This window comes from Buteo buteo, chromosome 16 (assembly GCF_964188355.1).
Source record: "Buteo buteo chromosome 16, bButBut1.hap1.1, whole genome shotgun sequence".
In the NCBI taxonomy this organism is placed as follows: domain Eukaryota; kingdom Metazoa; phylum Chordata; class Aves; order Accipitriformes; family Accipitridae; genus Buteo; species Buteo buteo.
This window is the reverse complement of record NC_134186.1, coordinates 17,664,205-17,773,457: the sequence shown is the minus strand read 5'-3', so window position 1 is coordinate 17,773,457 and position 109,253 is coordinate 17,664,205. Positions and strand designations below refer to the sequence as shown.

The following is a 109,253-nucleotide window of genomic DNA, read 5'->3' as shown; positions in this document are numbered from 1 at the left end:
AAAGTCATATTTGCTTGAGAAAAGCATTTATCAAAGAAAGGGCGTGTGAATCATTGTATCATGTTAGTACGTGTGGCAAATTAACTTGTCGCATGTTAGAGAAAGAAAAACCTGGGGTTTATGGCTCTTGCCTGAAAATGGAACAAATGTGATGCCACCTGCATTTTTGGGGGCTTAATTGCCACACTTTTGTTGTTGATATTTGCACTTATTTGCTCGAGTATGTCAAATTTCCCTTGTGTGTTTTCTTTTTTCAGACTTCTGCAGTGCTCCTGAAGCTGACTTAACAGAGACTGTTCTGAAAGCTTTCTGAAATCATTCTTAAATTACAATGCATAATCTCTTGAAATTAAGTCAATGGCAAAATTCAGTTGTAAGTTTAATTTGGCACTTTCCATTTAACTGATTCCTACTGTATAAAAAATGCTTCAGTTAAGTACTTAAGATGACATTTAATTGGTCCTGAGCACCATACTACTCTGTGTAAAAGTCTCTGTACTCTTTAAAAACTTTAATCACTGTCTTTCAGGCAGGGCTAGACTTCTTAGGTATATAAAAACTTTAAAGTAGGACTGACTGAGAAACTTCTTCCAAACTACACAGCTGTCCTCAGTGCTTCTTCATACCTCTTGATAAGTAAAGGGATTCTTAGTTGGAAAGAGGTTAAAATACTGTTAGGGACAGTTGTTGCTGTTGTTTTTTTATCTCTAATTAAATATGGGCAGGGAAGCACCAGTAAATAAGCAGCCGGAGGAAATAAGGAATTATCCTTACTTCTGAGGAGACCTCTTTTAAAGGTGCAAGAGGGTTAGCAGGCTCTTTTGCTGCTTTCTGCTTATCCTGTACAGTTATAACTCACTAGGCTGAAACTGGAGTACCAGACAAAGAAGTGGAAAGTTATCCAAAATTGCTCGCTTGTTTAAAAGTAATATATACATTATTGTTAGTCATTCTATGGCATTAGATCTTGCAGCTACATTTCAGTTAAGTGTTCTGCTATGGGCCCGTTCTCTCTCTCTTGTTTTTTTTGGCAGTAGTGTTCCTTTCTAACAGTATTTTAGTGCTTAGAATTGATGGCAAGCTATACTTTATCCATATAATGTTTAATTTAATAAGGCAAAATGTGATTATTTGAATTAATTAGTGTGTAAGAACTCTGTGTGTAATGCACTTTTGATACTCACTTTTAAATGTATGCTTATACCTATTGATTTATAAATATTTGAGGTATATTTATGCAAATTTGATATACTAGCAATGCAAGGTATTATAGATCATTTGCAAGAGTGTTGTAGTGTGAATTCACATTTAAGCAGTGAGTGGTGTTCATTAAATGCCTGTGCTTCAGCTGTGTGTTTGCATGGCAGTATTTTTTCTTTTAACGCTTAGCTATTAAATCCATTGTAAAATACTGCAAAGTTGTATCTCAGCCTTTTTAAGTGATCGCTTGACTCCAACGACTGTTTGGTATGGAAGCTATAATCAAAATATGGCTATTTAAAACAGATGTAGTCATTAGCAGGCCCTCTAAACTGTGCTTCCCAGCTTCTCCTAAGTCACACCGTCTCTTAAGCAGGTTAGGAGACAGACGGTTATCACCACTTCCCCACGTGTCTTTTGTAGCCACACTGCTGCAGTGGCAAGGGGCTAGTGCAGTAGAAATACGACTCGTTACTTAGTTAACACAAAAGTTGCTGCCATCCATGCTCCTTGTTCTGTCTCGCTGATGCTATTTAAAAATGGAGCTAAAAATAACCCCAAGTGCTTGCTTATCAGTAGGCAGGGTAAGGAATTTTACTCCCCTGAATGCTGCCCAGAGTTGGCTTTGGCTGGCTATTTGTTGCATCACGTTGCAATGCTATGGACCGCTCCAGGGAAGGTCCTTTGGGCCACAGCGATCCTGGAGAAGCTGAATGTCAGCGCCTAGGGTGAATTTAACCACAGCGTGACGAGCAGGAGGACTGGGCTGTAATAATCTGCTGTGAGAGAGAGGAATAGCAGAGCCTGAGCGAGGCCTTGCCGGTAACAGAAAAGAAACAAGATTGTTTTCCAGACTGCCCTAACCGTGACCTTAGGATAGGGATTTCTGACTGACCCTGAGCCATGAAGCATTAAAAACGCAACAAATGATCCACTGGGCTCTCACTTCTTGACCTCCCTGTGAGCAGAGAAGCTTTTCTAGCTCTCACTGAGAGAGTGATATCATATCTGTAGTTATCTTTACAGCTTTCAGACTGAGTTTCTCACCTGCTTAAAGAGAACTGTGGCAACCACTACCATTTCACTCCAGTTATTTTCTTGTTTTAGGACAGCAGTTCTTGTGCTTCTGTCATTTGCTGATGGACTAGAAGAATGTGAACCTGCCCGTCCGATTTCAGTAGTCTTTTCCTCATTTGGTAAGGTAATTTGTCAGTTTGTTAAGATATCCAACACATAGTCCTTCTTTAGGACTAGGGGAGTTGCCATGATGGCGTACAGGGAGTAGGCAAAAAAAGGGACAATTTCTCATGGGGAATGGACTCGGTGGTCTACAAGCACAAAATCTTCTGGTCTCTCAGCTGTGACCCCGCTAGAGCAATCACACAGACCCCCTTCCCCGGTGGCTGGCAGCACAAGAGAACAAAGGCAGTAGAGGTGGGTTTGCATAGGTCTGGAGAGAGGAGCGTGGCACTCTTCCCAAAGCCTCTGTGTAGGTAATGCCCTGCATGATACAAACACGTGTTACCACCTGCAAATGGGCATTACAGGTGTGTTGCTGGTGTTAGAGGTCTCGGTCTGATGTGCATCCTCCATCACTAAGTAAAGCAAACAGTGTGTCTTGAAGCCAAACGTACCGCTGCAGCAGAGTTTCAGTGGTTATTCTCTTTGGGTTGCATCCATGTATATGAAGCTAGAGTTTGTCAGCATCACTATGCTGGGTTGTGTGCCGCCTGGTATATTATGGTTATTCTGTGCTGCTGTAGTATAGAACCATTTTAATCAGCCTTTGGATGCTCCTAAATTAAGGTAGATCATCTTTTACTCCTAAGAAACCTCCAGAACCCAGCTGCAGCCATAAAGCTGCTATCAAATGCAAGCTGGCTGCAGTTCAGAATTGGGGCCAATATTTTTAACAGCATAAAATTTTGTTGTAGGCCCTCTGGAAAGATCCTGTATATGAAATGTTGAACTGGAGCAAAATCAAAACTGAAGTCCCCAGTGTGGAAAAACAGGTGAAGAAAAGGTTGGCTATGTTTGAGAAGGGAGATGCATCTCATGTACTACAGATAGTGTCTGATAACATTAATTTGGAAAAAGGTGTCTCTTTCTTTACTGCTGGCTTACATTAACAAATGCATTATAATGTCGTGACCTCTTGTGTCTGAGCTGGCGTCTAGTAGAACATGCCAGCAATATTAATCTAATCAACATAATCAGAAAATATCTTGGTATTTTATGTTAGGAATTAAATCATAAACTCTACTGACTCTGTATGGTCCTGTCCTTCTACGTGTACTTTTGTATTGCCACCGGTGGCTTTTTGTTTGCATTACAGCAACCTGAGGGTAAACGCAAGGCAAGATCCAAGATAGGAAGGCAAATTGTTTTTGCAAACATGGCAGAGAAAGTGTGTGGAATCAAATGCCAATATTAATGCATGACATCTGCTCTCTGCTCCAGTTCTGAGTAAAGTAATCCAGTCCTAATTACACACTGCTGTGCCCTCTACCAGCTAAGGAGAATGGTGCAGCCATTCTTAGTACCGGTATATAAATTTCTTTCTGGATCTGATAGATACATTAGATGCAGGGCAGGCTTTTCATTTTTTGGCTGTCAGTTGCTTTGGGTAGCACAAAGAGAGGGGAGGGGAAAGGTTGCAGCAGGAAAAGATCAAAATCTTCCAAAAAGGACTCTGCTCCTAGAATAAAATTTTTTCCTAGAGAACTTTCCCTGCAGACCTCAATCAATACTGTTCTCATCTGAGTGCACGTATTATTCATTAAGAAACGTTGGCAAGATATGCACTATAGTGTATGCCTTCATTAGAGCCTCCACCTGCCTGCTTTTATCAGAAGATCTTCAGTAACTTTCATCTTCATTGAACTTGTTTCTGTCTTTGGATTGGGAAAGAAATCTTGTAATTTCATAGGATGGGCTTATTTCAAAAAAAAAGTAAAATATTAATCTCTTTGGTTTGTGGATGTGTTTTCTCCTCTCACACATTAATGGATCAAAAATATTATCACCATTAGATTCAGACTGAACTGGGTGATGATGAAATCATGTGCAAAACATAGTCCAGTGCAACAGACCCCCACTGGCTGTGTGACATGGGAATAGCTGGAATTCCTCCATTGTGTGTTCAGCAGCCAAGCCATATCCTTTGTGTGCACCTACTGCTATTGTGCCAGCAGCCATTTTCCTACAGAATCAACATTTTTAGATTATATGTTAGAATGACACTATGAAGACCTGGCGAATGTCACCCATGCCAAGTAGAGTCAGAGGGAGCCACAAAACACAGGGGACATTGGCAGCATCTTAGGATATTGTCATCACAAGTAATGTGAGCCTGACATTGCATTTTATCTTTTCAATTTGTGTATTTCCATCTCTGACTGTTCTGTGTCAATTCTGCCTGGTCTCTTCAGCAGCGAGACAGTGAAGAAATAACGTATCTTATTAGAGAAAGGCACTGGGATTTTTGGACAATACATTATGGTCTAGCTCCATGACTGGGACCCCTGTGTGCTGCTGCAGTGTAAAGAAGAACCGATAGTAACAGATTACGAAGAACCAGCTCCATGGCTCTGCCTGTGTTCACCCATCTCACATTTGATTAGTCTCTGCTTGACATCAGGCTGGGAGCAATAACCTCTGATCGTAACAGTGGATGTGGCAACAAGCCGAGAGCTCCATGTGTCACTCCAGAACCAGACGGTCTCACTGGATTCCTCCCTTAAACAACTGAGGCAGATGCGTGGATGCCAGATTTGTCTTTCGGGTCTATCTACCGCACCCACCAAGGTAAGCAATAAAAGGCAGGACTGTCTGCAGGAAAACACTGCAGTTGCAATGAACTTTGAAGTAGAGAAGGATATACAGAAAAGTCAATTATTGGTCCAGATGAAAGTGAGAGGCATTATAGAAACACTGTCACCAGAATTTACTCATAAGTTTTGGGGTGGGTTTTGTTGCATTGGAGGGGGTGGGGGGTAAGGATTCCTTTCTGGTTAGTTTAAAGGACTCTGAAAACTCTGCACAGATACTGCTATGTGAAGAGATGGCAGAGTCAGAGTCCGTGTGTTGACTTGCTCAGAGGGGTTGGGCTAAAGGTGCATTCCTGAACTTTTGCTCGACTTGAGTATGAATTGAAATTTTATATCACTGTTGAGAACTGTTTGACCATACAAGTGGAAGAACACATCTCACTTGAGCCTGGGAAAGTTTTGAGAAGTAGAGGGAGAAAGGAGGCTTCTCCTGGAAAAGATGCGTCTCCTCTAAGTACGCTTTTCCTGGAGCCCAGGGGAAGCCAGCCTGTCCCAGCTCCTCGTCTGGGCCTCCTCGAAAGCCGTTCACTTGGGTCATAGATTCCTCTGCCTTAGACCTGCTCTTCTCCCCAGCTGTATTAGTACTGGGGAGATGCTGATGGATCTGCAGCGCGTCAAACCCAACCTGATCCTCCAGTACCCACCCGCAAAACTTTTCTGATGCCGGTTTCTCACGTAGAAAGTAACGTCATGGAGTTCATTGCAGCTGAGCTGTTCTGTGGGGGGCAGAATCTGCCCATTAAACTTCTTACGAAACAAGCAGACCAAGGATTTAGGTCTTGCTACTTTTATTTTTGAAAAAATATTTTTCTTTTTAACTTAGTGCTACGGAGAGCAGCAGCAAAACTTCTGAATAACTAATTTATCTGCTGTAAATTTCTCTAAAAGGTCATTATGGATTGTAAAGCCTAATGGCTTAAAGTGCCAGCCTTATATCACAGTGGTAAAGAACTCATTCTCTAGAGGTAGTATTTTTGAAGCTTTGCCATTTTTCTTCTATCAAAGGAAATGCTGTATTTTTAACATGCTATTTTCTTTTTTAAAAAATAGCCTATATTTACAAAAATATTTAACATTCATTTCACGCAAAACACAGTAACAGAATCGAGTGATTTATTTTTACAATGCATAGACAGAGAAGTTAAGTACATCAAGCAGGAGTTTAGAAATAATTGAGGTCTGTAGATCTCAGGTATGTATTTAAGTGGTCTTTTGAACTGCAGCCCATGTTCTGTGTGAACATAACTTTTTAGAGCACTTGTGATTTTCCTCCTTTACAGGACTGCTGAATTGCAGTATAAGGTCAGGCCCGTGGTCACTCTCTTCTGACACTAGCAAGGTAGGTGCAAGTGATTCTGAAATGGGTAATAACTTAGAGATCTTTTGCAGCTAATCTAGTATAGAGCTGTGCAAATTGTCTCGCGTATTTGTGTGAATTCAAGAAATACAACCCATGTGTCTAAACTGGCAGACAAAAGTCTCATCTGCTCAGAAATCTGACTTTGGAAACAGCTGCTAAATTCACGATGTGCAGCAGTGGTCTTTGGTATGGCCTGATACTGACTTCACTGTGGGATTCTGACTGGCACATGACTTAATCACCTTCTCTTTTTTGTTTTGATTTTTTTTTTCTCCTGTCAGCTGAAAGATAAAATAAAAAACATATTAACCTCCCTGATGAAGCTTTATAATTCCCAACACTGAAACATTAACCAACTCCTTAATTAAGAGAGACTGAAAGTAGAAGAATGCTTTTATGTCATTAGCTGGTTTTTGCTCCAGTCATCTGCCTCATTCAAGCATAGGATAATATGAAGCCTCACGGGTCTGCTAAAGGCTTGACTTAAGTATATAGCAGACTTCCTTCGCAATTTAATAAGAACAGCACATTGTTCTTAAGAAACTTCATTTTCTCTTGCTTGCGCTCAAGACTAGCAAAAGAAAAGTAAGAGCAGCTAGTGAGCGAGGACCTCAAGGTAGACCCAGAGGTCTGAGCCCTAGCCCTTAACTGCAGCACAGAGGTGGTTTTATTCCTGTGTGCCTCTTCCCTCCCGCACCAGGAGTATCAGGAATTAATATTAGACCAGAAGCTTTCCTAGGCAGAGCACAGCTGTTCTCTTTTAGCTGTCGTTTCTGCAGTATTGAGCATTGATGACTTCTCAGAACTGCCTAGACAGGGTGTGTGTAAGGTACCATAATTGAATGAATAACAGTGCACGTTAATGATAAGCTGGCACCTCAGCGACGGTGTTGTCTGGTCCTCCTCGGGCAGCAAGCTGCTTTAGCGCTTTGTTCCGGAGACTGGAGGGTCGGGGAACTGAGCCTTATTCCCAGTTCTGCCACTGATCTGTCAAGTTTTCCCAGTCACTCGTTATGGTGCCTGTTACCTACGTAAGCACTTTTCAAAGGAGTGATCTAGCTGTTCCTCTCTAGTGTCAAGGTACTGAAAAATAAGTGTGGTAAAATTCTTTGTATGAGTCTCCTAATCTACTGGGTGAAGGAGGCTCAAAAATTGCTGAAACTTGCTCACTTCTCTGAAATGACTCGCTGAACAGATAGAATTGAAAACCATGCAGAACAATGCTTCACCACACTATAAAAATGTCATTTACCTAAAGTGGGGACCTTTACACTGGGGTTCATCCCTTCATCTTATTAAAGCTGTAAACCTAAAAATCCCCATAACTGTAAGTAGGGTTACAGCAGACTGTTCAAACCGAAGGATGTGTGTTTGGGAATGGAATGTTTGGGGTTTTGTACTCTTTTCAGTTATTTTTCTCCCCTTGTGTGACGCTCCCTCATGCGCATGCACATGTGCAAATTTCTCTCTTGCTTTTCCCCTCCACCTCTTTCTTTTTCATCTCCAGTGACCACATCTCTCTCAGCTCAAGTGTGAACATCACTTCTTAAGAATGATACCAAAGCCAACATCTGTTTCCTCAGTTTCTTCCTGTTCTACCCTTGGCATCCCAACAGTGACCTTGAGCTTCAGTGCATGCAGACAAACGCCTGCTAGTCGGTAAGTCTGTGTTTAGATGAAACTGCGTCACCCCTGTAGCAAACTCAGAATTAAGGCTCAGAGTTGCATACTAAGATCCCGAGATTCTGGCTTTGGACCCAAAAGTCTCTGTGGCCACAGTGAGAAAAGGAATGGGCTCAAGGACCAAAAGTACCCTCAGAAATGAGTCGATGCATTATGTTCTCCAGGGTCGGTATTTTTCAAGTGCTGCTTTGTTCTTTCCGGAAAAAAAAATAATTCATCGTGTTAGATGGACCAAGTTCCTGTGGGTGCAGTATGTGCCATAGAGTGGAAATTACAGACCAGAGAATTAACAGGGTTTGTTGTGTAACAAAGCTGAAGGCATTTTTATCCTTATATGTGTGTACTCACAGAAAAAACATGCTGCACTAATGAAACACAACTTTATGTTCCCAGTCATATTTATGCTTGCAAAGAATGAACATAGCTCAGTAAGTTTGTTGCCAAGCAAGCGTAGTTTTTTTGGCGGGGGAGAAGAGGAGGTGTTTGTGGGGTTTTTCCCCACCTTGGCTTTAAGTGATGTGTACAAGGTGTGCTATAAAGAGAGTGGGTAGAGTTGCCAAGCAAGCAAGTTTAATTGTGGCTGTCTTGACACGGGTGAACGTGAAGATGGGAACTGGGGAGGAGATGGTTCCCATGAGATGATGTGCAGCATTTTCTCCCGTGAAATCTATGAAAAATTGTTTGTCTCCCCTCAAGGGGAACCAGCCTGAACAAAAGTCCAAAAAAGGCAACATGGGGGGACCTAAATAAAAGCTAATAGATGAGCTGAGCTAATATTAGTTTCCTGATATATAAAGCCAAATGGATTAATGGATCAGCTCATGCATTGCCTAAGGAAACAAAAAGAAAATCTTCAATACTTCTGTGCACATTGAGGACGTGAACAATAAAGGTCTTTAGAAAGTAAAAACCTAATTTGGGGGAATCAATTACTACTTCTTTTTTCTTACCCCTTTTTTATTTAAAGGAGGTTCACACAGAGGTAAAATTTGGGTAACACGCAAGCCAGAAGTCATGCGTCTCAGATATTACAATGATGGTCGATCTCAGTTTGCATCAGTCTTGCCTAGGCTCTTTTTAGCATTCCAGCTTCAGCTAATGGAAATCAAGCCCATTATGGTAAACGTAGGAAGCAAGTACATTAATAGTGGGCACTGACATTAATTCAAATGGTAAACAATTCAGAACTGTTCCCAGTACATCCTAGATTATGTATCATCTTACCCGCTGCTTCAGAGGGCCACTTCTTTCACAGGTTTTTAAAGTACAGAAGATTGTCTGCCACAGAGTTTTCTGCTTTGGTAAACTATTTGCAAATTCTGCTTTGCTCGCCATCAGTCCTATGTACTTTTTTCTTTTTGGATCTGGTTGCAAGCACTCTCACTCCAGAACTGCCATCACTGCAACGCCGATCTGTTCCTTACTTTAAAAAAAAAAAGGGGGCAGCCGGGGCAAGTTTAGCGAAGGGGAGATGTGGGGAACAATCTAATGCAAAAGTAGAAAGAAAATTGAGCTTATTTATACAGTAACACGTGTGTTAGAGTAATGCTTCCCTTCCTCGGCTATGCGTTCCCCCATTTTCTCTCTCACACACGTATATACACACACACTTTAACTGTGCTTTTGTGTTTTGTCAGAATTAATGAGAAAAGTTCCCTTGCCCTAGGGGTAATTAGTGTCCTTGGAGTTAAATAAGCTAATACTTAGACACCTCTGGCACAGGCAATTATGTTTGTGTATTGAATAATTGATTCAAAGAGGGGGGGAAGGGGCTGCTAATCAGATCTGAGCATAATGAATTGATTTAATTAACAGGGGAATCTGAGGGTCCCTGGGAAATGTGTGCATTTATTCAGCAGCAGGAGAGAGTGCAAAGCACATAAATTGAGAGAGAGAGGGAGCGAGAGAGGCAGGCGGCAAGTGCTTTTGCTTTCAGTGATAGGTTCGCATCTTCCCTCCCTCCCACCCCCCTTCCTTTGAATATAATTTTAGATTTAGAGTGAAATCAAGAGAAAAGCACTTTAGAAGCCTGGAAAGCTCTTGCAGTAGCAACAGCAAAGGGGGGAGAGGTTGCGAGCTATCGCATTAAGGCAATTTTTGACAGCGCGGGTCGGCAAAGGACGGAGCCGGGCAACCAGCCCCCGATATTGTTCCTCCCTTACCTTTTTTCTCTTCCCCGCCACCTTCGTCTTTTTTTAACATCTAAACTGGCACTCGAGCTGCGGCGGCGGGGCCGGGGGCGAGGCGGCTGCTGCACCGGCCCGGCTCCGCTTCCCCGGCGCCCCTAAGCCCGCCGCAGCCCCGCTCCCAACTCGCGTCCCGGGGCAGCGCCGGGGCGGCCGCGCCGCTGCCCGCCCCCCCGCCCGGCCTCGGCGGCTCCCGGCTCCCCGCTCCCCGGCCCGGCCCGGCGCCTCGCCTCGCCTCGCCTCCCCCGGAGCCGCGCGGCGGCGGCTGGACGGGGAGCGCCCCAAGGAGCCGGAGTGGCGGCGGCGGCGGCGGCCGCCCTCGGCGCCCGGGACAATGGTGCTGGACAAGGAGGACGGTAGGTGGGAGCCGGGGGGGGGGCGCGGGGGCCCCGCCGCCGACTGCGCCCGGCCGCGGGGAGGCGGCGGGCGGGGCGGGCAGGGAAAAAAAGGGAAAAAAGGGACAAGGGAAGAAGGGAAGCGGCGGGGGACGGAGGGAGCTGCCCCGCGCCGCGCCGCGGCAGGGCGCTGCTGCCCGGCCTGTCCCGCGTCGCCCCGGGTTAGCGGAGCCCCCCGCCCGCCGCCTCACAAAGGGGGCCCGGGGCCCGGCCGGGGCCCCCCGCGACGGTGCCCCCTCGCCACCCGCTCCCCCTCCCCCGAGGGCTCCCGCCGCCGTTTCAAGGCCGGGCGGTGCGGGGGGGCTTCTCCGCCCGGCCCCCGCCGTGCGGCGCGGCGCGGCGGTGACCGCGCTGGGGACGCCGGCGGCGGCGGCGGCGGCTTTGCCCCGGCCCCGGTGAGTGCCGCGGCCGGCGGGGGAAGCGTCTGACGCCCGCAGCCCTGTCCCCGGGCCCGCCATCGGCTCCGGTGGCCTTAGCGGGTGTCCCCACCGGGCCAACTTCGGCGGCAGCCGAGGCTGTGGCGTGCCGAAATGCCGCCCGGCGCTCCCATTGCGGTCGGTGCCGCCTTACGTGATTGCGTAAATTGCCATAAAATGTCTCTCGGTCGGGCCGGCGGGGAGCTTTAACTCGCAAAAGTGGATCCCAGGCTACAGAGGCAAGTGGGAGATGCCTTCCTGTGCTGTTTTTCTCCTGTTTCTCTACCTCTTCCCCCCCCCCCCCCCCTTTTCTTTTGATGTGGAGTTTCTGCTTCAGAAAGGTGAGAGTCCGCCTGCCACGCCACCGCGGAGTCGGATGGGGCACGAAGAGAAATCACGGGCTCGTTCGTGCGATCCGGCTGTGTGGGAGGGGGCCGAAGCGCTGCCAACTAGAAGGTTAAATGCTCGCTGCCCCCGAGAGGTGCGTGGGGAGGGAGCTTGCTGCAAACTCGTCACATGCCTCTGGGCCGAGAATCCTTCTCCCAGCGTCCATCTCCCTCCGGTTCCTTGAAGCCCTCTGAAGTAAACTGATGTAGTGGTGTTAATGGGGTCTGCGCCGCTCCAGTCGAAAGCGCGTGCGTTGGAGAAGAGGGAATGAACTTATCTAAGTGGTCAGTGGGAGAGAGCGGTAGAAAGACTTTCCTCATCCTTCGCCCCCTGGGCAGAAAGATAAAAGGGTTAAGTAATGACAGAGGAATTAAGCAAGGGTAGTTTCTTACTGCTGTGTGGACCGAGGTTTGTGTTTCTCTCCGACCTCACTTTCGGGGGTGACCTGCATTGCGAGAGTCCCCTGAATTTTGCTTAACTGTTGGAGGAAAAGGGAGGAAAGGCTTTTAACATCTCCATTAATAGCCTTTAATAATAACAATAACCGGGTGATGTCTTAATCCCAGCGACTCTCTGTCAGAGGGTGCCTGCCAACCTGTATCCGTTTCAATCTGATTGACGGGCTAACAGCAGGATGCTGCCTCCGTCGCAGAAGCGAGAGGCACAGGTGAGCTGGGAGGAAAAACTGAGATCTGAAGAGGGTTTCCTAATAGGGGTATTTGGGTTCTTTCAAGTGTCGCAGACATACTCATTAAACACAAGGAGCTCGGGGCCGGCGTGGTGGTGGTGTAAGGAAATGAAACTAGAATCATTGATTATCCAGACGGTTCTCAACAGCCTCCTTCCAGGAGATCTCACGAGCGGCCGTATAAAAGGGAATAATGGTGGCGATGGTAGAGGTAAAGAGGAAATTAGTGCGGGGTGCACTTAAAAAGGACTAAAGTAGGAAACAAACCCCTGATGAGAGGGATGTGGAGATCAGAGCAACAAACTGCGGTAATGCCTGGGAATCTCCTGTGCTATTGATGGAGTGGTTATTCTCAAGGAGAAATTATGCTCACTTTTAAAAGTGTGCTGGAGAAATTGGCGACAGGAGGTGAGATTGAGAGAAGAAACTCTTTTTATGAAGAGGTTATTTTACCTTTGTATGTTTCTTTCTGCCTGATTCGAATGGGCTCCACTTGCCCGCTCATCTGTGAATGTTAAAAGGGGATGCTGGACCTGCGTAGGTTACAAATGGACTAAAATGGAAGCTTTTGCTAACTAAACCAATTCCTTTTGAAATCAAGCTTGAATGGGTCTGTCCTACTCCCATAAATGCCTTTTTTTTTTTTTTTTTATTTTATTTTCCCCTTCCCAGAGGCCGGTCTGATTTCTACTATCTAAAAATGCGGGCGTTGTGGCTAGTATCCAATTCTCCCCTTGATTTTAAGAGGCTTTGCCATGTGGGGCAGGGGGGTTGAGGGGTTTTCTTCTTTTGAGGTCTCTGGCAGCAGTGGGGGTATTCACAGTTATCACTGCGTGGAGAAGGCAGGGTTTCAGAAACATTCCCCTCACCTCCCAGTAGTCCTGGTGCATGGCAAGGAGGACACTTGCTGCCTAGTAGGTAGATGTTGCAACATGCTCCTCACTTTTGCATCCCTGAAGGCTACTTGGCAAGCTGGGCCATGGCCTAAGAGGCAGCTGCCCGTTCTTCCAGTTCCAGGTTGGGGCCGTAATGGTGCCTTAGGGGTGCGTGCTGGCCCTCGTGTGACACCAGTATCGCCCGTGAAGTCTAATAACCGCTATATGGCTTTGTGAGCGAAAAGCTTCCTTGGCAAGTGCGCTCCGTGGTGCCGAGAGTAGTAGAAGAGATGCAATAATACTTTTCTGTGGTCTTTACAGGCATCATTGAGGATGAAGGGGCAGACTGAAAAAATAACAATAATGATAATGTTTTTGACTTGATGTGTTGTGGCATCATGTCGAGTTATGTCAGGGAGGTAACATAATTTTGTATGTTTGAAGTGACATAATATAACTTGACTGATGCAACATGACTTGATATTAGAAAATACCGTTTTACAGTGGAACTTTGGCAAATATCTTCCCAAAACAAATGTTAGGAGCTGAGAGAAGAAAGATTGGGGGGGGGGGAGAGAAAAGTTGAGAGTGAAAAACTTCAAGGCTTGCACTTTAGTCAGTTCCACTGCGTAAATCACTGCTGAATTTGCTGTGGGCAAGCCAACCTACGCACCGTGCAACGCATTTATAAATTTCAAGATAATGAGAGTTAAGATATTTCTCAAATACATAAATGTTTTGATTGCAAAGACCAGATTTCTGCTTAAAAAAGTAAACTGACATCAGGTATCATGATTATTTCCAACAGACTGTTAATTGTAATTGACTATAATTGCTGTACAAATGTTTTGGGGGTTAGAAAACTTTTTTTACTGTTGGTGTGTGAAATGAGTAAGCAGATAAAGCATTTAAAAATACCCGTTTGCAAAGAGACTAATCCAGCCTCTATGGCAGATGAAGCAGTAAAGGAATAAAACGTACATTGATCCAGTACTCTGTATTTTTTTACAAGTGCGTTATGTCCGCTAGTTTGCTCTGGCACAGATGTCAGCTGCGATAGACGAAGGCTAACTTCATTTTTATCAAAAACTTGCCTTTCTGCATAATTACCAAATAGTGTAACTTTAAATGTACCATATATTTTGGGGTAAGTTTGCCCTTTTTGAAGGCAATAGGGTTGAAAAGTATGCAAAGGGAAGGAACATTTTTGGAGTTCACCGTTTTCTAATGGAGGCCGATGGTCTATTAGAAGTATTAGGATACCTCAAATTTAGAAAAGCCTGTGGTTTTGTTAGTTTTTGCACTGATGCTTTTAACTATTAGACTTTAATCTTTGGGGTAAAGTCCTCCTCCTTTTTAGCTTGTGATACTTCTTAAAATAAGATGATTATTTATGGTGGTTGCACTCTTACACTAAAATCCATATTCGACACCTGCAGACTAGAGTCACTAGGAAACAGGAGTTGTTCAAAGCACTAGATGAAAACGGTTCAACGTAAGATGAAAACGGTTCAATGTAAAATGATATGTTTAACATCAAATATGCTCAAGGACTGTTAAGATTATGTATTCTGAATGAAGGGGGAAGGAAAAGCCACTTCAGGTGGGGGTAAGGAATCTAATTAAAAATTGGTCTTAAGGATATATAACTTGAGCCCGCTATCATGCTTTTTAGAGTATTGTTGTATCAGTTGTAAAGGGGAGGAAGAAGTATCATTAAAGCAGGAATGCAACGTTTTCTCGGATTAAAAGGCAGAGATGAGCGAAATGGTGCTGTTGATCTTGGTAGCGAAGCGTCTGATCCCGCAGTCCTTAGGAGCGCCATCGGAGACGGCAGACGACTGGTCTGAATAAGGATTGTGAGTTGCGAGAGGAAGGATGAAAGACGCGGGCCCCAAACTTGTCCCTTTGTATTTGGGAACCGATGGCATCTCTGAGAAACGGAGCAGCCCTGTAAGGGTTTGTACCGCGTCGGATTTGTCAAATTCATTTTAGTACCGACCTAGTGAAAATGGAGCCGTGTCCTCTAGAGCATTCCCTGAAACTAACACGTACAACAACGTGCAAACAAACCCCAAAGGTTCCCCAAAGGAAAATCAGTATCGCGTTTGGGGTGGCGACAGATGCGCGAAACCTCGCCAGCCCCAGCTGCGGGCAGTCGTTGCTCCCCGACCTGCCAGGAGCCACCGGCTGCTTTCGTCGAAAATCCCCGCTCCTGCGGGAGCAGCTCCGGCCGAGCGGCCCCGCTGCGGGGCCACGCGTTTGGGAGCGCCGCGGGAGCCGAGCCTTGCTGGGAGAAGCGGGCTGCGAAGCGCCGTGCCCGGGCTTCTTCGCCCGCCGCGCCTCGGCCGCTGCCCGGGCGGGAGCAGCCGGCGGCGGCGGCACCTGCGCGGCGAAGGGACCGCGGCCGGGGCCGGGGCCGGGGCCGGGGCCGGGCTGCAGGTGGTGCTGCTGAGCTGGGAAGGCTCCCGTTTGCCAGGAAAGCCTGACAGGAGAACGAGAGGGGTCCCTGGGAAATGTGTGCGTTGATTCAATAGCAAGTGTGCAAAGCTCACGCATGGCGAGGCAGAGGCAGCGGTAGTGAGGCTTAGGTGTTCTGCCCTCTCTGAATACAATTTTAGATTTAGGTGCGGCTTAAAGCCAAAGGGAAAACACTTTGTAAGGTTGAAAGCTGCGTCGCTGCGACAGCCGGGGTTATGAGCTATCAAATGCAATTACATTAAAATAGATTATACTGTGTAAATTGAGCCATTTAGAAGTGAGAACCAAAGAAACGGCTCCGATCCCCCTTCTTTCTAAATTGCGGTTTTAGTTCCTTGCAATTCTGAGGCACAAAAGTAGGTGAGACTGCTTTTGTATCTGCAAAGTGCTTTATTTCTGAGTGTAATTCTAACTGAGTGCAATCTAGGTTAAAAGCTGGACAACTGGGTAATTAGAGCTCACTTGCTGCTAAAGGACGATCAGCTGTACCGTAGCTCATTTGTGTTCCCAGAGACTTGGTCTCTTCTCCCCTGAGCGGAGGCTGCTGGAGAAGAAGCATCTGTCCCCGGACTTTTCTTGATTGCGGAGATGATGGTGCTGGACAAGGAGGACGGTAGGTGGGCTGAGATTGTCTAAGCCTGTGCTTGGTGTCTTCTGTGTGCTGCTAATGTAGAAATAGTTTTGAAACAGATGCGCGCTGTGCATATCAGGGTGCTCTGCTTTCAGCTTCTGATATTTTTCTCTTGTGTTGGTAAAAGCACGCTTGCTCTCCCCCCCCCCCCCCTTTTTTTTTTTTTAATCTCTTCTCTGGCATGATCGAACCAGTCGAGAAGGGTTTACCCCAGGTTCTGTTTGCTGAAGGACATAGCAGAAACAGCTTGATTTGGTTTTTTTTTAATACCTATTTAGATTTTTCTTTCTACAAGTTACTCTAGTATATCCATTTTAGCCTGTTTATTTTAACAGCTTTTATTGTAAATCTAATTTTGAGATTTTCTTTCCTTTCCATTGCATGTCATCTGGGTCTCTTTAATGTGCGCCTCTAATATCTATTTCTCGCAGCTTTTCTTTATAGCTATAAACATAATGACAATAAGCTAATAAGCTGCTCTGGCAAAAAAGCATTGGCTTATCCTAAGAATTTACTCCCTTCTCTAAATGGCAGAAGTGGAGGTTCATTGGGAGGTAATTTAATGAATGAAGCTGAAGGAGAGCTTGACTTATTTTTGAACTTCACATATACTTATTTTTTTAAAGCTGACTAGTCCTTATCGAGGATGACTAGGGGGTACATTTTGATGTAAGGAACAAGACTGTTAGTTAGTAGTTTGAATGACCTGATGCCTTCTCTTGCACATTGCCTACCAGGGCGTGCAACTTCACTGCTCAGTCACCAGTAGTTTCTAGGACGAATGTGGTAAGTCTAATCACAACTTTTTAATGAAGTTTTTCCCTCATAGCCCGTACATGGAAAGCAAAGATTAAAACTGAGGCAGAGGAGAACGCTTCTGTAGCCATCCAGATGGACTTCCATCAATGGCACTGCCTCTTGCCAAAGACCTGCACCTTGGCGGCACTTTGTTTATTGAAAGTGGGAACTCCATCTTAACTTTTAACGCACGTTTGTAGCTATTATCTCGTTGGTTTGATTCACCTTTATAAATGGATAGTGTGCGCTGTGTAATGGGTGTTTTGCTGGATCCTCTGATCTTGTAAAATTTTTTTCAGAAATCTCCAAGTGTTAAAAAAAAAAAAAAGTCATAGGTAGTTGTCATTTGGAAGCAGAAGAAATTATTGAATATGTGCAAGACTCTAGACAAGAAACAGCTTTTCACAGGGAGCCAAAAAGCTTGGAGAAATTGGAAGTTGAGCATTTTGGCAGTAACGTTGATTTTACTTGAATATATGTATTGCTTTTTAAAATATTTATGAGAAAAATGACTTGTAATGCCAAGTCACTTGCTTTCCTGTGTCAGATTGGTGCTAATCATGTATTGTGAATAGTACTGAAAGCTGTCCAATGCTAATAAGTTGGAGCGATATGATTTTTGTTCCCTGACCCATATCTGTCTTCTGGTATTTTAAAACTGAATTAATACTGTACTGGAGAATAATTAGGAAAGAAGGCTTGACTATTGAAAATAATGGATGGATGCTCACTTACAACAAAAAGTCTTCTACTGAGGTTCCTCTTCTCTCTCTCCCCTCCTTGCCTCCCAAAAAAGGGTGAGGGAGGAATACTACCCAGTATTTTACATCTAGCATTTTGAGGTCTTTATCTCATTATAAGTTTGATTTCTAAAGTTATCAATCTGGTCTATTCATGTGAGTAAAATTTGAGTCTAGTTTCTGGGACGGAACGTGAGGGTTTGTTTCATTCTGATGTGAGGCGCTTGGGACAATGAAAAAAGCTTTCACAAAGATTTTACGCCTTTAAAACATGAGACCAAGCAGAAATGCGTCATTATCAGTGCTCTCTTGTATTCAGATTCGATCAAATTTTGACTAAGAGTTGACCAGTGTGGGGTCAGTGCCCACGTGTAAGTTGTCTTCCCCTTCTAAATTTATTCTGTGCTAATTAAGTTGGCATCCTAAAACTGTGAAATAATCTTATTCGGGGAAAAAAATAAAATAAATCCTGGGCTTTACTTCTGTTGAGATCTCGTAAGTTTCTTTGTTAACACAGTAGAACTTTAAAAAAAGAAGATGATATGAAGCATCTGTTACACATCTTCTAGATCAGCTTTGCAGTTGACTGGATTGTGGATAAAAGACACGCTAAGTGGTTGAGTATTGCTTATGCTGGGAAAACAAATGAAGCTAACAGGGTTTCAAAGGCTTTGAAGCAGTGTTGCTCTCAGAGGTGTTCAGTTGTTTTCTTTGGCAATATAAGTTGAAGCAAGCTAGTTTACTTTATTAGAGGCATAAGGCTAGTCTTGTAACCTTCCTCTGACTAAGATGAATTTGGCTGGCTGACCTTATTTCTTTCTGGACCACACGTGTTGTGCTGGGTTTGGGGTTTTTTGTCTTTTCCCCTCTTTAGGACTCATCTCTTTTAAAGGACAGCAGCATTTTCCATATTTTGTTAAATCTTCCTTTTCAATTTGTGTTTCCCTATAGAACTATGTTCTGCTATGATGGAGCAATGCAAATCAAGTAAAATAGCCCAAATTAATTCTTCACATTGGCGGCAGTATGATTGCCTGCATGGAATCAATAATGCATCATGGAGGGATCAAATTTTGGAGTATAATGTGTGAATAATGCTTGACACAAAACAAAAATTCAGTCATCATAATAGCAATTAGGAAAAAGCTGCAGCTTATCCCAGCTGTAATCTCTGCTAACAATGAAGCACAGCCTGGTAATCAGCATGTATGGTATGAAATGCACTAATAGAAATCACGGCTCTTTGTTATGTGTGTGTGGGGGTGAAAGTTTCCTTTTAGCTAACTTGTACTGTGTTAACTAGACATAGTATCCTTCAACCAAATTATTGAGTGCGTGTGCACTTGCAAAAACACTGATCAGCTGTGTGTTCATCCCGATGTTTGCGTAGACAGTAGCACCCCAAATCACAGATCCTTTGTGTTTTCAAGCAGAACTGTGATTAAATAGATTGCAAGAGTAGGCCGAGTAAATAATATATCAGAGGACTCCGTTAAACATGTGCCCATATACAAACCTTGGGTTTAACTTTAAAAAAAAATTCCATAGTTTCTTTAAAAATGAAAAGAAAAATACGGATACTCAGTAGTTGTGTGCATTGGGGTTAGAGAATGGGTCTTAGGTTGATGGGAGGTATTTAGGGCAATGAATATTAGGTAATTTGAAACTGGATTAGTAGCAGCAGTTGGGTTCCCTGTTGTGTAAGAGCCCATCTTACCCTGCATAGAAGGAAAGAAAAGCAGCATTTGGAATTAGAAAAGCAGTGAAATTGATTGTATAATGGCAGTTACAGGAATGGTGCCACAGCGCCCTAGCCAGGACAGCAGAGCTGTGGGTTGGCTTCACAAATGACTATGGCAGCTGCCGTATGGAGGTACCTGTAGACAGGTAGGTGGATATGGAGAGAGATCTACCTCCAGCAAGATAGGTCCTGACAATCCTCTTCTGTTGATAAAAATCATTATATGCACAAAAATAAGGCACGTACGAGTTGCACACAAGCCTAATATAAATAGTGCCATACAGGAAGAAGACCTGTTCTATGTGCAGCTGGTATCTTTTGTTTTCTTTTTAACATACATTTCTCAGGTATACCCGTTGAGGAATCATGCAAGGAGAGAGGAAGGGAAATGGCAGGGTGGCTTTTTCCTCACATGACATGAAATTTAATTTTTCTGTTGCCTAATATTCCTGAAGGTGTCTCTTTTTTTCCTTTTTATCTCCTGTGGCCCTCTACCTTGGACCTTCCCCATGTCTAGTCCATCATTGTCTAGCTTCCCGTGTATAATGAACCACTACACGTCTTCCCAGACATCAGCTTATTGAAAGAATGTTTGGTTCAGGTCACCAAAGACCTGTATTTACCTATTTAGCTGGGTTAGCGGTTGTTTTTCTGAGGCCTTGATCTTGCCACACATGGTCTTGATATAATTTCAGAGGTTTGGTTTGGCTTTAGTTCATGAAACAGTGTCCTTTTGTGACTCAAATGTACAGCAGTGGGTTAATATATTTATGAAAAGGAGACAGAAGGTTGTAAAAGCAGGAATCTGAATAAGACCAGAGCACATTTGGCAGCGGAATAAACCATGAGACTCGGTTTGGCCAGAAAGGACAAAAAAAAAAATAAAAAAAAATTTGGACTGTTCCTCCAAAGCTGTCCAAGCGTGGAGCTAGAGGTAGTCTTCCTAGAGGTGCCCCCTGTCCCTGGAAATGGCAAATATGGAAGCATGAGAGAACCACGAGATAGTAAAGTAGTTGCCTAAACCTTTTCAAGAAATGGCAAGTACTGTAGTGGAAGCACTGATAACCTAGATCTCTATTTAATGAAATCTCATCCTATGGGAAAAGGAGGAGTGAAAGGAGTTAGCAGGCCTAATAGGAGCAAAGTACTTTGTATAGGAGTCTTCCTGCCAGGCAGTCACATAGTTCTTAGTGTTTGCTCAGACTAGATAGCTGAAGGATCTGGGTAGGCATCTGTATAGGATGTTGTTGTTCTTCGTTCCCAGATGCTGGTGACACGTGATAGTTGTCTGGTTGACCTAACAAGCGTTAAACCAGTGTAGGAACACTTTTCAGCTTGGGTGATAGGTCAAGAGAAGAAGCTGGTTCTTAGAAATTAGTTTGCTCTAATTTTGGTTTAATACAGTAGCAAGTATGCTTGGTACCCTGGCAGCAGAACGTAATTTGTCTTCTTTGGAGTTAGTGTTAAATTTTATTATCTTTAATAGATACAATGTGAACATGTCAGCCTGTTTGTCATAGCCATTCCGAAAATGCTCTCTTATGGTAGAATCTTCGGAAAAATTCCTTTTAAGAGCAGTGCATTATTAATAAAGTAATCCATTAGGTCTGGTGATAAAGGGTCACAGAAGAGTCTGAAATATGTTTCTTAAATGGTTAAGAAATTTATCATGGTTGGAGGATTAATTGATTTCATTTGGAGGCTTTCTTAAGGTTTTCAGGCTTTGTGTTTAGAGATGGTTTTACTCTCTTTGGAAATGTGCTTGCTACTCAAAGTTTTGCTTCGCTGTCATTAGCATGAACTATTACATTTCTGCTAAAGGCAACCTGTTCTTTTAGCATTATGACTGATTGCATCTGTGAGGAGTCTTACTTAGGTAAAGAATATGGAAGTTTATGGCAAATAAGGTATTTTACTTGAAATCAATTCAAAATCAGAATAATGGTATCAAGCATTAAGTGTTGCGGTGTAAGAATAAAAAAGGCACTGCAGATCCTGCTAAATGCTGAACTATAAAACTCTAATGGGTCTATATCTTTTTAAAATTGGACAGAACTGTCATCATTTAGAATACATAGACATTGTTTTAAACCATATAGAAATCACTGCCCCCAACTTCAATAATGTGCGTAACTGTTGCCAGGGAATGATTTATTCAGTGAATGTAGCTCCTATTCACTGAAGACTTGGGGGTGGAGGGAAGGGCAATTTAAAATGAAAGTTGTTCGCTGTTAGATTAACATAATTAAACCTGTAGATCGTCTGAGAACAGTTCACCGCAGCTACTGTTTTTTAATTCTCACTGTGTAAGTGTGTGTGTTTGTTTTCTCTGTCCTCCAACAGCATGACTCCCGAGCCCAAGTTTTGGAGCATGATGTTGGGTGCTATCTGTGCAAACAGATGCTCAACTCTCCAGTGAATGTTCTTGCAAACTAGTTTCTTCATACATTGCACATCAAAGCAGATAATGGATGCTGTTGTCCATATTTAGAGGGTTTTTTTAAATTTCATTGAACATTTTGGAATTCTTTACGCCACTGTTCAGAGTTCCTTGCATGCTAATCAAACTCTGAAAGGGTGATTTGGGCAGTGAAAGTAATATTTGCCTTCTTTTTAAACTATTGATTTCAACAGTTCTAGTTTCCCTTAAAGAAAAAGTGGATGATTGTTGCATATTCATGACTGAACTGCAGAGAACTTGGACCAGAATTAAACAATTAACCCTCTCGCCAATGTAAACATCCATTTGAGTAGAAGCCAGGGATGTTCCTACTTGGTTTATTATGGATCTGAGATATAGAAATGTATTCTGGAGGACTGCGTTTCTAATAAATAAAAAGGCATAATGAGAATGTAACTGGGAAGGAAGACAAAAGCAGCCATGCTTTAAATTGTTAATGATGGTGCCAGTGGCTGCAGCTTTACCACAGCTGTTTAAATTGATCAGCTAGTGAAAATGTTTTGTTTTGGCATTTTCCCTGCATGTGCAACTCTTTCGAAGGGACTTCTGGAAGCTTTTCAAAGGGGAATCATGATCTTTTTTTAAACCAGGCTTAGAACACCAGAGTTTCCAGCATTTTGGAATCCAATTTTTAAGGATGCAGTTCAGTTTTTCTTTTGTAAAGTTTTTGGCTGATGAGCCATTGCTTCCCCTAAATTTCCTTTACCGCTCTTCTTTTTTTTTTTCTTTCTTTTTTTCCTTCCCCCTCCAAAAATATTGCAAATTACTTGCTACCCATAAGAGATGGGGCAACAGCACGCTTCCTAGCTGTCCTTTTTTCCCCATCTCCTCTATTTTCCTGGTGCTACTGAGCTTGATCAGAAAAGCAGAAAGGTGCTATGTCAATTTGCTATGCATCTTTTGGTCAAGCATCCAGTGTGAAATTGTTCTGTAAAATGTACTTTTTCAGAGGGAGCTTGCTACTAATTTGTTTCCTGGTTGGCTCTACCTTGCAGCCGATGTGGGTTAACCAATACCTTTTTAATGCGTGTATCATTTCCTTCTGTTCCAGAGAGATGGGTACATGTTTCAAAAGGATGCAATCTCTTTGAGTTGGGTAGGTAGGGGAAGGTTGTACCTTCTGTATGTTGACAAGTGACACGGCAGAGATGTACGGGTGGAGGACCGGCTTGAGCCGGTGAGCCTTGGTGTGTTTTGCAGAACACCTCCTGCCTTGGGTTCCCACCTGAAAGAGCTTGTGAGCAGACCTACCCGGGACCTTGTGTGAAGCCTCGTCCTGGCACTCTTGATGGCAGGTGACTCGTGGATAGGCCTTAGATAATGTTGAGCAACCTGGTTTCTGCCTAATGTACTGGCAGTGGGGGTGGGTATTGAACATTATTCAGAATCCATTATATATTTATCTTTATACTCCTTTGTGGAAAATGATTTCTGTAAGTACCCTGTTATGGTTATGAAAGCCCGAACCAAGCATCAGTCTCAAACCCTTTGACCTGTCTGCACAGAATGGAAATCTGTTTTGAAAAGGACTCCTTTATATCTGTTTTTACTCCATGCCCTTCCATTCATTTGCCTATACAAAGCAATAAAGGGTAAAACTAAAGTAACATAAATTGGTCTGTCTTCCTGAATCCATGTCTCGCTAATGTACCCAGATTAACTCAACTGTAAATTGTCTCCTTTGGATGTCGTGTCTTGCTAAAAGTTTCCTATATGATTCATGATTTGGATTGCTTTTAACAGCTATTGGCTAAGCAATATGGTAAATGTACAAGGTGATGCAATTGGCATTAGTGAGAGGATGCACAGGAGCATGTAATGCAGTCAATACTACATTAACTACTGATGCCCAATTACAGAAACTGGAAGAGTGGCTTTTAGGAGCATTAGGACTTGCAGAAGAGCTGAGATCACCTGCCGCTCCTTGCCTAAAAGCTTCACCCTTTATGCGCTGGGATCAAAGCAAACATTTAGTTGCTATTTTGTCATGTATAACAACGAAGGTATTTCCCCCCCCCTTTTTTTTTCCAAAAAGTGTCACACTGATGCTTTTAGCACATGTAAAATCCTATCTCCATATTTCAAGATTCTCCTTCCATCTCCTGGGGCAAGACTTTATTTGAATAAAAACTCTTTAACCACCCCTGCATTTACTGTTTCTCTGAAGCTTACTACTTTAGCCGTTTTTTCTTTTAAAGAAATACTAAGTGCAATTTAGAGTGTCCTATTTCAGCGTGTCAGACAAGGCTCCCCTTTGCTCCTCTCAGCTCCTTCCCTTTTCTAATCTGTATATGATTGTTTGTGACCTCAGCTGGCTTGAAGTCTCTAGAAAGAGTGTTTTAAAATACAACCAGATACCATATAAAACAGGATATTTGAGCGTGTGACCTCTCTGCAGTCCACGTTCAGATTAAGCACACATTGTTTCCACCATTGCTTTTAAAACTCATTTGCAGGAGACGGCAAAGGACCACATTACACTAAAAGACAGTGCGTACTTTTAGATTGAGCTGAGTGTGATCACAGCTTCTAAATCTATTTTAAAAATAATGAGCAATGTCACTGCCGCATGGCGAAACTAGCAACCCACAAAGTTCCTCTGGACTTGGAGTGAAATGGGAAATTAAGCAGCTCTAAGAACACTGAAATATTTTAATATAAAAGACAGCTGGCAGGTGGCTTATTGCTCTTGTTGCAGCATTTGTCTTTACTTCCAGCTATGATACTTGGCGTATCGCTGCTGCTTTTAATCCTCAAAGCATTTTGCCAGCATTAAGGAATTTGTGCACCCCAAGTTAGCATTCCCTGGAACTAAGGCCTGGGTATCTGGGGGGATGTGCCTGACCCCCCCTAAGGCGTGGGTGGGCTTCTGTGCAAGTTGTCCCAGATTTGTTCAGCTCTGCTTTTTCTCTGCCCAGCAAAAGAGGAGGGTGGGATCTGCAATGCCATCTCTTGTTGTGGCTCCGTGCTGGGCCTGGGTCCCACCTTGCCTGCTGCCCCACGCTGGGTTTGGAGGTCAGAGCTCCACAGCAGAAGGGAGGAATAACTTCTGGATCTCTTGGGAAGGACGGAGTGCTGTTGCAACAGTTGCTCTCCTTGACTGTTGTTGGGGCAGTTGTGCTGATCCCCTCTCACCAGGCAATTTTTTTTATTTTACGTCCCTGAGGTTCAGTCCAAGTGATTGCAGATTGTTGAGGAAAAACCTCCACTAGCCTATCTTCCTGCCATAATTGTGAGCGTCGGTCACGTTCCCCTCCGATTCCTGCCATGATTATAAGTGTTGGTCGCGTTCCCCTCTGCCGTTTTATGTGTGCGACAGAAAAATGAGGTAAGACTGTGCTGTAAAACATCCTGACAGTCTCCAGGCGCTTCCTTAGCGACCCTTCTTCGGTAGATGGTGCCTTAACTTCGTAGCCAGCTGGTGCGTTGGCTCTCCACGCGAGTGCTCCACAGTGCCGTGGAGCTCTGCCCCGTATCTAGTGCCCGCCTCGGTATTCGGCTGGTCCAGGGGGGTTTGCCGTGGCCGGAGGAAGGAGGGACTGGAGGGGCAGGGGCCGAGGAGGAGCGGTGCTGTTATATTGAAGAGGCCTGTTGCTTTCAGTTCCTGATCGATGCTCTTTTGAATGTCCGGGGGGAGGGAGCAGAAGGTAACCTGCTGGTTTTCTCCTTGCGCTAATGTGTTTAAAAGGTGGCACCAGCAGTGGAGGCGTGGGGGAACTTGACTGAGCTCTGCCTTTAGCACGGCTTCAACGCAGACAAGTATCCTGTGCTTGATGCACTTTCCAAGCTGTACAAACAATGCTTTAAATGTCTGAAGTACCCAGCAGGGCAAATCAAAATGTCCTTGAGCAACTTTGTATTTAGACAGTGTTTTCTCTTTTCCTTTGATCAGGAGGGAGCAGATGTGTCTCTTCTTATGTGTGTGTTTGCACACACCCCCCCCCGATGCACACGCATTCCCTGTCCTTGCGCAGGGGCTGCAGTATTTAGGGTAGGCTGTTATTCCTCTTTGTTCTTTCTTATTACTGGTTTTTTTCCAGAGAATCTAAGTTGGAATTTAGAGAGGTCAGACTAAACAAGGTTTTAACTTACTCTCGCTCATTCCCTTATCTCTCTTTAATTTGGATAGAGTAAAAAAAAAAAAAAAAAAAAAGGCTCCCTTTAAAAAAACATATGCGTATGTATAATCAATTCATTGACTGGTCTTTTTGGGGGTTTTTAAGCATTCGGTCTAAGTGGGCTGCTCAGTGAAATTTGTACATTCATAAAATAGCTGATTGAAAAGCAATATTTCAGATAAATACAAGCCAGCGATCTATCAGCAGTTGTAATAAAAGCTGGGCTTCAGGCTGTGATTTTATTTTGAAATAATAAGAATTGCTTTATTCTTTTTACTTGAGTTACCATGGTAATTCTGTCGTGTAGCAGTGTTATATTGATTTAGAAAGTGGACAGTAATATTTCTTTTGTGTTATTCTGTTTCTAGGGGTTGATTTCTAATTTCCACTTGGAGATTACTTTTATAAATTTCTTAAGTCCTTCCACTTTTTTCTCTAGCAGTGTAATTTTCCTCTCACACATTGCTATTTTCTGAGCTTATTGGTTTGCTCTTATTTTAAATTAAACTTGCTGGTTTCAAATATTGAAATGACATCTTTGTCTGTGTCTGTACTTTGGTTTAGCAAAATATTACAGTCTGCTGTTTTATGCTTAATAATTTAGGGGAAGCTTTATGTCTGCCATCAGTGGTTGTTGGTAACTTATGACTAAACCAACACAGAACTTAAACCTCTGACATTTTAATACTGTGTAATGGTGCTTCCACCCTGCACACCATTTCTGTTTTTTTTTTTAAAAATCTGCCTTGTGTGTGTGTGTGTATGCTAAAGAGAATGACAATTAAATTCTGAAGAGATCAGGAGGAGTTTTTGGGTGGAGCTGGCTCTTGGCCACCTCAGGTTTCCGTCACACTTGAGAGAACCACTGGTTTTGTCCATCATGCCCATACCATTCTTGGCTACCCATCTTCCTCATGCAATTAAGAAGCTTCATTTTCTGAAAGCAAAACTTTGACTTGCAGAAGTGTGTGTACACACCCGATGGCTGACAGAAAAATAACAAACTGCTTTAGCTCTGGACAGGATTGTTATACCTTAGCTATGGAGCACTGCTCTTAGATTGCTGCTGCTTTAAGAAATGACAGCCTAAACAGGATGCAACTGTTCCTTGTGGCATCTCCTTCTTTTTTTGTGAATGAGAAATAATGCTTCTATTCTGAACCCGGGAGATGAGGGGAAATGAACCTCAAGCATCACTGTTTTCAGAAGTGGTAGTTCACATCCTGAAACCAAAGCCATGAATTCTGCTTTCGAACAGAAGGCATTCAGCTTACCTTTTAGTATAGAGGGTGGAAAAGCTACTTTGTGAGCACTAAGTACAAATTTCCTGATCTCATGAAAATGCCACTGAAAGGTTTTGCGGTGCAAGTAACTGATGGGAGGGGGACTGAAGTCTTGTTCTGTCGCCCTTTCGTTTCATTCCTGTGTGAAGCTCACGACAGTAAGAAAAGGAGTCTAGGAGCCCCAGCTGATCTCTGCTGGGATGGCTGGACCAGCTACAAGCAAGGAATTACCATCAGCTGGAAATGGCAGAAGAGGAGGGCAAGGATGGCATGGGTGTGTGGTGGTTGACCTCAAAAGGACTTAGGTATGAGGTAGCTGGGAAAAGGCAAATGCAATCCTGGAATGGATTGAACAAGAAACTGCTAATAATGATCACTGTTAGTAATGCTGGAGAGAGGCACTGATAGACCTTGTCTATCATGGGTGAAACATGGATCACTCATTCTCAGGGACAGTAAATCCACATGGAAATATGGACAGAGAGGATGCTTGTAAAGACAGAGGGGTCCGTGCTTCAGCTTGTCTACCTTTGCAAAATGAAGGCTGACTGGTCTGCCCTGTATGAGGACACTGGGAAAGGAGACACCAGGGATGAAGGAGAAGAGTCTTTTTACCCCAAAAGATTTTATTGTCTTTTGAACAAGTAGTTGGAAATGGCTAAGAATATTTCTAGGCTAGCAACTTGAAAGCTTCTGGGCTTCAGAAGAGTTGGTCTCTAGATCAGCCTTGCCAGAGAATAGTGGCGGCATGAAGCTGAATTGTTTGGGTTAGAGAAGGACATGGTGTGATAGCCTCTGGCTGCCAGAGGTGGGACTCACTAGTCCTCAGTCGTCAGTCCATGCTGAGGCATTTATGTCACACTGTGTGAAGCTCTGTCAGTGTTTCCATATAAAACCCATATTTTCATGAACATTCATTTATGGTGAAAGTCTGCACATAAGATCCTGCCTGAGGATACCTTTTTCTTTCCTATTAAAATTTTATAAACCCGTCACTTGGCTGGGATTTTTAGTTCTCTGTGAAAGTAAAATAGAAGGGGGGCCCTGATGGTGAAGCATGGAGGGTATAGTGTCATTTTCTTCCTTAATGCTCCCTTTAAAAAAAAAAATTAAAAAAGGCACCAGCTACAAGCTTACAGGTGAACTCCTAGATGGGAATGGCCATGTCTGCAGGTTCCAAACTTCTTTTCAATGTTCTGATTTGGTTTGATCTGAGTGTGAAAATGCATAAGCAGCTGCTGTTCCCAAAAGTCTCCCCGAGCTTTTCTGCATGCGTGTTGGTGTGCAGGTGTTGCCTGTGCTATTCAGCTTGAGAGCAGTGATCCACAAACTTTAAAACCTTCAAACAGGTCTTGACCTGTGAAGCTGTAATGGCCCTTGGAGCCTTTACAGCCCATCAGGTGATGTCTGTTACACATTAGTCTGTAATAGCTCCAGAATAAATAACTTGATTTTTTTTAAAGTCAGTAATTATATCTCTCCGCAATGGAGTGCAATGGCTCCGCATGCTAAAATGCAGTTTTAAAGTAATGCAACAAGAGACTGTTTAATGTCTCTTGACAGTCTCGGTGCTGAGTGCAAGTCCTCTGCTTTCTTTCTGCAGCATTTTCTTTCTCATTGCTTACTCACATTACAGCATATCCATGCTACCAGGATCTGACATCTCACCCCAGATTCTCTGTGATGTGGCAAACAAGTACCTGATACTATGGGTCTCCTCAAAATAATGTTTTGGTCTTTCCCCATCACACCTGCTTTTCAGGAAGAGCTTCAGCTGATAATTTGCACTCATCTTAGTAGGGCTTTGTGCTCAAGAGAGCAATCTTGCCCTGGTAGGAGAAAGGACTAGATGATTTAATAGACTTTTTTTTTATAAGCATTTCTCTCTGTATCTGATCTTTTCACGGGATACAGTGCTGCCTGCATCCTAAGTTGGCATTTGGGTTTGCTACCCCCTACCTAAAATATATTTTCTTTCCCTATGGTTCATTCAATTATAACTCTAGGATATATCTTCTGGGACTGAGTAATTGGCTAGGTCAGAAGTAATCTTTATTTTCACTAGAGAGATGTTTACAAACTGATGCTGTAGTATCTCTTTAAAACCCACTGAGAATCTGATTAAAGGCCTGAGGATCTTCTGCAAAGATTGCCTGCTCCCAGTTGACTTGAAAGGGTCAGCATGCTGTCACAGTTTCGACGACTAAGAATTAACTTAAGGCTGATTCAAATGCTACTCTCTGTGTATAGCATTGATTGGACTGCTTTCAGATGGCAAGAGGTAACTTTATACTGTAGCATGTGTGAACTCCATTTAGTTAAATAGGAAAGCTGAATGAATATGGTTGCTTGTGGCATGGGAGCTTGAAGGTGAACGCGTTCTACCCTTTCTGCCCTGAATTAAATACTTCGGGGAGGGTGGGAGAGAAACATAATTCTCGTGGTAACATACTTGGGATACTACTGCTGCAGCTGTTCTTCACCAAGTACAGCTCCTAAATTTCACATAATCTTTTCTTCTTCTCTTCCCCTACGCACGGTCCACCCTGTCAGGTTGACCTTAACGGGATGGGATGGCTTGTAGTGGAAACGGCAGCAGAGTGCTCTTTTGAATGGAGAAGAAAACACCCAGACCCAATAAAATAAGTTTGGTGCGGCTTTATTGCTGCCCCTTTTTCAGGAATTGGTAGTAGCACTAAGATTTTTAACCTGGTTTCATGTGAGCATCAATGCTCAAAGGCATTATGCATTAATGTGGGAAACAGCTGGTGTTGACTCGCACAAAGCTGTGGGGTTTGTGGTGCCATGCTTCCAGTTGCTAGCCTTAGAGTAGCTTTTAAAAAGGCCCTGCTGAATGCAACCACCTGACATAATGATGTGCTCTGTGGGAAGCAATGCCAGGCTGCAAACTGGTGTATTCTAGCGCTGTCAGCGTGTGCGCCAAAGCAGGCAGTGCTGCTGCTCCTGCTGCAGCTGAGCCCATCGTGTGGAAGTTCTGCTGAGCACCTTAGGGAAAGACAACGGGTTGAGCTGAGGGGTGCTCCTGAGGACCTGCTTCTGCCTGCCAACCTCTCTACCCAGCCAGCGGTTGCCTCTAGCTGATGGAGCAACCAGGGAAGGTGTCCCACCAGCATTAGACCTTCAGCCAGGACGCAGTGAGAATCTTGCTGCTTCAAAACAAAGGTGGGGATTCCTGATTTCTTGCCTCCTGTAATGTCTGGTAAGATAAAGGGCTTTCTGGTGATGCAGTCACAGCACTAGGCCCTTCTTGGGCTTTCATAGATGCATCAGTGCTGTCCATGAGTGAACAATCTCAAGTGTTTGGTGCATCTGTGTTAAAGGGTTCAGATTTCCCTGGGCAAATTCTTGGCGATTCTTCCTAGTATTGTCTTGGAGTGAGTGCGACATAGCTGTGGGCCGGGACCTTAAGCTAACCTAAAAGCCTCGGTGTGGTTTTTTTCTTTTCCTTGCTTTTTTTTGGTCTTGCAACTGTTGTAATAAATCCAGGAGGAATAGATGCTGGAAATGCTGACAGGCTCTAAGAGCAACCAGAGAGGCCATGCTGCAGTAATGTACTGCTCAGCTTTAATTGTGCCCAGCACAATTTCTGTGTTCCCCGTGGGCAGTTACTGTGCAGTGCTCCTGCATCGTGGCCACGCTTGCATCCAGAGTTGCAATTTGCCAGTGGTCACTCTCAGAAGAAGAGTATGCCCTGGCAGGATCCTGAGCAAGCTGAAGGCGATAACAACTGCACCAGCCAAGGTAGAGGATAAGAGAATGATTTTGGCGTCTTCTGTAGGTGACCAACCATGAAGTCAGACAGTTTTCTATCTACAAGACTTGAAAAATTACACCAGAGACTGACAGTCTTGTCCCTCCCACCCCGCTCCTCCCCTCCCAGGCTGGAGGAGCCGCTGCCTCATGGTCACTGTAGTTTAGTTGTGGCATGTTTCACTGTACGCAACTGGATCCATTTTCTGTACAGTAAACAAAGCTCTGATTGCCTCTTCGGACAAATGTTTTGACCACCTTTTGCCATTATAAAGATAAACTTTTTATCAAATTAAACAGTGCATTGAACTAAGGAGCTGTGGACATGTCACAGTAGCCCCCGTGCTACACCTGATGGATACTCAGTGTTTGCTTTTGCTTCTTTTCATACTGTCTTCTTTCTGTTTGGGACAATTGGCTCCTTACTCATCACTGAGCAAGCACCATGTGTTTAAGTCTCAAATGATGACTTGTTTCCCTCCCATCCCAAGGAAGTAGATAAAAATTTGAGGTCAGCAAACCCCTTGCCAAATCCTGATCTGTACTTAGGGTTTCTCAATATGTGCTGTTCTCATTTAGTTTGTAAGCTTACAGCACTGACTCTCCAAAGAACACTCCTTGGTGATGAAAGCAGGTATTTCTTGGTCTTGGCTTAAGGTTCCATTAAATCTACAGAGCAAGCCAGCTGTGAAGATTTTTTTGCTGGTTCCTGCTACAAGAGAGTCATGTGAGTTGTTACTACAGTACCAGCTGTAAACAGCTGTGTAAAATGACAAGTCTCATTTTGTTTCAATTAAATGAATACGCTTCAAATGGTATTAACCTAGTTAGAATTTTGCTTATCAAAGCAAGATCTGTAAAGCAAGCCAGGTAAGTGCATATTACTGTTTGAAGTTGCACGAGAATGCAGGAGGAGGAGTTGATTTTGAACTTTCCTCACACTGCATATCATGATCAAGTGCTTGAGGCAACTTTAACATCTGAATGAGCTTGTCATTAAAGGAGTAGTGTTGATAGCAGGGCTGTGCTTACTCAGCATTTCTCTGCAAGCTCTCGGAGCGCTCCTTCCACCTAAGCGTTTACCCTTCAGTTTAGCAGAGATGTCTATCCAGTGAAGGAAAGGTCTTACACATCCTGCGGATGCTGAATGACAGTATTTCCATGAAATAAATGCTGAAAATGTTTTTCATGTCCTGGAAGAAATCACTAAGACATCATGTAGGAAAGAAAACCCAACAGGACTTGACCCTGCTTGTGTTTATGTTTGTTTGGTACTATGCTATGTAAGGCAGTGTATGCATACAGAGTAGCAAGAAATAATCTCTAAGGTAGAATGTTTGAATTAAAAGGTTGAGAAGGACAATGAAAATAAATTAACTTTCCCAAAATAGCAGCATTTTGGTAATCTGTGCTGGGATGAAATTCTGGTCTCCAGATCTCAGGCCTGAACACTAATGCTGAACTGCAAAAAAACCTCATATTAAGTTCATGTGATTCTTGCTTCAGTACCATACCCAAGGGCAGATCAGCATGGGTGCTGGCTGTCAGTCTGTTTCCAGTTTACTTTGAGAGTAAGTTTTTGTGTTACACTGTGTCAAATGCTAATCTGGCTAAGGCTTTCTGTATCGCTTATGCAATTTAATATGTCATCCTCACCTTCCCCCTTGCTGGATTTACTCTACTATATAATGTGTATTATGGCAAAGTGTTTTTCCTCTAAAATAGAGAGAAACAATTTGGGAACAATGCGCAAACCACATGAAACACACGCTCTACTGGAAGATTGGTTGACAGCAATGTTTTAAAAAATATTCGCAAGGAGATATGCAAGAAAGCACGTAAGTATCTTTGGAAATGTTAAAGTAAACTGGGTCTTCGTGTATGGGAGGAGATAAGTGTAGTCAGCTAGTGGGGGAAAAAGGAGGAAAAGGGCATGCATGGGTTGGAAGCAGGACACACTGGGGTTTTTTATGAGTTTCGGGTATTACTGGAAGAACTGATACAGATGTAAACAGAAGTTACGTGGAACCTGCCATTTTTAAAATGTACACAGAAAAATATTCCAAACTAGTTAAAGGTTTGTCAACATTTAGTCTTTATTTTACATGATGACCAATCAACTAGTATTTAGTCTTCTCCTGGGTCTTGTGTCATTTTAGCTGCTTTTCCATAGGGTCCCTCACAGGAACTGGATGTGAAGAGAGAAGTAGGAGGTGGCAAGTGTAGCGTTGCTCCTCTTTGAGCCGCAGCCCCGTGCAGAAGGCTCAAAAGGGCTGTTTCATGGCCAGCTCTGCTGCGGGGTAGCGGGGTGCTTGCAAGCACTCAGTGCCTTCAGCCCTTGGTGGCCATCCTGCGGGACGTGCCGTGGAGGGAGCTGGTGGTGTGTGCTGGCACGGAGCTGGGAGACGGGAGCCCCTGCTGCAAGCCACGGGCAGCTGAAGAGCCACCACGGGCAGCCGCCAGCCAGGGTGTCTCATAACCTGACCAGCTCTACCTCGCCTGAGGTGCTTGGCACGGAGGCCGGGTCTTGCTCCTGCTTGAGAATGCATGGCTGAAAGGCATGGTTTGATGTGCGGAATAAAGAGAGGAGGAGCAGAGAACTTCCCAAGCGCTGTGGCAGAGCCCTCCTCCTGTTTGCCCCGTGCCAGCTGTGATGCGAACCCACAGTCTGTGCTTCACCTGGAGCTGCGGCCATTTGCCTTCTGCATCTGAGGAGCACGTCCTGCTTTATACCTTCATCTTCCCGACTTCTTTCAGACATCTGTGTGGCTCTGTACTCATCCTGCCTCTTCAAAAGATAAAAATCTTCATTTCTCCCTCCATTTCTGAAGAACTGAGATTCTTGAGTCCTTGAATCATTTGACTTGCCCTCTGCTATGCTGCCTTTGCAGCATCCCTTTTATATAATCACCGCTGCTCACAGTATTCTGTAATACAGCCCCACTCCTCTCTCTAATAGACTGCTATGATGTCCATGACTTACATCCCTGAATTTTCATTACTGCTACAAAGACTTTTATGCACTTTAAAAGGGAACAGATGGATTCTTCCCTATTTTGGAAGAGATCATTCGTGCCTGTCCACCTTCTCAAGTTCACCTATTTTCATTACTTTAACTTAAAATGATTTGTGGAGCCTTCTGAGCTCTCAAAATTAAACTGGAGCCTGAATAAGATTTGAACCTAGATTTTCCTCATCTAACCTAAAGTAGATGATAGCTTCAAGGGAGGACCCAGAGAATAGTTCATTTTGGTTATAGTTCAAAACAGTAGTCAGTCTGTTCTTTCCCACTGTGCTCTTTCAGAGTTGCTCCAAGGAAGCTTACAAAGAGCCCTTCTGAGATGGAAGTGGGAACAAAGTGCTAATTGTTAAATTATCTTTTGTCCCTGTAAACCTAAGGAAAATCATCTGAAGGATGTTAGTTGCATACAGAGTATTTCTGTCTCCATCCAGTGTTAAGTAGTCTGGTTTAGAAAACCTTAGTTTTGTCCTTTGCAGTTCTCAATAGGCTTTTGCACTCAAACAATATGGACTCTAGCAGGTGGCATTTTTGGCAGATGACCTCTTCTCGATACCAGGATGTTCAGAAGTTGCCCTTTCTCATCTTTTTCAGAACTATTAAAATAAGAGGTGAAGGGCGAATGTACTACTAATAGGGTGAAGATGCACTAAGATCTTAGACGGAAGAAAATCAAAATATCGGTTTCCAAAGAATTGAGTAACTGGTGAAGAGCATGGTCTAATAGCTGGGTATAGTAACTAGCAGCACTTCTCTCTAGAAACAAATGATGCAAACTTACAAGAGCGGGTCTTCTGCTGTGGCAGAGGTTAATTATACGAGTGGTTCTGCAAGTCGCAGGCTTTTTCTTCTGTGCTCTGCTCACATTTGCCTTTCTGACGTGAACTGCAGTAATATGCACAATTTACGTGTCTCTGTCTGATTTTGGTTAATTGTAGTAGTAATTACTAATTTCCAACCCTTGACCTGCTTTTTTAATCGCATTTTTTAAATGATCTTTTTGTGCCATTTTAGATTTGGTGTTTGGTTTTTAATTTAGATAAATTATGCTAAAGTGTTCTTGAGAGCGCTGCACGCTGAGGTCAAAAGCTTTATCTGCGCAGTGCCCATTTTCTTTAACCTATTTTAATAATCGTAGCTGCTTTCTTTAATGGGTAGCTTTTGTCTGAACTATGCTAAATCTGTCCTGTTTAGACCAGGCTGCTGACGTAGCAGTAAAACAAAGTGCTGCGGAGCGGCCCTGAGGCTTCGGGATCAGCACCTGGGTCAGGGAGGCTCTGGGGCCGGGTTTCCCTCCCGGCACAGCTCCCAGCGCGCCCAGCCCCACAGCTCCCAGCGCGCCCAGCCCCACAGCTCCCAGCGCACCCAGCCCCACAGCTCCCAGCGCACCCAGCCCCACAGCTCCCAGCACTCCCAGCCCCACAGCTCCCAGCACTCCCAGCCCCACAGCTCCCAGCGCACCCAGCCCCACAGCTCCCAGCACTCCCAGCCCCACAGCTCCCAGCACTCCCAGCCCCACAGCTCCCAGCACTCCCAGCCCCACAGCTCCCGGCGTGCCCAGCCCCACAGCTCCCCTGACCTGCGCCTCTGCGAACGCCCAGAGAGGCGCCGTGGGCCTGTGGTGCTCGGCAGCCGCCCCAGGCCCGATCTTCAGCCTCCCACCGTCCGTTTGGCTGCGCTGGCACCTCGCCGGCCTTGTTGGAAAGCCTTTCCCCTCCCCTTTTGCCAGTAAGCAATAGGCAAACGCCGGTGGCGGCTGGCAGCGGCCAGGGTCCCTCGCCATGCCGACGGCACGGCCATCCCGCGGGGCGAGCGGCTCCCGGCCTCCCGGCCTGCTGCGTCTCCCGAGCTGAGGCGTTTAAGGAGCAGAGCGATGGCCAGGCGTCCTCGTGAGCGGCAAGGGCCCGTTGTCGGCCTTCTCGCGGGAGGGCTCTCGGCGTTTCCTGAAGGGACGCGCTGCTTTATCCCTCCGCTCTCCCCAGACGTGCAAAAGGGCGTACGTGTTTACGGGTAGAGGGGCAGTTCGCTTTGGCTGTTTGTGGTAAACCGTGCTAGATTTCACGCAGACCGGTTTTCCCACCTTTCTCTCCTCCTCCTCCTCTTGCTTTCGATGGGGAAAGTTTAACAGGGTGTGATGTTTTCGAACTTGGAAACAGGCATTAAAGAGCAATTAGCTGGCCGGCCTCCCTGGATAAAACAGAGAAAGCTTGCCAAAGATGATCTTGTCTTTAAACATTTGTACAAATCTCTTGTCAAATATAGAAGTAATTGCCTTTTCCCCCCCTTTTTTTTTCCCTCTTTCCTCAACCACTTTCAGTCCTGCATCTGGTTTAATATAATGGGTGTTTGCATGAATGGCTTAGTTAGCCAGGGTGGTAATAAAACACTTTAAATTTATTGTGACATTTGGATTTAATTAAAAAGTACACACTTAGAAAAGTAAAACATAATGTGTAGAAGGAGTCAGGAAGATTTTCTCCTTTTCTTCCAAAAAGCTAATTAGAGTTGTATTTTAAATTGTTTATGTGCTGCTAATCATTGTAATAAATCATTTATACTGAGAAAGACACACTCTAATGTGCTTGTGTAACTGTTTATGCTCTCAAGTTTCTATCATGAACAAATTGATCTGGAAGTGAATTTATTAACCACTAGGGAAGAAATCATTAGTGCTTTCTCTAAATATTCCCCAGGTACACTTTTATTATAGTAGTTTACTGTTTTAAGTAAAAGTAACGTTACAGGGCCTTGGTTGTAATTATGATGCAAATTGACTTTCCGTCATTTAAAAGGAGGGAAAACTGCCTTTTTGCTGGTAATATATATCTATGTCGTATATGCCAGAGTGTGTCACAGCTTCCAAAGGTTTTTTTGCTGCAAACAAAACGTAAACTCGTGCTTTCAGGGGAACTAGCTGTGGGGACTTTATGGAAGTTTTAAAATAATCCAGTGGAAAGTTTAATCTCTTTAATCTACCTGGCCTTTGTTAAAGGATCTTAGGTCAAGGTAAGCATAGCCCATCACGTTAAATCTTTTGCATCTGGCAGCACACTTAACACTTACAAAGCAACTTGGTGCTTTCAGAGTGCTAGAGACCACTTGAAATCTCTTGGAGATAACTAGCGTTGCTGTTCTCTGTCACCGGTGAAGACACCAATGCAGAGATTTTCATGTGGGAGACCAGTAGCAGAACTGCAATTATAATCTGAGATTTTCTGGTTTGTGGCGCAGTTCTTAATCCAAACTGGGGAGCTGCTGGCATCCCAGCTCTTCCCGAGGGTTTTTTAAGGTGGGCTCGTCCTGCGAGTCTGGAGGTGGTTGCGGAACCGAGTGCGAGGGCGCAGGGAGCTGTGGTCCCTGGGGATTTGCAGCCCGCTGGCTAGCACTGAGGAACAGCTTTCATATTTGGAGGTGTTGCTGAATTAGTTTTCAACACCCGTATTTCCCCCATGGTAGTAAATTGCATTTCCCGCCCTGCCCAAGAAACCAAATCTGACCATCAAAAGCTCCAGTTAACACTAGTAGGTTTTGTGGGTGCTTTTTAAATTTAGCTGCTATTATTTGAGTACTGAATTATTTATTTACAAGTCTAGCATCAGGCCACCGGGCGGGAATACCCACAACATGTAGATTTATATAGTTGACTAGATGGTTAGGCATTTTTATTTGAAGTCCTCAAAACTGTGAACTACAGTGTAACTTGATGGGGAGGTTTAATTTTCTATGGGATAGTCTTAATTTAAAAACAAACCAACCAACCCCCACAACTAACCAGAGTTCCAATGTCTGGTAAAGCAAACAGTCTGCAGCTCTTACCAGCAGAGAAAGGAGAGTCAATATGAGTAAAACTGTTCTTTTTAATGCATATATTATTTGGAGGAGGTGACTTAAAAAGGAGAGCCGGGAGGATGCACATGGAGCCCATGAGAGGCAGCTGCAGAACGCAGTGGCACCAGGAGAGGAACGGAGCCAGGGTTAAGCTGGAACCAGAAGCAAGGACTGCTTGCACCTTCACAAGGGAGCTTTCCAAAATCACTGGCTGTGGAAGCTGCAAACCACTGTGCTGAACTGCCCCTGGGATTTCAGCTTGTTTCTCCTGCACAACCTTACTCAGGCCGTGTGTGTGCTCCCACCCTTCGCATTTAAACATTCGGTCGGTCTGCGTGTGAGCTGTCTCCGTGCTCGGTGGAGGTGTATTGACGGCTTACCAATTCACGTCAGCGTTTCCACAGCTGAGAGTGTTTGAAGGATTTCATGGCTGATGTGTGCGTGCAGGTATGTGAGAAAGACCTCCTGTTGCCTTGAGGAGTTAGGCACTGGGCTTTGGGCCTTATGTATCCGCACTTTTATTTTTACTATTTTTTTTTAAATATAGTGCTTAGCTGCTCATGGTTGAGTTAATGTTATTTTTTTCTCCTTAGCCTTAGGGAGGTTCAAAAGTGACAAACGCTTGTGTATCAGTCCTGGCCACATGCATGCCGTGCCACCAGCAACCTGTAGGCACGTGTGTGTATGTGTGAAGAATTTATTGGTACTTCAGTTACACAAATGTCACCAAAGTGTCACCAAAAGAATCTATTTCTAGATTTTCCCCTAAACAAACAGTTTTCTCTCACAAGATCAAGATGTTTATTTTCTGTCTCCTTTTAGACAATATTTCTGATGTGTTGGTTTAAAATCCAGTAACATTACACACATTTTGCTTGCAAAGCGTGAATTTTTTTGAGACTTCTAGCTATTCATTTTTCCAGAAACCTACTATAGAGTGTTCTGCCACATTAGGTTTCCCTAATAATCCATGGGAGGATGTGATCAAGATCTATTACTGCCTCTCGATGTGGACGTCACCAAATTCTGTGAAGGAGCTGTAGTGGCAATTCGCTTTGCTGTTTGCAGGTGTTTAAATCTGTATTTGGAAAGCCTTGCTGTACCAACTGGGCTTCAGAACTGTAAGGAATCAAAGGATGTCTTGTGTCTTCTAGGAAATGTGGATTTTTTTTTTTTTTTTTTTGTCATCTTTAGATCCTTTTATGGCCATTTTCAGAGCGAAATAAGAGGCCTTCAGTCATTTCGTATTCTGCTGAATCTGACACTTAGAAATGTAAACGTGTCTATCAGAATGCCATTAATTGAGAATAATAAATGTCCCTTTATATGCAATGTCTTTATATAGAGGTGACTCCTGCTGCGATTCCTAAAGGCATTTTTCCTTCAAAGCACAAATATATCAGCACTTAAAGCAGCATTTGATATCCTCTTGCCGTTCCTGCAGCCTGAGCCTCTGCATTGCCGCAGCTTATTTTTCTTCTCTCGACACTTTACAAGGTGTGCCATATTCAAACGTGGACCTTCTCTGCAGAAGTGTCCATGAATTAATGGAACTCAGAAATAGCCAGTGGCAGTTTTACAGAAAGTCCCAGAATTCAGAACTGGCTTGTCCTTTGGCAAACAGAGGCTGAGGGAAGGGGACCAATGCAGCCACATAATAAATGTAATTCGTGGAACAAAGTTGGTGCCCATTTACCCCAGTGGAGCTGATGAGGACAAGTTGTTCTCTGCCACCACTTGCTGTGTAAGAACAGCTTTTGTGTGCAGTCTGCTCATGCAGCTTGGAGCTTGTGTAAAAGTGTTAAAGCATCTTGAAGGATACAAACTGTATCTGCAAGCTACTTAAATACGTAGCCTTGGAGAACCAGGTCTGTAGGTTTTTAAGTAAAGCTCTGTTGTAATTTCAGACTCTCTTAATAACCTTGATGCATACCAGCCTGGTAAGATTCAATACCTCCTCTTTAAGCTTCATTTTTTTCTCCTTGCTTGTTAAAAATTCCTTGCACCTGGGCAAGAAATTACCCAGCTTGACCCTTCTAATTGTAAGACTTTTAAGATGTTGGCATCCCAAAACAGGGGGACGGTGGCTCTTGTGTGACGTGGCAGGAGCTTTTCCTGGGTGTGCGAGAGTGGTTCTAGATTGCAGAAATGCTGGGGAAATTAGCGCTTCACAGTTTAGGATGAAAATGAGGTAGACCCTGTTCATGACGAGCAAAAGTGAGTAATGATTTTAATATATTAAGGCGTAAGAGGTGGGGACACAGGATCACTCTGATTTTATCATGTGGAATGGGAAGAAGTGGTCCCTTGGTTTAACTCTTCACTGCCCTCAGAGGAGGGTAATGTGCAGGTATCCATGCTGATTCAGACCTTAACAGGGTGATATATAATGTTGCAATGTATTGGTTCAAGTAAAGCTAGCAAATGGAGCTGTGATGAAGACATCCATGAACTGCACACCAAAGACTGATCATTCTCTGGTGATTATAATGCAGAATATCTGTCTTAAATGCTAACTGTGGGATGCAGCTTTACCATTTTTTATGCTCTGTAACAAAAAATACGAGCTCAGGGGTATATTAGTATGATAATACATTAATATAAAGTACACCTTTTTCTGGCAAAAATAGGCATTCCTCCCACCACAACTGAAGAGCAGAGAGGATACTGTCTGTGGAGGTTTGCATATTGTACTGCAAGTGTATTTTGACACTAGAAACTGAAGAAATGGGAAACTAGATATGTCTGGGGAGTAACTACTAATCTAAGTGTCAGGTTTGATACTGGCAGACTCTGTGGAACCAGTAGCTCAAATCTCCGGAGGGCTGGCAGAGCCCTTGACCTTCGCAGCAGCAGATGAACTGTTGTTATTGCTGAGGGTTGACCTCGGAGAGAGGGATGGTCAAATCTTAAACGTGGAAGTGGTGCCTGTTTTGCATAGATACAGGATGTCTCAGAGCACTAAGACACAGGAAGCGTTTCCCCTGATTTTCTTGGCCATTTAAACAGTGCTGTCTGCATGCTGCCTGTTGGCTTCACTTCTCGCTGGAGATGGCCATGTTTCATCCCTCCGGTTGTCTGTGGTTGCAGTATGGGGGTCTCTAGGCAAGAGATGTGCAGTGTCAGCACTGGATGCGTATTTTAAAAAATAAAATTTTCTGATTGTTCAGGCTCTAGGAATAGTTTGTGGTGGAGCTCATTAAAAAAAAAGTAAATATTCTGGAGGTACCCCACTTGCATCGTTGGTGATATCATATAAAAGTGACAAGTTTTTGCTTCCCAGAAGTCAGTGTGTCAGTTGTGAAATCAACTGTAGGCCTCTGAACACAAGGTAAGTGTCCATCACTTAAAGTTAGCCAGCTGTCCTACTGACAGACTAGAGAGAGCCTAGCAAGTCCAATGTCAACCCAGCACCATCTTAGTGGTGGCACCTACAGGGAGAAGCTGAGGGAATCGGGTTTTCCAGCCTGGAGAGGAGAAGGCAACGGGGAGATGTCACCGCCGGGGGGTTCAGAGACAACTGAGCCAAACTATTCTCCAAGGGGAGCAGAAGCTCTCACCCGGGAGAGGAATTCGTGCCAGGCACTTCCACGGGAAAATAACCCGTGCCCCAGGCGCTGTCGGCGGGGGCAGGCAGCGGGATGGTGGGACGGGCGGTGGGTGATACAGTGATGGTCCCAGTATGACACTGGGAGGAGGAACGGGCTGTCAGCTTCCTGGGCTGCGTTGGCTTTCAGCGCAGATCTGCCACTCCTCTTGTGCTGCCTGATGGACCTGTTTGGGACTGCGGCCAGGTTTCAGCTGCAGTAGGTTTGGGAATGAGGTGAAAATAAGGCTGAACCTGCATAAAAAGTGAGAAATCTCTGGAGAAGTCTTCAGCTGTTTAATTCTCTGAAAGCAGTGGCAATTGCACACCCGGCAGTTGCTGTGAAATTGCTGCTACGGATAACCAAAAATGGGATAGATTTTTTTTACTTGAACTTTGGGGTATCTGAAGTGCAGATATCTATTCTTTTTCACCCGATTCCTCTTTGTAAGCAGTTCAGTTAAGGACTCAAATGGATCTTGGGTTTTGCAAATACTCATTCACATACTTCCATTAGGTATTAGAACCGGAGCAGATGTTGTTTCTCCTTATCAGATTTTTGGTTTGCTGTGAATTGGGAATAAGCACACTAGTGGTATATAAAGATGAAGTAAAATAAATTAAGATTTCTGTATGCACATTATCACTTCAAATACTGTTAGCACTCAAAAAAAAAAAAAAGAAAAAAAAAAGACCTCCTAGCACTTGAAGTAACAAATTACTCATCTTAGGCTTTGCTGTGGCAGATCATGGCTTGCTTTAAAGTAACATTCTTTTTTTCTGTGCTTAGATAATTTAGACACTCCTCTGAAAAGAGGTACCACATGGAGTGCAGTAGAGTTGAGGTACATTGGAGAAAAGGATTACATTTTGCATGTGGAAGCAATCAATGTAGGCTATAGATAAACGACATGGGTTTAGAGCGATCATTGCTGCTACAGCTTGATTATTTTTCTCAGGGACAGGCGCTGACTCTCTCCTTCCTTTGAAGAACTACTGTACTCTTGTCTGCACCATATTTTATATAGCATTTGTGCTGACTTCTGTTCTTCCACTTCTATTTGCCTCCCTTTCTCACCCAAGAGCAGGATGCTGCAATCGTGTAACTTCTAAGTCTTCAGCAGTGGCAACAGGCCGCTACAACAGGTTATGACAGGGGCACCCTATGGCCTATGAAAATACCCATATCGTGCACTTCATGCATATAAAAGCGTCTGTTCCAGAGCTTTAAAAATGAGGGTTGCAGAGAGGCTGATGTGGTCTTGGGAGCAATCAGAGCTAGGAATAACGTAGGGTTGTTCAGGAGCTCTTTAGGTTAATAAGCAAATGTTTGTAGCTGTTTCCTCGCTGAAAGGTGCGCTGAGAGCGAGCTGGGGTTGTTCCCTTGACCTGTGCAGCAGAAAAGAGGAGGGCATGGCAGGGCTGGAGCCGTGTGCTGGGAAACCAAGGCTTGCTTCTTGTGCTCCAGCTAGATGTCCAACCATATTTCTCGAGTACTGCATTCGCTTTATGAAAAGGCAAGGCAGGGAAAGAAGGAGTCTAATACGATTTGGAAGTAATAAGGTGGACTTTGCAGCAGTCCTGCCCTTAATGACTTTTATTCTCACAAACCCGGTTTACAGATATTTATAGTCTGTGAACTTTTTCTTGAAATACCAAAATATTTGTAGCTATTTTCTTTTTTTTCTTTTGAGGGGGAATGAATTACCTGGTGTCATTTGACACTGGTGGATATGTTTCTTTCTTTGATAAAGAGCAAATTTTCTTTAGATTCAGTTTCTTGAACTTGTAGGAAAATGTATAGCATTGAAATGCTAGGAATTTATCTAAATAGCCAGTGTGAGGTGAAAAAGCTCCCTCCGCTCTAATTGGCATGGCCCAGTGAAAGCCAGCTCGTGGGCTGCCTCCCTCGCCAACTGCCCAACCTCGTGGCAGATTGACATAATTCCCCCGACCCTGGGGAACCATAATAGAGCACTCCCTGAAGTGCTCAAAATCCTGAAGGGAAATTAGGATCTCTCTTTTTTTTTTTTTTTTTTTTAAATGGGGTTTCTGGAGTGCTTATGTTCATCCAAAGGACTGGGGGCTATTAAATAGAGGGGGTTTTAAAGGTTTTTCTAATTGCCACACTTCCTCCTTCTCCCCCCCTTTTAAGTGGCTTTGGACAGTTGCAGAACTTTGATTGTAAATTTGTCTAATCTCTGGAGATATCTAGGTAGGGAAAACTGTTGTAACTGAAAATGGGTCTGATTTTTTTTTCCTTTCTTTCATTTTAATAGATATGTTTAGTCTACTTTAAAAGCTTTCTGGAGAACCTTTTATAAATGGCTAATTTAAGCTTGTCAGGTTTTAATTATAATCTCTCTATACACAAGTTAAGATGCTTAATGCTAGTGAAAAGTTCTGAATACAAAGCAAACCTGTGTCAAGTTGCAGAGTACTCTTACCCATCTTAATTGCTTCTGGTCTGAACTTTAACCTTAACTCTCCCATCTGTCTTACACATTCCCTTCTCTCATCACAACCACTTTCTTTCTGTACAGTGCTGAGGATCTGTCTTAATTCTGCAGGATTTTTAGTCTGGCAAAAACGTGCCATCAGGCTGTGGATGTTCAGCTCCTTCTTTATCCCGCTGCAGCATGATGCGTGTTCCCGGAGCGCAACCCTGCTGCCCCGAGTAGCCCAGAGTACGTCCCTACCCCTGCTAGAATGGGACTGCTATAGAAGCTATAGGAGAAGTGCCTTGGGTCCCGAATGTCGTGACAACTTCTGGTCTCAGTTAAAATATCCTCCCAACAGCATCAGTAGGGCTTTTTGTTTGCAGTTTTATGGGTGTTTTCTTAGGTAGTTTATTTCTTTTTAGAACTGTTGTCTGCCTAATTTTCTAGCCATGACCCAGCCTTTGTGGGAAAGGCTAGTTGCATCTTTTTCTTAGATAAGAACGAGTTTCATTCAAGCTTAGAAAATTAGCCTTGAAAATACTCAGTCAGTGCAGATTCCTTCTGGAGAGTGCATTTAAAAGTTTGAATCCAAAATTGATTTGGAAGTACTCTAATCTAAAATAACCCTGATGTTAGCATTGTTGTGCACAACTCCTGCTAGCCCTGGCGTTCCGGTTCAGCGCACTGGCACACAGTTCCCTGATGCTGTGAAATTGAGACTCATCTGGAGATACAGACTTTTCTAAAAAGGATTGCAGGGCACTTAAGACTCCTTATTTCATTAGTTCAGTGAAGGAGTTCTTCTCAGCTGTCGGGAATCTCATGATGAGGTGGACGAAAACTGAGCAAATCAAGCGGTAGAGACTCCCATGGAAATGGAGCGGAGGAACTGCTGCTCAGTAAGATTTTTGGCCCAGAAGTGTAGTGGTTTTGGGGCTGAAGATTAGTGGTTTAGAATTTCTTTTTAGTCTGAGGTTTCAGGCAAGGCATTAGTAGATACATATCTGGCCAGACTTCAGGAGGTACATTTCAGGAGGCTTTTGGTTCTACACACTGGGCTAGGTCATATGCTATTTTTTTTTCATCGTTTTTAATCAAGTGTAACCATCGGCATCTTCATGTCTGTTGGTGAGAATTAAATGGAGCATAAATAACTGAATTGAAGAGCAGACTTCCACTTTAAGGGGGTCGGTTGCTGCATGAAGCAGTGGAAATGATCTAGAGGAGCAGGATGCATTGAGGAAAAGAGTGAAGTGTGAGTACCATCCAAAGTGCAGGCAGCAGGTCATAAATTCTTGTAGTGGTGGTGGTCTGAAATTCAAGGAATAGGATTAGAGAGCTACTGCAGGTTAATGAAAACGGTTCCCTTAGGATCAGCTTGAATTCAACTCAGTGGTCAACCGTAAGAAGAGGAATGTCTTGTGCAATTCCAACTTCTCATCCATATTCTGAAGACTGCGATGCTCCTGAATGCTTAATAGAGTAGAATATGCTCTGTTACGGTATGTTTCATATGACTTCTAAGATGCTTTAATGCAAACTAAATGTCATGCTGACTTGCCCCAAACCCTTAGTGCTCACTTTATTCTGGAATATATGGTGAATTGCAGCAGAGTTTTCAAAGCCTTTCTGGGGCATTTCACAAAAAAAGAAACACAAGAAAAAAAAAAAAAAGTCTTGCAATTTTACTTGGGTCTTTCTTGTTGTCCAGGGTAATAGTGCTTAAATCCTGTCTCTATACGTCACCTCAAAGGAACTCATTATAGAATGAGTATACAACAGCTCATGCCAAGAAACCACTTTTAATTCTTATCAGCATAATTTCTTGTAAAGAAGGGTAGTATTAATGGCCAGCTGTGGCTTGTGAGCCCTGACTTAATCAGTTGTGAGTAACAAAAATTAGTTTGAGGCATATAGTTACTAGCCAACTGCAGCTATAACAAATGTTTAATGAACAGTGTTGCACTGGGGTCCGCATACCTTTCCCTGTGAATGAAAGGGGAAATGGCCAAGAGCAGGACTTTCTCTGTCCTAATTGTGGTAGCAAAATGGGGTAGAGTAAAATCTGTGGAAGCAAACTGTGGCTAAGTAAGGCTTAAGCTAGACCGCAGTAAACAGAAGAACAGAAGCAATGAAAGTATTTAGTCTCTGCTCTCTGTGTCTTTTCTATCTTCATGGCATTAAGGGGACAACAACTTTAGCTGGTATTATTTGCAAGATACAGCAAGTTCTTTCTGACAAACTTCACCCTGCCCTTTTTCTAGTCGTGAAATATTAAGCTGCCGGAGCAGCTGAGTGAGAAGGGTGCTGTGCTCTCTGGGGTCAACAGTGGGATGGGAAGGGTGGTTCCAATTGTTGGTAGGCTATTCTTTGTATAGACATCGAGGGTCTTTGTTAAACTGCATGCAAGGCCAGGATATCCAGGGACCTCCTGTAGTCTGAGCATCTGCATTACAGAAGTCATGGGCTTTTGTCTGGTCATTCTCAGACAGGAGCTGTAATTGAGCAAAATGCACTCCTGTCCTTTTTCTGGCTTCTGCTGGAAAGGGCAAGACAGTGCTGGTGTCCCTCCCATCCCACTCAAACTCTCCTCTGCCTCCCAACCACCTCTGGGTGGGCAAAGGAGTTTAGAAGGGAGCAAGGCAAACCTTTTAGGAGCTGGTGGTAGGACTTTCAAAGTAATTTCAGGCCCCTGAAGTCTGGCTAGGCATTGCTGTATTGACTGCAGGTGTAGTCCAGATAAAACCAGTAAAGTTGCACTAGATGTGAACTGGTTTTGGCACCTTTTCTGAGACATGTTCAGGAACAGCTGAAGCTTACCAAAGCACCTCCGCAAATTCCATGGCTTTCCTATGTTGTGAGCATTTCAGGAGGTTGTATAGTGTCATTCAAAACTTCAGAGCTTGCAAAAGGTTAGGGTATTGTTTATATCCACAATGATACAAATTCGGCTTCCAAAATCAGTAATTATTTATTGGTTACTTGCACAGTGATCACCAATGCAAAACTGAGATTGAGAGTCTCCACACCCGGAGACTTAAAACGGAAACTTGGGACTGTGACCACCTTGGCCCCTCTCTTACACAACAGGAAAAACATACCACTTTGAAATATTGAGGCGGGGGGGGGGGGGGGGGGGGCAGGATGCTCTCTTAACCTTGGTTTTTCTTCGATACTTTCATGAGACAAAATTCCAGTCTGCTTTATTTTTTAAGTCAGCAAACTGATTATATATTGTAAAAGATCAGTGTTTTCATGGGTGAGTAGTAATTACTGAGTAATGGCTTAAAACATTTCCTGAAGGAACATAAAGCTGTTTTTAAAAGTCAAGAGTACATTAAAAGGATTACCATGTAGATTTGATTTTTAGATAACACTAAAATGGATCCCAAATGGACTTACGAAAAGGGATGCTATCTCTTTAATGGAAAGTGCATGGTCTGACAGCTCAGCATGCAAATGGTCCTACAAAGGACTGTCTGTTGTGTTTTTTCCTTTCAACAAGAAGAGAAGGAAATAGCTCTCCTTGCCCTTCTCCTTTCAACTTTTAATAGCAGATGGGTTGGTCTGGTTTTGCTAGGGAAGGGAGAAAAGGCTAGGTTTGGGGAATAACTGCATCCTTCTGAATCACCAGGGAAGTGTATTTCACGACTTCTAGAAGGTCAGCAGCAATTGGATCTCTTACACGGATTGCATTAAGTAGACAGACTCCCTCTGTAGTCTCTATAGGTGAATTTTTACTCGTCTCTTGCAAATGAAGAAAATACGCAAATAAATTATAGTCCTTGTCTATTTATTGTACTAATCTTGTGCAGGGCATGAGCATCAATGCTTGGCTTTGCAGTAAGTTTGGACAGGGGCAGGAGGGGCTGTTAGTTTCATACTACAATAACTTGCAATCACTATATAGCGTTTGCTATTTCAGAGTTGCCAGCGCAACTTTCTGGTGATTGATGGTGTAAAATATGCTTTCGGCCTGAGTAGGATTTGAGAAACATTTAAAAGAGTATATTCATATTTCATTAAATACAGAGCACCAGGATTCCAAATTCTTTTGTGGTATTGCACAAATTATTATAGGCTCCAAAAGTCTTGAGAAATTTCTATAAGCCTGTGAAAGCTTTAGATTGGATAGTCATCATTGCCTGCATTAAGGCCTGTGACAGATTGCTTCATCAGTGTACACAGAGCAGAACATCAAATGGCCATTTGGCAGTGGGCACTGAAATTCTATTAAGGTTGCCGAAAGCTTAGGTTGACATTGTATATGTCTGCAAAGAGGCAGAAGAAAAGATGATGATGATGATGATCGTGCAATGATATAGTTCTATTCTCCTTAAAATATTCACATATATAGCATACCAAATCTGTCAGGGTGATGTTAATGTTTCACTGCTAAACCTGAGCTCTGCTACATCGCACATCTTTGCTTATGTCTTGAAACCTCAGTAATAATATGTTAAACAGTGCATTTTAACTGGAAGATGAGAATTGTGTAGTATTTCACGTATGCCTGGAAATAATTGACTTGAGTTTTTACTTCTCAAACACTCTTTGGGATTTTTAACTTGATATAGGGTTTTTCTATTTGATTTTCTTTGCTTTTTCAAAAGGGGGGGAACAAAAAACTCCCTGTATTTAACATTGGTACAAAGGTTATTCTTCAATGAGCTGGAGAGCAAAGGATGAGTTCTTACCTTTGTGGCCATTTGACTCGGAGACTCTTTTTCCATTGGGTTGCTTTGACACCCACCCCCCTGAATAGAAAACTTAAGCTTAGTGTCTTTTCAGTGGTAACCTGCAAATTGATGGAATATTGAGGAATATGGGATAAATTTCAGGCTAGTCATCCCTAATAATAATTTTCTCATCTGTGATGTTCTTATACTGCTGGAAAGCTGGTTTGAGGGTAGTGTCTCCATTGCCAGACTTTTCTTCTACTACAGACACTGAAGGAGGGAACTTGCCACCTAAAATCAGGACCTTTGCCAGACTGTAGGATGCTAAATTGTGACTAATTCAGAAAACTTGATCAGAATGTTCTCAGACTAGGTTGAAGGTGGAAGAAATTTGCATGTCTTTTTACTGTTCCCAGGGCTTCAAACAGTAAAAATGGATTTTACTGAAACACTACATGTGCTAAGAATAAGTTTTGGACATACGCCAATTATGAAAAATTAAAGCTCAAACAAGCATATTTTACGAGCACAGGGAAAAGGTTGCTTACCGGAATGATTTATAGAAACTGTTTTGCCGCAACAATTCTTATGGTTTGCGTTTGGTCCTGCCGCCATGTGTTCCTTTATAGCTACAGGTTGTCCTCTGGTAAGAGCAACTCCATAATAGAGTCTTAAAGCAGGTACTGGAAGCCTCAAAACTTTTGGGGAAAATGAAAATCTAGATTCTAACCCTAAACCTTGGTCCTGCTTCAGAACACTACCTTGGTACAAATTGAAATGATGCGAATGATTATTTTGGGTATCCTGGTCTATCTGAGCAAATGGCTTGAAAACAGGGTCTCTGCATGGGAGATTGGAGGGGCAGCTAAGCCACTCATGAAGCTTTGGGTCACTTTTAGGCAGCTGAAACTGCCAGGGGACACTAGACTCTAAAATATGGTTCCCTAAAGCTTGTTCTGAACTGTAGGGCCAAAAAAAATTGCTGCATTACTGGGAGGAGGACTATAGCATTGTTAAAATAGAAGTAGTGACCAAAATGTTGTTTCTCCTATTAACTGCCCTCTCCAACTACTTTTTTGCCATGCTTGGGAAATTTATTCAGTAATGATTCAGAGAAAGAATACCACAAATGAATTGCTAAAGCCACTGTAAAAATCATCTGCTGTATATTGCAGCATGAAACTGGAAATGAAAAAAGACGGTGGTTACTCATTGAATAATTTTGATGAATGGTCTAAGGCTTGTTCATAAGCATTTAGTTGCAAGTACTCGGTGTTCCAAATGTAACGTTTTAATTGGATATACAGATGACATGATGAGTTTCACCTTGCTGGCCATAATTCTTCAAATGAAATTCTTGGTGAAGATGCCCGAGACGGCGTACTCTCAGTTCAGTGGAAGTGCATGGTTTAACTTGTTTCGCAGGGTGTAATATTCATAGAAGGTGAGTAATACAATACTGGGAACACAAAGTGAGTTTCTTTTTAAGGGAATGAAATTCACTGCATCTTTTTGGCAATGAGTGTCTGCATTTACTTAAATGGGTGATGCAGGGCTCTAATGCTTTTAAATGATATCAGATCCTCTGATAAAAGACATAAGACTGCAGCTTATTTATTGTGATGAGACAGGAGTTAATAAGATTACTCCTACTCTTCAGTTACTTTTTCATCTTTTACAGCCAAATGCTAGGGTTTTTGTTAGCAGGCAAAAGGAGGTCAGCTCATTTAAGGAGTGTTGATGCTAGAAATAAACATTTTTTCCCTCAAGTGGAACTCGGAAACCTAGGCTCAATTGCCCAACTGCCAAAACTCTGGTCTTTAAACCAGAATTGCTTTTAGCACTGGAATGCTGCATCCCTATAATAACCACTTACATAAATCACAAAAAAAAATATAAATATATATATATAAAAGAAAGAAGTGTAACATAAACCTGCCATAATTGTGGTCTTTGGCAGAATGGTTGTTCAGAAATGTGGTAACTGTGTCTGAAAGGCACTGCTCAAGCAAGAATTTGTGGTGGAGAATAAAAACATAATTCCAGTAGTATGTTGCACAAGGTGCTGTACAACTGCATAGGAAGCACTGTGCCGGAGTGGTTGTCACAAGCCTTCCCGCGTAGATGCATTTTGTGTGTGTGTGTGTGTGTGTGTGTAGTTACCTGCTTTGTTGTTGAGCAAGCTTTTATGGAAAAAGTTGCTAATCTGAGGAAAAGTTTTGGTTTGTTTTTTTTTAAAAACAAGAACAACAAAAACCCCACCAAAAAACTTGCAGAGGGAAAGAGTTAAAGCCATCTGCCTGAAAGCATTGTGTAAAACATACACACAGTGTTGGGGAAATAAGCCAATTATGTGTGCTTCACAGGAGGTGGGGGACTGACCTTTGTGTATAATTAGTTCTTTTATTTAAAGCAAAGATTTTGAATAGAATAACTAATTAGCTGTCATAAATGGCAAATTGAAGATTTTGGCCAGATTCCTTGGGGAGTGTGGGAGGACGTCCCTCCTCCCACCCCATACTGTATGCTCTGGCTCTCCTCATTAGGGTTGTTTTTAGTTCTCTGCAGCGGTAATGAGGAGTGCAGTGGCGGCACTTCTCGGAGCCCCTCTAACAAGGCATGAAATGCAGGTGGAGGAGAACCGCCTTCGGCTCCCGACGCTTTCCCTCGGCACATGTGGGTGTCGCGGAGGGCTCGGCTGGGAGCGGGGGAGGCCGAGGGGGGCTGTGCGAAGTTGGAGGGGGGTCTGAAAAGTCCCAGTGGTATCACCTGCGTTTTGTGCTCTGGACTTGACTGTATAAAATACAGGCAAGCTGCAAAGCCTCGAGGCATATATCATTAGCTAGCAGTCCCGCATTACTCTTTCAGACCAATTAACCTTTAGAGTTGCATTAAAGAAATTAGGTGGTGAACTTCCATGCTTTCAGAGGAGACCAGTAGCTCTCTTGCAGACCGGAGCACTGCGGAGCCGTACGCTGTAGGACCATTGCAGATAACTGTTACTTAAAAGGTCTACCATTTATAAAAAGTTCCCAGGCTCTCTTGGAAACGAGGCTTTATGAACAGTGCCCTTAGAGGAACTGCAGCTGATTGCTATGTGAATAGAAATATCAGTAAAATGGCTTAGAAAAATTTAGAGGTGTACTTAGTGGACACTTGTGTTATAAAGCCAGCTGAATAATTTTACAGAAAGACCCTGACTGAGAAGATACGGGCTGATTAAAGCTAGTTTGTCCGACTGTGAACAGAGGTAAAGTTTAGATTACTCACTACAATAACAGCCTCTTTTGACACAGCCATAAATTTCAGTATGTCCAGAGGTGGTGTCTATAATTTTTTAATGTGCATTGGAGCTCCGAGCACTCAGAACAGGCTTTGTTTTGTATTTACCAGCAGCAAGTCTATTAAGTTGTAAAGGGCAAAGAAGGGAGTGTAGGTAGCCAAAATTAGAAAGGCTTCATGTACTGTTTCTAAGAAAAGATAGCGATGGATGGCTAGCAACAGGAGAGGAGAGGGTAACTTGATGGTACTTGCAGAATTTGGTAATCAATCAGCATTCGCTTTGTGATCAACTATTTATACGGGTGAGTGTCCAGCTGTTAATTTTTCTATTTCTGTGACACTACTTCTCATTTTTTAATCCTCACCCACAGAGCACACATGGAATTTGTCGAAGGTGAGCCCTTTGTTTCTTGACAGCCCCGGTTAGACACCACATACCCCTGGTCAAATTGAACTAGGTATCTTGGAGTTTCTTGGTAAGTACCGGGGAAAAATTTACATAGAGAAATGAAGCAGCATCGCCGTCTTGCAGCAGGGAAATTTCCAAAAAGAAAGCGCAGCTCCCCAGGTGCTTGGGGTTTGCTGGAAGGGAGGCAGGAGGAGGGAAGTGGGGTTTGGTGTTGGCTGTGTCCTCTCTCTGCAAGCCTGCGACCGTGAAAGGGGTTAAGCTTCTGAGATGCTGCTCTCTTGTTGCTTGGAAATGACATGGCGAGCATTCGAGGAACCCTTGCTGATCAAGTTTGGCAGTTTTTGAAATTTTGTTTCACGCCTTGCCTGCTGTGTCAACTCACCAGCTAATTGCAGCTGCAACTTTCTGTAGTGGCGTGTGCGCTCCGTGCAGACTGGTTGGTTGGGATGTCGGAGGGAAGCCTCACAGACCAAAATGTAATTTCAAAACACTGAACCTGACCAGCAGAGGCTGACCTTGCTCGTTATTATCTGAGTGGGAATAGCAGCTTTGAACATCATATGATCTCTGAAACGGTACCTTTTTTCATTAGAAAGCCCCCTGCTGAACACTGACCAAATACATAGCTTTTTTTCCTTGCTTAAGGTACTGTTTAAAAATATATATATCTGTTCCTTTGCTAGTTATTAGAAGAAAATCAAAGTGTTTCATTCCCCTTATTCGCAGAAGCCTCTCATAAGACAATAGTGTGCTTGCAATAGTGGGGAACTGAGATGGCCGCGGTGAGCGAGGGCTGCCAGGGCCACAGATGGAACAAGAACCACCACTACAGCCAGCCCACAGCTCTCAAGGCCTGCTTGCCACCGCAGGAGACCCTCCTAACCGGCCAAACTGCCCTTACCGAGCAAACCAACCTCTCCTAATGGTCCAGCCAGGTTTTCATCCCTGTGCAGCTGCCCTTGCACTTGCCCATGCTGCTGTTGGAGTGGACCCCTCGCTCTGGGTGAGGGCAGCTGGAACTCTGAAAGGGCACGGGTTTCAAAAGCACTCAAGGGCCTTGGGAGGTCCCATCTGGCTGAAGATCTTGTACTTCTGAATTGCAGAGATGATCTCAAACCCCACCCATGCAGCAGTTCTCTTGCGAGGGGCTTTAAGAGGCTCTGGTTATCTAGAATCTGCATTTTGAAATCTGCAGCACCTCCAGATGCAGGATCCTCAAGTTACCTAGATGAACCTTGCAAAAGAATGGTATGATGACCCCCCTTGTAAGAAATCCTCTTCTGCCTCCAAGGGTACGCAGCGCACATTTAGAGAGCCTGTTCGGAGGGTGGTGATGACTCACTGGTGTCTAAGGCTCCTATCTTAAAATATAATTTGCACATCTAGGTCTTAGTTTTCATAGGTGCGAACTATTTTCTTTCATCACCAGTACTGATCTTACACAGTTTGCAAATGCAAATTCGTGTATGCACCCTTCTCTGCCTCAGAGTAAGGCAGTCTCTTCTCACGATATAGTGCTTTCCTGGCATGGAGTCAGAGAGAGCATGGGATGAAGGCTTTAAGTTTTCTGAAAAAGAAATTACTTGAAAAGTGAAGCTTCTCTTTGCTCTGAAATGCACTCTGGGAAAAAAAAAAGAAAAGTGCTGTATCCAGAACCACAGGGCCACTTCCCTCGTTCTTGTAAGAAACTCTCACCAGGAGCACAGGACTTCTGCCGTCGGCCCTCCAGCAGCCGCAGTATACTGCGCTTCTGACACTTCCCTGTCTTTTCCCACTTTCCAAACATGCGGGTGTTTCTCTGTGGCTGTGTATGCAGAATTTCTCTCGGGAGCGTTAAGGGTTGCATATGTGGCAGCCAAACACAGATTTAAGTTTTCACTTAATTATTGCATATTTGTCACTGGCGTCAGAAGGTTAGTTGTATCGACTTTGCAAGCGGGTTTCGAGTGTGCCGTGGCAAAGAGCAGGAAGGCTCTTTAAGCCTTAAAGAGTTTTTGAATGTTACTTGACCTGTCTCCGTGCTGCTGAGACCACTTTGATAACAAATGGATCAATACCTCGCTGTTTGTGTCGAGGTGTCTTAAGTGCTATTGTCATCTGCTTGCAGCTCTGACAAAGCAATTATTACTGTAGGAGTGGTGGGTTTTACGTGTTCTGACCATTAGCCACTGTCAGGTGACACTGGCTTTTAAGGAAAGCAGCAAATGTCACTTATTACAGTGGCACTGACTCGGTCCTCTCCAGCTAAGGGACTGTTAATAATTCCATTATCAAGCTGCTACTTTCTGGGACATCGGCGCTTCTCACAGAAATGGTGGCTTAACTTTATGTAAGAGTATATAACCAGTGACACCTGCTACTGTGGCCAGAGTGTCCCCTCTCATCTTCTCTGCATTGGTTAAGCCCATGGCATGCTCGTTACAGGGCCAGCATTGTCATTTTTAGTGACTGACACTAGTAAAAATAAAAATCAGTAAGAAAGTAAAATCAAGGCTCTAGAGAAAATGGGATTCTGGCATCTCAGTGAGTTCGTTTCTTCTTTCATCATCTCCTGTCCTCTTCCTCCCCCCCAGTACAATCCTTGTTTATTTTTCCACCTTGCCTGTGGATTCCATAAAATCCTCTCCTGTCTCCCTCTTAAACTGAGAAGGGCGACAGGTCTCACACCCGTGTCAGTGCTCACCGTGGGAGGCACCAGCTGCATGGAGGAGAGGAAAAAGCTGGAGACAGCAATGGGAGGAAGGTGGCCACGGCAAGTCCCCACCAGCCTAGTGACTTGAGTGTCCTATCGCCACCTCACACCCAGCTAGCTCATGCTTGCTTTGCAGTCCCAGCAGGGATTTCCAGGGAGGAAAAAACCTCCTGGCTTTTTACTACCTTCTCTAGCGGTCCTAGAGGAGAAGGAAAGCTCTCCTTTGCTTAAGGAGCGTGGCTCCACTAGTGGTAGAGGGCCACTGGTTGGGTTATTCTCAGTAGTCCGCGAGGGCTTTTGAATAACATTTCTAGCTTTCACTGAGGCCTCTGTGACCAGCGGGGTTCACAAGAGAGGAAAAACAGTGGTGTACCACATCTTTTTATACCCACTCCTCTCCTTTCCCCATCAAGCTTGATCCAGCCAAGATGTTGGACTGGGGGTATGTACAGTGATGACCCTTCTGATCTTCGTAATTGCCTGTGGCAGGTAATTAACAACACAAGGGTACTGGTAATGAGGGGAAAAAAACAAATGTTGAAATTGCAGCCAGTTTATTCTGCTGCAAGATGTTAATTAAAAAAAGTCTGGTGCTTTGTATCAGCCCTACCCTTAGGAAAAAAGGGCTGTGTTCCTGCAAGTGTCACACTCCTACTTAACCCGTGACAGCAAATGAAGTTTAAATTCCTTTGACTGTCAGCTTCTTGCAATGTGAACTCCTTGTAATGAAACCAGCAGCAGTATTTGCTCACAGATATACCTATAGCTCACAGTGCTACCCCAAATGCAGGCAACCTATTCAAGCTGTTTGGATATCTTCTAAACGAAACGCTTTGTTTGCCTTGCAGGTGTGCCGATGTTATCCGTACAACCCAAAGGGAAGCAGAAGGGCTGTGCTGGCTGCAACCGCAAGATCAAGGACCGGTACCTGCTGAAGGCTCTGGATAAGTATTGGCATGAAGACTGTCTAAAGTGTGCCTGCTGTGACTGTCGTCTCGGAGAGGTTGGATCAACTCTTTACACAAAAGCGAATCTCATTCTTTGCCGCAGAGATTACCTGAGGTAAATAGAGGAACGTAATGTGGGCTCTTCCCAAAGCCTCTCAGTGCGCTGCCAGCTGTTTGTCTTTCTAAACCTCTACTATGAAAACACGTACTTGTGCATGGTCAGCCCTGCCCAGAAGAGGTTGGAGTTTCTTCCTCTGTCTAAGCATGGCTTTTTATTTGCACTTAACATATTTTGTAGTCAGGGAGGTGGAATCCTATTTTTAGGTCAAGGCAGAAGGAGGAGGGCATGACTTAACTATTATTATGAACTAACAAGAACAAACAGTGCTGGCTGAGAAAATTAGGAAAAGGCCGTTAATTCTTCTCACATATCTTTGATGTTGTAGTCCTGCATATTGACTGAGTCCTGACCAAACCTTTACTTTTTCTTTTTCAGTGATAGCTTTTAGATGGATTTGTAGTGCTTATATTAAGTAAGGTTCCTCCCAAGGGGCTCTCATCTCTTCCCTAAGCAAACAGCAAAACACTCCAAAATTACAGCTCAACTTCAAAAAATTTTTCCTCATGAGGAAGTCTGCAGAGACCATCACTAACTCTGAGTTAGAACTACCCTGTCAGTGTGTGTCTGCAACACATAACACATGGGACTTTTTGCCTGGTGTGTATGGGGGTTTTGTACAAAATACTTTATATAAACACAAATGAATTTTAATAAGATAGCAGGCCTAATGCAAACATTCTTATGAGGGTCACACTGCAAAACACTTTGAGTTTTGCTTTGTTTTTCCTTTGGAAGAACATACTTGATCTCCTGCTAATGTGTGTGTGGTTTTTTTTTTTTCCTAAAGCACTGATAGCATTTCTTATGCAACCTCAACCAGCGAACACATCTGAAGCAAAACAAAACCAACACGCTGTTTTAAGACAGGGAGGTAAAATGCTGTCTAACCTTGTGGTGTCCAGAGGCTGGCTAGATTAGTCTCAATGATCAGATGCTTCATGTGTTTCAAAGTAAAACATATTCCTAAAAATCTTTAGTAAATATTTTCTTAGTAAACTTGAACAAACAAGTTTCTCCTTCTAAAGATGAGAGGTTAAGCACTGAGCCAAATAGAAGACATAAGTCTATTAGCTGCCATACGGGAGCTGCCACCTTGCCTTTCAGGCAGGCAGTGTACAAGAGCATCCTGCCCACATGAGGATCTTTGCTCCTGTTTGAGCTGAAACTCTCCAGGGCACACAGGAAATGTCTCCGCAGAAATTCTGCCACACAGGCAGCAGTTGCAGGTCCACACCGACTTAGGTGGGATCTGTCCCCAAAATGTGAGGTGGAGCTTGGGTGAGGGTGGAACACATCTGAAGGGCAAAAGACAGGATAAGCAGCCTGTGGAAAGGGTGTGGCGAGGAAAGAGTTAACTATCTTCAATGTCATGAAATAATTTTTTTACCTTGCTTAAATCTGAGTATTTACTAATGCCAAAAGTCACTTGCTCTGGAAGTATCCTTAACCCTGTCTGTGCTAAGCTGAAAAAGCTGAGCTCCAGAAGGTTCTTTAACACACAGATTTCTAACCCCAAATTAGCATTTTGGTTCTTCACTGACCCTCCTTCAGTTCAGCTGTACTCTTTCTGTGTTGTGGACATAATTCTGATGTGTCAATGAAGAATTTAACAACAGCTCTTGATCTTCCCTTGTTGAGGATTGCGTAATTTCTTTTCATCATAGTATCACAATTGGGTCGTGCAAGGTACTAATCACAAGGACCCCCAAAACCTCTCAGGAGAGCTTCCAGGAATAGTCTTCCTTCCAGAAAGCATAGGGTGCATTAGTTTCTGGAATGTTTCTTTATACTTTATGTTGTTTATCTTTTCTTTATCTTGTTTGCACCCAGCTTGCAAAGTGACCCAGGTCTCTCCATCAGTCATCCTCCTCTCCATTATTTATCACTTCTCTACACTTTGTCATTTGTGCACTTGATAAACAGTGTTGGGGTGGGGGGGTGGGGGGTGTGTTTGTTTTTTAAATCTGACCTGAAAAATAGATATTCAGCATTACAGAACCCTACTAGAAATACTCAGCTGGGCGGTGATTCCCATTTACATTTGCTTTTTGAGACCTATGAGCTACCCCATGTTTTGTCCATTTAATGAGCACCATATTGATTTTGGTTTGTTCTAGTTTCATAACCAAAATAATGTGCAGCATCAAATCAGGCACGTTAAAGTGCCGAAGGAGAGCAGTATTGATGCTGTTAAACTTAGAAGAACCTTTTTATCATTGCAGTTGTAGAGCATTTCTTTCTTTCTTTCCTTGGTTTATCCTGAGAATGCTGCTTTGAGGTGGAAAAGCTTAATCTGTGATCTTCTCGCTGGTCCCCAGATGGCACAACTTTCTGGGGCACACCAGAAGCCTGTGCTAGAGGTGGGAAAGAAGCCAGGAGTTGCAGACCCCAGGGAATGGTCCACGTCCCATCTTTGAGAACAGACGGCAATTCATGACATGAAACACGGAAGGCAAGAGTTGGGGCTAGTGTTTGACCATGTCCGTGCAGCTTCTGTCACAGCAGCAGTTAAGCGTGGTCTCTGAAACCAACTTGTTCTGTGCCTGAAAGGGGTCTCGTAGCCCCTGAGCCTCCATTTGTCGAGTTAGAATAATCCCTGGCCCACCAAGGGGGTAGTCTGCTGCTATTGGTGCAGCATGGTTAAATTGTGGAGGGAAGGCTTAGGTGGCCTTTCCTTTAAATATTTTTCCCCTATCTGAATTTAGTCCATTATAGCAGCTTTGACCACTAGAAATATTTCTTAATTGTTTTTTTGTTGGGAAGAACAATGTAATTGTCATATCTCAGGAAATTTGACCAAGACTCGAGTAGGAAGGAATAATACTAATTCTGTAACACAGTTGTTAACTAGCGTTCAGCTGTTTAGCCAGCTTTGCAGCTATGATGTTTTGTGTTCTCCCTAATAAGTAAATTTAGGTTTATACTGGTTTTGGGGGGTTCTGCCAAACTCCTGAGTTCTGTTCTCCTGATGCTAAGGAACCCTTTCAGGGTCCTAGGATAGGAATAAGTGCACTGCTATGCAGTCCCATATTTTATGGAAGTATAAAGCAATTGTTTTACTTTAAAACATCTTCTGTTGCCTTCTACACGTAATATTTCTTTCTCTCTCAATTTTAACTACTAGTTCTATTAATAGAAGGAACTAAAGTTGCCATCACCATCTTCTCTACTGTCTGTTCACTCCTGGTAATTTGAATTTTTCTTCGTGGAGAATTACCCATTCCCATCATTATATGATTCCTTCACTGTAATAGTTTTATAGCCTCTATCCACATCTTTTTTTTCCCCTCGTTAAACAACTCACGGTATTTGTTCTACTAGTCAAATTTTAGCAGTATTCATTCCTGAAAATAAGTTTTCATACTTCAGACTGTACTTGCACCATAAAGGGAGTACTTCATCTGGAGGACAGTCAAAGGCATTTATTGTCGGCCACTTCCTCCACATGCCTTTGAATAAGAACAGGGTGGACATTGCACTGATATTTAGTAGGTCAACCATCATGTGAAAAATTAAAAGGTAGTCTGATTTTGCACCCATAAATGTAAATACATGCATCTTTTCTGTCTGAAGTCCAAAAGGAATATTGCTGCGTAATGACCAGGAGAAAAAACGTGGCATTTCATAACCTGTTCATAGACCAATGTTTCTTTGAATTTGCTTGTGAGCTGACTGTGTTGTTTAGGAATACATGCTTCGTTACCTGGCGAGACGTGCTTCCCCCTCCCCTCGCTCAGTCTCCACCTACGAGCCCGCAGCTCGTGGTGGCTGCAGAGACCCAGCCGCTACCACCCGGCACCAGGCTCCCGCTTGCCTCGTGGCCGCAACCTATAGGTGCTGACGTATAGAGAGGAAGGGCTCCTGGAATATTCGGGGCAGCTTAGCAATTCAGCTGAAGTGGTCGTTAATTCGCAGGTCTGGGACCCTGCTCGTGCCACCCCTCCTGGGCCACGGCCACTGCAGGGATGGGGGCTGCGATGGATTTCTGGGCTCCTGCCCCCGGCGCGGGGCAGAGCGCTGGGGCAGGAGTGCGGCCGGCCCCCAGCCCGCTGCGGCAGCCTTCTTTTGGGGACGGCTTCGGCCAAGGTGTCGGCAGCGCGGCGGGCTGCTGGCGGCGTGCGCCGGTCCACGGTGGGTTTTTAGAAGAAATCTTTCAAATGTATTTCAGGAGCTGCTAGCAGACCATAGCCTGATCATTTGTTTCAAAAGATAAACTGTCGTCATTGCTTGTGAGGGAACATTTGTTAACCTTCACATTTCATAAAACACTTTCTTGCTCATTTTTTAATCATGAAAGATGAAATTGGATCTGGAGTTGTTATCCTTGCGGTATCACCTCAGTCTCCAGCTGTGTCTAGATGTATCTTTCGATACATTTCGTCTGAGCAAATAGATTTACCATTTGTTTCATAATCACAGTTCCAGCATTCCTACCTCTAATTATTTTCGATAAGCAAATGCTATTGAAGAAACTGCTTCTGGGACAGAGAAGCTTAGCAGGCAGCTCAGATGGCTCCTCGCAGCCCCCACGCAGCAATGTGTGTTTGTTCCTGGGCGTAATTAAACATTCACCAAGCTCCAGTTCACAGGGACGGTTTGGGTGTTGCATCAGGATTTCCCAGGAGGAACTGACAACTTAAATTTCACTGTGAAGTGCTGATGAAGAATGTGATTTTTCCTTTCTACTCAGCATGGTGCCCTCACACGAGCGAAGGCGAGTCAGGCTCGCTTTGACAGGAGCAGAACTGTTGCTTCTGCATGTTTGATATGCTGGTGTTGGGAAAGATTTTCATCATTTAAACTGATTAGGGCCTTAATTAGACTCCAAAGAAAGCTCAAATGTGCATTAAAAAATGATGGCGAATCAGTAAGAGAGAAGGGCTTTCCGGGAAGCCCTGATGCTGCTCTCAGTGGATTTCATGGAAATTCTTTCACCCGACTTCCCACGTTTTGATCAGTGCTGCAACTTCAGCACGGCATCGGGGCTGCAACCTCAGCGTGGTGTCGGTGCCTGCGGCAGGCGGAGCAGCCCTGCGCGCCCTGTCCGAGGGACGGAGATGTCCCTTGGCACCGGCACCCCTCAGCACTGTCTGTGCCGTGGAGGCTTGGACGCCATCCACCCTGCGCAGCTCCCAGTCCAGACGAGTCACCTGCCCGCGACTGGGGTTTCCAGTTGCTGGATACTGGTTTTTGCTCTGCTCCAAATGCCCCGGTGGGTTCTTTCTGTTAGTGAATCGCTTTGGGAGCCCTTTAGGTGAAGTGTTCCATATCTGGCAAATGTGCAGGGTTTAATTTTTTTGCGGGTATGAAAAGCGATCTTGCACAAACAGAGGCACCCTGCTCTCTGGCACAGGAGGATGAGGGCAAATACCCTCCTTCTGGTAGGCTTCCCCAAGCCCGTAACGAAGGCCCTAAGCCAAACCATTAAACCACGGTTGCACGTGTAAGCTCAAGTCTTCAGGAACTGAGAAGCGCGTGCCACAACTAGCAGAATGTAAGTTAATCTACCAGAGACATCACTAATACTCTGAATGTAGCTTCAGCCTGCAGAAGCTGCAACACCTTTGAAGCAGTGAGGAGAGTTTTTGGGATTTTTTTCGGCCAGAGGAGTGTAGCGTGCATGCATGCACCGACAGCGTGCCCTGCCTGCTTTTCAAGGGGCACATTTAGCATGGGCAGAAGAGGTATAAATGCAGCATGGCTGAACAAATGGTATCTGCTCAGAGCCTAAAAATGTTGCTAAATTGAAGTACTGTTCTTGCATCGCAACAGGGAGCGTCTGGCATGCTATGTAGGATACCCTCACTTCTACACTTGGTATCTATACAGATTAAGGAGGATTAATTAGGCTCAAAATACAATGTGTCTTGGCAACATGGCTGTGCTTTGTGATGTTAAAGCACAGATTTTTTTTTCTCCATAGTAGCTAGTCCAGGAGTTTCTCACAGCCCATGCCTTTCAGGATAAACAAGCAATGGTTGATTTGTTCATTTGCCTTTTTCCCCTCTTTTTTTTCCTTCTCCACAACCTCCCAGTGATGAGGAAAACTTATGGGGAGTAATTCTGCCCGGCTGTGGTATACTAGTGTGCCTCTAGCACTTTCAACAGTTTTCTGACTGCTGTTTTTAAACTCCCCTAAGAGGACGTTGTTGCACGTATGTTCAGCAGTGTCAGAGACAGCCAAGATGGGGGTTAAGGTCAGCGGCTTCAGTTATACCATAAGAAGGCTGGGGTAGGGGAGGAGGACTTGGACTTCTCCCTGCTAAGAGTCCCAGCCCCACTGTAAGTATCTGCTGAAAATATGGAGAGAGAGACCAAAGGAGTAAAAAGAAGTGAACATTCAGATGCGTTCTTCAACTGAAAACAGATGCCCTTGAGCAACCTTGAAGTTTATGCCCAGTAATCTCTGAACTAGTGAGGTCACTTGACCAGAGGGCTTTTTTGTACCACGCTGGTCCAACACTTCCCGCTACGCTATCCATGAATGCCAAACCCTTTGGCACACAAGACATAAATTCTTTGGGATTGAACTTGAAGGTTTCATGAGAGGACAGCTCGACCAACTTCATTAGTATCAAAATGCATTTCCTTTCCTTCAGCTGACAGGACTTCCCACTGCAGCACTGACAAGGGTGTACTAGATGGGAGGGTGCACCAGCTAATATGTATTTCCCATGCTGAAACACCTATCGCTAAGGCTTTCTCTGAATATTACACAAAGACTGATTACAAGGAAGTTGGGAACCTTAAGTCTAAAGTTGCTTTTAAGCTTATACGTTTAATCTTTTTAAGTGACATTCAGGCTTTCCCTGCAATTCTTGGAATATTCAGTACTTTGGTCAAATCAGACTTGTAGTTCAGCGTATTTCTAGTATCCATAGATGGGAAAAATACTGATTGCAAGCTGTTAAGAGCTGTCCTCGCTGGAAGACTAGTTGTTGGTTTGTTTCACATGGTAAAGGCAAAACCTTTTCTTTTCATGACGATGAGTTTCAGGTACGTAAAGCAAGTCTTGTTCTACAGCAGGTCTCGATAGAGCTAGGAAATAAATGGCAGCAGGCATAGAGGGAAGGTGTATGGGAAAACCTATTTCACCTACTAGCTGGAGAGGATATGAGCATGGGGTTCGGTAGCTCTTCAAACACTTGTATATCCAGACAATCTGGATATACAAATATAGAGAGAAATATGTAGCTGTACACAATATTTACAAATCTAGATATTTATCTGTAGATAAGTGTTTAGTCCTCTTTCAACTCATAGTTCTTGCCTTTCAGTGTTGACAAAGCCTCTTGTTTTAGGGAAGTATCAGTCTCAACTCAGCTGTTTAATTTTGAACTTGTCTTGTTCTTGCAGTGTTTAAAAAAAATCCAATTGACACTCCCAACCTATCCTTTCTGTACCACTCATTATTTATAAGTGCCTGTCCTGGTTCCTCTTTTTTTGTCTCCTGTGAACTCAACAGCTCCAAGATTTTCACTCTTTCTGTGGAGGGAAGATTTTCTCCCTCTTTCTCGATTGCAAGCTGCTAGCTAATCAGACACCAGGCTAGAGAGAGGAAAAGAAACGGGGACTCTCTCCTTGTAGGCAATGACTAAAACAGATTGTTGTTCCTAGTGGTGACAGAAGTAGGCAATCAGGTTCTCAGTTTAGCCACCCTGCACATTTTGGTCAGAAAAGGAAAAATTTGTTAAAAGGTGCTAAACTTGATGTGTTCATATGAGAAGTTTCTTACTGTTTTCCCTACAGTAAGGACCCTTTACCATTCTTTTTTTCCCCAAAAACCTACAGGGTGCTGTGAGTTTACTATAGTCTGAGTTAACTTCAGGTGTATTCATGGAGCTGGTGAGGTCTGGATCATTGTGCAGAAGACTACTCTTTAGCCCAGACAAGACTACATAAAAAGCATCCTTCGACAGTTGCCTACCACTTCCAGGAGCGCTCCCTTCTTTTCCCATTAATTCATTTGCATTCACTGCTGCTCCTGTATGCCAATTAGCTTTAATTTTTACTATACACACTGACATCAATGGCCAATGAGAACAGCACGTAGCGGGATTTTTAGTGTGCCTATAAACTACAGAAAATTGTCCTTGGACAAACTCCTGCTTTTAGACTGGCTGACAACAATAGACATGGTTAAGTTCAGGCTAAGAGCCATTAAACATAATTACTACCACAGGCTAGAAGTTTAATTGTGCTAAATTTTAAATCTGCATAGTCTATGCTTATTTACAAGCTGGCTAGGTCTTCCTGTTACATAAGGGGGAATAAATCTGTACTTAAAAATTGTTGCCTTTTAACTTCAAAGGGAGATGAAAAAAACCCGGGGTTTTTAGAAGCAGCAAAACAACTCCAAACTGAAACCTTTCTGTATTTCCAGCTTCTTTTATGCAAATGGCTCCAAGCTGGTAAGTAGATGCTGAGCATCTTCTGATAGATTTTTTTTTTTTTCTAATGTGCTTCAACTTTGTGTGCGTGAATGTGCGCGAGAGTATTGTATCTGTTATGAAGGTGTCTGGGGGACAGAATGCAGATCAGTTTGTTCATGTGGGGTTATTTTAAATTTAACCGCAGATGGGGCTTGGGGTGGAAGATTTTCCTCTTGCTCCTTCTCTTCTCTCCCTCCTCTAATAATGTTAAGCTCCCCACCTCAGAAAGTTTCAGCTCAAGTAGCTTCTGGGTAAGTAGGTATCAGACGTGGCAGGTTTTTTACAAGCAAACAAAAAGGCAAAAGTCTGTGTTCATTTTGTTTTTTCTTTCAGTAGAATGAAAAAAAAAAAATCATGTTCACTGAGCTACAAGTTACGGTGTATATTTAGAAGCATGGTGAATATACAAGGGCTCTAAGTCACTCCCTGAAAAGCAGATTAAAATTAAGAAGTGCTAGAATACGTGTGAAATGTTCATCTGTTGGGAAAGGGAGGGTATGGAGGACTGTGAAACTTGATAGAAGAGAAAAAGATTAGCACGCTGACTAGCTGGAAGCTACATTTATGTAGACATTAGAAGGCAACACGATTTCAGCTGGACAGAACATAAGCTTCAGATCTTATGCAAACAGTCAAAGCTGTTTAACAATTGGTTTACCCCCAAACCCCTGAAAGGAGACAGGTGAATACGATGCCAAATACATTTTTCATGTTTCTTAAGCTAACTGTTTAAATAGTTAAGTGAACATCTGTCCAAATTTCCCCATCATTTCCATTTAGAAAAGTCTCCTATTTGAAGGCTGAAGAAAAGCGCCTGCTTAACAATGCAAATGGTGCTGTCTGGGGCCCCTTTATTTTGTTTAATCTAGATTGAGCTCCACACAACTGTGATGCTAATGAATAATGGATATTTTATACTTGTGCATGTAGCAGTGCTGGGCACAGAGCAAATCTAGGATTAACCTCCCACTTTCCCTGCCTAACACGTATTGGACTTATTTTTTGAGTTTGCTGTGACTTGGGTACTCTAAAAACAGATGCCTGGTTTTATGGCAAATGGCAAAACTCCGGCAAAAGCTGTCAGGTTTTGCTATGCCCAAGTGAGGTACCGCAGAAGGGGGCAGCTACGTTGGGGGAGGGAGGGATGTCTGTATTAATGGCTTGATTTGCGAGCGGGTGCTGAATGAGAGCCAGGGCGTTTCAGGGTGGAGACCTGTACGCTTTTCAGTGCCACATTTTTTCAGTCCGGTCTGCTGGCGTTAGGCAGCCAGGCACTGAGCTCAGCTGCCTCCCTGCCTGCCTGCGGGAGCAGGAGCAGGAGCAGGAGCAAACTGGAGTCAGCTTGCAGGGAGAATGGGACTGCCCCGGTACCGATTACATGGTCCGAGTTTGCCAGCGCAGACTGTGTAGCTGGGATTTTACTCTGCCTTTCAGCCCTCGTATGATGGGTTCCTACGGGAAGAGATTTTGGTACTCCCTTTGGGCTTTTTCTGTCCTGCAGAAGTGTTTCCATTTGGTTTGCGTAGTTTAACTTTCAGGGAAAATGTGGTACTGTTTCTTCATGGGAAGTCTTGGGGTTTTCCAGCCAGGCCTAATGAAAGACTGCTGATGCCACTTCTAGTGAGAAACAAGGGTAGCCTTTTTTTACAGCTGAAGAGCAAGCTGACTTTGGTAGCACAGCACTGTGGGAGGGTGGGAGAGTTGTGTGGAGGTTTCTATAACATTGCTGGGTGTTTTAATTCACAATTACTGGCCAGTAATAATTAGTATTGATTAGCTTGGCAAATTGCAGGTTTAGAAATTGGTTATAGATTTTCCTGATGCTTCTCGTCTGCGTGTTGTGGAATCAGCCAGAGCCAATGGCTCGAAACAAACCGCAAGCCCAGATCTGTCTGCGGGCAGCGACGCGTTGCACGCGCAGAGCTAACGGTCAGCAGGAACCGTACGTCTCGAGGCTCGCCGCCCCAAGAATACGATTTTGATCATCTCCTAAGCAAAGTAACTAACCACACGCGTATCGACCGGGTGCAATTTGGTTTTGTCGGCCTGTTGATACGTGCCCCGGCTGGTTCGCCTGGCTTTGTGGTCGCGGCGGCGTGCCGCCCCCGGCGGGCGCAGGGGGCTGCGGGGACACCTCGGCGAAGGGGGCCGGGGCGAGGATGCCGCGGTCTTGGTTGAGTCCCCCAGTGAGAGCTGTAACAGCAGCAGACATCTGGGGAGACAGATAGTGAAAGCCAAGATGAAAATGGCAAAGCTTCCAGTGCTGAAGGGCTGTCCTGGAGGACCGAGGAGCTGAAGTGGAACGGCTGAGCGTGCTGTTCGGGCCGCGGTGGAAGGGCTTAGCTGGCTCCCGGGAGGGATGCGGAGGCGGGAGGAGGGGGGCACAGCCAGGGAGGAGGGCTTGCTCTCCGCGATGCCTCGCAAAATGCTGTTGTGCTCATCGCGAGAGAAATGGCGCTTTTCCGTTTTGAACAGCAGGTAAGTGAGGTTCTTCCTGAGCTATATTATAGCGTTGCCTGCCAGGGTTGGCAAAGTTTGCAGGTCTTCTGCGTCTTGCTGCGAGAGGCTGCCAGCCTGTCCTTCTGTTCGGCTGCGGCCAAGCGCAGATGGGGCAACCGCAGGCGGAGGAGGGCGGGCGGCTCCGAGCACCTACCCCACCGCTGGAGAGAGGCAGATAGGTTTTGACTGAAATTTTGTGAGCCCCAAAATAGTGCTATAAGTGTTTAATGCTTTTCTCCATTAGACAGCAAATTAGCCCTAGGCTTACAAACCAAATGAAGTTTCATCTCGACAATCGGAGCCTGCTCACCAGGCAGTTTTATCCCAAGTTCCCGCACACTGGTTGATCAGCGAAATGGAGACTGCAACTTCTATTTATTGGTGCAATACAGTATTTGATACTGCTAATTACACTTAATTAGTCCTTCCACCATTTAATTAAAATGGCTTCTAATGATTGTGCTTCTTTGGCAGGCTCTTTGGTACCACCGGGAATTGTGCTGCCTGCAGTAAACTGATCCCTGCCTTTGAGATGGTGATGAGGGCCAGAGATAATGTTTACCATTTGGACTGCTTTGCCTGTCAGCTCTGCAACCAGCGGTGAGGACACAGTTATTATACACACAAACACAAACTAATTTATACCTTTGCCCGCAAAATAGGGGAAATGTTTGATCCACGCTGTCTGGGGCTCACAGCCTGCTGGCTCGGGCTGGTTTATTAGGCTGACCTGGGTGATGCATGTAAGTACCTGTAGCCCCTTTACCGCAAATCCCCTCGGAGCTGGTGGGAGTTCGAAGGGCGAGGGGAGCACACAGACTGCAGATCTGGCCACGGTTGTATGCAGCACAGCTGCTGCTGAATAAAACAAACTGCTTCAGTGTCCTTTCAGGATCTACCCTCTTTGCAGAACACAGACGACAGAGAATGGACCTCCTCTGGCAAACTGATGTTATTTTGCTTAAAGCAGGTTTCTGACAGGCTCAAAACTGAGGACGGCAAAGAAGAAAGAGAAAGAGAAGGGACAGGAAGGAGAAAAAAAACTCTAGATAAGCTCTTTCCAACACTAGGAAGAAATCCCTTTAGTAGTTGTGTAATTAATAGGGGATCTTGGTGGTGTAATTTTGAGTGGGGCTTGTGTATTTCTGCTGGGTTTTACCCAGTGGAAAATGCACATCAAGGAGTATGATAAAGGGTCCTGCACAAAGTTTTCACCTGGGCTACCTGTAGGCAGCTGAATTTGGGAGGGCTGTGAAAAATCTTCCCAGCGCCCTGTTTGTTGGTCATTGTAGGTGGAATGGAAGCCCCCAGAACCAGATGTGTCATAGTGTCGCTTTCTGATGCATGCATCCATCCATCCTTGTCCAAGACAGACCAGACAGTGCTTGTCGTTCCTACTGCTTGTTCAGTTGGGCTGCAGTGACTGCCCAGGGCCGAAGGGCTGTGCTGGGGTTCCTCTTCTGGACTTATGGTTGTGATTCCCAGAGATCAAACTAGGAGGCAATGCTTCATCCCATGTGAAGGTGTGAGAGAGATGACAAAACTTGCGGGAAGATGGAGAGCCTAATTCTGTAAAAGTCAAGCTAAAAGCCTGACTTAAAAATTCATTGCTTGCCCTAGCACAAAAGTCACCGTGGGATCTCTACTAGTGAAGTAGCCATACACGGTGCATGTGTGAACGCAAACCTCTGCCACCTTTCCCACTAAACTTCGGCGACCGTGCAAACTGGGGTCCGATTCTCCTTCTGTGCCCTCTGCCAGGGGCTCAGTTCACGGGGATGTGAATGGGGTTGCGGCTGGTTGGTGCCAGAGCACGGAAGAGGAGAATCGGGCGAGCCGTTTGTAGCTCAGGTGGCTTTACTCAGCCCCGTTATTGGAGGCGGAGGCGGTGGTTGTTGGAGGTAGAAAGCTCCTATTAATATTGGTGTTGTCCCCAGGCGCGGTGGCAGCGCCGAGGCGGCAGTGACATCTAGTGGCTCCTGGCCCGGGGCTCCTCTCGGGAAGCCCAGTTACATCTTTCAGTTGCCCAGTCTTGTTTTGGCACTCTCGAACACGCTCCCGCGACAGCCGCGATGCCCGATGGGCAGCGTGCGACCGCTTGCAGAGCTCATACGTGCCCTCCCCGAGATGGTCTCTCTTCACGCAGCTGAAATTGCTGGTGGGCTGTCGGGTTTGTCCCAAACTCCACGCCGATACCAGGGCTCGAGCATCTCAAACGTCCCTTCTGGCAGAGGCAAGTCACGGCTCTGGGCTGCGCAGGCAGGAGTGCTGGGGTGGCCTTGGAGTCTGTAGGATGAGCGTTTGTCATCAAATCCCTACTTTACCCTAGCTTCTCTCATGGAAAAGCCTAGTGCCGCCTAGTTTTCATTTTCAGGAATTTCTTTTCAATTTCACCCTTTATTACAAAGGCTCCAAAGCACCCCTCTCCCTCTCTTCCCTCTGCGATTACTAACGCTATTACTGCACTCAGTGCAAAGTACGGTCCTGCTCTGCCCTTAAAATAACCTCCATGCACTGTCACTGCCTGGCAGGAAAGCGCAGGTAATTCCCCGTTCTGGCAGAGTCGTGCTTTGATGCATGAGGGATTTGCCCAGGTTGGGGGGAGCTGAATGTTTCTGAAAGATGGGCTGAGCAGACGGCATAGAGCTACATGTAGATTGTTATTTTTGGCTGAGATCAGAAGACTACAACCTTTTATGACTTATCCTTTAAAGATTTTGGCCAGAAAGGGCAGATCAGAAGTGCTCCTGTAGCAGATGACATTGGAAGCTGAACGAAGAACAGTGAGTTTAAGTAACCGTAAAGTCAAAATTGCAGAGGTGGATGCCAAAACTAGTTCTGAATCGGAAACCCCACCTGAAACCCCACCTCATTGTCCGGCTATGAAAAGATTTGATTAGAAAGACCTTTCTCTAGTTCTCTTCCAGCTTACTTGCCCTTCTATAGCTAAACTGTGTCTGTGTAGAGTGTTAAATTCATCAGAGCAAAATCTCTAATATTTTTGCCAAATGTGCAGTTTTCATTAGCTTCATTCTCCAAAACACCAGATTTGCAGCAAGTCCTACGCACTACTCAGCCTACTATGCTTTAATAAGGCCAACACTGCTTCTCACAATAGTGAATAAAAGTTGGTCACTGCTGTAACTGGCTAAGAGATCAGTATTACAAGGGTTTCAGGAAATCCAGCTGCTTGGGTTGCGATTATCTAAGATGTGGTTTTGCTCGGAAGAAAATCACTCTGTAGAAATGGCAGGGTAGGTTCAGTGCCTGTTTCTCGCTGCTGCTGGCTGGAACTCGGTCAGCCAGACAGGCTCTGGACAGACCTGCTCCGAGCAGGAGGGCCGGTGGTGCAGGGCCACGTCTCACTCTGAAGAGAGCTGCAGGCTGGGACACGTGAAACTGGGTCTGCAGTTGCTCTGTTAAATCCCCTGTCTCTAGTTGCGGTGCATCAGCTGAAGAGATCCCAGTTTACTGCTTGGTTTGCAGGACTGGTAGGGAGAAAGAAAGAGTCGCTTTTCCAGTGGATCAAGCCCTTCTCCCAAAACTTCACAAGGTCTCGGGGTACCCCTGCTGTGCATTTTAGGTCCTATGTGCTCATATGGCCCACCCACGCCCCAGCTCCCTAGTTCTCCCACTCCTCCTTTGGCTCCTCTAGACCCAAACCAGGTTTGGCAAGAGAACGCTGTCGATGGTGCTGGTGACAAGAGTAATTTTTGCATTTCTCTTCTTGGAGATTTATATCATACTTCAGGTAGGGGTAAGTAGCAAAAAGCAAGCAGCTGTGACTGCTATTTATAGTGAGTAAACCTACTGGTGGGGAATGTGGTGTTAAGGCGAGTGGGTGCAGTACAGTTTGTAGCATAAGAGCTGCTAATTTAAATTGAGATTAATTTTTAGCTTTTTAATATACAAAAAAGGATGAATTTTAGAACTACTAAAGCACGTGCCACAGAGGGAAGAAGATGGAAGGTCTCCAGTGAAATCGTATGAAGTGAGAACCAATACCCAGTTCTCCCTGTATCGATTTGGCAAATTCATCAGCTTACTTGCAGGTGTCCAGCTGGAGAAAACTTGTGCCCATGTCAGACCTATAAAGGAGCTCTGTAATGATCAGTCCTGTTCTTGTAGCAGAATATATTTGGTTTTTGTTGGAGATGTTCTGCCCAAAGCTGCCTGAGTTACAAATCTAGAAAGCATTTTAGAAAGGGAGTAGGCAATGTCCCTGCCAAAGCTCTGCCTGGGAGCAGAGAAAATGGGTGTTTGAGGTCTGCTGAGTCTCCTGAGGATGGGATCATCGCTACTGATCTTCCTTCAAAGCCCAGTTACTATTCGGCCTCGCCAGAGGCTGGTACCTGCCCATTCCTCTCGGTTCAGAGCTGCGTTTTGGCGCAGTGGCCAGGGTGCCTCTGCTTTAGGGACCTGGGACTGATTTAAGACTCAGCACTTGGGGCAGGGAGGTGCAGCCCCGTGTTCTGGTCTGTCATTGCCCTGCTAGCACGACAGACAAAAACCAGCCCCTGAATTGGGTGCAAAGAACATTATTTGTTATCTTAAGAAGTAAAGATTAGCTTCTGATTCTTGAGCAAGCAGGCAGGGCAAAAAAGCTATTGGCTGTCAATTCACACCTCTCAGATCTTATATATGGAACTTTTTTGACCTTAATGGTCAAATAAAATTGTTAAATATCACAAGCCTCTCTGTCAACTTCAAGACAAACAGAACAATTTACATGGTATATAGAGAGCAGTGCCCTTCGCTCAATGAAGATAAAGGTTAGGAGTCCAGCCACCAGGAAATTTCTATTTATTGTTCAGCACTGTACACAAGGGGGTGAGGAAAGACTTAATAGCCAGTCCTTGCCTGGAAATTAGTGTAAATACTGCCTCACCCGAGGGAACCGTGGAAATGTGGATACCAGCAAAAACTTCAAATAGTCTGTGTAATATCGCCTGCTTGATTTCCCGCTTGTAGAGCCGACAGCTCTCGTCTGCAGGGACAAATCCCTTAACTGCTCCCGGCCCCCTCCCGCCGCCGGTGCGGGACCCGGCAGAGACCGGGACCCGCTCCCCGAGCTGCTTCCTACAGCCGTGGCCTGGGAGCTGGACACCGCTGTGCCAGGAAAAGGGACGTCAAAACCCCAGGATGTCTGCAGGGAAGGGGAGCGGGGGGAGAAGCACGGGGGCTTTCCTGGGGTCCACCGGCAGAGCTGGAAACCAAACTCTGGTCCCCAGAGTCACCTTCAGACCCAAACAGCGTCGAATTCCCCCTGTCGTAACCTCTGTTCACACTTACACCCGTTAATTCTTTTTATCTTTCAGATTCTGTGTGGGAGACAAATTTTTCCTGAAGAACAACATGATCTTGTGTCAGATGGACTATGAGGAAGGGCAGCTGAACGGGAGCTTCGAGTCCCAGGTTCAATAACAAACCCTGCTTCGCTGAAGCACTGTGGGATGGGTGCTCGGCCGCGTGAGCAGCGAGGGCGCCTGTCAGCTTGCCTGCAATATTTTTTTAATTCTTGGTCCAGAGAGGACTATATACATTGTAGTACTTTTCCCCCCCAACACAAAGCAGTTACAATTTTAGATGTACAGTTGTGCCTGCTTAGCTGAGCACTGCATTGCCTGTATGTTTGTGAGTTTTTGGGGTCTGGGGGAGGGCTCTGTACAGTCTGTTTTCTGTATATAAACTGGAACATTTATTTTATGAAAAATGTAATGCAATTTTATTACTGGTGTGAATTAAAAATTATGAATGTTTCCTGGTCATCTTAGCTGTGGTTTGTTCCCCATGTGGTGAAGGCCTGTATTTCCTGTGCTTGATGTTGAACAGACTATTAGAAATGTATACACAGATCCCTGGAAACTGCAGGAATAAAAGCAGAGGCGGGAGTTCACACACACAAACCGGGGGAAGAAATGCTGCTGCAGAGTTAGACCTCTCCGCTTGAACCGTGCAGAGACTCGTGTCCAAAACCCTGCCGCGGTGTACGACGGGAGGGAACGAGCCGTGGGCGGGTGACGGCTGGGAGCCGTCGGTGTCGCTGGCCGGGTCCCATGAAGGCTGCCGAGCGGTGCTGAGTTGCTGGTGGAGAGGTGTCTCGCTTTTCACATCTATGAATTTAGAGCATTTCCATGGCCGGGAGTGCTTGTTGGCCGGCTGATACGGTGTCTCCAGTCTGGGCTGTGAGGAACAGGCTCCCTCCAGCCTTGCCAAAGGGTGCCCAGGCATTGATCGGAATATTAATTTCCAGGCTTTGATAGGCAGTGGGGTTTTCCTGCGGGGCATCGCTTGTCCAGGTCTGAACTGCTGTGAGAGCTGATGTCAGGGTTCGAATGCGACCGGGCGCTGACGCAGCATCCCTTTTCACAGCCCTTTTTGCTTACTCTGTGCCAGGTGCTTTGACCTCCCACGTAACGAAAGCGATCGGATTTGAAGCATCTCCCGTAGAAAAGCTCTGAACTGTGTTCCTGCTGCGATGCTTTGTGCAATGATTTTCAAGGTTATGCAATTCATGTGCAACCCACTGGACTGTACCAAACACATTTCTTTGTATGGTGAGTGTCACTTTAATACAGTGCACCAGTAGCTGTAAAGGATGGCTGCAATTCTATTTATTTTGTCGTCTTGCTTTTTCTTAGATTTACCCCCCTTTCCTCTAATAAATAGACACCGAGTACTTTTTTTCTGATGTGACTTAATCGGTTACTGGTCCTGGATCGCGTGTGTGTTCTGTGAATTGCGAACGCCAAATGCAGCGCAGCTTGGTCCTGCTCTGCCTGTTGCATGAAATGCTTTTATGTACATCTATGTTGAATAATGGCTAAACAGAAGCAAAACACCACTAGACACTTAGTATACTTCAAAATATTACCTGTCATCTGAAGCCACCTCAGACATGTGGATTTGTTGGGTGATTTTTCTTCCTAAATAGATGTTTTGGGTTGGGAGACCCATTATAAAATGTGTGGCCCTATCCCCTTTTATTCCCATAAAGATGGAATAGCAATTAAAAAGCCACCTATAACCGCCCATGGATAGGTGGCGTTTTAATTGCCATTCCATTTTAGTGCCTTTTGGGACTGGGGGGTCTGTCTTTTGAGAAACTGTAGAGTTGATGCTCTTTTTGTAGAGGCTGTTGCAGGTGGCCACACTGGGGCTACTGAAGGAGCAGCTTGTTGCCCAAATGTTTTGATTCCTTGCTTTGAAATGGGCTGCCAGACAGTCGCTGCCTCTGCCTGTGCTCCTGAGTGATGGCTACCCGCCTGCCCGTGGGGTTTGCTGTAATTCAACACGCAATGGCAGCACGCAGGTGTTGGCCCGTGGTGAGGATGAGAGCAGTAACACCAAAACAAAACCGAAACCCCTTGCCAAAAAAAGCTGGGGGGGTTATTCAGATTCAGTTCAAATTCTTAAGGAGAGTTTTGGTACCAGTTTAAAAATGAAGCCCTTTGGAGAAGGGAACTTAAACCTTCTAGAAAGCATTTTTTTCTTGGCTTAGGTGGTCTCCTTACTTCAGAAGGAAGGGAAGAGGAAAGTGTAACTTTTCAGATCTGCTTGGCTAATGCCAGCTAATGGCTCTGCAGCTGCCAGGTCTCTCATACATCTCTGGGAAAGCCACAGAAATGTCACCCCAGAGGCAAGAGCATGCTGGAGGAGAGGCTTGCTTGTGCAGGAAATCCCACTCTACCGTTGGATGAATAAAAATGGCACTCGGTTGGTGAGCCACGTTTTGCTGTGTATGTGAGTCCCCACGCTGACTCTGCAGGGGAGGCGTATCTGAGCTGGGTCAGTTTGGATGCATCTGGGGATAGGGGTGGTTTGGTGGGGTTTTTTTGTATGTGGCAATGCACAGGCAGAGCCAGCAAACCCAGCAGAATGATGGAGCCGAAAATAGCCCATGAACTTAGAGAAAAAAACAGGTGATGGACTGGTGAAGGGGACAAAATAACCAGTAAGTTGAAATAGCGAGGGTAAGGTCTAGCCTCAGGGGCTGCCATCTATACAGTACTGGCAGCACAGCGGTGTGGTGCGGAGGCAGCCGGGAGCCAAGGGTGAAACAGGGTTAAGCAACGTTCACACGTGAGAGCAGGGAGCACGCAGAGGTCCAGCGGTCACAGGGGATGTTACCAGAACAACACGCGTCTCTCCTCCTGGGGAGGTAAACGTCAGAGTGGTGTGTTTTGAGAGACCGACCCCCCCGAAGAGCACCCCTGTCTCCAGCGCGAGGGGGGTACCGAGCCCTGCGTGCCCAGGCTGGAGCACGGCGGAGCCTCAGCCGGTACCGGTACCGGCCTGCGCTGCGAGGGAATGACTTCCCGTCCGTCATGTGCTCTAAATACAAGGTCCAGCAGTGGGCTCCTTGGACGCCAACAGCTCTTCGGTTTGCTCCGTGGTCCCTGACATGGGCCGGTCTGGAGCCCTCCCTCGCCACTGCCATGCAGCAGAGGCAGGCTCGCACCTTGCCAAAACGCCCTCGTGTCCAGGGAAGGCAGGGAGGGTTAGTTCCACCCTGGGCCCTGACGGCATCTCGTTGCCTCCCTGCACTTGTCCTTGTCGTGAAAGGCAGGTGGTGCTCCCCCGCCGGGGTGCAGGGGCTCCATTTCTGACGGGCAGCCCTCTTGATTTGTCATCGTGGCTGTAGAGCCGATTCCTGATGCCTAGTGAGGAAATTCACCACGCCATTTCATGCAAAAGCCCCGGCTGGCGGCTGGGGGCGGGGGGAAGGAAAGCCTGGGACAGGACACGGGTTCTTGCTGTTGAATGGGGTGCAGCAAATGTCCGGTTGTCTTTAAAAAAAAAAAACAAAACCAAAAACCCAAGGGAGAAATTGTGCAGCATCTGTATCCCTCTTTTCTGTGTCTGCGGAGTGGACAAGGCCCACCTGCCACAGCCCATGCCCCAGAGAGTGTTGGAAGTGGGATTTCTTTAAAAATAACAATCCCAGGAGGACAATGCAATCATGAATTTTTGTCTGAACACTGCAAATTTGCTTAATAGAAACAAGTGCTGGAGTGCAGACCTGCTGTTGAATAATCACTTCCACTCTATGAAGCAGAGCACGGAAACCTTTTGATGGTGTTATAGTCATCACTTGGCATAAATATTCATTCAAGGAATCAGAGCAGAGTAAATGGCATTTTAGACTCTAATCATTTAGTATTAGCAGATAGCCTTTTTACTGCTAAAGATAACCACTGCTTAATCAGTTTAGTGACCACTGGCATATAGTATGACGTTTTAAGCTTGTGCCTCGGTCCCTGCGTTGAGGACACAGCTGCTGGTGACCCCTCTGCCCAAGTCCCAATTGTTCCCAAAGTTGGCCCAGCCGCTGCCAGTTGCCAACCGCACGCAGCTGACTTTAACTTCTGAATTATCTGCCATTTGTCTCCTTATCATAGATCAAAGCGGTATTTTAAGTTCATACTACAAATGTTAAAATCTAGGATCTTTTCTCTCTTTTTTTTTTGTAGCTGGGACTAATGGCTGATCACAGCAGTCTGATTTTGAGATTAAAAACAAGCCAGCATTTAAAGGCAATCAAAATCTCAAGCTTCTTCTCCATTCATCTTTAATGCTGGTGTAATTGCTGCACAGATTCTGGCTCTTCCTACGGTCTTAATTTTTTTTTTTTTTTTTTTTTTTGGTGCGTGCCTCTGTCTTTCAGAGGGATGTTTTACTTCCCTGAGCAGCATTAGCGCTATTGAGCACTCCGCTATCGACAATCCAGCTCACCCGATTTCATATCTTGCCAAACAAGTTAATCTAATATTAACAGCGGTTTGTTACTTCATTGTTAGCTTAATTTACTTTACAAGAAACACTATATTTGCATTTCACCCCTCTGTCATTGGCTTGCAAACCGTGCTTCCCAATGCCAAGAAGGGATGGCTCGCGCCGTTTTGCGTGAGTCCCTCGGTGTGGCGCTGCCACGCGGAGGAGGGGGCCATCACCCCAACCAGGCTCTTTCGCTAATTGGCCGGGGGGGACGTGGGGAGTTGGAAGGAGGATTTTGAAAGCCAGAGAGCGGGTCCTGGAAATGCAATATTCACAATAGCATAAATACTGCTGCTGCTCTTCCAGTAATATAGCTGAGTTGTAGACAGTAGTTTTCCCTGGTGGCAAACATATACAGTAAATGTCTTTAGTATGGAAATCAGCAGACATATGGGCAGAGCGGCAGACATTTGCAACACCAACAGGTTCCTCAGGCTTTTAGGGGATGCTCCTGTGCCAGGACTCGCGAGGTCTCTCCGCCACCGTGGCGGGGCCCCGCACCTCACTTCCAAATTGCTGGGGGAGGTGGGGGGAACTGTGAGCAAAGCCCTCCAAGCCGCTGCTCAAAAGCCGCTTCCCTGAACGACCCAGCTCCCGACTGGCCGGGAAGGCTTTTCTCCAGCAGCCACACGAAGCTGCGGGGCTGCGGGGCTGGGAGGGGTGGTGGGACAGGGCTGGGGATGCCCTGCAGTGGCAGTAGGTGACTCAGTGCGTGGGGCTGGTCACCCCTAGGTTAGGGGATGTGGCATTGCTGGAGATGGCAATGGCTTTTGCAAGTGTTAGTTTGTAGCTTAATTCTTGATTAGCTCGCTATGTGCCACGTTGCTAAACCCTGTCCCTGTATATGGGATGCTGGCTTTCGACCTGCTCTGCCGATCGCTGCCTTCCATTGTGCCGGCCAGCCAGCAGCAAAGTTGCCTGCCCTGAGTTTTTAATATTATTTCCAAAAGGGAAGGGACAGCAGTGGGGTGATGCCACTGATGTTCCCGACATCAGGGTCTCGCACAAAAATGGGCTTTTTGGCAGAGGAGGAGGCTGCAAACGTTTTGCTAGGGGAGGCCATTCGGAAGCGGGGCTGGTCCCCGGCTGGTGGTCCCGCTGCGCCCCAACTCATCAGGTTGCTCCAGCTTCTCCTCTGCTGGTGCTCACCCCTCTGGTCAAGCTGCATTTGAATCGACCCAGGGAGGGGAAATCGGGGCACGCACACCCCCCATGCTGTCTGTAGGCAGCAAGAACGAGCCCCCGGGGCAAGTTGTCCCCTGCGGTGCCCACCAGGGCCAGGCTGAGCCCCCGCCGGAGGCACCCGCTGCTGGGGGAGCCCCAGTTTGCAGAGCTCCGTTTGGGTATCTCAGCTTACAGGAACCGAATGACTCCGTCGGTCTGTCTGTCCGTCTCTGGTTTTAATAGCAAAACCCTGAAGGGTGCCAAGGACGGCTCTGGCCAGGCTCAGACACCTGGCGGGCCGGCTGCTTCGTGATGCTGAAGAAGGTTTTTAGTGAAGGTCTGAGGGAAAGCAGGGCTGGAGGAGGAGGAGCAGTGGCTGGGAGCAGGGTTTGTCCTGGAGAAGCAGCAGGAACCAGAGGGGTGGATCAAAGCGGGGGATCAGCTGCGAACAAAAGTCCTGAATATCGGTAGATTTTTGTGAGCAATTGGAGGGCAAGTGCCCAAAACAGAGATCAATTTTGCCACAAAAGCACTCTGAAACATCTCATAAATAATATAAACATTAGTATTAGTGTAAATATAAATAACATGAATATAAATATATGGCACTGACCACAGCCCTACGGCTTTGAGGCCGGTGCGGGCTCCTGTGGCCATCCCAGCAAAACCTCCCCAGCCAAGGCTTTGGGCAGCAGGGCAGTCTGCAGGGGGACGATTTAAGTTGCTGCTGCATCATTTGTCTGTCATCCCTCCCGCTGGCCAGCCCTCCCTCCGCCTCAGGCCTGAACAACCGCTCTCCCCAGGGAGGGGTTTGCCTGTGCGAGCAGCTGAGCGCCAAAGCCGGCAGCTCCCGCGCCACTGCCCGGTGCCGGATCCGCTCCCATCGCCGCCCGGCACACCATGAGTTAGTTCAACTTGTAAGGACGAATGCTGCCAAGGAGGCAAACGGGTCGGATGTTGGAAAAGGACTGTGAATCAGACCCAGGTATACACATGCGTCCTCTCTAAACCATGGCCAATTTTTTTCCCCCTAGGTGATGGAGGGGAGGCGGCAGACGCTCGGCTAGGCGAGAGGCTTTGGGTGCACTGTACAATGAAGGTGCTCTGGCAAGGGGAGGTGTGATGGTCTGAGCCTGAGACCCAGGCTCGGGTTTGCCCCAGGAGACTCAAATGGCTGGGCTTGTGGAAATTTGTGGGCCATCAGAGCTGCCACCCGGCCATGTCGGCATTCTGCCACGAGCCCTGCCCGACCCAGCGTGACGCCTTTCTGCTCGGGCAGGGGCAGCAAGATGGCAACACCGCATGCTGCAGAGGTGCCCTCCGAAACTTTGCAGCCAGCGCTACCGGGCCGAGCCCAAGGCACGGCCGGCACCGCGGCACGCCAGGCCCGGACACCCGCTCCACGCGCAGCCAGCGAGCCGCCGGCACGGCTGCAGGGAGACCGGGCCAGACGCCGCCATCGCCCGCGGCCCTTTTCCACTGGCGTCTGCTAGGTGACGTCCCTACTGCCCAGGACGGCGCCGAGGGTCCCTCACGGCCCGGACACACCGAGCGCGAGCCCCTGGGAAGCATCGCCCTTCGGCCCCGGCAGGGGCGCGGCAGCCCGTGGGCTGCGGCAGGGCCGCGGTCACCTCGCAGGCCCGGTGGCGACCCAGAAACCCACTCTAGGCCCCGCCGCCCACCGGCCACATGGAGCTGGGGTCCCAGGAGCTTCCTGGCGTGAACACTTCAGAGACAAAAAGAAGTTTATTTTGAGAAGAGCGGGAAGAGGCTGGGCCGCTCCTTTTGTTTCTCAGGGCTGCAAAATGCACGCAGCTCGCCCCTTTTCTTATGGCTAAGCCGTGCCGAAGCAAGACCAGTCGGGGAAGCCAATTCCCCCCGTGCAGGCCTGCCAGGCGCTGCCCGCTGGGTGCCTGTGGGCAGGCGGACGGGGCTTGCTGCTCCTTTTAGCCCTCGCGAGTAATACAGCTAGAAAGAGATGTTGCTAATGCAACCCCGGCTTTTATGGGCAATTTTACTAAGAAAACGACCTTGGGAATAGCTTTGTTATTATTAAATAGAATCAGGTATTTACTTAAAGTTCTTAACATCCCTGTAGGAATCACAGAAAACCGTGTTTTTACTTAATGAAAATCACATTGTTCAAAACCCGTGCTTCACTCTGGGGCTCGCCCTGCGGCCCCGCACAGGTGCATCCCGGCAGCGGGTGCCTGCACGCAGGGAAAGTGCCGATTCCCTCCGGTCTGCCTCTCCCTCTGCAGCTCACCTGGCTTTTTTTCACCCTTAAAACGCTTCCCCGTGCACTTTGCCATCAGTTTCTATCCCAGTGTAGGGAGGGACCGACCCTGCCCAGAGCGGGCTGCTGGGGCCGAGGACAGGCGTACGGCCGTGCTGCGGCACCCTGCTGCGTTCGGGCATGTGGGCAAATCGTGCCAGTCACAGAGACCGTGCTGCCGTTACCACCAGTTTTTGAGAATGGCTTTTCAAGAATCTATTATTTAACATAAGTAACCCCTTCAACGTTCAGTGCTCAGGTTCTCACTCTAATAATTACACTACAGTATTGAAATTTAAATGAAGGTGGAAGGGGGGACTTCTGTCTGCGGTTTGGTTTTCTGAAAAAAACACATCTTTGTCTATTTTTTTTTTTTAATTATTATTTTTTAAATTCCTGCCGAACGCAGCCCACAGCTGCAGTGAAGCCCTTTGCCTCGGTAGCACACACGGTGCTGCAACCGGAGCCCTGGGGAGCTGAGGTGATGCCCTCTCGTCTGCCTGCTGCAGAGAGGGGGAAAGGTGTCCCAAACGTCCCAATGGGTACACAAAGGTTCGGGACACGCCATCCTCCAGAGCAGGATGTCTTGCCTCTGCGCACAAGGAGGATCTGGGAAACCCCAGCCTTTAGCAAGAAAGAAACGTTACCATTACTGCTCCGCTGTGGCCACACCGGCAGGCCTGGTGGCTGCCACTGGCCGCACAGCACTGCGTCCCCTCACCCCAGTGGGGAGCAGCAGTGTCATAAATAATTCCTCAGTGTAATGGCAATGTTGTAAAACATGAATATTTAGTGTATGTATAATAGTTGTTTATTCATACTTAAATGTCAGCTGGTGAAAACATATTTAAAAGGCTTCCTTCCCGGGGAAGCGCAAGGTGCCAGAGGAGACGGGCTGCAAAGGTGGCTCCGAAAAATCACCATTTCTTGCCGTGCTGAAGCCCAGGGTGGGAGCGATGGGCCCCTGCTCTCTCCAGCTGTGTTGTGTCCCGCTCGCTGGGGACCAGACCTGCGAGACCCAGCGCCATCCCGCTCTCAGCGGGTCCATCTCCCACCGACGGAGGGTTTCACACCTGTGCCGGGGCTAAGTTTGGCCAAAGCTGTGCCAGTTCTCCCGGTACGCTTGTGTAACCAACGTGGCTGGGGCACTGGGCATGCCGGCAGGGTGGGCTGGGGGGTGAGTGCACCCCAGCACAGGCTACGGGGCAGCGGGTATTTTGCAGAACAGGGCTGCTGCGACAGTGGATGCGGGGACGCAGCCGAGGGTGCGGGCAGGGCAAGGTGGGAACGCCTGCCTGCCGCCTGCCTGCTCATGCTCACTAGTGCAACGTTCAACACTTGGGAAGGGGGAGCGCGGAGAGAGAAACAAATTATCAGTAAAGTAAAGCAACACAAACTTATGAAGGACAATTTTTTTTGCTGTCAATACACACAAAGAGGCAAAAATTGGAAGCTTTTGAGGAAAAGAAATGCATCTGAACTTCTGAGCAAACTAGAAAGTACTGAAAAGCCCTGCATTGCCGAGCTCCTCTGAGGTAACTTCTGTGCTCAGAGAGAATATTTCAGAAGACATTTTATTCTTTAGAAGATGCCAAAAATGCAAGACTTGGCACTTTAACAAAACAGAAAAAGGAAAACACATAATCTTCTTAACTAGTAAGTCTTTGAGCCCAGGATCACATTGTTGCCATATAATAAAAAGGGATGTTATGCAGTAATTTGGGCAGTTAAGAATTCTGTGCATACTCAAAATCATGACATTTCAAGGACAATAAAGTTGGCTGGCTCGTGGCCATTGCCCATACGAAGAGAAAACAAAAAAACGGATTGTCAGCTGGTTATTCATACCGCATTACAAAACAAGCCTCCCAACAGGCAAACACTCTTTATTGCTTGTGTTTTTGCTCCAGAAATATATTTTTTAATTAAAAAAAAAAGTTCTCGCAGCATTCATCTTACAAATGTTAACCCCTTAAAAGACAATTCTGACATACTTTGCCGCTGGCTTTTCCACTTTATAAATGTTCTACAGACAAGGAGAAAATCAGAAAGAAAAATTTATTTCTCACATGGCACAAGCTGTCTGTTTCTTTATGGGGAAAAAAAAATAATCAAGGCATTCAAGACAGCTTTTATGCTATTAATCATGTGGGATGCGATTAATCATGTTGGATGCTTTGATTTTGGGGGCGTCTGACTTGAAATAACGCCTAGGGAGTTGTTTTCCAGATAAAACACATGAAACCCGTGAGCGTGTGCCAAGTGGTGCCCCCAAACCCGCAGCCAGGGTTGAGGATGGGCCCGGTTTCGCGGGGGGGCTGTGGCATGGATCTGGCGGCACCGGTGTGCCGGGGAGGCGGAGGGGTCAGCCCCTGCTCGGCCGGGGCTGGCGGCCGGGCAAGGCACAGCGGGGAAGGGCACCCACCACGGGCAGGGCGTTGGTTTGGCTTGTGGTTGTATAATGTCACTTTACCATGACCTGCTGGGTTATATGGGCTCCCCTAGTGCTGTATTGTTGCTATAGTATGTGCTCGTGCACAAATGATGATTTCTCTTTCTTTTACAGACGCTTTACGAGCTGGCAGGCGATGCCGCTTGCCTGTGCTGCTGCCCTTGCTTTCCAGAGGCCCTGCCTGAGTTTAGCCAGGAGCTGGGAAAGCCAAGCTCTGAGCCACATTCTGCTTAACCCCACACTTTTATCCTTTCATGGCTCTTTACTTCCATGATTTAATTTCTCCCCAAAGAACTTTATTCTGGCTTTTAAATAAAGAATAATCTTTCTAATAAGGCCTCTTCTTGCAGCGTCACTGTCCTTTTTAGAAACAGCTGAAGCACCGTGATTATTACATCGCTGGATAAAATTGTGAAGTACAAAATCCTGAAAAAACGCCAAAGCGCCTCCCCTGAGCTTGATCAAAACCCTGACTACCCCTCTGTGAGCTTCACAAACACGGGTGAGGGCGGAGAGCCTCCCTCGTGCACATGAGTACATGCTCGACCCTCGCTGGGCCGTGCTCGGGGACCACGTGGCCACGGCACGAAGGCGAGATGCTGCGGGGACGGTCACCTCGTGGCCGGCGCGGCCGCGGGCAGCGCTCTGTGGAGCGACTCACCGCAAGGCAGCGTCTGACCGTCACTTTGATTTTCACCTCCAGCAGGTGACCAGCTCTGTTGGGATGACAGCCCACGTGCTCCCGGTCCCTGGTGGGTCTCATTGACGAGATTTTAAAAAAATGAGAGTTATCAGCAGCACAGCTCACCCTGATAATCCTTGAACTGGTTTTATTCATTTATTTGTAGAGAGGCAGGCAGTCCAGGGAAACTAATCGGAAGCCTTCCTCACTGATGGGGGGAAAGGCAGGTCTCTGACACGCTGCTTCCCACAGGTCATTATCCTGTCTCATTAATTGTCCCAAGGGGTTGTGCTGCAACAGCTGCGGGTTGTTTGCAGCAAGATGCTCAGGGCTATATATTCTGCAGGCAGTGGGGGACTTGGCCTGAGGAGTGATGCTGGGAGTGTCTGGTGGGAACAGGTATGGCAGTGGGACTTTCTGGGCTTTTGTTTGGGCTGAAGAAGACGCAGGTGGTGTCTGCAGTGTACCTGGGGAATGGGGTGAGCCTCGTGAGGAGGGAGGTGATGGGCATGTGGTATGTGCAGGTGCCATGCAATTCTGACGTCTTGCTGAGAGCTGCAATGATATGTGAGGAAAGAAATGTCAAATCCTCTCGGTCAAAGGACAAATCTTTGCTGTATTATAGCTCTCCTTCCCTGACCTGCCAGACCATCTATTGTTTTTGTCATTTTAAAATGTGGCCAGTGGAAGATGATGGTGCTGGACCCTCTTGGCTGCGCTCACCGCTGTGCCGAACCTCCCTGCAGCTCTGTGAGCTGGGGTGAGCCCTCCTCACCTGCCCTGCACCCCGCAGCCCTGTGGGCAGAAGCAACACCGCTGTTTGTCACGGGGCTCCCACAAAACTGCCCCCCCCGTCATGCCAGGGGCATGGGCTGCGGGGCAGGCTGAGCCATGCTGTTGTGGTGGGAGGTTTTCCCCCCCCTGTCATTTAAATAAGTCTCTCCTGATGACAGCTCAGGGGAGAGGCTTGGCCAACAAAATTTTCTAAGTGCTTTTTGGGGCATTGCTTGTTGTTTGTGGAGATGCACCTGGGTAGATCCTGGACTGATGCAAATAGGCTCATCTCCTGTCAAGTCACTGTATATTTTTCATCCTCCGAGTCCTGGGTTGGCTCCCTGCTCCTCCGTAGTAGCTCCTGCTTTCTGTGCCACCAGTCTTTACCTGCTGCCTTGCTCACTCCTGGCATTTCTTCCTCTCCTCCCAAGTTCTTGAGCATCTCTACTTGCAGCATGATTTGCTCAACCTTCATTTTGAGTTTTAATCCATGTTGGTCTCTTCCCCGGCTCTGCCTATATCTGTCATTGCTCCCATTTACCTTGTTTTGATGGCATGTTCTCTGGGACAAAGCGCAGTGATGCCATTTTGTAGATAATTAAATCTGCCTGGTTGTGGTCCAGCCAGCGGGACGACCCGCACCGTGTCACGCAGGAGGGTAAAAACTGGCCAGATTTGCATGCAGAGTCTGTCACCTGCTGTGAATCACTTTGGGATGCTTGTGCATGAGAGAAGCTGTTTAAAAATAAATTGTATTGTATTAGACTAATGGAAGACAATAAATTCGGCTGGTCTTTTAGCTTAAAATTCATCAATGTCTGGAGCTGGAAGGGGGGAAGAAGCCGGAGGACATCAAGCCACTGGGCAACTGATGGCCAGGAGCTTGGCACTTGCCAGGCTGCTGCAATGCCTGGCTGTGTCAGTGTGCTCCAGTGGTGTGAGGAGAGCGCGAGCATTAAACCCCTTTTTAAAAGGCAAAAACTAAAAAAAAACCCCCTCTTTTAAACATCAGTTAACAAGATATCCCTTCATCAAAGTCTGCTCTAAGTGGCACTGTGCAAAGGGATTATTGCAAGATCAAAAACCTTTGAATTATTGAAGCCTTTCAACCCTGATGGCATTTGCTGTCCCCTCCCTGTCCCCCATGCTATAGCAGGGAGAGCTCTTTTTTGGGGGGGCCTAATTTCCCCAAGATCAGAACATGTCTGCTCTGCACTGATTTTGGCCAGCAGTGTGGGAGAGGGATTGCAGAATCAAGCCCAAAACTTAGGCAGACTTTCACTGGGCAGTTTTGGGGAGATGGCATACAGAGTGCACAACCTACCTCTGCCCTGACTCGCCATTGTGTGACAGCGTGTCACTCGCTCCTGGGACAGTGCCGCCTTGCAGAGCTTGCCCTGCAGCCCCATCCTGGTGGTGGGGGTACCACAGGGAATGAACTCACTGCAGGGATGATTCTCATCCCATAGGAAAAAGCACACCGCCTGCAAAGTCAGCTTTATGGTTATTTCTGGGCATCACCACCTGCTCCGAGGACCAGCGTCCCGCTCCCCCATCCCCTCCTGTCCCTCAGCATATGCTCCCTTTGGTTTCCTGCTATTAAACTGCCGCAGACAGACCACGGCACCAGGTGGCTCCGGCATTGCTCCAGAAGAGCATCCCTGCAGCGTGATGGCCCGTGATGCCAAGCCCAGGGCTGCGGCAGAGGCTTCTCGTTCCTTGCTTGTGCTAAAGTCTGGGGGCTTTTCCCCTCAGCCCCCGTGTACGGGTGATGCCACCTCGGCACCATGCTGTTGTAAATTTGGGGTGATTCTGGTAAAATCTGCAGAGCTAGGTCTGACTGATACCCATGTATGTGGGAGAAGAGGTGAGCACGAGACATGGAGTGAAAGCAGCTTATTAGCAGAGCAAATAATTCACAGTGAATAATTTCTTCAACAAACACAGCCCCTGTTTCTGAATGTCTGTGAAGAGGCTGTGCTTTTCCTGAATCTGTTGGTGTCCAAAATGAATGGATTTTGCTCTTTTTCTCTCTGTTTGGGACAGGTGAGAGCGTGCCAGCCATGTTCAGGCTGTCCTGGTAAACTGCAGTGGCTCACACCAGTTGCCACTCTGGTGACTCATCAGAGTACCTGGGCACTCTCCCTCTGCCCAGCCATGGCAAAGGTCCTAGAAACATCCCATTCTGCCAAAATACGCACAAGTCCTTGCATTTGCTGGACAGGCTTAATATTCACCTAACACAAAAGACCACGTAGGCAAACCTTGCTCATTAATGGAGGATGAAGACAAAAGCCATCGAAGTGGGGCTGCTGCATCGTCTGGTTTAAACTCACCTGAGTGTTTGAGGAAGTGCCCTGGATACATTTGCGCAGTAATTTTTAATTTCATATGTTTGACCCAATACAACTGGTAGCTTTCTTTCGCATCTTCAGCAGTGTTAAGCTAGGCAGCAGCAGGAGGAGGAGGAGGAGAGGAAAGCCAAGAATGTAATTTATGGGAGGAAAAGCTGCAGCAATCAGATGTTTTGTCCTCTATAAAGTACTCCTGCCACTTAAGTGCCCACTTGTTGAATGGCACTTTCGGTTGATGTCATTTGCTGGCTTCGTGAGCAGCTTCTTCCAAAAGCTCACTTTGAGGAAAAGCGTATTTTAAAAAATGCATGTGTATGATCTGGACTCTGCTTTACAAGTGATGAGGCTCAAGGTCCTGGAAACTCAATTCCTTTGTTGCTGGTAATGTGATCTAGCAGCACTCCTGAAACCGGCCTCCTTCACACCCCCGAAACATTGCATTTACAGCAAGAGATATGGGCCATGGGTAAGGTAAAGGCTATGAGAAAGCCGCAGGTACAAATACGCTGTGCTTTGTACTGTTGTTGTCTTTCCTCACACACAGATCACCGGTGGTGCTGCTCTGGCCAAAGTCAACTCTGCCCATCAATGCCCACCCTGTCCCAAATCAGGGTCCCAAGGGGGTGACTTGGGCAGATGCTTACTCAGCGGGAAGGTGTGATGGGCAACGTCTACTTGTAGTCAGCCATCACCATATACACACCAGGCGAGTTAAATAAGCTCAGATTTTTATCCCCATTAGCAATAACTCAAACCAGTACATCTTTCTGGTGATGGGCTGATGCAGGAGCGGGCTCTGGGGCTGCCTGCCTGCCGCAGCTGCTGGGGGGGGAAATTAGTGGTCTTGTCCCCTCCGTGTCCTGCTCCGAGCCTGCCTCCCCTCGTGTCGTCTCTGCCCTGGGTTTTGCAGGGCTTTTTTGCAGAGTCACTCTCTGTTGTAGACCAACGCTCAGCAGTGCGGCTGCCCCTTCCCCAGTGCCACGGTGGCTCTCCCGGTGCGTGTGTGCAGCACGAGCCATACCCGGGGGTTGTGCTCAGCACCGTGCAGCAGATAAATCTGGACCTGCGGAGCAGGGAGAGGCACGGGTATCGCCGCCCTGGTAAATCATGCTGCTCAGGAGTTGGGTAGATTAACTTTCTAGTCATCCTAGGTCTTTTAAAGGGCTCTTCTTTTTTTTATTATCCAATTAACTATACATGTTAATAAGAAAATTTCTTTCATATAAAACCGAGCAAATTTTTTTCTCTGCCTGGAGTGACATAAATAGACCTTTTCACATATAGCTTCAGTGTCCTGGGACTGATTTGTGGATATATATTGCTGCTTAGAAAGACTGTAATTTACAGGTGATTGTTTGGAGGACTTCAAATTACCACCACTCATATATATGGCTATATAAATAAAAAATGAAGCTTCTCGGGACATTCTGCATAAACAATTTTCTTGGGAAGAAAAAGGATTCTCAATAAAAAAAAAACAGCGGTATTTTTTATATCTATGCCACTGCATAAAGTATGGGTAGATTATTTCAGTCCTTCATTTCTATTTCAGCATTTCTGGACCATTTCCTCTAACATTTTATCTTTTTTCTTCCATCATATAAATCCTCCTATATTCTGCTCCCGGAGGAACCGGCAGGTTTGGAGTCTGGAGGCAGCAGGAGCCCTGCTGCCCAGCCCTGCCTGCCCACACCGCCTCCGAGAAGAATAGGGATGGGAAGGATTAGCTCCGGCTACCTTAATGAAATATCACTTCAGCTCCTAAGTCTCTCTCACAGAAAAATACACACATGCACAAAGAGGAATACTTTTGGAAGCTGCTTGTGATTTTATTGCCTTGCTGCTGGGGAAGCCCAGCTGGCAACAGCTTACAGGCATCTCTGCTGCTGGGAGCTGCTGACAGTGTCTGCCCTCAGCAGTCAGGCTTTCTGTTAAAGCTGGATACCCTAAAGTTGCTATTTCACTTTGGAAGATATTTATATAAAAGTTTTTTGGCTCTCCCAGCCCATGGCAGAGCCGTGGCTCACCCAAACCAGGACTGGAGGACTTGAGTGGTGAAGTGGGTCTGCAGCAGCAGCCGAGGACATGTCTGCAAGAGCAGCCCTGCAGCGATGCCAGATGAGCACCCAGGGTTGTTGTTTGTTTGGGTTTTTTTTAATTCATATGAACTTTCAGGCATCTGTAACACCTATTCCATAGGTTTGTGATTTTTTTTCAAAGTTATAAATAGATTAATGCAAGTTTAGATGACTTTACATGACCTGAAAGTAGATCATTTAATGGTAGTTAATGCTCCTTCTCACCCATCAGAAAATAAGTCATCTCTAGTCCTTTTATTAAAGCTCACAGCAAAATCTGCCTTCAGCTGCCAGTGTGCCTTTCCAACATAATTAAGGGGTTTAAAAATGAGCACAACTTGTGTGGAGGAAAAGCAATCTCTATGTAAAAAGAACATGCTTTTAATTGAGATTAGTTGATCCATATTCCATTAACAAATCCTGTCCTGTGGACACCGTCCCCGTGCAGCCAGGCGGGATTTATCGGCCTCGGCGCTCGCAGGCTCCCTTGTGCTGCTGCTCTCCCAGGGAGCCGCGAGAGGAGCGAGGGCAGGACGGGCTGCTGTATATCACCCATCTCCTGGTCACCAAATGATGATTCAGATTCACACCGAGATCTATAAAAGTCAGTGGTTTATTGCTGTCTTGTATTTCTGTATTAACCACCTCATTATCATCCCAAATGGAGTATAAATCCAAGGGTATCCAGTTGCTCAAGCTTGTGTGCTTGCGCTCCCCCGCCTCCTGCCATATAAATCTCAGCTCTGGGTAACGGGAGGGACCCTGCGGTTTCCCAGCTCGGAGGCAGGCAGCCTTTATAAAGGATGAGTTTCCTCTGCTCGGGGCCAGGCCAGGCAGCACTCCATACTTCTCTTGACTGCAGGGCTCTGCTCCCGCGGCCGAGCCGCCGGCCCGGGGAAGCAGCGGCAGTGGTCCTCCCTCGGAGACCCTGCGGGCACAAAGCTGTGCCTGCTGCTGAGCCGCGTGTCTTGCCCCTGTATGTCTGGGAGATGTGCTGGTCGCTTGGAGAAAGGTCTGGCTTTGGGGCTTTTCGTGTGGGTGGTGGTGGTTTTGTTCAGCCTTGCGGATGCAAGGCCAGTTGCCAAGCGGTTGGGAACCAGTCGGGGCGAGCCCTGCACACCCTGGCCTCGGTGGCGTGCCGCCTGCTTTGGGCACTCGGTGTCTTGCTCTTGTGTTGGAGAAAGCCTGAAATAAATAACTAGGCTGGGTCAGATCACGTCGCAAGCAGCAGCAACCAGCCGTGGCTAGGAACAGGGAGCTCTCTGGGATGGCCCCTGAGGTACACAAGGATTTGCAGCTTTGGAAAATCCTGAGGATGGCCAGTCAACCCCCCCTCAGTACATTAAAAGAGCTTTTATGCCAGGTCCATAGTTCACCACGTGTCAGAGTCAGAAATAATTGCCAGAAGAGGCGCATGATCTTTTGAGCTTTGCCATGATCATGAGGTCTCATCCCTGGGAGCACGTGCCATTAGCAAGAGACAACTTTTCCTGTAGTTCAAGGCTAATGAATGTGCTTTTAAGCATTGGTGAGGAATGTTACTCTTAACAGTGAGGTATAATTTTCCTAAAATAAATCAGGAAAAAAATGCAACCTTTGGACCAAGATCTCCCAAAAGCAGCAGCTCTGTTGGCCTCGATAGGGTGACATGGGTGTGCATCGGCCAGGACACTTGTCCTGCAAATGAGATCTCGTACATTTATTGCTCAGCTATAAACTTTGTAGGGACAGGCCAGCTTACATCGTTATGAATTGTGGCAGCTCAGATGGAGTTCATGCAGTCTGGCATCACTGCTTCCTATTTCGTTGCTGTCTGATGTCAAAACAGACATTCCCTACTTTTTACTGAATGAATCCTTTCTTCCATCCTGTTTTCATTTTGAAATAAGGAACTAATTATTTAACATCTCCAAAGTACTTCAACTAAGCCATCTCAAACCTGATGCAAGTCTTAAAAAATAATTTTTTAAAAAATCCCTCTCTTCTCAATGAGGCATGTGGCCTTTCCCTTCAGGTTAGTGCCAGCTACTGAAAAACTCACATCTCTGCAGGAGCCTGGTTCGCTGTCCCTCCTTCTGCCCAGCTAGTGGGTGTTTGCACCATTACAATTTGATGTGATGGAAACTACAGGTGGAGAATAAGACTGAAGGCTGAAGCTGCTGGTATTACAATTACATGAGTCTATATGATTCTGTATGTAAATAGTGAGCCAAGGCGTGTTGCTTTCCTCAGAGAGCTTTTGTTTGTTTGTTTGTCTAGTGGGAGGAGACCAAATGAACAATGGGGAAAGCAAAATTATTTTTAAATTAAAATTATTTTCTCTTTCTGCATAATACAGAGCACTTCTTGAGTAGCTGCCTCTTTTAAAATGCGCACATCACCACTGGCTATTTTTGCTGCAAGTTCCTGTCCAACGCAAAGTGATGAGTTTCCCAGAATTTGATAAATTACACCCCTCCTTTACAAATTATTCTCCTTCAATCTTACACCACCTCTGCTCTTGACACGTGCGCTGGAGAGGGTGACAAGCTTTTAAACCTCATTTAATGCTCGTACCCAAGAGTTGCAGAGTTTTCCAGGTTTCTCAGAGGTCGGGCACACTTCTCACACTCTGCATGCATGCTTTTTTTTTTTTTTTTAATTGTTATTATTTTAATCGCAATGCTGCTGCTCCTGAGCTGATTCATGCACCCAGGTCATGTATATTCTAAAGCAAAGCTTTTGAGGAGGGAAAAAATATCAGGGACAGATACATTAGGAACTTAAGGAAGAGCCTGTTTGATGCTATGCCCAATGCTGAGGCTGCCACGAGGAGGTGTGACTTTTCTCCTCCTCCTCCTCCTCCAGGAGCTGCTGAACACCCCTTGTTGCCTTCCCTCTTGGCACCAGGTTGCCCTTCCTTCCTACCCTTCCATGCTGTTGCACAAGGGGTTTTGTCCTGTGTCTCTTCTTTCCATCTTTTGGGTCTCTTCTCATAGAAACAATCGTTTCTCTCGTTTGGCACGTTCTGGGCTGTCGGCTTCGGGCAGGTTTTCCCTTGTTAACACCTTTTGAAGATACATTGGTAAAATGTCAGTGTCATACTTCATCATACAATGAGAACGATTAAGTGCACATTGTTATTCCTGGATTCATACCTACACCATCTCTCTTTGTCCCTCTGGGAGCCTCACGTAAGATCAAATATGATGTTACAGATAATGGTTAGAGTAAGCAATGTTCCTTCCCCTCCTGCTCCTATTCCTTCTTTTTTTTTAAACCTATTTCCCCCCCTCCCGTGGATCTTTTCCCCATTCTCATTACACCAAGCAAAAGCAATTGGGACACTAGCAGCATGGTGGTGGGGTGCAATAGGGGAATTAAAGCGCTGGTAGAGCGGTTGGTGGTTATGGTTGTCCACGGGTCGTTTCAGGAGCCGGGCTGTGGGGCTGTCCTGGCGCCGGCACGGGGAGAGGCACAGCCGCACAGCCGACCTTCACGTACAGCAGCTTTTCAGGTCTGAACTTGGGCTCCGTAGCACCACTAGCACGTGGAGGAGCATTAAACCATCACTGCGCATCACGTGCCCAGGTTCGCTTTTAACAGAGTAAACTGCTCTTGCAGTGGCTGGGATTGCTCGTGGTTTGAGTCGCTCCTGTTGGTAGCTGCCAGCTGGGCTTTTGTGTGGGGAAGGCAGGATAATCCTGGGTTTGAGCCTCCTGAAGGTGCCCAATACAGGAAACCTCTGCATTGTCCTTCTGCAGAACGTAACCTTTAATTTGATTTTATCTGCAGAGAACTGTGTCCTCTGCACCACTCCATTGCCTTTCCAGAACACTTTGAGCACCTTGGCAGAATGGTCATCTTGGGAAGCCTACAGACTTTCCCACTAGGAATATAAGTTACCAGCAAACGGGAGCACAAACTCAAGCCCGTGTATACTTCCTTGCGTGCGGTAGAGGAGGCAGAGTGCACACATCCCTCACACAAGCGTTGAGGCACGTTCCCCTTTGAAACATAGTACCAATGTCTTTCAGCTCCACACTTGGCCTTTTTATTTTTATAGATGATGCTGCAGTGAAATAAATGCAATTTAATTTGGGTTCAGCAGTTTGGTATCCAGGGTTCGCATGCAGGGATAGAGAGGTTTGCATTCAGGTTAAAACGTGTTCCCAGTGACCCAGCTCAGTTAATCTGCCCCAGAATAAGACCTGTTGGCAAAGGTGAGCCAGTTCAACTGCTGCCTTCCCCTTTCATGGTCAGAAACCTGAACTCCAAAGCAAGTGAAAGGTCTCCCTGGCTGGGCCATGCAGGCTGACCCAGAAACGTGCAGAGTAATGCAGCAGCAGCGGCGGCGGCTGCTGGCCGCTGACCAAGCCCCGACCTCCCAAATGTGGAGGCACCGGTTTGCTCAGTGGGAGGCGGAGAGGTGACGTTGCTGCCAAAATTGCTGGGTAGCTTGTGGGGCTGTCAGAGTTGGGATCTACTTTCTTGTTGGCTGCAAAATGTACTGTTCAGGAGCACTCGCAGCCCTGAATTCCAGATGGGATCCTATGGGAGGATCCTATTAGCTTACACTCACCCCATGCAGTCTGCAGGGGAAAAAGGCTGAGATGATAAATACAGGTGGGTTTTATTCTTCTCACATTAAAAAAAGTATGTAGTTGGGGCAGAAGGCCAGCTGCCCTTGGCAAGAAAAAGCTTGTGCAATGCACATGCTGGACACAGGCGCGTGTTGCTCCCGCGCCCCTGCGCTGAAATGCAGGGGAAGGATGCGAGGGGGTGTATTGACCTTTGGGAATTTGGAGTTTAACCGGGAGATATCATTTGAGAGAGTCTTTTGGAAATTCATGCTCACAGGTACAATCTCATACATTTCAAAGCCCTGGTCTGGCTGCTCTAATATAATTTTAGGCTCCTGAGGCCAAGTCAGCACCAGGAGAGGGTGAGAAGAAAGGAATTTAATCAGAAATGAAGAAATTTCCCCAAACTTTCATTTATTTTTGGGGTATACATTTGCTGGAGCGTCCCCACCAGCACACTCAGCATTGCTCTGGTCACTGCAGACTCCTCTAGATGAAGACAACTTACCCTGACTTTGGAGCTGTTGCAAATGAAAGGCACTTAACAAATGTTTCTGAAATAAGAAAACCTCTGTACTACCCTCCTCGTCATTCATTTTCAAATTGATAAGTTAAATACTGTACTCCAGCATAAACATTTCTCAGGGACAAAGTATAAACATTTCTCGTGGAGTGCACTTAATACAATTTTGTTTGCCAAGTGGTGCTGCCTCCTCCCAAGCTATGACTATGAGAGGGTTTTATTTAAATGGAGATATAAATTAATTGCACTCAGCACAGCCTCTCATCCCAGCTCTCTCCTGCATCCGTACCCTTGGACTCTCTGAAGGAAAGGGCAGGTGGGAGCCCCTGTCGCACAGCCTTGCTGAAAAGCTGGCAGGACACTGCCGCAGCCGTTCCCCTGCCTGCTGCCACCCCAGTCTCCCCTAGAGAACTTGTTTTCCACTAGAAGAGTCGTGACTGGCTTTGCTTTAGTGAGACAGATGCAAGTCCATAAAAGACCTCCTTCCCGAGGCAAGGGTTAATGCAATGTTTTGTGACCTGGCTATACAGTGACAGGAGACACCAACTCTTAGACAGCTGGATTAGATTAATATACGTTAGATATTTTAAGGTTTCATTCAAGAGAAGAAAGCCTAATTTTAGAATTTGATTGAAAGCCCGTCTTGGTAATAGCACGGCTAATTTCCTTTGAAAATTGGCAAAATTTAATTTTCGACAATGTCTTACGCTGGCCCCAGCTACTAACAAGTCTGAGCTTTCTGATGTCTGTCCATCTCTCTATCTGTCCCTTCTCTACCTGAATTCCCATTTAGGTGCAAATTATACAGAAACTGGTGAAACCTGACTCTCCTCTGATTCCTGCTGCATTATGTGTTTTGTTCATCCCTGAAACACTTCATAAGAAAGTGAGGAAAAGTGCCCCCCTTGTGAATGGAAATTAATTTTGCACTCCAGACTAGAATTTCCATGTTTTGCAAGGAACGGCACCCTACCACAGCCCCAGCCAGGTGTGGTGGGCGCTGCAAAGCCTCTCTGCCTCCGTCACCCCCAAAGGAAGATGGGCTTATTAACTGTTTGGGGGGTTGGTTTGTTTTCTGTGAGATGCTAAAATTGCTACCTGGAGGATTTTGAAAAAAAGGTTTCTTCCACAGCAATGTGATCTGCTCGTTACAAAAGCCAAGGGGAGGCTTGGGGCAGGGGATGGAGGCTTCACCTCAGGCGCTGGAGGGTCCCGTGGACCCCGGCCTGCTTGAGACCCCCCTGAAATTCTGCCCAATGCCGGCCCCCCTGTTCCCTACGAGGAGATGCAATCTGTCAAGTCTGCAGAAACAAACTTGTTCTCACAAAACACGCAGCAGTAATTTTATGGTACGAGAGGAGAGGCGTACAGCCAGGGTCTTGCTGCTCATCAGAAAAATGGCAGCTACCTTTTGTATGACTATTGCTTGCTTTCACTTTTTTTTTTACCTTTAAGATTAAAAACCTCCCGAAGAAGGCTTACAAGGTTTATGGCAGAGGTATACAAGAAGCGAATTAAAATTCCATAAATATATTTGCTGGCTAAAATTTATATATCCTGTATTCCTCGGGTATCTAATTAGACCCGAGAAGAAAATAGCCCTGCAAAGGATAGGCATTTTGTTCAAATAATTTTTAAGAATTGAGCTAAATAATGGCCATTTTATACTGCACACAATATAATTGTTCTTCTTGTATTGGGGAGCAGTTATAAATTATCTGGTATCCCATTCAGTCTCGTTGCCACGCCGAGTACCAAACAATTGTGAATGTAGTTACTGGGCACGTAAATTCACGGCTTTCTGACAGCTATACCGTTATTGCCGCTGCTAACTAACCTTCTGCATAAAAAATGCAATCCCTAGGAAAGAAGGAGCATTTATCTAAGTGCTGACATTGAAACATTCTGAATAACTCTTTGAATCATTTGTACTATTATGGGTAGAAAATGTAATTATTGTAATCAGCCTTGAGTCTGAGGCCATGTTGTTTTAAAAAAAAAAAAAAAGAAGGGAGAGGGAGAGTGAGGGGGGAAACCAGATCTGAACAACGAAAATGAACCTTGATAATGGAGCAGCCTTGAATTCCACTTCATTTATCACACTAATGGATGTCAAGATGACCTCAATCAAACATTTTGTTTTCCCGTTTTAAGCAATGGAAAATGCTTCTTTTTTTTTTTTTTTCTGGAAAAAAAGAAAGTTATTTGAATTGTTCCTAGTAATTACATTAGAGTAGAAGGTCAAAGTCAATATGAAATAATATCCACCAACCTTTTTGATGAGTCTAGTCCAGGCTCTTTACTGGCACAGTTCACATATCTCTATAATCCTAGTGCAAGCTTTGTGTTTCTCCTTCCCTATTCCTTATGTTTTTATACTTAAATAGAAATCACATTTCTTGGTGTTTTTATTAGTTTTCATTTGGAGCCCCAGTAGTATTTCATCTCATATTTTTAAGTAAATGATCATGTGGTTTAAACACTACCTCCCTGACTAGCGTATTTCAGGATAGGATATAGCTGTAAAAAAGGCAGAGGAATCTAAATAAAAAGAGGTTTATGAGAGCAGCACTTCATTAACATGTCTTGATTCACCTAGGCCAATCTCGTAAAGAACATCGCATGGGACCTGAGGTAGGTCCTGGGCAAAGCGCTGTGAACGTGGGCCCCGTATCCGGATTTCACTAGTTCAGTTCAGTTCTATCTCTGTGATGGACAAGAGCATCCAGACACCAGCACTTCTGCTCCCCACGACTGGTAAAACTGTTGGTTCGATCCAAAATTAGCCAGGGCCCAGAGCTGCCTCTAGTGACCCATCTTCTTCTGGGTTGTACAACTTAGTTCTGGACATTGAGTGAAAGCGTCTGTCTACCCCTCAGAAGTGGGGTGACGAGCTGTTTTTTTATGTCACTGTGCAAGTACAGTCCATAATCTGCGCCACTGTCACCTGTAACAGTTGAAAGAGATACCCGATGGATGTATTTTGACTCATTCAATTTGGCAGGCCAGGACTTCTGTGGATCCACAAAGTGTCTTGAGTCATCAAGGACCTGATTCACAGGTTTCCAAGCGTGACTGAGAGCTGTAGAAATATGAATTGCTTAGAAGCTACGAATGAATTATTTCATTGAACACTGGCAGTTTTATTAAAATGAAGAAAAATAACAGAAAAACCATCAGTCTGAGGAAGAAACAGAGGAGGAACTGTCTGTGAGCATTCACCGGCCTTGGACCCATCTCTAGCTGTGGCAAGTACAAGCTTCTCCCTCTTGTAGTCTCTTCTGCCCATGGGGGACAAGGCAAATGTGGTTTCACTTCTGTAGGTGCCAAAGAGTTTTTCACGGGTCTCTGTAGGAGGTCTCTTTTTGTAATTTTTAACCATACTTCCAATATATGGCTGTCTTGGTGCGTTTACACGATGGTCAGAGAAGGAAGATATATGCCGTAAAAGAAGACACTGTTAGAAGATCGAGGTCTCAGTTTTGAGACACACTTGCTACAGCAGATTATGCAAATCCTGGATTTGGACACAAGAAGTAGCCCTAAGCCCAGGTGTATGGACTTAAGAGATCTGCACGCTCTCTTGTACCATATAAATTGCATATTTTCTGTTCTCCAGTGCAAGATTATTTCTGTCTTTTCTACTTTTAACAGGATAATGATATTCTCTGTTGACATTTTCCACTACAGCTTGTAACGTTATAAGAATATCTTGATTTTTAATTCTGGAACTTTAAAGGGTGCTTACATTAGTGTTTTTGGACAGGACTCACAAAAATACCACGGTTTATTTAAGAGACAGCCTGCTTCTTTAGGAAAAGATATGATGCAGTAAATGATTTGTAAGAAATCTGCAACAACCCCCTGCCCCGGTAATAGCATCATGCGACAGATCACCGCGGGCCCTTGCTCACTTAAGTGTGAAGCACTTGGAGCAGTCTGTGCCAAATAAACTTCTTTGAAGAGGTCAGAAATCATCCATATGGTAAAATATCATCTTGCCTCTCTTTACCAATAACTCAGTATTTAGAAAAATACTTTGCAAAAAAACCGTGAACCGTGTTGGTCCATGCAAGGGACCCTCCTGCAGGAAGGGCAGAGACCGGCTTGCCCAAGTCCCCTGCCCTCCCCAGCTGGGCATAAAGTAGTTGCATGGCAGAAAAGAGCAGGAGCAAACAGGTAAGATGAGAAGAAAGACGCACAATGCTTAAAAGGATGTATAAAGAGAGACAGGGCACAGACCTCAGTGTCTTTCCTGGGAATAACAGTGCACTGTGTAGTAACCTCAGGCTAAAAGATAGACCAGTGAATCATAATAGGAAAAAAAAAGTGTGGACATTTTTAAGTTAAGCTTTTAAGAATAAATAAAACTGTAGAATGTGACATAAATCAGCTCCCTCTCTCCTCCTCCCTTCCTTCCCCACCCCCAAAACACTCGCTAAAGCGATTGGAAACATTTGGGTCTGAAAAAAAAAGGGGAAAGCTATAAGTGCTTTTTCTTTCTTTTTTTTGCCAAATCATGCAGAAGATGCTGGCAGCTGCAAAGATTCAATTATACACAATGCAAAAAATAATTTAAAAAAATAATGGCACTTGAAAAAAAATTGCCTCTCCAGAAATTGCGTGGAACAATAAATCTGTTAATTAGCTAATTAATATTCAATTGGGGTCAGTGGGCTTAATAGAACCTTTTTCTGAGACCCAAGAAATTTTCCAATCACAATGTTAAGTCTGCCCACTTTCATTATCATCTAAGCGCAGGCAGCCCTTATCTGGCCGCCAGGCGCCCAGGAACAATGCAGCACCATTATCATCTCGGCGCAGTGGGTGCGGGTACCACAGTCGGATGTTGCAGGCTGTGAAGTAAAAATGCTTGAGCGTTTAGGGTAATTGATATATGGGTTCTGCTGTATTGTTTAGGGCTGTTTGTTTGCTCTACTGGTATTTAAGGCAGCGGAGCATCAGAAGATTGATTTTCATTGGTTGCCATTTTTTATTTTTTTTTAACGGAATCGATGACAAGTTGTCAGTGTGGGACCCTGACCAATAGCATCCGGCAAGTCCTCCCCACGGCGCGAGGGCTGCCGTCAGCCGGGTGCGCACGGAGGTGCCGGGGCAGCGCGCTCCCCGTGCCTTCCGCCGGATCTCATCCGGCAGAGACGCTGCGGTCATGCTTGCCTCTGCGGGGCAGACATCTAAACCCACATCACTATAAAAAAGGACACGCTTAAACCAGCATCCCTATAAAAAAGGACAAAATGGAAGATCTATGTTATTAATGGTGGTAGCTGCTTTTATTTATTTTTCCAAAGGATTGCAGTTTTCTGCTAGAAGACCTGCTATCCGTTTCTTCCCTTGATATGAAAATATGGAAGTGGGTCTGTTGGGTTTGGGTCTGCCCGCTGCCCCTCCAGGTTAAGAGAATGCTGTAGAGTACGGCTTTTGGAGTTCACTGGACTGAATACCGATGGTTATGGCATTCCACAACATTTCATAAAACAGTTTGTGACCGAAATTACATTTGTTGTTTAGCTGGTAGTAAATCCTCCAGGTTAGCTTAGAAAGGCCATCTAGGTCCAAGGAGTTTGACACAGACTCCTTAAATCACTGTCCCAGGCCCCTGGCGTGTACCGTACTTTTCTGATGATTAGGTTGTAAATGAAAAATACGGTTGGCGTTAACTCTACAGAATGGGGACTTGATCTACAGGACCTGCCTGCCCCTCCACTTCTTCACCGAGCTTCATCTCCACGCGCTGTTGCAAGTGACACCAAAGAGGGTAAAGGTTGCCTCAATACTTTGCAGTTGCCTAATTCAACTGTTGAAAGTTTCTCCAAAAAGTTCTCCATCAAGGAGTAATTCTGCTTTCCCCCCCTTTGCTCGGCTCCCTCACCGGCCCAAGGTTTGTCTGGGAGATGATCTTGGAGAGCAGAAGAAGAGGTTTTTCACTGGAAATTTGGAGACTGGGAAATCCTTCTTCTTTCCTTCTTTCTCCCTTTCCCTTTCTCGCAAAGGATCCCTCTTGCTGGTATTCAGGGGAGAACATAATTACTTAAAAAGAAAAATTGAGAATTTTGCAAGCATTTCCCAGGTGACGCGCCTGTCAGTTATCTGTGTCCTTAACTTGAAACTAGACACTGCTGGTTATGGACGGCTTATCCCCGAATCTGCTGGAAAAGAACATTTCGGGTGATTTCTTGCTGGCCTTTCGCGGTGGCGGCTCCTCTGCCTGGTGTACCCTGAGGAACTTTTCTCCCAGAGCTGTCAGGAGGACGCAGGTGTTTGTCGGACAGGGAGATTTCTGGAGGAGACAGGAAGGTGCTGTACGTGGGGGGCACTGGCAGCCCTTCCAAGCCATCAGCCACATGCTTGTATTTTCACTTCAGTCTTGCTGTGGTTTTTCCAGTTAGCTTTTTCAACCCGACTTCACAGGGCTCACATACTTTATTTCAGGGGCACAGGCTGGGGAGGGGGAAATCAATTTTTTTCTTTCTCCTTCAATTTTCTTGCAAGTCACTGGACTTCTATATTTATTTCCCGGGTAGCCTATGTGCAATCATTCTGATTAGATCCCGCTCGCCACTTCTCTGCTATAGCGCGCGCATACCCTAAACCTTAAAAGGAAAATAAAAGCTGCTATTTCCTATTTTCATAAATGAAAAGATGTTTCAAGTATTGGGAGACACTGAAAGAAATTCTGCAGTTTGAAGATACTTCAACTTAACTACTAATTGCAGAGGACCAGTGGGCGTAATTTTGGCACTATATTAGCTTTGCCACTCCATGAATAATTTGCATACAAAATGCTTTATTTTGGCAATCTATTAAAGAGCTATACAGTATTTGTGGCTTATCGCATTCACGCAGGAAGCAGGATCCTTGGCCATCTCGTTAAATTCTGTTGATGCATAACAATTTAAAGCATGGCACAAGCTGGTATGACATTTAAAGATGCCTTCACTTAATTATATTACACAAATATTGGGTTGTTTATCCTTGGGAATAAAGTCTTTTTGAAGTCAAAGTTGGCATGCGTATAAAGGAGTAAATTTTAACTGATCCCTCAAGTGGGCCTCCTAGCTGCAAATTGGGGTTCTTGCATTTTTTAAATTATTTGTGATAAGAAGCATTACACTTTGAATACAGCCACTGGAGTTTGTTTGGTACTCCCCCCCTTCTTCTCCTCTAATGGAAAATATGCTCTTTAGCAATAAATCGTCACATGAAACCGGAGGGGTAAGTGTAGGCTGGGGGGAGAAATGGGACAAACAGTGGCGGTCATAACAGTCTGTGGCTGCAAAAAATCCTCACTTTTGTCTTCAACAGGAGGAAGAAGTAGTGGAACAGTGTCTATAGACTGTTTGCAGAGAAGCAGTGGGGAAATTAGGGTAAAAGAAAAATCAATGCTTTTTTTTTTTTATTCCCAGAAGGATAATCAGCATGAAGCAAGCACTGGAGTTTAGGTTTCTCTGTAGATAATAAATCGAAAGGCTGCAAATCTAAAATTCATATTGTTCACTTTAGTGGGGTGATCACATTTTCTTCAGTGCGAAAGATACTTTTATATATATCACATGCAGAAGCTGAAGGGAAAAAGATTGAGAACGGGCTGGGCAGAGGGGTCTCCAGCCCAGTGAAAAGCACGTATGTGGAGATCCCAGATGAGGAAAATGAAACCATCCATTTGCCAGTGTTGGGAAGCAAGTGTGGTCATTTTGCTCTGTAGATGATGTTAATAATAGTGAACAGATCAAATTTTGGCTCACTGGACAGCAAAAGGGAAGATTGCTGTGTGACAAAACCCCTGGATTGGAGCAGGAGCTTTCCTCCACTTCCTGCCCCATTTTGACCAGCAAAAAAAGGAAAAAGAAAAGAAAAGAAACTAGGGAACAATCCTACCTAACCTTACTTGTAAAGAAGTAGGATGACCTCCAGGTATGGACAGACCATCACCTAGAGGGTCACTGCACATCAGTTGAGCTACATTAAATGGCCTTCTGTCCCTTTTGAGACTTATTTTAGAGTCTAAAATAAGTGGAGGTTTGAAATGACTTTGTTTGTTGGGTTGGGTGATCAGAAACATTCAGTTCACCCAATTCTTGCATAATGTAGGAAAAATATATGGTATCTCACCCTCACCAAAAACAGTCACACAGAAGGCATTCACTAAACACAGCTCAGAGTGCTTGTATGAGTAGTTATAACTAATATTTTTCTCCTTTGGTTTAGCCGAGATACTCAGTCTCATAGAAAAATTAACTTTATATCCCATTTCTTGGCATATTCATTCAGCTATTTAGAGGTTGTTTTTTTTTTAAATGGTGTATATATATTAACTTTAATTCTGTAGTTTCTCTTATTCAGCCACAGTTCTGCCAGCTGCAGCTCTGACCTGCGGTTCACCTGGGAACTTCTTTGCCCCTAAAGAGAAAGTCTCAAAAACCTGAAAAGAAAGGCTGGTCCTGGCATGGTGGCCTTATCTCCTTCTTACTTGTACTTTGCAAAGCTGCATTGCTGTGAGTAAGTATTTTGAAAAATGTGTAGGCCAGTGGGAATTAGCACCACTGCACCAGAGGCAGAGCTGCTCTTTTCACTCAAGGAGAAGTTTGGGTCCTCAGACTACTTTTGGTTTGTTGTGTGTGCCCCTTATAATTAATTAACTAATGAGCTGTTATGAAGTAATTTTATATATCATGGACTATTGATAAAATCAGTGTTAAGTATATTAGCAATTAGGAAGCTAAGAGGATGTTAGGAATCCTTACGTCCAATTAAGTACTATGATTTAAATTACCGTCCTCCCATTATCCTCTGTTTCGATCTATAAACTGTCCCTTACTGATGATGGATGTGTATAGATGCACTCCTGGAGAAGTTACACCACGCCTTGGACTATCTGCCAGTGCAGTGGGATGGATCCGTGCACGGGCATCATGTCCCAAGCCCCAGCCAGCTGGTCAGCCAGACTGAGGCATCTGAGCGTCTTCAAACACACAAGCCTCCTTAGCCTAAATCCCATTGATTTTTGGTAACATTTAAGAGCCCCAGCTTTGACCTTAGATCACTGCAGTTTTGTGAGCGCTGGCACATCTGGTCACTGCCGGTGCCCACGGCCGAAAACACGGGGACACGCTCCCAAAACGGGCAGACATGGAGCGGGGTCTGAGTCCTGCTGGTGTCCTTGAGTGGTACGGTGCCACCGAGGTGGCCTGAAAGCCAGCGCAGGACCGCCCTGGGGTGCTCTGTAAATTAGCTAGGCACATCAGTAGCTTTTAAAATCTGGCCTTAAGGCTTTGGTGCTCAAAGTGTTGTGGCACCTGCCTTTAACTGGTTACGGCACTTCCAGTGACTGGAGCACGGGTAAGCAACTCCCACTGGGGTAATTTTTTATTGGGAGTTGGACATTACCTAACTTAAGGATCTGCACCAAAGGACTGGCTGAAGTTAGTGTCTGAAAGTACATGAGTATTTTCAACCATGCATCTGCCCTATAAACTATCAGAGGATTGATCCGTTACCAAAAGCAAAAGGGACTTATTTTTAGTCCTTCTAAACAACAACAACAAAAAAAGTAAGTGCTGCATAGAAATATTCTTCAGTATCAGAGAGGAAAAGTCTGCTTAAAGCTGTGCTTTGTGGTAATGTAGTGAGGTCTCCTCCTGTAACTACTTCTGACACAAATTAAACAGCATTCGTATCTACCCCAGCAAACAGCATATTCTTTACTGTTTCTACCAAGTGCAGCCCTAATATTTATCTTATACTTTCTATTCGTTGTGCGATTTGGTTGAATAAATTTTAGCTTCATAATAAACATCTCTCAGAGTTAATGGACCAGCAGAGAGGCTGCTGAGCTCCAAGCCGCACCGGCAACGCCAGCGACTCCCGGGGAATTACTTGCAGGTGCAGGTACTTGGCAATGCCCAGGGCCTGCCAAATGCAGGCAGTAATGACTGGCATAAAAAGTTTGGCCAGTGTGCTAGATGAACTGGCATGCTGCAAAGCCACGGCTGGCAGATCTCCTGCCCCCAGTTCGGTAGCGGTTCCACCAGATATCTGTCTGCAAGCAGGAGAAGCGCCTCATCACTGTGGTTGTAACACCCTGGAAAGCAGGCTGCAGCACAACGCGATGGTCTGCTGCACAGCCTACGGACGTAACGGGGATGACTGGGAAAGTAAGGAAAACCTGCAGCATCAGCTCATACTCATTAATAACTTCGGGGGGTTTTCCCTTTTTTTCTTTTTCTTTTTTTCTTCTTTTTTCTTTTTCTTTCTTTCTCTTTTTCTTTTTTTTTAAAATCACTTAATATAAAATTGAGAGCACTGATTTTTGTAGCTACAGCAATTTCTAGTTGTAAGAAGTTAGGAAACACAAGATGTACACACTGTAGTTATTTGTCACTGATGTGTAAGCCTGCAGTCCCAGCCCTCACAGCCATACTTCGCTGAAAGGTAGCTGCCCAGCCTTTTCAGGTTTTCAAGAGGAGTCATATAAGGCACATCCATGCCAAGGGAGTGCAAGCCTTCGTCCTCGCAGGATCAGCTAACTGCCTTTTCTTTATGCATTTTTCAAAGCGTAACTGTGTACGTGAGCAGGATTGCAAGCTTGAGAGTCAGCTGTTGTGGTGGCCAGGACCAGGGCTGAACGGAGCGGGTAGGACAGGCAGGAGAGGTGTTGAGGGGGGGCTACGTGGGGAAGACAAGAACAGGGTGACTGCCAGATCACACGGCTGGTCTGATCTTGCGCTTTTCAGGGGGGTTTTTAATTTCAGTGGATGATGCCTGACTTGCAGGTAGAATTTGAGCCTTTGGGCTAATTTTATTTAATCTTACAAGATCTCCTGAGAGATTTTTAATGGGAACTCTGTATTAACTGTCCCTACAGCTTCATATCCAAATATTATTTAAACTTGAATGTCTTCTCAGCCTTTATCATTGAAAATCATAAGCTATCATTTCTACCCTTTTTGCCAAGCCCTTGATTCTCCCTTCATCCCTACGCTGTTGCAGTTGCAGTGTCTTTCTTTGAGGCTATCTCCTCCTCTCACAATTTCTGAGAGTGGGACCTTCTACAGCAAGACGTATTTGCGTCGTTCTTCCTTTTCTTATTTGTGGGAATCATCTATCAGCAGTAGCAATACTGTTGTGCCCAGAGGCTTCAACCAAGCTCTAAACATATAAAATCGGGACCATAGCTGAAGTCCTGGCAGCAACTGGAGGAGCCCAGCCAAGCAGAAAAAAAAGGCACAGAGAGGTTGAATAACTTAAGACATATGGAAAGTAAGTAACTGCCCCAGAAATAACAAGTCCCCTGTGACCTTGGTTAATGTTCTGCTCTTTGACCTGCCTGTCTTCTGGTGGCTAGTCCTACCTGGTGCTGCAGAGACACAGAAGGATGGATGTGCTGTACGGAGGCAGGCTGTCCATGCATTTCTTGCATGAGAAGAATGGCATTTGAATCACATCTTAGAGTAAGCTGCACTTGAACTTGTGTGGGAGGTGCACGTGCCTTCAAAGGTGTAGGGCTTGACTTCTGAAAATTACCCTGGTGACAATGGATGACTATGAACACCCTATCAGTCTTATTCTTCCAGTTTGCTTCCAGCTCCATCACTTCTGGGGAGAGGGCTCCTGCAGGATCTGGTTGGAGTTTACAGTCTGTGCATTTGTGTGCTGTCAGGTATGTGCATGAGAAGTGTTCTACCCTGATATGTGGCTGTTTCTCACATGTGACAGAAACCTTCTGTGCTCTTTTTGCTAGTTCTGATGCCCCACACCCCACACATACCTGGCTTGTTTAGTTATCACACTGAAACACGCTCCAGTATTAGCTCATTGCTGTTCACATGTACAGAGTAACACCTCTGAACAATATGGCCCGTGACACCTGTGTTGGCATTGCTTGCATTACATGACAGCATTTCATACAAGTGCTGAATAAAATCCCGAGTGGATATAAAACAAGGTGGCTCTACTGACTTGCAGTTTCCAAGCCCTGCTTAGCTGTCTTCTTACCCACCAGTGCAGAGTCATATGATGGACTTCATGAGGCTGGTTGGAACGCTGCTTAGTCAGAAATCAGTATGATTTATATTTTTCTTTTTCCTAACATGATGGGTATCAGTCATAGGACCTGAGCTCCTTTTTGACTAGCTCTTAGTGTTGACCTGTCCTACTCATCCAATGCACAATTTAATGTGGAATATTATATTTGAAAAGTTATTATTTAAATACCTTATTTATGTGTTTTGTCATAAAGTTTATGCAATAAATTTAGAGGCCTAAATAAGAGGGAGATTCTCTACAACACACATTAATTTCCTTATGTTTTTATCACATATGTAATGCAAAGTACCATTACTGGTTATTTCACCATTGTCATTAACACTGAGAATTAAAAGTAACTGATATTTAAAATATTATGCAATACCTGCATTTCCTTCTTGTATCTTACTTATCTCCATTATCACAAATGCTACACTCCCTTCTACCGGCACCCGCCAGTGAAATGTGTGGTGAGTGTTTTGCAACATGTTCCTGTGTAGTATGGGACAGGGTTTAGCATCACCTAGGAGGGATGCAAATCATATAACGTCCATGCTCATAAGGCTGTAAAGAGCATTGGGGCGCTGATGATGATGTTACAATAAATGACATGATTGCTGCTGAAATGGCTTTCCACAAATTCCTATGACTTGCAAAAGATGATGTTGACCATCCAATTACGTTCTATTACTGCTGACTATGAAACAAGGATCTATTCTGAATCTCATTGATGCTAATGAGTATTTTTACACTGTCATCAAAAGGTGCTGTTGGATCAAGTAGCAAAATATTTTCCTCCAGGGTATTTAAATTTTGACTGTGTCCCACAAACTAGAATCTCTCAGGTCTAATGAAAGGTGTGTAACTCTTGCCCCATTACAGGGAAAATGTAGAGGCTGACACTGAGGAAACAAGGTGGATCTTTCCTTCCACCAGGTATTTGACAGTTGCAACAAATTGTCTTCTGCCATGAGTTCCTACTAGAGACTTGGTTGTTCGTACGGAGAGCAGGGTCAGCGGTATAAACTTTCAGAGCTTCAAAAAAACCCCCAACCACAAGGTGTTTCTATAAAGCACATATTTCTGGCCTACTTGAATCCAGCTGTGTGACTTTCAGGTCAGGAAGAGGAATTACAATACAATCTTCGCTAACTTTTGATTCTCCACAAAAGGTCTTAACAAAATTGGATGAGTTTTATATGAATATGTTAGCAGGGTGTAGAATAACTCTTTGCTTGCCTTCTTCTCACTGAACTGGTAGGTAGCCTTTCTAGTGTGAATAGAGCCCTTTTTTTGTAATGAAAGACTTATGAAAATATAATAAATGAATGGAAAGAGAAGCACAGTAAGTTCTGCATCTTTCCATTGATCTCTTATTTTTAGTAAATCACATGTAATCATAACACAAAATCCTTGAAATATGATGCGACAAAAATAATCAGAAATCAAGCTCAAGCTGAAAATTAAAGACATCAGCTCACACAGTTCATGAAAGCAAGAATATATTTTAGACGGTCTAGTTAGCATATTGCAATCTATTTAGCAATGTAGTTAGCATACCACTGCATCTGGTGCAGTGCTGTGTTCCTTATTAATTTTCAATACGTTTATTAGCCTGCTTTATACTTCAGATCTGCCGGGTGCTGCCAGATGTGCTATGCCATTTCCTCGAATTGAATCCAGGGTTTGCCATCTTCTTGTCTGCTACTGCAACTCTTGCAATACCTGCGCTTACCCCAGGTAGGGGCATAGGAGACAGGTGTTAGGGAGGGCAGTTGAACATCCAGTGTGAACACATGAAGCAAAACTTAATTATAGCACATACTGTATATGATAGAAATGAGTTACTGCCTAATTATGTCTCCTGTTTCCATTCAGATGAATTAAAATTTGTTGTGAGCCCTTGGGAAACCAGACACACTTTAAAGTTGTAATGAGTGCTATCATTATTGCTTTTGACAGTCATTGAAGTATAATTATCTGACCATCTATTTAAAAAAAAATCAAAACTTGTTATATATGAGTTCTGAGCTGGCAAATTACAGAACAGTCACCTTAGCAGCTCAACCATTCAGCTATTTTCTGTAGTGGTACTGCCATCTCCTGGAAAAACAGAAGTTGTGTATCCAAATTTTTCACCTTGAGATGAGAGAAACTTTTCAAGAGCAAGAGGTTAAGTACAAAAGCCAACAACCTCTTCAATTTAAGGGGTTAGGAGTTGCTGAGATACCTGATTTCAACGTTAGAAATGGCTGCACAGCTCTTTGTTATCAAAGGATTTTGCTGAGGAACAAGAATGGATGTGTCGTTTGGAGTGTTGTGGGCTACCCCTATCACAAGGAGATGGTGAGAACAGCTAGGTGCTCCTGTGGTTTGGGGTTTCTTTACAAAACGTAAGTTCCCTAAACACATCATGAATTGCCCACCAAGAAATGGTGCAGTATTACTTTACTTAATGCCCCCAGGAGTCAGTAGCCCAGAAACAGATACTGTCAGACTATGGGATTTTAGCAGTAAAAAGGTTTGTATTGCAGTTTTCACCTGAAAGGAAATGGTATTGTATTTTTCTGTCTTTCTTGGCCTTTCCTGAGCCACCCTGTGATAATTAGCTTTGACTATCCTATCAACTTACTAAGCGGTGGTTCTGGCTGCCACTGAAGGACTTCCCCCAACTCCAAACACACCTCCCGTGTCTCTAGGCACTGTGTCCGTTTTGTTACTCAGATTTTACGTTTGTCCATATCCCCAGTTGTCCTCTGCCCCAATGCCATCAATTAGATCGGACCTCTGGCTGCTATGTGTGACCTTCAGCCTGAAGAGGAGCTGTAGTAAGCACCTCTCGCACTCTTTGCATGCTCAGCTTCTCAGACTGGGTCCAAGACCAGCTGGAGGATGAAGCTGTGGCTCTGCCCACAGCGGAGGGGGGCTCTTCTCCCTGCTGCAGCTCCCTTTGGTAGAAATGAGTGGGAGATGGGCACCCACGTCTCACGTGGGGCTGCCCTTCCTCAGGAGACAGGCAGGTGAAGCACCTAGGTGCTCAGTGGTGTTATCTTGCAAGCAGGGCTGAAATCCCCCTCCAGGCCCAGCCACTTCTCACATGCCTTTTCTGTTTGCATAGTGATAGGGCTGGGGGAAGGCTGCTCTTGTTTCAGCAGAACAGTTTCTTACTGCTTCCTCAAATTATGGCATTGCGTTCAACTACAAAAGATGAAAGCCTTTCTCACTCGCACTTATCAGGTAACCTGTGAGACCATGCATTTTACACCCCACTACCCCACTCCATCCCCCACATTAGAATACAATTCTAATTACTTTCAAATTTACCAGGCCTTGCTTTCAGGGTATTTTCACATTTCCAGTCAAAACCCAGGGTTTTTTTACCCAAATTCATCTTACAATTACTGCCTCTCTGCTGGGGAGAAGCTACGTCTGAACTATCCCTGCTTTATTATCCACACTCTGCTGTAATGGTGACCCATTACTCCCACACCTGCCATAGCTGGTCCCAGTCCCGTCTCTGCAGTGCTGGAATACGGGTACGTTGGCTGCTCAGTCAGCCAGCCACACGCAGCTCCAGCTGAACAGTTC

General features: G+C 45.3%; 1 protein-coding gene across 5 annotated transcripts; it reads left to right on the top strand.

Annotated features, from left to right (window-relative positions):
* The first annotated feature begins 10,110 nt into the window (after positions 1–10,110).
* On the top strand, positions 10,111–72,838 carry LMO1 (LIM domain only 1). 5 transcript variants are annotated; one of them, XM_075047064.1, is made up of 4 exons: positions 10,111–10,615; positions 55,829–56,042; positions 67,454–67,579; positions 72,298–72,837. In XM_075047064.1, the coding sequence occupies exons 1-4, from the start codon at positions 10,594–10,596 to the stop codon at positions 72,401–72,403; spliced, it is 468 nt and encodes a 155-aa protein (XP_074903165.1). In that variant the 5' UTR covers positions 10,111–10,593; the 3' UTR covers positions 72,404–72,837. The 5 variants fall into 5 exon arrangements, with proteins under 5 accessions (XP_074903165.1, XP_074903167.1, XP_074903166.1 ...); XM_075047066.1 differs by lacking the exon at positions 10,111–10,615 and adding an exon at positions 10,955–11,049; XM_075047065.1 differs by lacking the exon at positions 10,111–10,615 and adding an exon at positions 11,103–11,309.
* Positions 72,839–109,253: the final 36,415 nt, after the last annotated feature.

Excerpts from the sequence above, each read along its gene's own strand:
- LMO1 (XM_075047063.1), top strand. The coding sequence starts at position 16,090 with ATGATGGTGCTGGACAAGGAGGACG. Across the intron at positions 56,043-67,453 it reads TGCCGCAGAGATTACCTGAG|GCTCTTTGGTACCACCGGGA; the intron begins GTAAATAGAGGA and ends CTTCTTTGGCAG. Across the intron at positions 67,580-72,297 it reads TGTCAGCTCTGCAACCAGCG|ATTCTGTGTGGGAGACAAAT; the intron begins GTGAGGACACAG and ends TTTATCTTTCAG.